Genomic DNA, 144,179 nt, shown 5'->3' on the forward strand with positions numbered 1-144,179 from the left:
CACATATTGCCCAAGTGCGAGTGGAGGCTTCAGGTTCCTAATTAAATCTTGGTTTCTATAAGCTACAAAAATAGTTAATTTTCCTTACAATTTTCTAGTATTTAATATGTCTGCAGATAAAGTTAGAAATGCTTGACAGTGGGTGAGTCATTTCCCAGGTAGCTCAGAACTAACCCTCACCTCAGGCTTGGACTGCTGGCTGAATCTCTGGTTGTTCCCGTTTTTCCTCTTTGATTGGGCCATTTGCTCTCCCTAGTTCTTAGAGGGGGTTTGCTCTGGTGACAGCATTTCTCTCTTCATCACAATTTCAGTGAAGACATGACATTCAGTTCCTAACAGCCTGGCTCCGATACCATTGTCATTTAATGTGAGGGTCTTTTATATAAGATGATAAAAGTGGGATCCTGGCAGTTCTATTCCAGTATGTCTATAGGTAGCTCTAAGAGAATTTGGTTTCCCTGGGGTCAGGTTTGCATATGCCAGACAGTTGTCTGTTCTTGCCAGCTGTGTTTGTTATAATAAAAGATATTTTGTCTACCTATAACCTTGCCTTAGTTACACTGTTCAGTCTGGACCAGCTCCTGAGCAGAGAAGAGCACTAGTCTAATTCTAGTCAAAATTAGAACTAGGCTTCGACTGGAAGCCTAATTCTTTGTCGAATTCATTTTGGAAACTAGGGATGCTTTCATCACTTTCAACATCTGAAGAAGAAAAGGATATTGAAGATAAATGGGAATAGGCGAAGAAAAAAAACCCAGACAAGTAATAATATCAGACAGAATGAAGTGCTATGCAAAAAACAGCTGTAAAGTAGGACAGCTTTTCCCAAGAAGCAGCTCAAAGACTGTGCTCCCTGCTCCTTCAACTCTGCTTTTAATTGTATTCTGTTCCTACAGCCTCAGTGAACACCTAAGTCTCTCTCCTTGAGCAGTGGCTGCAAGAGGAGAGAGAGAGCATGGGAACCTTTCCAGCCTGTCACAGCCATGGTGTGATTGCACCTGCAAATACCTTCATAAATATCTTCATGAATATCAAAAGAAGAAGGGTGGAACTGTGGCCATACTGAAGCTGCAGGACCTTCTGCATCCATTCAGGAACACAAGAGATACATCAGTCAAAGATTACTTTTCTAACTCTAAAATTTCATAAATACTTTATCTGCTTTTAACCAAGAAAATGGGCCAGAAGCTGGGAAATTAATATAATCGGAATTGTTGCTGCCATTGACAACATGTATGATGTATCAATAATTGTAAATAAGCAGAAAATGATGATCCTTATTTTTGAAACTTCTTTAGACTACTGATACATACTTGGATTGAAATAAAAGTTTGATTTGCTAAACCACAATCTATAATTTATAGTGTGTCCTAGATTAATGGTCTTCTGTGTGTATTTAGACAATTGATCTACTTGCAGACTCAGAAAAAACGATTGCCTGTGCATGTAGAGAGAACAGGGAATAATGGGGAGATTGTGCCTTCTCAGCAGAGCACTTGGGCAAAAACCAGAAAAAGCAGAAATCACTCAATGACAAAAACCTGTTCCAGGGAAGAGGAATGCAAATTATGACTGAAGCTTCAAGTGCAGTCTTTCAAACCAGAAATTCTGATGTTTACATTGTTGAGTTTGAGGAGTACCCATTAGATCCGAGCTCCCCGGCTCCCTCGTGTTGCCCTGGCAGGGGCAGTGACAGCGGTGGCTTTCCAAAAGGATGAGAGGACATCCCTAAGGTGCGCCACGGGAAGTTCAGGTTGGACATTAGGAGGAAATTCCTTACTGAAAAGATCGATTAGACATCGGAACGGGCAGCCCAGGGAGGCGGGGCAGTCATCGCTTCTGGGAGTGTTTAAGGAAGGACGACGTGGTACTTATTGCCGCGGTGGTGTTGGGCCGTGGGCTGGGCTCGATGGTCTCGGGGTCCTTTCCTGCCTGAACAATTCATTAATTCCGTGATCCTGTCACCCGTCCCTGCTGCTCAACCCAGCGCCGCCCTCTCCGCCCCGAGCCCCGCCCCCTCCCCTAAAGCCCCGCCCCGCTCCGCCCCAAGCCCCGCCCCGCCCCTTTCGCGCCCCTGCCCGCCCTGGCCCCGCCCCTCCCGGCCTGGCCCCGCCCCAGCCGGCCTGGCCCGCCTCTCCTCCCGTTAGCCCCGCCCCTGGGCGTGACTCCGCCCGCCCATCACTTAATCTAAGCCACGCCCCCAGCCTGACCCCGCCCTCCCCTGCCCGCCCCTGCCGGGGTCGCTGCGCGGTGACGCAGCAGGAGGAGCTGAGGCGGCGCTTCCCGCCCTTCCTCCTCCTCCTCCTCCTCCGCGCCCGCCGGACGGGGACAGAGCGGCGGAGCCGGGGCCCCTCAGCCGCTGCCGGGGCCCGGGGGAGCAGCCGGGCTGCCTCCGGCCATGGTGGCCCGCTCGTCGCCGGCGGGGCAGGAGCTGGCGCGGCGGCGGCGGCCGCCATTGCTCGCGGGGGCCGCGGTACTATGAAGGATGGAAGCGGACGAGGTGACGATCCGGGAGCAGAACTTCCACAGCCAAGTGCGGGAGTACACGGTAGGTGCCGCCGTGCCCCGCGGACCCTCGCTGACCTGCCAGTGCTCTGTGCCCCAGCCCTGTCCCCGGGCACCCGCGCGTTGTCCCGCTCTCTCCCGCTGTCCTTGCCTGCCCCTCGCCCCGGTGTCCGGAGGGACTCGGGGCCCGTCTCTGTGGGCAGAGAGGTGAGCGCACCTTCTCTGAGGTGCCACGAGAGCTGGAGGATCCCAGCGCTGGCCCCCTGCAGGGCTTTCCTCTGCTTGTGCCCTCGGCGAAAGATGGAGATGCTGTGTATGCACGCAGGGCATGGGTGTGCTCTACAGGAGCGCTCTCGGGACAGGTACCGGGACAGGAACCTCATGAGCAGTGCTGAGCTCCGAGTAGAGGTGACTGCGAGCGGACAGCATGGGTGTGCACGAGCATCTAAAGGGAGGGTGCCCGGGGGATGGAGCAGGCTCTTCTCGGTGGTGCCAGCCACCAGGGGATGAGGCAATGGGCAGAAACTGATGCGCAGGAAGCTCCGCCTGAACATGGGAAGAACTTCTTGACTGTGCAGGTGGCCGTGCACTGGCACAGATTCCAGAGAAGCTGTGGAGTCTCCCTTCCTAGAGGTATTGCAGAAGGTCTGGATGCAGTCCTGTGCCCGTGTGCTTTGGGATGACCCTGTTTGGTCAGGGAGGTTGGACGGGATGACCCACTGTGGTCCCTTCCAGCTGTGACCCATTCTGGGGTTCTGTGAACACCTCAGCTCTCAGGTTCCCCTCATAGTGTCACACTGGGATTCTCCTGCCTTGCTGGGCTGTTTGCAGTGCTGTGTGTAACTTTCGTGCTTTCCCAGGGAGCACACGGCAGTGCCTGTGCTGTCCCTCTCCCTTAACTATCCTAGGCAGGTGCAGCACTACATGCTTTGTGCAGACACAGCACTTGAGGTTTCCTCTCTGACAGCCTCATAATTGTTCCCAGTACTGTTAAAAGCTGATGGAGGTGTTTTGATGGGGCTCATGTCTCTCCTATTTCAATTCCAGGAAGGAAGTAAAGGCTGCACAAGGAAAACATGCAGTGCTGTGTCCTGTGAACGTGCTGTCCTGGCTCAGCAAGGGAATAATGTTTTCTTTGCCATCTCTGTTGTCTGGGGGGAAAAAAACTGATTTCTGGAATTAAAATAAGATTTCATAATTTAGCTATAAGTGTTTTTCAGCCTTGTTGGGAGACTCTAAAATACAGTGCTGTATATATATGTATGTAGGGCTGTGGCTAGGTCACTTGATAGTAGACTTGCTTGGAATGTGTTAATTACTCTTCTATAGTATATTAATCCATTTGAATTCATCTTTCTTGTGAAAGATTTCTATTTCTGTTTTTTTTTTTTTTTTTTTTTTTTTTTTTTTTTTTTTTTTTTTTTTTTTTTTTTTCTGAAGAGCGAAAAACAAGCCTGTATGCGAAGAACAGCTACTTTATGGGATTTTTTGGAATGTGTGGGTGTGGATGCAGTGTATGTCCTGGAAGCCATAACTAGTGGAGGGGCACAAAAAATAAAATACTTTGTAAGGAAGGCTCTAAGTATTTTCTTAATCACCTTTGTGGTTGAAAGCATAGATGTATGTACAAATATTTCTTTTCCCTCATATCTGTTTTTTCCATCTGTATTCCATTGTGTGCTAATTATCTCCTACTTATTTTCACCAGGGTCTTGTTCTGATAAATCAGATGCTACATATTGTGGTTTCGTTCAGTAGGAAACATGGATTTTTGAGTCTGAAGGAATGGCTGTGTGCAACCTCTCTGGATATTGTTTCAAATGGTGAAGTCTATTAAATTCTTAAAGAACTAGTTCATCTATACTGCAGTTACTCTTTCAAAGTTAGAGGGACTTTTTCAGCCCCTCCAAAGCAATTGTTAAATCTTCCTATGGTGTAGTCATGTGAGAAATCACACAGGACATCACTAACTCATATTTTAGAGGTGCAGTGTTGTTTTGTTTCGACAGTGAACTCAGAATATTCTTGCTCTTGAAACTTTACTTTGATCTTAACATTGATCACAGGCCACCTTTGTTGTTGTTTAATCAGTGGGAATAATAATGTTGCCTTTTAAATCATACATTGGTACAGTTGTGGTCTTGTCTTTAATATATGTTGGAACACCACAAGGTTTTATGAGTGCATGAAGTGCAGCTGGGTGTGCAGCCTCCTGTGGCTCCCACACGGCTGCAGGAGAATATTGCAAGTATGAGTGCATTTGTGGTTAGTCTGAGCATGCTGGAGCACACAGAGTATGTTGCTTACATGAGCAATTATGTTAACATCCTCTCCTTACCATTCCTACCCTTGCTGCTCATGAAGTCATATGGTGAATAGAATTTCTTAAAATATGCAAATAGGCAGTTGTTGTGTGGGTAGTGGGTGTAGTCATCAGCTCCTCAGCTGGAGCAGGGAACATATTCCACTCTGACACATACATTAAATCTTGACTCCAGCTGCAGGTGGGCTGGGGGCAGCAGAGCACTTAAAAGAAGCATTTGGCATTGTAAGAGGTAGTGGCTTTAAATTAGGATAGGTTTAGATTAGGTATTTGGAAGGAATTCTCTACTGTGAGGCATAGGTTGCCTGGAGAAGCTGTGGATGCCCCATTCCCTGGCAGTGTTGCAGGCCAGTTTGGATGGGGCTTTGAGGTACCTGGTCTGCTGGAAGGTGTCCCTGCCCATGGCTGGGGGGTGGAAACAGATGATATTTAAGGTCCCTTCCAACCCAAACCATTCCATTCCACTTTGTTGTGCAATATTACAGTGGAGGAATCCTCTCTATGCCTGTTAGAAGCAAGAGAAATGTATGTTGTGTTAGAAGTATCTTTGAAGAGCTAGTTGTGTGACGAAGTCTCTACTGGAAGTTAAAATGATACATTCGTGAGAGTAGAGAAATCAAAGTAAGCTGATGTAGTTGAAAAGAAAAACCTTTTCACTTTTCTCTTACAAATTTTCTTTTAATACATACTGAATTTCTATATTGTGCTTTCTGATGGAATCCTAAGGGCATGAGTTTAGCTAGTGTAATGCTTTATTTCTGTTTCATGTATTCTCTGAACTGGCAAGCTACAAAGTTTTCCATAAAGTTGTGTAACATAAAAAAAAAGTTCAAGGCTTGTTATCCTTTTCCTGGTGGTGCCTGTCTCTTTCTGCTGGTGCCAACTTCTGCTAATTCCAACTTCAAAAACAAGTATTTCTGACACATGTTTATAGATTGAGCAAGGGTAGTGAAAGATTATTTTTTAAAAATACATCCTTCATCTGCTTTGAGGTGACTCAGTGGCTTAATGCTTAATTTAACTCAGGCCTGCTTGCTCTTGACCTCATTTGGAGTGTCTGTATGGCACCTGTTTTTCAAGAGGGTGCCTGTTTGCAACAAAATCATCTGCCTTGGACTTTGTTGCCTCATGAGGATAATCTGTGCTGCTAGAAGGTGGTGAACTCCCTAGTCAGGCACAGCTCTAGTTTTGGCATGGCTCTTCAAACATGAATCTGCTCTGTAGAGGATCTGTTGTTTTGTACAGTTGTTGAAAACATCAGGACTCACACTTTGTCTGAGTCTGAACTTTAAAATTCAGATGCAATGAAGTAAATGTGGAGACTGAACTGGTGACTCAGTGTAAGAGATGTGGCACAGCCAGGAGTTTCCTTGGAGTCAGTGAGATCCTTGACTTCAACGAAGCCAGAGTCATCCTCAGTTCTGGATAAATGGAGCATCTTTCTGAAAAGTGGCTTTAGTTGGTTGCAAAGTACAGAAAAGGGTTTGTGTTCTGTACTTGGTCAGTATTTGTATGAAAGAGTTGTAAAGGCAGGACAACATTCTGTTAGTTTACCTTTCTTTCTCCTTTAGATCCATTTATAATTTGCTGAGATCTTGCACATCCATGGAAAATATTTGAACTCCTAGGGAACTGCTTTTCCCTTGGGTCCTGTTATTATGCTTGTTTATAAAGTGTTCCATGTTCTGCTGGTATTGTTGTGAATTGTTTATTTCAAATGTAAATGGAGCAAGTGCAGTGGTTGAGCTTCTTTTTGGTCCCCTGGGTTTACTTTTTAGTATATTAACTTCCTTTTTTTTTTCCAATGTCAGTCTTCTATTCTACAGTATTAGCTTGTATTCTTAAAAATAAAAGCTTTTTTTTTTGTTCTTTTTCCACTTAATGTAGGATTTTGAGTATGTAAAAATATACATGTACACCTGGTTATAATGGTTCCTTGGCAAAATAAATACTCTGTACTGCCATTTGTAGTGTGGGAAAAACTGTGGAAGAACACAGCAGAGCTACTAAGTTCTATTATTAGCACCATGGAACTATTAATTAGAAAGTTTAAGAATAAAGATAGAATAAACTTATTTCCATAATAAACTATTAAGTATGTAATTAAAAAAAATCAGTTCTGGTAGAATAATTTCAAATACAAAAGTGCTGTTATAACTTTAAGTGTTTTGTGTGAGTTCAGGCAGAAACTGGTGTAATATGGAGTTTTATGTTCAATTTGATATGCTTTCATTTGAAGGACTAAATGTTTTCAGGGGTGAAGGCTTCAGATTCTGAGAAACATAGTTTTTTTATTCTGTTAATTCAGTGTGGCTACTGCTGGCATTTGTCCTCTGTGAGGCTGTAAAATGAGGGAACTGGTTGGAGCACTTGACTTCTGTTGGTAGTGGGCTCTTTTTCCTTACCAGTTGTGCATCCTTAAAAAACTGAGATTTTCACAGACCCTTTTTTCTGCCAGCAGTGATGATATTCTGATAGTGGGCCAGAAGAAAGTGCTGATTAGAAGCATGAGTGATTTGTAAGGACAAACTTTTTACAAATACTGAAATGTTTTTGTTTGAATGCTTATACAAGTTTATCTTTTATTTAAAAAAAATTATGCCTTTCATTTTTTTTTCCTTTACACTGAAAACTTGAACTACTTTATATCTTAAATGGCTTCTTGAATTTGAGAAAATAACTTTGCTTAGATTTCTCAGTATTGCTTCCTTTTCTTTTTTTCCCCTTAAATATTTTGGGAAAGATTTGTGACTGAATAAAGGAGTATTTGTAGCACTGATGAGAGATATAAAGCTGAAAGATTGGTGTACATTTAACATAATTAAATATATAAAATTCTGTCACCTAAGTATACCTTTACTTGTAAACATGGGTGCTGTAGTGAACTTTGAGAAGTGATGAATCATATTCTGGCTGTTGGTCCTGGGGATCAGCACTGTGGATCCATCTGGAATCAATAGACATCTCAAAATACTTGGCATAGACAAGTGGAGAGAGATACTTATTCCCAAAACAGAAACAGCTTTTGGCGAGTTCCACTATTGCTGTTTATGTAAAATAAGGCTGAAGTGTAAAGACTTGCAATTAGTTGCAGTTCAAAATAATTCCTTTTGGGTTGCTGGTGTGTTTCTTTGGAGGAGCATCTGGCCAGAAGGGCAGCACACTTCTTGGAAAGAAAATTTTGTATTAAGGTGTAATTAGACTTGAGAAAATCTAATGAAAAGTGGAAGAACTGACAGCAAACAAAACCAACTTTTCATAATGTGACTGAAACCAAGTATATCCATGTTGGGTTTTGTCTGAGTGGCTGGGCACGGAGTAGAGGGACTGGGTAAGATGGCAGAATGTAACTGGGAGATGGGAGGGTGGTAATAACACCTCAGTCTTTGCTGTGAGGAGGTTGCTGAGTGTTCCTGAGTTTATTAGCACAAGACCCTCTGGAAATAGGTGTTTTCACAGAGGTTAAAGAGGGTTGAGAGATGGGTGAACAGGTGAGCACAGGGGATGGTGGTAAAGTCAGAGCAGAGAGAGAATCTGAAGCATGTTACCAATGACATTATGATAAGAAATTCACAGCTCAGTTCTGTAGACATAGATGGAATTTTGGATTAAGGAAGACTGAAGAAAAATTCCATTCAGTGTAAGTTTACTGGCTGTATTTGAAGATTGTGTTTTTTCTTTTCTTTCTTCTAAACTGAAGTGCTTTCTCCTTTCCTGTCTTTCAGCCTTTCCTATTTAATTTGGCATTTATCCTCATTTAGGAGAGCAATGATAACTTTTGTTGAGAGTCTTCTGCATCACTCTCTACTCCCATGCTCCCCCCCTTCCCTTGAAAACCACTGACTCTTTCATGTACCAATGTGCTATCAGATAACTTGGGGCATTGCCTTCTTAGGAACAATCATGCTCAAGAGTTTATGCAACTTCTAACACAGGAAGAGGAGAGACTTTGAAAGTTGTGGCTGGAGTTTGTTTTTATGCATCTGATGACAAACAGCCGTGGTTGTTGTATCACTCAGGAGGCTGAGCATAGAGCCAGGCAGAGGTGACCTGGAACAAGCTGCTGCACTAACCCCTGATTAGGCATTCATGTGACAGGTGAGATTGCTTCATGCTTCCAGCATCTTTGACCTGTGCTCTTTGGGACCCAATTGACTCTCAGAAAGATGGTTTCAATACTCATGTTGCCCTTTATCAGCTGGATGTTAAATATTCATGTATGATAGTGTTGCTCCCCACACAGAGGTTTCTAGTCTTTTGATTACTTGGATATGTTAAAAGTTGTTTCTATCTACCACCAACATGATTTCAAGAGAGAGCCCTGTGCTTTGTACTGTTTTAATATTTGAACACCTGGATAATTTTTGAAAATTTTGATTAACTGGAAAATACAGAACTATGTAACACATAATCATGTGTGTTCCTACAGCACGTAGTATGTGTATTGATAGCATTAAGTCTGCATATGGCTGGGTTAACGTTCAGAGGACAGAAGCAGTCTATATGTGTGGTATTTTTTTCCCCTTTACTGTCTTGTGTGGTTTTCAGGATAGGCTGCACAATTGCCATCAAAACATGATTTTGCTGTTGTAAAACTTCAGTTTTACTGTTGATTTTAAGTGCCTGATTAGACCTTGATTATCTATTTTTTTCCATTATCTAACTAATTTCTATTTTAAGTGTATTTATGGGAAAAATTGATGCTGATGAGTTTTAGTTGAATTTGACAATAGGAACATGTCTAAAATATTTGCTGAGTTTCAGACTGTGGTAACTTATATCCAGTAGAGCGTTTGCATAATTGGTGAGAATAATGAAGACATACAGATATTACAGTTTAAGTACGTTTGTGTTTTGGGACTGGGGGTGCCACTTAAAAATGCTCCAGGATATATGTGAGAAGACAAGGAAGAGTTTTTTGTGTTAGATTGAGAAAGCTTATTAGCTCTAAGGTCTTATACATCTTGCCCTGAAAATTAATATTAGTCAAAGCAGCTGCCTTGAATAAATTGTTTACTAAGTCTATATTAATGAGACTTCTGAGGTTATTTTTTCAGAAATGAATTTTTAATGGTATGACTCTGGAGTTTTAATATAACCAGTTATTACAGCCTGACTTTCCAGTGTTGAATATTGCCTCATTCAGGGACAGAATGTTAGAATGATCTAGGCTGGTGCTGTTGTGTTAATTCTAGAGGGTGTTTTTAAATCTTGCACCTATGCTGGAAAACATTTTTAATGAAGGGCTGTAGAAGCTGGTTTTTATCTTCAGCAGAATTTCTAGCACACAGAATATATTTCTGAGTATTTCTTACTTTCTGTTGTATCCTGGATGTTTTCTAGATGAGCAAGTCTAGGCAGCTGCCTCTGAACCATTTATAATTTCTTCATGACTTAGGAACCAAAAAAAGTGGGTCAGCCACTTGCAAATGTTTTAAGCCAGGGAGGAGTCCTGAGAAGAGAGTGTGTATGGGGGAGAATCATAATTATGGAGGGTAGTGTCAATAAGCAAAATTAATCTATAGTTATAGACAGTCGTAGGATATATTTGATATTTTCTCATAAGATTAAATTTAGTGTGTCATGCCAAGTGTATGAGGCTGGCTGGTTTAGAGTGAACTTAATCTAACCACAGCAGAGTTAATGTCTCATTTGAGAAAAATGAGATTTCCAGAGCAGATGATACAATGAATGCCAAGGTCAAACTGAGACCACAGATAAAATTTTCAGTTTTCTTTAGTGTGCTTTGTTGGCTGTAGATCACGTGCTATTGATGCATCCAAAACAGGTGGAATGCCTTGTTTGCTATTTAGATATCAATGGGATAATTGAGTTATCAGAAATAGTCGAGGCAGAGCTGCTTGTCTCCACCTCTATTTTCTTGTGTTTATTCCTGCCATCTTTTCTGTGAGTAAATAAAAGCATTTGCCAAGTGGGACAGTAGGAGGAAGCTTTTTAGTTGCCTTGTGGTATTTTAATGCACATTAAAATACCTCAGCAGCATTAGAGCAGTAAGAGATGGGTGTATAATGCTGTGTTTGTTGTTCTCTATTATAGACATTAAAACCCAGAAGGGCAACATTATTATTCTGTAGATAGCAATCACAGGCAAAATACTGACTGTTTCATTTTCAACACTTAAACATGTAAATAGACATATTCTGCATGGTAATATTGCACAGAGTGATCTCTGCTTTCTCTTTTCTCTGTGCTGTTTTTTCTGTTTATGGCAAAGGACACAGTCTGTAAAGAGCAGCCAGAAGTGGAAGTGTTCTTTGTTACGTCTGTAGCTTTGTTTTGTGTATCATTTGCATAGAAATGCTTGTGGATGTAGTAGCAGTAACTTTATTTTAATACTGACGCAGCCACTTCATTTTAAAGTTATTTCCTTTCTTCCCTTACTGTTTGGAGCTACATTTTAGAGCTTCTTGATCTTTCATTTCATACATGGCATAGTAAAACACAGTTTGTTGCTTGTCTTTTGCTTCTCCAGGTGTTCCCTGTTCTACATCTAGTATGCAATCAAATTGGAGAAACAATCACTTATTTACTTTGCTACTTTTCAAGTGGAAATTAATCTGTGTTTCATGCTTGGAAGCTTGTTAGGTTAAAGAACATTACTAAGTTGTGGGACTTCTTTCTGTGAAGGAGTTCTGTGGTGGTTCCTTGCTGCTAAAAGTTGTTGTTCTGTGAGATGTCTGGCTCTTTCACAGTGGGAAGACACTGTGAAATCCCTCACATAGTCCTACAGGGACCCGTGCTTATACTTAATAAATACATTTATAAATAACCTAGAGAAGGGTATAAATTATGATGTGACTAAGTTTGTAATGGTGCTTATTTAGTCAGGAAAGTAGAAATAAGGCTGAGTGTACTCCAGGCTCCTGCTCAGGGGAGGCTCAGCTATGGTGTCAGACTGCTTAGGGTTTAAAAACCTCCAGGAATGGAGATTGTGCAGCCTTGCTGGGCAGCTGGTTCCATTGCTTGGCTCTCCTCATGGAGGGGTTTTCTTCTTACCTCCAGTCTCATCTTCCCACTGACACCAGTTAAGAGCCGAGTTCTGTTTTTATGATGATCTCCTCATAGGTGCTGGCAAGCTGTCAGGTCCTGCTGAAGCCTTGTTGTCCTCAGCCTGTCTGCACCAGCCAGTGACAGCCTCATGACCATTGGTGATCATCCTTTCTGCAGTTACCAACATCTCTCCTGTACTGAGGGCTCAAAACTAGACACAATAACTACATGTGACAGAGAGAATTGCTTGGTAATACAGCCAGGGATGCTCTTTAAGTTGTGTGCTAGCAGGGCACACTGACTGAGAGGCAATGAACAATTACTGGACAAGGCATGTGTATGCTATTTTCTAGTGTAAAATACTGCTCCCTCACAGCAGTTGGGAATAATTCCATGCTATGTAAATGGGATCCTATTCATAAAAATACAGCTTTTGATGTGCACATACAAATTGCAGTTGTAAAAGATGGTTGAATCTTGTTTATAAGAGGGGAAAAAAAGAGAATCTTATACATTTTGAGCATAGTCTTTCTTAGCATGAAAGTGTAGCTCTTATACTTGCAACAGAAGATGATGCTTTCCCAATCTGAGGCGTGAATTTCAGTGCCAGAGTTTTAAAGCTCATCCACACAGACAAATTAGCGTCAGCTGATCTGTAGTAATTGTCAGTGGGATAACTAGAACATAATTTGACCTAGTTCAGACTGTTACTGCTCGTGTTTAATGCTGGGCCTTCAGTGCTGGCCCCTTAGAGGCACACAGTATGCAGGTAATCTCCATTCTCACAGGAGCTGGGAGCTGTGTGGTACTGATCCAAAAGTATGATGTGGATCATACTTGGATGATTTGGGATGAGAGATCCTAAGATATGACACTGGAAGAGTTGGTTACAACATACATAAGAATGTAGAGCAGTGTTTCCAGAAGCAGCTCTCCTGGCGTGTCTGGTGTGTAATCTAAGCAGGAGCAGAAGACACTTCCTTTCCCAAATAAAGATTAAGGGCTTCAGGGGAAGACAGATTTCTTTTTGCTTCTACCAGAGGTTGTATTTAGTCTGTGGGAAGAGATGTAAATGAGTTATATGCTTGAGGTTTGAAGATGTTTTATCGTGCCATCTGTTAAAAAGGAGCCCTGGGATGTGGCACAGAATCCATGTGTCTTGTTTTCAATTACTGAGTGGTGTGAAGGGGATGTGCACACAAAGACATTAAAAATTATTAAGAATTGCTTTGGTTGACTGTTTGGCTATTACCATAGACAAGTCTCAGGCTCCTTGTAATTTCCTTTATATTTTGATCCACATAGTCAAACACAGACTGAGTGCATTTCCCCTGTAAGGTCAGAATGTACACTAGTTATGTTTAAAGTAGCTTCCCAGTCTAATTATGGCAACAGATCCACAACTTTGTCCCTCAAATTTGGAATGAATTTAAGGAAATAAATTTAAGATTGAAAGGGGGATGTCAGAAATCCTTATTCATCACAGTTGGGTACATTTTCTAAACAGTGTCTTGACTGTCTCCCCAAGTAAAACCTAGAAAAGCTTCATTTGAGCTCCAGGGAAAAACTTGCTGAGAGCTTGGGGATCTGAGGAATACAGCTTGTCATAGATTTGCTGTATTTGCAGCATCCTTCTGTCAGCTGTTATGGTAGACATAGGTAGGTGATGGCATAAATCACTGCTTTTTGGTTGGAAACAACTTGCAACATAATTTGGATATAACATTGTATTCCAATGTTGACTTCAATACTGACACACAGAGTAGTTTCTGAAGGAAAGATGAAATTTATAGAATATAGGCCCTTTTAAATTTTTGTTTTTACTGAAGGTATTGTAGTTTTATGTATGGTGTTCTTTTATGAGTATTGCCCTATTTCAGTACGACTGCCTGTGCTTGATTAGAAATGGCATTGACAGATGATTGTATGTAGTGTGACATTAAGGTGTGGTTTAAAAAAATAAAAAAAAGAAAAGAATTGGTGACAAACTTGAAGCCTTAAACCAAGTTTCTACTGAAACTTGAGAGCTACTCTGCTGTAAGCAATTGGGGAGGGCAGTGCTGATGGATCAAGTGACAGGAGGTTAATGCTGAGTTACCAGTGTGATTCTCAGGTGGGTGTGGAGAAGCATTTTCAGTGTAGCAAGAAGGGTTTAGTGCTTTTACATATAGCTGTAAAATCTTACCTGGAGTGCTGCATGCAGCCCAGCCACTCATAATTGAGAAACATGAACTGAAACTACAGCAAATGCAAACAAGGCTGGATGTTTGTTTATTCTAATACAAAAATATCCTGAAACAAACAGCAGCATGAGGTATAGGAACCAGGATTGCAGTGTTGACAGTACAGTGGAGCCTATTCTTCAGCTATCATAAGCAACACGTTCCTTTTCCCCAGCTTAACTGAGTTCCACTCTAAAAATAGTTGGGATGCTGACTTGAGCTGTTTCCTTTAGAAAGCTATTCAGAATGCATGGTTAGAAACAGTTCAGGATCAGGGGTTTCACTGAGTGTAAATTGAGACTGCAGTAACATTTCTGAATTTGCTGTTTAACTTGTTTTGGTCAGTATGAAGGTCTTTTAATCTGAGTTCTTCTTTAAGATCATAAAGCTCTTACTAGAATTTATTTATTTTCTTGCCAATAATTTCAAAATGTTGTGAATTTTCAGTAATAAATATATTTATAAATAAAGTTCTCAAATTTGACAGAAGTAGAGGGAGAATTACACCAGAATGTAGTTATGCCTTATTGCTGGGTTGCAGAAATCCAGCATTTGACAGTTTGTGTTACTGGACAGCTTTCATCTGCTCTGCCCTCAAAATACCTCAGTTATCTCAGTGGTACCTTGTAAGCACGCACCCACATTTTCATTGTAACCTTGCTATCACAGATAGAATGAAGGTCATCTGTTCTATTTGAAGGTGTAAACAAGATTGCAGTAATTTTTATTCTTGTTTTAAATAAAATTAAACCAAAAATGAGCTTAACTATATTTTTCTTTTACGTGGGTTACATTGTGTTATTTGCATCAGACAGATTTTTAAAGAATTCAATTACCCTGTATATGTGATACCTGATTTTTAAAAGTGGGTATCTAAAATTAGATGTCTCTAGCTGTAGCCTTGGTCTAGTTTTCAGAGGAACTGGAAGCTTAGAGAAGGATTCTCTTTCAGCACTGACATTGCTTTTTCCAATACCGATAGGACTCTGAGCTGTGTCAGAGTACTCTGAAAAACCAAGGCTGTTCTCAGGTTTTGTTCTTCCTGTTTCAAAAATACACCAACTTGTTTTTGTTAAATTGTAATAACATTCTTTAGAATTACTTATTTAAAGGCCTGAATTCTTCAACAAAACATTTTCTTCTTTGAGGCATCCTTAAGAAAGTTGGAGTGGTGAGCTCTATTTAGGTTTAAGATTGGAATTCAGAGATCTAGTTATGAAATATCATTTTTAGTGCCTGTACTTTGGGTGTTGCTGCTGTGTGTTTCCTGAACAGAGAATGAGCTGGGTTGCCACTTTGAGACTTATAGCACTGTTGTACTTCTGGGAGGCACCTGGAAATCACCCAAATGCCACACTCAGACACTTGGTTATACTTGTTTTTCTTAAATCTAAAATCTCTGGCTACACCAGAAAAATAACCCTTTTAGTTTATATTTATCAGTATTTATTAGAAAGTCTATATTTCATGAATAATACATTATTCTCCACTGTGATTTGCTGATTTGGATGCAGTATTGTTATTTAGATGCAGATTTATCAGGGCTATCATCCCTACCTTCACTTTCACTTTTCCCTTTCTCTTAGGGTAGCCTTTCTGCTCTTAAGTGAGCCTTAAAGGCAACAAATCTTCAAATGATAGCTTGAAGAAATACATTAACTATTGTCAAGTGAAGTAAGTTTCCAAAACAGAATGGCATGCTGGCTTCTTGTGCCATTTGACTGACTCATGTTTTTAATAGGCATAGGCACCCAGGATTAAGGAAGCAGTGTTGGGCCACTGATGCCTCGTTCAGCAGCAAATAAAATGTGGATTTTTTTTTTTTTTCTTTTTCCCCTGCAAAGGCTTGGAGGGTTAAAACTTCCTTGCTGTTCAATTCCTTTCCTGTAAGATTTCCAGCATTTTTGTAAGTGTTTTGGTCTTATCTTGCTGTATTGTAATTGTAGTGCTAAATTTTATAAACAACTTGATCCAAGGCACTGTGGGCTGAAGGTGCATCTGACCTAAATAAACCACCAACCTTATGAGAAGGGAAGTTGTGCCCTTGGCTTCTGACTGTGAAGGAAGCATTGTGTTTGATGAGCTCATTCTTGGACATCCACTTTAGGCACGAGTCTTTCTTGTGTGTTGTCACCTGGAATTTGTTTGATTCAAGGCAGGATGCAAATAGTAAACATGTTTGTCTTTTTCCACATGTGTTGACAGCATAGTCCAAAATAGATCCTCAAGAGGCCATTATATAAAATGCAGTTACCCTTAGGGTATGTGTGAAGGGGATACAAAGCCTGATAACTTCTACAAATCAAGTGGATTCAAACTTCAAAAAACAGCCCACCCCACTCACCCCTCCCTCAAACAAAAAATCACACTGGGAATAAGGCTTCTCTCTTAATTTTAGGTAAAACTCGCTGACCATATAATTGATGTAATACCTATTACTCTAATCAAGCTGTTTTAATGGGTTTAACTTTCTCTTAATAAGATATAAAACATAACAGTCTTGAAATTTACATAAAATAATCTCCTGTTGATCTGAATTCAGTTTTAAATTGCTGAGACTAGATTTACTGCTTATTATAATCCAGGCATTTCTTCATGACCTAATAAATGCAATTTTTCTTTTCCAGATCTGTTTTCTCCTGTTTGCTATTCTCTACATAGTTTCCTACTTTATAATCACAAGATACAAAAGGAAAGCAGGTAAGCATAGAATTTTTAATATGTAAAAAAAAAGGTTATTTTTCAAATAAATAGATGGTTCTTTTCCTGTCCATCTTGACAAGGAAAGTAGAAGAAATAAAACTGTTTGTTAGGCTGCTAGTCTATGGCAGCCTGGATTAACCTGGTTGTGTAAATGTAAACTGTTTTGAGATGGAAGAAAGGGGTTAATGTTGTAGTAGATGCTTCTGCCTCCCTTGCCTTGAGATCCTGTTCTTCTCCTTTCACATCAGCTTTTCCAGAATATAAATCCTCAGCAGTGTTCTCGCAGAAAAATCAGGTTCTGAGCTTTTGCTAGTCTAGTCACTAGAAGGCAAATAGCATTATTCCTTCAAAAAGTCCTGATCAGGTACAGTTATTATTTCTATTGTCTTAACCTGTTTCTTATGACTTCACCACTGAAGTTTAGACAATACCTTAAAATAGTACTTTGGTTTTTTTCCATTTGGAAGCATTTTCTAGTTTGCATTCCAAAACTAGTCTCTAGGAAGCCCTATCATTTTCTTCCATATTTTTTCTGAAGACAAATAGCATAAAAATCAGTATATAAAATCAGAATACTTGACTCTTGGCAGCTTGTCTGGGACCTTGGTGCCTGATAATGTTAGACTGTAGAAACATTCTTGTTTATGGTGATCTTGGTGCTTTGAACTTTCCTGGAAACTTTACTGAGTGACATGTGTTATGATATAGCTGATTTCATGGATAGATTCATGTTTTAAAAAGAAAACTTTTAATGGAATTTAATTGCTTGAAAGAAATTTACATCTCTGTAAACATATGAAGTAAGACAGATACTGTCTTCTGATCCTGATATGTATTTTGGACATTACAAAGCTGCTACCGTTTGGAGGTGGAGAAGAACAGGAAAGGGAAACTGATTTGGTAAACTTTGTTGGATGCAAAGACATTTTCATAATCTTTTGTTGGCAGTTATCTCAGCTAGGAAGAGGAGCTGCTCTGCAGCTGTCCTGACTTTATGAAAGCTTTTTGAGCATGTACTTAGGCACACTTTGTAGCCTGCATGATCTTCCTGATGAGAAATGTTTGAAGAGTTAACACATCTGGAGCTCTTTCAGGACAAATTGTTCACTGCTTTTCCAAGAAGCTTTTTAGCCAAAATGATTCATAAGAGACCTTGACTTAGTCTTTCAAAACACCATGAGGTATCCGTCAAAAAAACAACAGCCCCAGGTCCTTCACAGAAGAGTTTCTAAATAGCATTATTTTTATTTGCTGTGTGTTTATTTCAACTGTGTGCATGACTCATAAGAACTTAAATAAAATTTATTTTAAAATTTAAGAGTAAATGAAGTCAGGTGTTCTATCTCCCATGGAAAATAGGAAAAACTTTAGAATGCTGAGTGTAAAATTATTTTAAATTCAGAAATTTTTATTTCAAAATGCCTACATTATTTTAAGTTTAGAAATGCTTACATTTGTGTACTGATGTGTATAGGGAAGGGTGTAAAGAATAAATGATGGATGTGTTAGTGATTATCTAAGTTAAATGTTGATATTTTTTCAAAAAGATTGTTTTAGTAAAGTATTAAGTGAAGGAGTAAGTGAATAAAAATGGTCTTAAATGTGAAGTGTCCGAAGGAAGTCATGGTATCTTAAATCCAAACAAAATAACAAGAATATAACCACCTCTCCTTCCTCCCCTCCCCCAAATCCCCAGGAGCTTGGAAGAGGGGTAAGTAAAGCAAAGCAACTGAGTAGTCATCACAATTGTTCTGGGTATGCTTTCTTGTTTTAAAAAGACATTTATACTGCAAATGATATCTAGCAGTAGTTTGTATGGACTCTTAGACTTTCCTGTAGCTTGCCTGCTCTCTGTTCCAGAGATGCCCAAAAAGGGATTTTCTTGTTGTAGCAGTCTGAAAGTGTGTTTGCCATAGAGCCCTCTGGGAGAGTTCTCCAAGAAGTTTTGATCATATTGAAGTAAAGTGAAATAAGTTTGTTGTTACATTGATTGAAAAGAATTTGACTAGCAAAACAGAGTGAGAGTATTCATTTTGGGAAGGAACCTTCTTAATATATTGATGCTCAAATTGTATCAGTACATCTGAATTTTAATTGTAAATTAAAATTATTCCTGTTTATATACATTTTAGCCTGAGGAAAGACAAGTGAGTATTGAATATAACCTGATGTAATTTAACTTTCAGATGAGCAAGAGGATGAAGATGCCATCGTTAACAGAATATCGTATGTATAACTCTTCTTGGCAGAACTTCTTTTCCTGAATGAATTGTTATGTGATAGGAATCCTCTGTGCTTCCAAATAAATAAGAATCTATTTGAAATATTTAAATGCATTTTAAATAGATTGCTAGAGGGTCAGTTAAAAAGATTTGGTCTAATGGCACTTTGAGTTATGGAAGTTTGCTCTAGGCCTTTTTTCATCCATAGTTCTGGCAGGTATGAAGTTGGCCAGGATATTGTATGAGGAACTGATGCAAGAGGTGAAATTGAGTGTAAGATCTGCATTTAGGTCTCTGAAATGTAGGTGTTTAGATGGGAGGTGTTGTAAGTTGCCACAGCAGTCAAATGGAGGCAGTGGATCCTGTGAAGGAAGTTCTCTCTCTCTGAAGAAGATATCTTTGATCATTGTAAAAAAGCTGCAGAAAGGTAACAGGTGTAAGACAAGCACTTGCCAGACCTGGTCTGCCAGCAGCTCTGTCCTTATCCTCTTCCTATGTAAAGTTAGATATGAATATGTCCTATTTGAATATACGTCAGGATGTAGAGAACCTCCATCGATGTTGCTGCCCTCTCAATTACACAATTGGCTGAACCAATTGGCTCCTTCTGTGTTAGAGTTCTTGGCTCTTCTGTGGTGGTGCTGTCATCCCCTTGGAAGGAGAGCTTGGAGAAAAGTGTTATTGTAAATAGAAAATGTTCTTTTTTCTTTCAGCCTAAGCTTCTTTAGATGTGCATGTTATTATCCTAAAAGTAAAAACCCTCAAACATATGTAAATAGATTTTTCTTGATAAGGCATAATTGTCAGGACTTGAAGTGTGGAGGGATGAGAAAACAAAGCTGAAGTGCTGTAACACTTTGCTGTAGTTTGTTCGGTTTCCCAGTTCTGCCTTAGAATGCTTAAACATCCTTAAATAAAAGGAAACATTTTGGAAGCCAAAAACAATAATATAAGAATATTTTTAAAGTTAAAATTAGTTACTGCTACTTTCTTTCGTAAGTATTGTATGAATGAAAAATGGATTTGTATTAAGGAAAAGTAAGATTTCTGTAAGCAGCTTAAAGATGCTCCTGTTGTAGGGATGTTCTATTTATTTATTTTGTCATGCAATTTTGAATTGAGAATTATTTCTAACTTTATTATTATCTGTAACAATATTTTATTGATCTTATTTTTTTTAAGGACACAGTTCTTTTTAATGCCACAAGATGGCATTTGGTGTAAGTTGTATTTGGGATCTGAAAAGAATAAGCTTAGATATTTGAAATATTTCTGACAATTTCTGTATAGTTACTTTACATCTATGAGATGATAGATAACTTGAATAACTCCTTTGTGATAAAACCCAACTTTTTCTTTTCAGTTAGGTTTTCAAATATTTATGTGTAATTAGTTAGAACATTGCTCTTCTTTTAAAAATTGTACTAAGAATATAGAGATTGAATCTTTTTTTCTTGTGTATTTGTCTATGTGGGAAATTAAAACTGATACAGGAGACTTGTGAAGAGATATATAATGAACTCCAGCAGTTTAACCTCTGTATTACAATGGAATTGAATGCATGCATGTGCCAAGAGAGTAATCATGGTAGTTGGTAAAAGCTAGTTATTTATACAGGGTTCTGTAAACTATATTAAATTTGCTTTTTGCAAGTCAGATGTTTTAGAAATCCCAGTTTCTCCTGCCCATTTACAATGTGAGAATGTGTTGCCTTTAGACACTGATTAACAAGTAGTTTAATTACTTTTTTTCCCTGCTGTCCAGAGCATGTTGGTGGTAACAGTGGTACATTTCTTTAAATTTCAGGCTGTTCTTGAGCACCTTCACTCTAGCAGTTTCAGCTGGTGCAGTCCTGCTTCTACCTTTCTCAATAATCAGCAATGAGATCCTGCTTTCTTTTCCACAAAACTACTATATTCAGTGGTTAAATGGCTCACTAATTCATGGTTAGTACTCAGCATAATGTAATTCAAATGGATGTCTTCATTATATTTGCACAGATACGTTCTTATTTTCAAACTGTTAACTCATTTTCATTTAATATGCTAATTGTTAATGTGCTGTTGACTTGTTGGTTTTGCTGCTGTGTGATATCTCAAAAGTCTCTTTTAACTGTTCTGTTCCTTTTTTTAAGAATTATGCAAACTTGATGGAATTAAACCAAATTCACTGCTTCAAATATTAATGTAAATAAGAGCTAGTAGAAGCTAACCTGAAACATGCTGTTCACACTTCTTTATGTTAATGCAAGATTCATATGCCTTTCTCTTTATGATGATACCTATAAATTTATTCTCAATATAAAAACATGTTTTAAGAAACTTGCTAGCTGAGGGCAGCTTGGACTTGATAGTTAAATTCAGCTGTTAGTGATTTATGTGCAATCATGGAAAATTGTGGAACATAAGTATCATGATAAAGATGTGCAATACAATAACTGGTGACAACAGAGCATTCTTTTCTAGGCTGGTCTGCAGAAAGTATGTTCACTCTGTGAAAATTTATTTCATCTGTTACAAATAGTTTACAGGTTAACTGTGATGTCCTCAGTCTTCTGAAGAGAGCAATTTGGCTTTGCAGGATTTTTCTCTGAAAAGTGCATGCTTTTTGCTAAATGTCTAGTAATATTCACATGTAGCAAATTCATCAGTTTCCAGATCCCTGACATATAAGGATTTTTAAAATTTTTTTGTTTGGATTTTTGTTTTGTATGTTTTTTTTTTTTTTTTTTTTTTTTTGTGAAGTGAGAGGTGATAAGTGATGTTTGTAGAGCATCAAGGAATAATTCTTCACAGCAGGGATGAAAAAGGTTGTCCAAAGACACTTTGAGATCTTGAAAGTTTTCCAAGACTCAGGTGGCCAAAGCCCTGAGCAGCCCAATGGCACTTGTAGTTTGGCTTTTTAAGGGCAGATCAGACTATGTGACTTTACAGGCTCTTTGTAGTTGAGTTACTTGATGATGTGTTTTGTGACACGTCATGGGAAATTGTTAGTTTGGTATGTCTCCTACAGGGGAAGAAAGAACCAAGCTAAATCAATTTTCCACATGGATTTAGCTGCTCAGACATTTATAGTCTTTACTCCCAAACATGAGAAAAAATTATTGGAAGATAACCCTTCCTTCTGTGTCTGAATTGTCTTTGGAAAAAGGGCAATAAAATCCATAGAATAACCAGTTCAGAATTTTTTACTGTCACTTGTTGCTTCAGAAAATTTGGATTAGTAAGAAATCTGCTGGAACAGTTGATGTTAAATAGGAAAGCCTTTGAATTGTGACCATCTTGTAATGCGATGAAGTTTGAAAATACCACTCTGTGGATACACAGTATAATTGATGTTTCGTAAGTCCCTCAGCAGTGGCTGACAAGGAGGGAAGTGTAGCATGCTGGTTGATGTTCCCAGGTGTGTTTGGCCGAGGGGAAGGTGCGATCGCACCCAGGTGAGCCCGGCTGGGTTCGGGTGTGTGTTTGGCCGAGGGGAAGGTGCGATCTCCCGCAGGTGAGCCCGGCTGGGTTCGGGTGTGTTTGGCCGAGGGGAAGGTGCGATCGCACCCAGGTGAGCCCGGCTGGGTTCGGGTGTGTTTGGCCGAGGGGAAGGTGCGATCTCCCGCAGGTGAGCCCGGCTGGGTTCGGGTGTGTGTTTGGCCGAGGGGAAGGTGCGATCTCCCGCAGGTGAGCCCGGCTGGGTTCGGCTCGGGGCCGCCCGCTGCCGTTCCCTGGCCGAGGGCTCCCCCGCGTGGCGCTCGCCGGGGTCGCCGCGCTCATGAACCGCGGTCCCTGCCCGCTGGGAGCGCTCCCAGCAGCCGAGCTCAGAACCGCTCACATCCCGCAGCGCTCCGCTGCGCAGCCTTCGCGTGTGTTTGTGCACTGCTTGGCAAAGGTTGTCAAATTGGAGCGCTTGTGCCGCTCTAAAACATTTCATTTTTTTTAGATTTTTGATTTACGGCCATCATCTGATGTACTTGAACCTGACACGGAAGGGTTTTATTCTGTAGGTTGTTGCATTACATCTGAGCAAATAAAACAGAAAATATATGACTCAAACTTTTGAAACTAAACCTGGATCCAGTATAAACACTCTTACCTAATTAATGCGTGCTGAACTAATCCAGAACTGTTTCTGACAGCAGTGTTCCCTTGTGCTGCTTTTGGGTACAACCACCAGGTGGGGGTAAAACGTAATGAAACTGGAAAATTGGAAATTGCTCAGGGTCTAATCTGTTTGCCAAGCACTAAGAAATTTTTAATTTTTATGTTTTATTAACTTGTTTTATGGGGGACAGTCTTAGGTCACTACAAATGCAAAAGAAAAAAATTCTAATTGACTGCTTAAAGCTTTGCTATATGTTGTCTGCAAGTGTCTTATGCAATTTTATGATTCAGTCAGTATAATAGAAAATTATTTTTATGGATCTATTTTAATTTGATTTCTGAACTATCAAATTAGCATAAGAAATAGAGAAGATCCTTACTTTGAGGAAAGTGCATGTGTCTGTCAGCAGCAGAACAGCACTGTCTTTGCCTCTCTTAACTTTATGTGCATATTGTAGCTCTGTAGTTTAGTGTTCTGTAAATGTGTAAATGTCTGTATTGTAACTTTTAAAAAATCACCCTGGATGTACACCAGTCTTCCCTTCCTTAAAATGCTCAATGTGCTCTGCAGCTCCTAAGCACTGTTTTATGTTGTAAGATACTTGTGTAATGGAGCTGCTGAAATCAGGACAAGCAGATATTCCACTTTGCATTGGGTAGCTGAATACACTCTGTCTTCAGTTAGAGAAAACTACTGAAGTAAGACTTCCTCCCCCATCAAGTTGTATTTCTGCTCTTCCTCTGGTGTCTTTTTGGGGGGGGAAGGAAAAAAAAGTGCAGACTGCAGGAGCTAATGTCCCCTTGTAAGGGCTGTTAATGACATTCCTGCTGATGTTGCTATGCCTGAATGTTTCTTGAATGGTAACAGGAGCTTCCTGGCAAAGCAAATTCAAAAGGAAAAATCCCCCTCTTTGTTAACTGGAGTTTAGCCACCTTTAGGCAGTCTGTTTTCTTTAGCAAATGAGTGTTATATTTCACACATCTTTTGGAATTTTCTTGTTTTGTTTTCTGTAGCCTATTTGGCTGAGTTTGGTTGCTGGTGTCCTGCTGCTGTCAATTGCTGAAGTTCTCTTGGCTGCCTGTCCTCTTTCTCCCCTCTAGCTTTTCTCCTACAAATTTGAATGCTGTCATTTAAGGAAAAAGGTAGAAGCATTTTTTGAGAGGGTATAGGCAAAAATCACTGATAACTTTTTTACATTTGGATCTAATTCAGAAATTTCTCTTGATAATGAATATCCTGGATATCCAGTAAATGTCTTTTCATTCTCTATTCTTCACAAAATGACCAGTTTCAAAGAGGAAAAGGAACAGGCACCTGTACATGGGAAGAAGGAAACTAACAAAGCTATTAAGTCACATTTTTTTATTGTGGGGAATAATATTACTCTTTAAGTGATATAACACAGTCCTGCAGAATTACAGAAATGTGTGTGCTTTGAGGAAAGTGGGGAAGAAACCTGTTTATCTCTACAGACTTTTTTTTAGGATGCAGAACATGTGACAGTAGTTAGCCAGGTTAGCTACTAAATGGCAGATAGGCTTCTGCTTTTATAAAGAGGAAACACTGCATCCTGCACAGCTTCTGATAGGATGATTGATGATGGATTCATGTTTAGGCACCAGAAACTGGCTGTTACAAATGTGTTCAGCTTAGAAAATCTTAATGGAGCAGATATTCTACTAGAGATATCACTTCAGGTTGTTTTCTAAAGTCTTTATTTTCCTTCAGTTGTCACATGTGTCATACAGATGCCCTTGTTGTAGTCAGTTGTTGATTTTTCACATAGATCACAGGATGCTTGAGGTTGGAAAGACCTTTGGAAATAACCTGCTCCAAGCAGGGTCAGTCAGAGAAGGCTGTTCAAGGCATTCCCCTTTTAGGTTTGAGTATGTTGAAGGATGGAGGTTACAAAACTTGTGGGCAGCCTGTTGCACTGCTTATGTATAGTGCCAGTGGAAAATGGTTGGGATTTTTAGTTTGTTTTTTTTCTTTTCCCTTTTATAAGTAGATATCCAGTTTTTCAATTCATGCTCATTGCCTCTCCTCAGTTCAGTGGATATCACTAGAGATCTATTTTTCTTTCTTTCTCCTTCATCAGATACTTTTATACATGGATAAAATCTCCCTAAATCCTCTCTTCTCTGCTCTCTGTCTGCTCTCTGTCCATTTGTCTGGCCTGTAGAGGTTCATCAGAGTTGCAGGACACTGCTGCTCCCCATTTTGTCTCCTTAGCAGATTTGCTGGGGATGTGCCTTCTCCCATCCTCCAGGTCACTGATGAAGGTGTTTAACCCACCATCAACCCCCTGGGGTGTCCATACCATTGGTGACACAACCCTGGGAGCCCAGAAGCTCAGCCAGTGTTCAGTCCACCTCAGAGCCCACTTACCTTGCCTATACCTCATTAATTAAGCTATGAAGGGGTTCATGGGAGATGATGTTGAAAGCCTTATAAAGTTGAGATAAAAATACCTGCTGCTGTCCTCTTGGCTCCTGAGCCAGTCATCCCATTGTGGAAGGCTGCTGTTACCGTGATATCTTCTCCTGATTTGGAGGTGATGTTGGCATTTGTGTACTGCTCATGTTAAAATCCATGGCTTGCTTGAAAAAATATGGGAGAAATGGAGTGTGCAGAATACGGATTTTGAGAGATTCACTGAGAGTAATAAAGTACTTTTGTCCTGAGAACTTCTACAGTGGTTTTTTAAAGAACCTTCTTTTAAAGAACCTTCAATGAGACTGTGGAAGTGGTACACCTGAGCTTGCAGTCTGTCTCCCAGGGTTTCAGATATTTGCTGTTGGAAGGTAAGTTGTACCCAGGTTTTGTTTGAAGATCTTTGTGCAGACAAATGGATATTTTTCAGTAATGACCTGTAAATAACTATATCCATAACCCCCTGGCACTTGTACATATATTACATTGTTATATGTAAGGGAGGAAAATGTAATATATTTAGATGTGAAACTTATTATTATGTAAACTTCTTCTTGTTTGTTGCAGGTTTGTGGAATCTTGCCTCTCTTTTTTCAAATCTATGTTTATTTGTGTTGATGCCCTTTGCGTTTTTCTTCCTGGAATCAGAAGGATTTGCTGGCCTAAAAAAGGTAGGAAAACACTATTAAATACAGAGTAATTGCACTGTACATTTTATTTTCAGCCCTTGTTCCTGCTGAAACTGAAATTACAGATTGGGGAGGATTTGGTTCTGGCATGCATATGCTTATGTTAAGGTTGTATACAGCTTGACACTCTGGCACAGGCCAGGTGTACAGGGGAAAAACAACTCCCTAAAAGCCATGTGTACTGAAATAAAGAGAATTACTTTTTTTAAAATTAAATGATTCAATCAAGATTTTATTTTTTGGAAGATGATTCTGTTGGGATGTTAAAAGGAGAGAAGGTTCAAGAAATGCATTAGAAATAAAATAACAAGGAAAAAAAGGACAAGTTTGGGAAGGGTGATTAAATAATAGATGACCCTGAGAAAACAAGCCTGATTTTGAATCTTAAAGATTACAAACATCCCAAAAAAGGTTCAAATATGGTCAATATTAACAATGTTAAAAAAAATGCGTCTTAAAATACTCAACTTAGTTGAATATATTCAGGTTGAGAGGGCTGAGTGTTTCAGTGAAGCAGGGAATTTGGCAAAGCAATTTTTGAACAATAAGATGATAATGATTGTACTAATACATGAACTAAAGAAATACAGTGAAAAATTACTGTAATGGGCGGCACATCAAAATTAATTTCAAATCATAAATATCGAATAGATTAAACTGGAATGATTGTCTGGGGACCAATTGTAGCACTTTTCCGTTCATCTTTATCATCTAAATGATTACTTTTGTTTTTAATGATACTACACTTGAGGGAATTCTGGTCCCTTTGGATGACAATTGTCAGAAAGCAAAGGGTCTTGGAAATTGATCTTGAAATCTGGAGAGTTAAAATGAATTAAAGAAGGATGCAAAAGACTGTGAGTCATTGAAGTAGGGCATGTAACTTAAAGCCACAAGGGCATAGTTGTATTTGGAAGGGCAAGATCATTCCTGGTTGCATTGACAGGAACTGGTATGAAGGCACTGAAGTTTCCATTTTGCTTCTTGGTGGAATTAGGGAAAACTCAACTGAAGTGCTACATTCAAGTGGGATTTTTGAGCTCACTTGAGAAAAAACAGGGGACAGCAAAACAAACAAAAAACAACTTAGAAACTACTGTGTGAGGCAAAATTTTAGTTTGTGGAGAATAATGAGAAGAAACAGAGACTTTATTGCACAGCAGAAGGTACTGGTGGATTACAGCAATGCAGCTATGTTAGAAAACACCTGCAAGGTCCAGCCCAGGTGGTGTGTAAATGTTGTCTGGTGCCACCTGTGCTGAGTTGATGCTGCTGCAGCATTGCTGTGCATTGACCAAACTGTAGAAGTAGCCAAGTCACTTCAGTTATGAGTTTAGGTGACCAAACTAATGCATTCAGCTTCCAAGGAGTTTGGTGATGGGCTAGGTGTTTAACTTGTCCATCTTGGCTGGAAAACACTTTCTGTTCTTCCTTATTCACTTCAGGTATCTGCAGAACTGAGAGCTTTCATTTGGAGGCTCTCCATTTTCCTTTTGGCACTTAAGTATCCAGCCACAGCTAATATATATCTTTTTCTTCTAAAAAATATGTTAACTATTTTCAGTGGGATTTGTGTTTCCTGCAGTCCAACAAAACCAAGCATTCTCTCCATTAGCATACTGGGTAAGGTACTTCTGTTGTTAGAGTTCTAATGGTGCCAGCAAATGCTTTGTGTATCCCAGCTAGATGAATCTTGCACTTTACATGAATCTTTTAATAGTTAATGTATGTTCTTATGGTAGTGGCTATCAGTAAATCCCATTCAAGATAAATCAGATCACCATTGCACATTTATGCTTGAAAGCATTTTTGAGATGAGATGGATCAGATAGGACCATAATCTTCTGCAGATGCCAGGGAAAAGATGATTGTTGGTGCTTTAGAGTTTGCTTCTTCATGGGGACAGATGAGATCAGATTTTAGTATCAAAGCCCACCTATTGGAGGGGAGGAAATTTCATTTTGGAATTTTTGGTTTTTTACGTTGAATTCTGTTTGTGGAACATCCCAGAAGCCAAGTGTGATTCCTGGTACAAATATTCCAGGCATTTATGCAATGTCTGTTCTACCTCACTAAATGGATGGAATTGTTTTGCCAGTTTGAAGTGAGCCTTAAGGCAGCTGGTCAAGATTCAGGAATTGTTGGATGTTGTAATATGAACATACCTTGTCTTAGATTGCTTTTCTTGAAAAGCAAAGTGGCAGATGGCATTTTTGGACTAAGGTGATAGTTAAAATTAAATGTGCTGTTCTTTTCAGATGCTGATGTGGATAAAGGATTCTACTTGTAATAATTGCTACGTATGTTTTAAAGAATTACATCAAGTAATTGGGTGATTAGAATCTGGGAAAATTCGTGATTAATCAAACTCAATCAAGCATGTAAGGTTTTCAGTTCTAGCGTCTGCAAAGGAAGGGTATTTCCCATCAGTTTTTATTTTCTGTAGATTTTTGTCATGTTTCTCACCTCTTCTCCAAGAAGATTTTGAGACAATTATTTCGTGGAATTTTGTTATTTTAACAAATTATTTTGTGTAAATTAAAAAAAAAGTCTTATTTTGTCATTCATTATGTCAAACTAATGGACCAGAGAGATAAAACACTGTTCAAATGCTATTAATGTTCACTGGAAAAATCCGATTTTAGTGATCTCAATTTAAAAGAACATTCCATGCATTTGGCAAAACTTGTAGCATTTAAGAGAAGAATGATCTACTGTAAATGTGAAGACATTCAGTAAAGAGGTTTGGCATGGATCTTTAATCATTCACTTGGGAGTTGGGAAAGCAGTTGGTTCTAGATAACCAGCTCAGATCAAAATTTGGATAAAAAGACTGTTCCAGTGGAAGCTTTTATGCAGGTCATTTTGTCATTGCATTACCTTCATCATAATGATAAATAGGTCACTTGGGTATAGGTGTGTACAGTGAAGATGTCTATTTGAAGGTCTTCATATGTGAATTACTTGTTGGACTTTAGTACAAGTTCTGAAAATGCATAATTAGAAGAGGTTCATTCCTGAACTTGAAGTTATTTTTTAATTTTTTAATGGATGTCTTTGTTCAGATTAAATAGCAACAGTAATTTTAGTCATTATCATGTGTGGGTCTGACTCTTGAAGATATAAGCCATCTGTTTGTTTATCACAGACTGTGCTATAAAAGTTGATTTTATGTATTGACTGTAATGTGATTTTTGTTTTTTGCAAGCTCTGATATTTCAGATCATAAATTACTGTTGTGAGCTTTGTATAACTTTTCATGCATGTTCATGAAATGGTAGCATTGCCCCCTTAACTGTTCTGAATCAGAATGGGTTTGATTAATCATCTTCCAGTTTCCTATGGCCCTTTTCCCTGGCTGCTGGTATACTTTGTAAGTGGCACATGACTCCTTTTGGAGATTCACTTGGCTTCCCCAGGGCAGCAGTTTAAAACAACCAAAGGCTTGCATATTGTGCAGAGGAGAGAAATAGGGAAGTGAATCACTGGCCATGGATGGATGCAGTGCTGCACTGGAATTCAGGCTGATTCTCTGCTAGTTTTTCATGAAATCCACTCTGTGAATTCAGAAAGGACATTTTGGGCCTGAGAGGACTGACTATGCCCTTCTAAAGAGCTTAAATGCTGTTCTTTGCTGTTGTTCATTTCCACTGGATGGCACTTGAACAATTCTGATGTCAGGACAAGAGTAATAATAATCCAGCCAATACTGGAGGTGTGTAATATACATATGTGTATATATGTATGTCTTTGTGTATCTGCCATGTGTGTAAGTATGCACACACATTTTTGTTTGCACATGTGAATTGCATTTTTCAAGACTTGGAACTGTAATACATTGCAACTCAGCCAGTGCTGTTAGCTGAGCTGTTGGTGTACCTGATCTCACTTTAATCTCTTGCATCAGTATTAAAAACTGTTTTACATCTTTCTCTGTTCTTCTTGTCTTCCTTTGTAGAGACTGTGCATAAAGTTGTGTTTCTTCTTTAGATAATATTTTAATTCTTTGTCAGTGATATGCTCAGATTGTAGTTATGAAACAAAGTCGACAATGTTTCTTAATGTCAGAATTAACCTCATTCTTTATCATTCTCTCCCAGAAAGAAAAATTATGCTATTTGCAATTGAGTAGGTCACAGTGCTGATGTTACCATGTGTGGTAGCAGACTGCACAGAAAAGTACATGTATGCTCTGTGTGAAGGAGGCAAGCATTTTTGAGGAGATAATTGGTATACCTTTTCTTGACCTTTAAAATATGACCTTTCTCTTAATGTAACTTCAATGGAAATTTGTATTTATTTGAAGTTGACAAAGAGAAGGACGTTTTGGAGTAATTTCCTTGTAAGAAAATACAAATAGTGCAATTTACTACTGTGAGAAACTGAAAAAAATAGGTATTGCATAATCACAAGTGTAGAGTTTTAAAAAGGCTTTATGAAGTATACTACCTTAATACTGATCTTTGAACTTGTAGTCATAGCATAAAGTTTAACATGAGCGACAGCAACATCCTGACCAATTATCCAAATTATCCAGACATCCCAAAATGTTCAGAGCACAACACACAGAGTCTGTGGATTAAGAGGTTAACTCCTGGAACATCAAAAGAAGTGCATGATAATAAAAACAAATAGTACAAAAATTTGAGGTAACTTCCTTGCTTAATTAATTAGGTAGACCAGGTGGAAGCGAAGAGGCCAGAGCTGGTGCTCAGAATGTCTATAAAGCTGAGCAACATGACAGCACAATGGAGGAGGAACAAAGATTTTTTTAATATACTTCTATCCTGTGTCACAGTTTGAAATTGTCCTGGTTTATGTCCCTTTTGGCAAACTTACATAAAAGTGACCCTGTACTGTATTTTATGACCAGATGACTTTTTTCCCAGTGGCTAATTTGTATCAGACCCCCATCTTAAAGAGACACAGAAATGAGTAGGAAGTCCAAGCCAGTTTGTCTCAATGAGCTTTCATTGCACGCTTTCATTATTTTTGCTCGTTTTTGCCACTGATCATCCATAAATTGTTGGAAATGAGTGATTAAGGAAGTGCTGCTTAGTGTTAGTGGCACATGCACATTCTTGGTATGTTTTTTGTGGGTGAGAGGAAATCGCGTACTGCACAAACAAAAAGGAAAACTCCTGCTGGGAACCTTTCAAGGAAATTTAACTTGCGTAATGTTTTGATCTTGGTGTTTATTACAGAAAATAAGAGTAATATTTCACCAGCTATTGTTATGTGTCAGCTAGGCTCTCCATCTGCTTACCTTTCCTTGATGGCTTTTCCTAAATTCTCAGTTTATTTTAATAAAAGCACCACTTTAAAATGTAGCAGTTTATTCATATGCTGAAGGCAGGTGAGCTGGGCCAGTGGTCAGAACGTTTATTGTGTTGTGCTTGCTACTGTATAAAGATTTGGCTGTTGTGGCTGCAAAGCCCTGCCTGTGTTAGCAGCTACAGCTTAACCATGCAAGTAAAACATGGGGTGTAGGTTCCTCACAAAATAGTGAAATGCAGGGGTTTCTGCTTTTAGAGGCAGATTTCTTCCCTTCATCTCTTTTAAGAATGTGTTTTGTAAGTAAAATTACTTATTTGGGGAGAGGGTGAAAGTTGAAGCTTTGCAAAAATACTATTAACAATTTTGAAACTGCTTTTTTTGTTGTACTCTGTTGTTAGCTTGCTAACATAGTATGTGTGTCCTCCATCTTCTCAGTATTTTATTTGATCCACTTTTATTAATAGCAATGACTTCTCTTAGTCATTGCACTATGAAATAGGACTGAACTGAGCTTGAGTTTCTGATACATTGTGTTGAAGTGCATTATATTTGCAAATTCCAAGTTACTAAACATAGTAATAAATACACTGAAAAGTGAACCTGCTGCTTTTATATTTCTTGGTGGGTATGGAAAGTCTAATTTCCTTACAGAAAATCTGTACTCCCAGCTCTGCTGTTTGTACAAGTAGAACTCTGGTAAAACTATTGGTGTAGACTACTGTAAAAGACATTATTACAGTGTTTGATGACAATGCAGGAAGTATGTTCAAAGTTAGCTTTGAAGTATTTACTTTTAGAAACTTTTTCACTTATCTTAAGCAGATTTCTATGGAAAGAAATTGTTCCTGTATTGCAGAATACTGGTAAATAAGTGGCTTGGAAGTATTTTGAAATATGAAATGATCTCTAATTAAGATCAGTTTTTAAAATTTGCCTTGATTTTTCTGTAAAATGGATTTGGAAAGTTCAAGAATCTTAAACATTGTTTGCAAACAGTATTTGACTGTACTTTATGCTTTTTTCTATCCCTGACTGCAATACCCACAGGCCATGGTGTGTATGGCTCACCAAATAGTCTTGAGGTGCCCTGTTAACAGTGGATGTTTATTTGTCATTTAAGCTCATATTTATTTGTCTATAAAATCATTCAGCATGAACTAAGACTTTAGTAGTAAAATCATTCAGCATTAACTGAGATCAGACTTTAGACTGAACTCTATGAAATGTTTACTAGTATGCAACTGAATTATTGTACATTATATTACAACCCATTTAGTCATTTCATTAGTAATAGCAGAGACAAAAGTTGTTTAATCAGTCACATCAAAGGCAACCGTTCAGGTTTGTATTTTTGACATAGACTAACATGTTAGGTTCTGATATGAAGTCCGGTTTTTAAACTGGAGTCTCTTAAAATGACACCACCTAAAATTTATTAGTTTGTTGTTTAGAAGCAGATCCTGATGATTCTAGAATTTTGATTTGGCAAGTTGCTTGATCATGGTTTTTCCATCTCCTAATTAAAGTATAGTTAGCTGCCAGTTGTACAAACCCATAACATTTTCTGTAGAATGTAAGGTGGAGAGTTAAGGACTATAATTGTAAATCATACATTAAGGATGGTGCCTATCCTGAACCTTTGTTTGATTTCTGGTTCCACCAAGGTCTCAGAAACAGCTTGTAAATGGCTAAATGTAGAATGTATTTTTAATTTGTATCTAATACTATCTATGAGAAAAAGCTTAGAAAACAGCTGGAAGGGTAAGAGGAGTAGGTTTAATATAACTTACTAGCATGTAGCATTGACAAATGTTACACTAAACTCTGAAAACTTGTTAAAATTACAGCTTTACCAAGTCCTTCACTTGTACTTCTGCAGAGGAAAAAAATAATCCTACGTTACAGGTATATATATTAGCAAATTAGAGTTTGGTGAGTGTTCAGCCTGCTTTTGTGAATCTGTAACTCTACACTACATTAGTGTGAAATGAAAATACCTGTGTAAAAGTAATGTCTGTTTGTAGTGCTGCCTGCTTAACTGCAAAACACAATTATTTTTTGGCCTAAATGTCTGTATTTAGACATTTAGGATCAAAGACTCTGCAAGACAGGTAAATAACATCCAAAAATTTGTCAGCTTAAGACCATACCATGTTTCACTGAGAGTAAGATAAAAATAAATTCAAAAATCAGTGGCCAGGAGAGAGAAACTTGCCAGATGAGGAATAATGGCTTAATGTGAATTTGGTTTTGTAGGTATATAAAATATTTTATCAGGTTTTTATAGGATTTTTTGCATAAGTCAGTTGGGGACATTACATGCAAAAATCTGTTTTTTTTTGTATTAGCATAAGGAGATTTGTGGTTTGTTGAATATAAGTAACAGTTCTATATCTAGGGACAGCTGAGGGGGAAATAAGGGATTTGGTTGTTGCACACATTGGATCAAGATGTGATGAGATGTGATCTGTGCTACGTTTCATTGAAGTAGTTAAATGTCAGTTGGTTGCTTCCATAAATTAGATGGTACTTCGTTTAAAGAGGCCTCAGTGTAAGGCACAAAAAAGTAGATACTTACCAGGAGATAAGCTGATGGTGAAGTTTATTTGATACAGCTTTTCTGTACTGGTTGCCTCACTGCCACTTCGTTATCTGAGCAGGGGTTCAGCCTTTCTGCAGCTGTGTATGAGTTGTGGTTATAATTTCTTTTTGTGACCAATTCTGTAATGTAGATAGAAAATCAAAATGTGTCAGGTAGGTTTGTGTTCTTGCAGTGTTTTAATGTATTTGAGCTATGTCAATTTGTAGAGTGATGAGATGAACTGAGTGTTGTTAGTAATATTGGGGTGAAAATACTGCACAAAGAAAATGATGCTGTTTGGAAATGTGGTTTTCTGACTTCTCTAGCGTGCTGTGAGAAACTGCATTATGTGACACATTATGAGTAGGTAGAGGCATCTGTAATACTACTCAGTTTTGGAAGCTAGCACTGGAGCATTAGTTATTTCACCTCACCCCAGCCAGGAATGGGCTGCATTGCTGAACTTTTGTGCTTTCCCCACGCCTACGTTGCCCTGAGCTTGCACATTTGCGTTGTATGTAGCATGTTTATGCTTTGTAGAATTTCCACAGTTTCTGCTAAGAGCCTTAGCACGTAGCTGGAAGCCTGCAAATGGAATAAGAGGAGAATATTTTCCTCTGCTGCTCTCTTAGTGGATAAATTGATTTTTAGGTTTTTTTTTTTTTTTACAGTTTTAATTTGGCTTTAGGATAGAGTTCTGTGTGAGCAAAAATGTTAAAACAGATTTAAACATGTTAAATACTTATACTACTTGTAAAGTGTACAGATGGTACAGCTACCAATGCTAAGCTTGAATCTCTTAGTTTATCACTAATGTCAACTGAAGCACTGGCTTCTTTTTTCTTCTTGAAACACTTATTTTTAGGCAGGAATAAGCAGCTTTTAAATTTTCTTTGGATAGAGCATTTTTAATGCCCTCTATAGACCCTTCTGTTTGTGGTAGATGATAGCTGAGTATCTAAAAACTCTGAGATTTTTTTTTTTTTTTACTTGTCAGTTTATAATAGAATTCGTGTAACAATCTAACTTAAAACTGAAATGTTTCATGGGGAAAATTGCCATCCTTTGGGAAGCAAGTATTCACACATGCAAGATCCCTGAAATGGCTGATTCAGACCCCTTTCTTAGTCAATGGAAACAGGCAGATACCTCTAAGCATTTGGCATATCTGAGTTAGAGGCTTCAAGAGGCAATCTGAGCATCTTCCCATCTCAATATGTTTGGATTTATTTCAATAAATGGTCAGAAACATTAAATTGATTTGCTGTTAGTTTTATTTGGAGGATGTGATTTGCTTTATAAAAATGTCTAGTTTATGCATGAGGAGTAAATCTTATTAAGATTTGAATATTTAAATATTTCCACATTTGTCAATGTCTTTGAGTCTCCATTCACATCAAGTAGTGACCATTCAGAACAAGCAAAGCTGTCTCTATTTTAGGTCTGTGTACTTTTGTTGCTTTATAATAAAACTGAAAAATACAGATTTACTATAACTGTAATTTTAATTAACAGACATGAGAATTTCCGTAGAATTTTATGTTGATAATGGAAAGGTTTAATATAATTGTCTTAATCGAAGAAAGGCAACTAAGACTTTTCTAATGGGTTTTCATTTATTAAATGAAACTTTACTAGGCAGATACCACTTACCATGCCTTCTCTGAAAGCAGTGACTTTTTGATACTGATAACCTTGTGATATTTAAATCTGTAGTCTTTTACTTATTTAGTATTACTAGAATTGCTTCACATTATGGATTGCTTTGTATTAGGAATCACTTATTCTGAACGGACAAGGAAGGAACTTACACATCTGTAGTGAAAATTTGTGAGACAGATAACTATTTACAAAGAAGGGGAAGAGGGAGAACCAAAGACATTCTCTCATCCCTGTCCATTTTTTATTTTTTATTTTTTATTTTTTATTTTTTATTTTTTATTTTTTATTTTTTATTTTTTATTTTTTATTTTTTATTTTTTATTTTTTATTTTAAATGGTAGCTTTTTCAAGAGTTTCCCAGCTTATTAATAGGAACTTCCAGCATTCTGGTTCTTTGACCAGTTCCTAGAAACGTGCTTTCTTCTTGGGCTTATTCACTCTATCAGGGCATTAGTAATAGACATGATTTCAGGGGATTTACTTTTGTTGTACTTATTTTAGAACTTTAAAAGTGACTTGTGTGCTTGTACATGTAATTTGCTTTTGGTAACTGTCTTTAGGGTTTCATTCTGCCAGAAACATAATCACAAATTCCAAGTCTTTCTTTTTACTTAGTGTTACTTATCTTAATGCTCTGCCAAGGTGCAAAGAAGTTGGAAAACATCTATTTATCTTCCTATCAGGCCAGTCTAGCAGGAAAGATTCTTTCTGATCCAAAAGTAAATGATTAGAGGAAGACTCATAGTGTCAGAAATCCCACAGCTGCCATGTTGTTGTTGCAGGTGGCATTGGAAAGAATGGGAAACCTAATAGGTGGAGGGAGTGGATCATCTGAGAGCTGGGCTAGTGAATGGAACAATCGAGCAAACTTGTGGGGGAAAGGGGCAACACTGGGACAGTTACCATTTTACTGTGATTATCCTTTCAGTTCTCATTTCCCTTCTCCCCAGAAGGTTTGGGTTGGATGTCCACAGATCTGCATCCATCCCTTTTAGGGCAAGCTGCAGCAAGGTAGTCATGTGCATCTGACTGCTATAGACTGTAATTATTTTATTCCAGATAGTGAGTGCTTGCATTTTAGCTGCTATTCTGTCTAGCTTTTCCTCATTTTAAGAAATTGGTATAAATTCTGATATAAAATTTGTAAGGAATAATACTTCTAATGTATTATTTCTATGTTAAATTTACAAGAATGATGCCTAATGTGGAAGAGCCATAGGTATGCTTGAGTATTTGCTTGAGTAATTCCAGTCCATGTATTTGAAGCAGTGCCTTAACTGCTAGGCAATAAATGATTCCCACCTTGTCACTGGAGTCCATCTTGAATTGGATAATTAAATGGATCCTAAGGAAAAAAGTGAGCAAGAACTGTTTTTTTTTATCCTGATCACAAGGACTCAAGTCTGCAAGGAATCCATCTTGGTTCTTAGGCTATTTCACTGAGTTATTTGTGTGCAGTGGTGTCAGTGGGAACATTTGATGGGTATGGACCCCAAACTGTGCTGTAACATGGTGGTTTGGATGCTCCTCTGGGATGCTGAAGGAAACATAAGTTTTCTTTGGCAGAGGAGTTACTCCAGTGTATCCTGAATAGATGGCCTCCTCTCCAGGCTGTTAAGTAAAGACATCTTTTTCTTGAGCTCTACTTGAGGTATTTTGATCCTTCACTTCCAACTTGGCAGGCATAACTCTAATACTTCTTGTTACATGTCTTTAGCCAGTACCCAAAGAAATAATTTTTGATTTATTTTGAATAAAACTTTTTTTTTTCAGATTTCCAGAATTTTCTGAATTTTATTACTAATTTTGTGTGCCTGTTAAGTTTGATACAGTTCAGTATTTTGGCTACCTACTCTTGCTTCATTAACAGCGTGGTAACAACTGTGAAAGGATAGATACTAACAGAAAAATCAGCTGAAAGCTGCTGGGAATGTTTTATGACTAAATTTTTCGTGTTAGTATTGAGTGGAAAATCAGTATAAACTTCAAAATATACTTGTGATGAAAAAAGTGCTCATGTTAATCTTAAAATCACTACAGTCTATGAAGATTCTATGGGGGATGAGGTGGTGTGGGAGAAGACACAGTCAGTGTTGTAGTTTGAAGTATTTGATTCTTTTATGGGCAAGGAAATGTTTTTTTTTCCTACTTAGTTTGAATATTTGATGCCTGAATATATTACTTCTTGATTAAAATTTTCTTAGCTTGCTTCATGAGGGTTCTGAGTCACTAGCAGCTACATTTTAAAATTAACTGAATTTTCCTAAAACTACAGCATCTGTTATTGACTTACTAATTTGTGTAGTTTCATGAGGTAATGACTCCTTGACTAAATATCAGTGTGTTTAATGTTGCCTGATGCAAAATTATTCTCCTTTACTTATTAAAAACCTGTTTGTGGACTGCCTTGAACAGCAAGGACTGCTCCAAGTCTGGTGTCAAACCATAGAAATGGGTGAAATGTTTGACACTCATCTCTTCACTAATGCTGACAAATTGAGAGAGAGGGGGTGTCACATGCTGAAAATGTAATTGGGGTTAATATATAACATCCCCAACCTCATACCCAGTGTACTTCTCCCTTTTTTAGTGCCTCCTCTTCTCCTGCAGATGTTATCATGTGTGTTTGTTGCCATCAGCCCCTCACTGAACAAATCTTGAGGTTACTAGGGCTCCTTTCTGTCACGTGAGAACAATGGGCGCCATGTGTACTTTAAATGTGCCATGATTGCAGAAATGTTTCCCAGGCTTTCCCCATGGGTCAGGGCATGGTGTAAAAAGTGATGTTTACCTACCTTGCAAGAGGTCAAGATGTCCAAGCAGAACTGTGTTCACATATTCAGCACCATAGAAACTTAGTTAGCACTTTCTGGTTTTGTGTGTAGCATGTAATTTTTATTTCATTGATGATAGAGTAGGGTGTTTTATTAGTTTTTTCCTGCATAGTTTGCAACCAGATTAAAATACAGAATTAATAAAAGCCATTCCATGTCCCGCATTGGCAATGTAACTCCAAAAATGTCCATTTTATAGGAGCTGATAATATGTTAATCAAAATCTCTATAGCCAGGTAATGTTCTAACAAAGAAATGCTTAAGGATGGGGCTGTAGTTCTTTCACTTTACCAGGAATTTTGCCTCTTGCAAAAAGAGATGCTGACATACTGAAAGGTTTTCTAATAATACATTGGCATTAAAACAAAAGAGCTCTTGGTGAATCTCTACATGTATGTTAAAATCCATATAGCATTAGACAGCATTAAAAACTATTCTTAAATTTCTGAAAAATAATATCTGTGTTTCTCATCACAAGTGGCAGAGTAGAAAGTATTCAACAAATGGCTCGATTGCTTTCATTTGTTTAATAATTCTTTCCCAAGAATAGCAACATGTGATTTTCTGGCCCAGGGTTGTGCCACTGCTCAGAAGATAACATTATCTTTTTCTTTCCTGAAATATGATGTATATCTTATCTTAGCATTGCTAGAATGGTTTCTTGTTACTGGTGCCAGATTAATGGCAAAGCATTTTGTGTTGCTACATTTGTATAAGTCAAAGTAGTGACAGAATTTTAAATGGGGAAACAAAACCCCAACACTTGTGTCCATTATCAAGAAATTTTCCTTTTCCTCATTGGAAACCTGTAAGGACCTATCACCTCATGCTATCTTCTAAAGTAAAACCAGTCTCTAGGTGTTATGTGTGAACACATATAGCAGGAAAATCTTAATGTGTTATAAGTGGCATAATAGTCATCCCTTAATAGAAATGTGCAGGGGAGAGGTAGTTTCCTTGGTAATTATGCCAAATTCCTTGTATGACATCTGTTATCCCTTCAGGACTGTTGTTGCCATTTGTACTTCATTGGGTTTTTCAGATTAAGAATTACCTTTTTGGCCATGTGTTGTTTTTTAGTATCTTTTGGTTATTTGTCATCTGGAATGATTTAGCTGTGTTAATCATAATAGAAAAGAAACATAGTAAGATTTTGATGATGCCTTCCAGAGTAGCAATTAAAAATTTGTCAGAACACTTCTAAAATAATTAAAACCTTTCCTGCTAAAATTAGGCTTTTCTGGAAACATGAACCCTTAGGCCTGGTGCTCCAGGCAGCATAAGGAGCTCAGGATTAAGCTTTAAAAACTTCTGAATGTCTTGACAGTTTAATTTTAAAGAATTAGAAGTCTGAGAGTCAGATATCTCTAAGGCTATACAAACCACAAGATCCTTAGAATGTGTTTGTAGGACAGCTTTTATTTGTAGGCAAACCTTGAAAGCTTCAAATGCTTTTTTTTTCCCACTCTCCCCATTAGTGCAGAGAAAAGATGATGGATATTGCTGGGCTTCTGGCAAGTTGCAGTCTGCTGGGATTGATGTGTTAAATATCTTTCCTTTAATAAAATACTTCACTTGGTTAAGTGCTCATGTTAAAGAACTAGGTGGGTTTTGACAATATGCTATGAGTGAAAGTGTAGGTGAGCTGTAGACTCAAACTGTGAAACTTTCTAAAAAAAAAAAAAGTGGGGGGTTTGAGTGTATAATCTGTCAGGTCTTTCCCCCAATTTTATTGATAAACAATTAAATTACAGTTTTTATTGGATTATTGTAATTTGCTTCCGAAGTTTTTGTTTATCATAATTTTTTTTTTTCATTTTCCACAAGAGACTCCTTTAATGTGTCAGTCTGTAGGATGTCAGACTTCTGCTTAGGGGCAGTAGGCAACCACACAGGACATTGACTTTCAGGCGTGGCTTTTGCTGTATGGATCATCTGAAACTCATCTGGAAGAATTTGTAAGGTGATGGGTGTGTTTTGTTTTCCTGTTCAGCAGTTACCAGAGATGTTGCTATGGGCTTGTAGTACAATGACAGTTGATGTTTTTTCCTAGATACCTTAATGGAAAAAGACTTTAAAGTGGAGAGCTACTAAAACCAGAATCACTGTTGAGAAAGAAGTACTACCTTCCTTCAAACTTCATGCTTTCTAAACTCTGATCCTGAGTCCATTCTGGAAACATGTAACACGTCTCTCTCCTTTACTGACATGCAGAGAAATTTATGTATGAATTGAAGACCAAAGATCAGACTCTTTTCAACACTTCTACCTTTCTTTTTAGTTTGCATTAGTTTTATCATTTTGCTCTTTGTGTTCCAGTTCATCTTTCTCCTTCTTAGTGTACACAGCCTTCTCTCTTCTCTGCATGTCCCCAGGGAGTAGGCAGGGAGTAGGAATAACCCCAGTGTGTCCTAAAGAGGGTGCTTTCTGAGCCCCTTCTCTTTGTTTTTTTTTTTTTTTTTTCCTGTCTGATATCTTCAGGGAGTGTTTGAAGAGCCAACCATCCTTTATATTGCTTCATCTGTTTCCATTGATGAAAATGTGTCCTGGTTACAAATTCAAGTTTTCTAATCTTTGAGTGGCAAGTAGTCTTTCTAATCGTAGGCTTTGTGTTAGACAAGGTATTTTTAAAAGGAATATATTTTTCTAGGTCTTCCTACTTCCCTTATTTCTTTCCCACCCCTTTTTCTTCTTGCACAGAAATGTAACCTGAAGTTACAGCTATATTCTTAGGGTATAGCAGTGAGTGTATGAAAGCCCACCACCTTAGTATACGTTTCAATTGTTCACTTAATTTTATAACCTTAAGCTTAATTATATTTTGTGTATTTTCTGACTTAATTTTTTTTTTTTTTTTAACTCCTTCCACTTAATCAGGATCCCAGCATTATTTGGCCAATGAAAAGTAATCTCAAATGAAAATGTGACTGCCTTAAAGTAGAAGTACTCCAGGGGGCTTCTTGTCTTACTAAAAATGAAGCTAGAAGTTGTTCAGAGAGGTTTTGCAGTCTCCAAGCTTGGAGGTACTCAGAAGATTCCTGGGCAACCAGCTCTAGGTGTCTCTGCTTGAGCAGAGGGTGGACTAGGTGACCTCTGGAAGTCCTTGCCAATCTCAATCATTCTGTAATTCTCCAGAGGTTTTTTCCGTGTGCACGGGGAGGTGGGGAAAGTTCTGTACCTTTCATTCCTTTCAAATAGCAGCTATTTGGCAGGTACTCTAATGTATGTAAGTATGAACTAATGTGCCTGGGACATTAATGTTTTCATAGGGCACAGTCTTATGGGTGCCTAATTGAGATTAAGTATTTACCTATGTGCTTTAAGTGTCTTAATTTCTTTTTTATCTTGGACCGTTACCAAGTATTCGTTAGTGTCTATGACAGAATATTTCTAACTATCACTTCAGCAAAGTTCTTAGAAGTATTATTATTTCAGTATATTTAAATGAGTGTGAATCCTAGTCTGTGTGTGCTGTGCAATATAGAAATTTTTCTGCCCTGGGCAGAATGGAGTGACTTGTCAGTGGTAATCTGACTGTTCTGCAGAGGACTGGTGGAGGAGAGGAACTGGTGTGTTACAAGAAATCAGTGCTTGTGGTTAGGATGCCTGGGGTCCTCGTTCATGGTTGGATGCAGTGATTATGTAGAGAGCATAATTTTCAGGGTTAATGTCATATAAAGATTTCCATTAAGTAATCCCATAGTTAAGCAGTGAGGGAAGATAAAAATAGGAAAAATAATAAAACAAATTTTCTGCTTTTAACTATCAAGTAGTCTTTGCAATGAAATATCCCCAAACTGGGGTGAACCTGTGTGAGAAACAAGTTGGATTCGCTTTGTGGAGACGTATGCTGGCAACCAAAGAACAAGTGGAATATTTATTTGAGTATCGTTCTGACAGATCCGGGGCAGGGTGGGAGCCGTGCCGAGGCGGAGCCGCAGTTCCGCGGCCGGGCGCTGGAGGGCTCCGCAGACTGACGGCTGCGCTGGATTTGAGGGAATTGCTGCATTGTACCTGCGCAGGGTTTAATGCTCGCCGGGCCATTTGGCTATTTGCCATAATTGGCTTTCCATTCCCTTGATTGGAATCATAGATAAAAATTTGCTAATCCACTTTCTTTGCTGAAAGTATTAGAAAAGTAATCCATCTTTTAAAAATGCTCGAACAAAATCGTGTGGTATAAAGAGTACTTTATGGAATAATGAGATTAATGAGAACTGTAAGGCATATGCAATTTAGAACGTTTTTCTATGGGTTTAAGGGGAAAAATGCAATCTGGGCACTATAAAGCCATAAGTACTTCCCTTTTTATGCACTACCTTTTAAATGTGCATTATATGTTATGCTTTTGTCTACACGTATAAAATGTGAGTATGTACTTAGGAAGAAGGATCTGTTATTTATTTGTAATTTCAAAAACGTTTGAAAATACCCTATTCAAACTTCTGTGTTTTTTTTTCTTCCCTCTCCCCTCTTCTGCCTATAGGGCATCAGAGCACGGATTTTGGAAACCCTTGTAATGCTCATTCTTCTTGCACTGCTTATCCTTGGAATCGTATGGGTGGCTTCAGCACTCATAGACAATGATGCTGCCAGTATGGAGTCTTTATATGGTATGCAAAAGAACCTTCCCTCAGTTTTGTTGTAAATACAGAAATGCAGGTTTCCCATTAAATGTATTTCTGGTATATTGCACAGGTTGTGAAGGTGTCTTAATTCAGTCAGAACCATTTTGATGTTAAACTCTGACATAAGTAGCCTCTTGGTAATAAGCTAAAGCTGTGCTAAATGTTTTCTTTACAGACCTCTGGGAATTCTACCTCCCTTATTTATATTCCTGTATATCACTGATGGGATGCTTGTTACTTCTGTGTAAGTATTTTCCTTATTTTTTTCAAAAGATGAATGATATTATGGTGGGAGATTTTTTTGTGTGTATTGTGTTCAATTTTATTTAATGGTTAAAGGAAACTTTTTGATTGTGAAAGTTGCGTGGAGTTTTCTTTTTCTGATTAAATTTAAATTTAGATGTGAATTTTGTGTTTGGGTTCTGAAGTTTAAATAAATGATACCTTGTATTTTCAACTTTTGAGAAGCTTTATGCCTCACCCAAAACAAGTTCCACTTCTGTCTTCTTAAAGCAGGTAGTTGAAAAATAGGGACTCCATTCTGCAAAGAAAAGCACAATTTTTAAATGAAATGTCTGCAGGAGGTTGGTAGTATGGTGAGAAAATTATTTTGGAACATTTTGTCCTATATTCAGTAAACTACCATTCTTCCTTTTGTACTTGAAAATGTTGCTGTACAGGCAGGAGTTGGAAGACAGTGTAGGCAGCTTTCATAATCACACAGCTGGTCTCTGGCCAGTCTGCAGGTCAGTTACACAACTGCATTTGAAACAAATGCAGTAAAAGTGCTTAAGTAAAGCCTTATTGCAGTGGTGATTTGGAGCATCACTTCATTTTTATTTTTTCTTTTTCTGCAGGATTCTTCTGCAGTAAAGACAGACTAGCTTAAGTTAGATTTTTGTATACTCTTGTATTTTTCCTGTAATATGCAGTAGCTACAGTGAAACACCTGTTAATAAAAATAAATGCAATCCTCACAATAAAATCTTGTCTCCTTTTTTTGGCAACAATATTTTATTATAATAGAAACTGTAGATGTACATGCTCATCCGTATTATTATAAATTTCTTCATCTGACACATTTCAGTATTTGAAGGCTGTTTTTGCTAAACTATTGTTTTCCACTAATAATTTTCTCTTATCATGGTTAGCCTTTCTCCCTAGAAGCATACATGCATCATTCCTGAAAATCATCACAGGCCAGGATCAGAAAGGGCCTGCTGTTATTTCATAGAAAGTAACCTAAAGTCTGGTAGCTGAGTCTACTATCAATGGAAGTTGAAGGACAACTTTGAGAGCAAAGCAGCTTCAGGATCTCTTGGTCTTGCAGCTACACCTGTGCTAAAAGATGAAACGTGCCTGAGATATTCTCCAGTGCTGTGGCCAGACAGTGTCACTCCATCCAGGATATTGCAGTTGTCAGGTGTCTGTGCAGCTTTGGCTCATGGCAATGGTTCCTGGGCTGCCTGAACTCCAGAACTGCACAGAGAACCATTTGGAAGAGTGTTAACTGGCTCAGGGCAAATCATGCCAGGAATAGTTCTAGCAATTTGCTGATGTAGGCAATCCAGTCTTAAAGCCCAGGAATGCATCCTGGCACTTTACTAGTGAAGGCATAGCCTCTGGTGCCACATGCTTTGAATAAATAATTAGTTGAGCAAGTTTAAGGTCTCTGATTATATGGCATTCCTTGTTGACAAAATAAAAAAGAGTCACAGTTAAACTCTTGGAAGGGAGGGATGCTTGTCTTGTTCAAAATTCGTATGATTGAAATGCTTAAAAGTTCATATTGGAGCTTTAAGCTCTTTCCAAAGTTCTTTCCAAAACCAAAAAACCAAAAAATGGTCCTATGAGGAATAGCATACTAAGCATTCAAATGAAAATCTGCTCTTTGACTTACGAGTGGCTGTTTTGGATGCTCTTCCTTCCCCTGCAGTGTGCACGCCAGTGGGGCTCTCGCGGATGTTTACAGTAATGGGTCAGTTGCTGGTGAAGCCAACAGTAAGTGCTGCACAATTCTGTCCTGTGCCACCTGTGAGAAGGTAGAATGGTATTTGGGTACTTCCTTCTAGAATGCTTACACTTCTACAGAACTCTTCATCAGAGTTTCTATGACCACTCTTTATGTACTCATTTCATGTTTTTCTTGTAGCACAAAAGCCTGTTTTTTCCAAAGTTTTTCTTATAATAATACAGGCTTCCTCTGATTTTTCAACTTATGTCAATGCTACTAGTATTATTTATTGCCAGTATTTCCTGCTGTGTTCTACCAGTGCCTGAAAAGTGTGGGCATCTTCTGAGTTTAGGAGCAAAGAATATAAGAGCAAACAAAGTCTGGATAACAAGGTTATCTGGGAGTACCCACAGACAGGTGAAATGTGGGTAGTTGTCATCTTTAAGAACTCATTACACACAGATACTCTTTGATTCATGTTCTGAATGCTGTGAGGGAAGGGAGAAGTTTGTACCACGTACAAATGCTCTAGTGTCTTAGGTGTCACATGTTCTAGTTTGTATTTACTAAAATTTGGGTGCATTTAGATCTTGCATTCCTTTTCGTTAGTCAATTCAACCCTGGAAGTACAAAAAAAATACCTACTATTTTTATCTTTAGTCTCAAAGGGCCTGATAGCTGGGGTAGGCAGACTTAATTTTTTTAAAATTTGAAGTTATTTTTGTTTAAGTTGAATGTGAAGATTGTATCAATGTGAATGCAGGTCAGACATACTGTTCTGTTTCTTTAGATTGAAATTGAAGGTGAAAGCCATGACTTGAAATAAAGCCTTAACAGTAACTTTGCTTCAAGTAAGGATACAGCTGTATAACAGAATAGAATGATCTTCTGTGAAGTTCTTACTTGTGTCAGTAAAGTTGTAGACTGTATATTTCAAGTACAGGTTGTAGGAACCTGATTATGTAAGTGCTGTCAGAAAAACAACTGTCTCTGATACTCAGTTCATGTTCCTGTTTCCAAATACAGATCCTGGAAGACTTAGATGAGCAGATGTATATCATCACTTTAGAGGAAGAAGCAATTCAGAGGAAGCTTAATGGTATGTATGCTGTGGCTGTAATGGTACTGTTTCAGATACAGTATTTTAGAGTAGAGTGGTTCTGGTCAGGAGTATTGGTCTCACTGTTGTGCAGCCTCTTCTCTCAAAAGAAGAAAATTTCAACATCTTAGCCTGTAACAAATGTTACAGGTGTACATTTCCTCACCAAGTTTTTCAAGATTGGCTCTTAGGGATGTGTGGTTTGCTTTGGTTTTGTTTTTAAATTGTTTGTCAGCTCTCTAATGTGGGAATGTACTGAGCCTGAGAGAGCAATTGAGTAGCTGTCCAGACCCACCACCATTACTGCAAAATAGCTTGGGTTAGTAAATGACTCTATTTCAGCCTTGTTTGAAGGACAATGAACTTATTAGCAAGAGGTTTGACTTTCCTCCAATGTGAGTTTTGTTTTTAATTTGAAGGATTTTTTGTGTTTCAGTTGATTGCTATTTAAAATCTTAGGTAGTAATCCATTAAAAATCAGAGTGCTCCTTTATATTCTAGGAGTTATCTCATGAGTTTAATAATTTAAAATATTCTATTAATAAGTAATGAAAATTAATAATTATAAAAATATTTTTAGACTTACTGTGTTTAGTCTTACAATTTCGCATTTCTTGATGAGGTGTTTCTGTTATGAAGTATTTAAAAAACAGTATTAAGCTTTGGCTTAGAAAGGAGTGCTGCAACTTGACAGACACAAATTATGGAAAATGTATTGGTTCTATAAATCTGGAAATCATGTTGTACAAATCTTCTGACTTGCTTTTAACTGCATGGATAAGCATGCATCCATCCATAATTTATACAATTACTGCAGAAAACCAAGAAATTTTCATGTAAGACAGCACAACAATGTATTTGTCATGATGAGTTATTTTAGCCTTAATTTTTTTAATTTCCTGATTTTTCTCTCTTGCTTTTTAGTCTCCTGTCATATATCTCAATCTTTCCTTCTCTGAGGTCTCATTAAGTCTCCTTTCTAATTTACTTGGTCAGGGGAAGTACCTTTGAGATTAGAGATCGTGATGGTCATCTTTATTCCAGTGCTTAAAATTTGTGGAGGAGTAGTGACTTCTTTGTGCTGAAATCAGCCATCACTTCAGTTTAAAAGTAACATTCACCTTTTCAGGTGTTTGTAGTGATACATGTATGTGTGTGCATTCACACACAGGCACACAAGAGAGTGCATGCAGTGAGTGTCTTTGAAGCTGTGATGGGGCAATGATAATCTGTGGTTTTGATGTTAGCTGGGAACTGTAAAATATTTGTTACTGAATATTTTATGTTGTCATGGTGATTCTGCTTGTGTACAACACAGAGCAATGACTCAATAGTTATTCAGGAATCTATTGGAAGTAGTGCACAGAGGGGTCTGCTAGTCAGATGGGGGATGTGATTATCTAGGAAGATACTTGGCTGCTCTTTTTCTTACAGAAGGTCTCTAACAGTTGCATATATTGCAGTTTAATACCACTTGTGGAGTGGACCTAGGCTGTTTGTAGGTGTCTACTAGCTGGATATGGATTTAGATGTGTGCTGGGAGCTCCCCTAACTCCAGCCAAGAGGCTGGATTCTCTTTCAGTGCAGGCTTGGTATTCAGTGAAAAGTGGAACTGCAGCCCACCCATGTTCTGTGAAGCACTCACTAGCCTGCTCTTGAGCTGTGAAAGACATGAGGCTTAAATGTCCTGAGACAGGAGGGGAACTGAATTCCCTCTGTTTCCGATGCTGAGGGAATGGCATGGGCACCCCCATCTAAAGGAATGCTTGAAAACCCCTTGGTTGGTATGCAGAGGAAATTAGTGGACTTAAGCTGAAAAGTAAATGGAAATCTAAACTTGCCTATAGCATGTGGTTAGGGCAAAATGTTCTATGTGCAAGAATTTACTCTGCAGGATTTTTGTGAGTAGTTACTTTAGTGAATTTAAGCATGGTTCTCATTATGGCAAGCATGGAAACCTTCATCTTCTCTTCCAGAAGTCTTTCTAATGCATATGAATTATGCCAGAAACATTGACATTGTTATTGCCAGAACTATCAAGGGTCATGTTTACTGTGTTTGTTGCATTTTAAAAAGTGTGTATAAATGGGTGTGGTACTAATTACATCAGTAAATGTCGTGCTGTGATGTTAGAGGCCATAACCTGTGTTTTAGCACACAGATTGTGTGTCTTGCTGTATCACAGCAGATATACTCAGCTACACACTTCCTCTGCTGTGACTGTTGCAGCTCTTCCACAGTGTTGGTGGTGGAAATCCATGGTGCTTAAGTAGCCCTGCTGGGCAGGTTTGCAGTAAAATGCTCTGAAATATACACTTTTTTTGTATGTATTATATGTATAACTAAAGAGTTGAGTTTTTTTATTAAAATGTGAGGACTGGAGCAGAGGCTTAAGTGATACTTGATGATTGTAAAGCTTTTCATATTTGAAAATAAATCTATCTGTGAAACTGTAGATCTTCTTTGTGGGAACTAATTTTCTTCCTCCTCAGGTGTCTGCAGTGTCTAACTGAAAATCAGAGGAGGAGGGAGGGGAAAGTTTGTGTTATCTACCCTAGTATTTTTATCTATTGAAGAGATACTGGGCTTTGGGAAAATGTTTGTTTCCAGTGTATTATATTTCAGTACCCTCATCACTCCTACAGTTGAAGAATAAAGCTGGGACTTTTTTATATTAAAAGAAAAAAGTTGCCTTCAGCTATTAGTTTTCCTGAATCCAAAGAGACGGGTGGGGTAGGATCAAAAATACTTACTTGATCAAAGTTATTGGCTCTGAAGGTATCCTTACCTATGTAAGAAAGATGAAAGGTGTTGTTTTTATTGCACACTAGTAACAGTGTAATTTTGAACTAATTGGTGGTGAACTGCCAATCACCTTGGGGGAATGCAAATAGATACTCTTACAATTTCCTTTGAGGTACTGAAATCTTATGTCGGGGCTGGAAGAAAAACAGAATAATACCGTTAAATTGACCTTAAATGAGCTGCTTTGTGGCTTTCTTGGAGAATCCCTTCTAACTTTTCATTGCTAGTCCAAACAAGTCTCGTCTACCAATTTGATTTATTGGCTAGACAGCGCTGACATTGAACTTTGTGCGTGTTTGAAATAAAGCTAATGTTAGAGAGCTTTTAAGAATTTAGCTGCATCCTTTTCAAATCCTCTTTTGACTGATCTGAAACTTTGCCTCTCTCGTAAAATATCCTTTTATATAGCAACCTGTTGTTTGCAGCTATTTTTAAGGAGGAACTACAGCAGCAGTTAGATATGATTCAGAATTTCTACTGACCTGTGTCTTAGGGACTTACTGTGATGATGCTGATTTGTTGGATAGACTCCTATGAAATTCGTGTTTTGAGCTGGAGCCGTTTTTATATTGAGGGAAGAAAAAAACATAGATACATACTGAACTGAGCTTTTCCTCAGAGACTCTTAAATTAGTTACAGTGAAGAAGAAAACATCAGATGCTGACTTGAGTTTTCCTTCTTGTTCCTCTGCTTCCATGAAAGTTCTTTTCCCACTGAGCTCTCTAGCTATCCTTTTTCCCACCTAACAGTAGTTAGTCATTCCATAAAACAGATGTTTTAGACTTTTGTGGGGGAGAATGCATCATTGCAAAAGCTTATTTTTATAGTGATAATTGACTTTAAATAAATAATAAATAAAATACTTTTTATGAAAACCTGTGTATTATTTTAAAATTTAAAATAAACAAAACAAAACACTGAGAAATGAAACTGACATTTGTATTTCAGGCACTTCAAGTGATAGGATGTAATGGAACAGTGTCTGCAGGTCTTACTGGATAGTCTTGAGATTAGAGATATTTATATATTTGAAGCCCTGTAAATATTACCCCATATTCATTATGTCACTGATAAATGTTTAGACATAGCTCAGAAGCTACATGTTATATGTAAAATGTGTGTGAAGAAAACATTCAGTAAATTTGTTTAAACATTTGCAATTTAAAACAGTTGGATGTTTCATTGATTTGACTGCATTGAACAAATCAGTGTTTAATAGTCTGCAATAGAAAGAGGCACCTTTTTATTGTGTTGAGGTTGCTGGATGGATGAGGATGCTACAGAAAATAAGGAAATAATGAGACTGGACTACAAAGATTTTGTAGGCAAGTGATTCAGATATAAGAAAAAAGCCTGGACTAGAATATTAATCTCTTATGAATTTATTAGAAACTGTTCAAAAAAAGACATGGAGCATGGTGCTCTTAGAGGTAAGCCCATGGCCAAAGGTGGGGCCAAGGGTAGGAAATGGCCAGCAGGTGAAGGGTGTGAATGTAAATCAGCCAAACAACAACAGAGGGAACTTTGGGTTTATGACCTTGAATGTCACTGCTGTGGTGTGTTATTGCAGAGTGAAATTGCCCTGCAATAGACAAGGAAAATATGAGCCCTTAACTTATAAGGTGAGGTTGCCCCACTTTCTTCCCTTTTATTTCTGAACAGAGTTGAGTGGAGAGTATTTCTAACTTAGCCCAGACAGAATATTTCCAGGTTGTGGTTGCAGAGAGTGAATGCTAAAGCAGAAATGATGGGCTGGGAACCAAAACAGCAGATCTCTAGTCAGCATTGCAGAACTGTGGCAGTGTCTGAACACTGTGCAGGGTTTGTGAAGGAATTGGCATCAAGGAGAGAAACCCCAGTGTGCTTGCACTGGGAAAGAGGAGTGGTTGGAAGAGAATGGAAGGTTGAAGAGATAAAGAATGGAGAGGGAAAATGGGCTGGGTGTCCTCAAGGCTGTGTAGGGTTAGGAAAAATGTTGATGAACAGCTTTTAGGCAGAAAATTAGTCGGAAGAAAGAAATTAAAATTATGGTTGTCAGAGCTAAGCTGATGTACAGGAGAAAGTATGAGGAGCTGCACAACAGTGACGTGTGTATATTGTAAACTGGAAAGTGGAAGAGGTTGGTCTCAGGAGTGGTTGTGGGAATATCTGATTGTGGCACAGAGGGATGGAGCAGACAAACTGGTATGAGCAGAAGATCCATCAGCAAGCAGGTCATCAGTATGGAAACTGACCTTGCTGGGGAGAGGGAGGGGCAGAAGCTGAATCTGGAGCTCTGGCCACTTTGAAGGCTAAGGTCCACTTTTGGTAAATAATAATGCTCCTGAAGGGCATCTGGGAGTTCTTTACATCTTTACAAGTCATATAGGGATTTAAGAATGAGGCATTTGAGACATTCTGTCTGTCACACTATGACTGGTCATTGGACTTGTGTGAAGGTTCAGCATCAGCAGAACAGCTGGGATTACAGGAGTTTTTGCTGAGACCTCTGTGCTGAACTTTTCTGGGTAGACTCTGCTGCTTTTGAGAAGTATTTGGAGAATTTCAAAGAAACATCTGCAGTTTAAAGTCAAAAGTGCTAATGTGATGCTTCCTAAATCTGAATTGTCCCTGTGTGCCTTGCAGTCACATCTGAAAGAAAATAATGTCTTTTGTTTTAAAAGGTGTATCTTCCACAGTGGAATACCAGACAGTAGAGTTGGAACGTGAGCTTGAAAAAGTGAAAAGCAGGAAAACAAATCTAGGTAATGAACTTTCTAGTGTTTCCTGTAGATTGTAGTTTACTAAATGACCTTAAGGTGCTGTATGTAGTTTGGAGCAGTCATTTGATTGATTCCAGTTTGTTCTTAACCGAATTTGTGCATTTGCAAATACATTACATGTAATCATTGCACCCCTCCAACAAAAAAATTTAAGTAAGGAGTCTGATTTGGATCTTATTTTTAACATTGTTTTAGAGAAACTGTAACACTTCTTTGCATGGAGCTTTTTGTGTATAATATGCTTATGAATATTTGGGCTCATCTAGGACATTCCTTTTTGTGTTCAAATTATTTCTGTAAAATTCAAGCAGTGTTTTGTTTAGTTTTCTTGCACATGCTAGTGATGTCCAGTGAAGTTAGTTCTGTCTTTCCTACCCTTGAAGAGGACAATACTATTTAAATATCTGAAGTTCTGTTCTGTCCCTTTAGGACATGCTAAAATATACATGTAAGCAGTGCATTTGTAAATTCAGCAGATTTTAAACTTTGTGGAACTGCTGGGTGCTAGGGGAAGAAAAAAGTTTCAGGGAAATGTGCCTCTAAGAAAAATCTGCTTGTCTCTGTCTCCCCAGCCTTTCTGTAAAGAGGTTTCATATTTTTGCCATTGTTTTGTGCAGCTGTACAGGGTAGATGTTCTTATGAGCTGGTTGATGTTTGTTCCAGATCAGAGTACTGTTGTTATTTATATTTATATAAATAAAAATAGCTGAATGATTGTTACTTGCTTTATTCTAAGGTGATCTATGGTATTAGGCTTATCTTTTTTTTCTCTTCTGAACAGAACGGAGGAAAAAAGCTTCTGCTTGGGAAAGGAATTTGGTTTATCCAGCTGTCATGATATTGCTCCTGACTGAGACAGTAAGAATTTTCTTTTTTTTTTTCTTCCCCAGCAAAAAGTATGAAGAGTTCTTTGTTTATTTGAGGGAATAGTTTTAAATTTTTTGAGATGAGTGTTTAAGCAACAATCTTGATATTTTTTTCTTGACCATTTAAAAAAAGCAAACTTGGCATTGTGGTGTCTGGTGAGGATGCATGTGTAGATTTTAAAAATGTGGAATACTTTGCAATAACAAGACTGTTTCTATATTTTTATAGTCTTTTTCAGTTCTTTTAGTCGCTCTCAACATTCTTTACCTGTTGGTTGATGAGACTGCAATGCCAAAGGGATCAGGGGTAAAGTAATCTTCTCTTAAAATTTTTATAATTTTAGTAAAGCTTTGGAGACCTTGTAGAGGTGCAAGTGAGGGCATTTGCTTTAATAACATAGAAACTAATGAACCTTGACCTTGACTTTGCATCTAGGTTTCATTCCTGTGCCCATACAAAAATTTAATACATATCATGTTGTAGTGAATTCTTACTAAAATAGTGCAGAAGCTTTATGTAGATACAGTGATGCAGTAAAGCAGATCAGTAATGGATTTTGAAGTTTTCTCTCTGCAATACATTTCACTGCAGCTTGAAAGCTGCTGGTGCCATTGGATGGGGTGGGGGGGACTTGGAGGGTGGATATCTGAACGCCCCTGAAACACTGAATTGAGAAAAGGCTGTGTTTTGTGTAAGATGTTACATGTTTTGTTCTTGGTAGGTGTTAACTTTATGAGCCATTGCATGTATCTTAATTGTGCAAATTGTATTTTTCCTTGTAGGGACCTGGAATAGGAAATGCCTCCTTATCCACCTTTGGCTTTGTGGGAGCTGCACTTGAAATCATTTTGATTTTGTATCCTTTCTGAAAGAATCCTGTCTGTTAACAAGTATTCTGTCTAGTTTTCTGGGACACTGGTAGTACATTAAGACACTAGCCTGGAAAGAAGAAAGAGATAGGTCAGTCCTTCTCAAACACTTCAAGTGTTTTTGTTTCTTTTTTGTTTAGTTCTTAAGACTTTTCAGAGACTGCTGAGAACTTGAGTGAAACTTGCATTCCTTGCAGGTTCCTTTTTTCCTTGATTCTCACAGCTATCTTATGGTATCTTCTGTTGTCGGCTTCTACAGTCTTCGTTTTTTTGAGAATTTCACTCCCAGGAAGGATGACACAACTATGACAAAGGTAAAGTACAGTCTGGGATGGGGATGGCCCCCTCCTTGTCTTTCTTGCCACCCAAGACAAACTGACTCTCTTAGTAATTGCCCTGAATGGCTCATTTGCAGTGATCAGTATTTGTTTGTAAGCTGCGTAAACACAAACTGGAAGATTGTCAAAATGCTGAATGAGTGGGAAAAAGGATGTGCTCTGTTTAGTTTGGATGGCATCCATTCACTTGTAAAAAGCCAGGAATGGTAGAGCTTGTTAACTGGCTATAGAAAAGCAAGTGAAAGAACTTCCTTCAAAGGGAACTTATTGCTAATGAGTAACTTTGGTTGTGTTAACTGTACTTCAGGGAGCTTGCTTGAGATCTGAACAACGTGGTTGCTAGAAGTAATACAAAGTAATTCAAATTTGAATAATGAAACTAAGACTGAGGATGGCTATTCAGCAACATTTTGCAATCTGAAGCTAATTTGACTTTCTACAATTTAGCACTGGCTTTAGAATAATCAAAGCTGTTACCTAATTTGGAGGAACATGCCTAGGTTTTTGGCAAAATATTCCCACAGCTGACATGGGGAAGTGATCAGTAACCAAGGAACAGATGTTGAATTTAATTATTTTTTCAGTATATTTCATTGTTTCTAATTTTTTTTTAAATAATGGATTAAGATACATCTATTGCAAATTGTTGGAAGTGAGAAAGTGGGTATGCACACAGAATGATTAAAGTAATAAGTAGTAGAGATTTGGAATGTTCTTGATATTTCCTATTGATTGTTTGCAGTACTCCAGGAATAGTGTGGAAATAAATACTGAATGTACAAATGTCTACCTACTTTCAAATTTTATTTTTTTTTTCTTTTTCCTTTTGGCTTCTGATAGAACTAGACCTGAAGAAAATGATCCCTTGTGAAAGAAAGTTTCAATTACTCTTTTTTTAAGGCCTTACAAGAACAAGAGTAAAATCTAACAGCTGTGAATTTTTTTGTATTATTTAAAGTAGACAACAGGCATTGAATTGAAAGGAAGCTCTTTGTTGTAATTTTTTAAATAGTGCTAATCCTGCAAGCAGTTACATCCAAGGCTTAAGCTGATGTATCAGTCATCCATTCTAAGTCCATGGAATTGTTCTTTTATAAAACATTCACAGGAAGTAAGTAAACAGTTGATGCTTTGTAACATGGTTGTTTTGAATAATTTTGGATCTGAGCATACATAACACTGATTAAAGGCACATGAATACATATTTGATTTTCTTCTTGGATCATCTTTGTCTTGTTTAACACCATGTGGAGAGGAGTGACAGCAGTCAGCAGGACTAACAATATGTTACTGTAAATTGCTTTAGGTTCAATTTGAAGAATGTGCCTTTTAAGAATTCTTTTTCATCTTGACCACTGTTATTCATTGTGTTCCCTTCAGCAATCCCATTTATCATTTAAATACTGTTTGTCATTTTCAAACAGATAATTGGAAACTGTGTCTCAATCTTGGTGCTGAGCTCTGCTTTGCCGGTGATGTCAAGGACACTGGGTAAGTGAAATGAATGTAACATCATAATAAAGGATGTTTAATTGAATTAAAAAACACAAGAAAAAAGAAGAGCCTGTAGCTGTATTTCCCATAGTATGTATTTTATTTGCCATCACTTTCAGTGGAAAGAGCAGGTATCTGTGGCCTTCATTTCTACATGAACATGAACTCTTGAACATACGTCTATGTGCATGAACTTTCTAAAACAAAAAAGATGCTAAGTATTTTTAGAGAATATATTATTTGAAGAAGGTTGGATTTGAAGCTCCTTAAGACAGGAGATTGTGAGTTGAAAAGATAGGAAAACTGAGTGCCCAGAGCAGTATGAAATAGTTTCACGTTCACTGAGAAATTAGTGCTTAGTTCCTATCAAATAATGCACTTGGGATTTGGTGTCTGAAATTTGAGGTAACACTGAGTGCAAATGGCTTTTTAAAAACAATTAATGATGCTTCATTTAATAAGTTTTTTAATCAGCAGTAATACCAGGTTACTTTCATTTTCCCTACAATAATATGCTTGTATTTTTTTAACTTCATTTTTCAAATCTAACAATTTGGAGTCTACTGTAACAGAACTGAAGAACTCCTGATTTTGGTGCTAAGGATTGGCAGTAGCATTTGAAATTGTTAAACTGTTTTAACCAGTTGGAAAGACATGTTGAATCTTCACTTTAATTAGGTAATCTTCAGCTTGAATTCTTGAAGTTAAACTGCAAGGCTATTACATGTTTTAAGTAGTGCAGAGTCCTTGTAGCTAATGTGAATTTCATTGGGAACATTAAATAGAACAAAACAAAAATCTTCACCTCGGGCTGTACAAGTCTTAAGTACAAGCTTAGAAGTTTGAGCTCAGACCCACAGACCAACAGTATGTAATCAGTAGTTCTGTAGCTGGTTTTCCTTGCAGGGAGAATACTCTTGAATCAAGAATAGTTAGTTGTTTTCCAGTAAGTTATACTATATATTCTCATGCTATGTATATCTACAGATGAGGCATTTTAATAAATTATAAATAATTTCTATAGCAAATGGGCATTCTAGAACTTAATTAAAAAAAAATCTATAGTAAAACTCCACAAAATTCAAAAGAATAATTCAAGTATTTAAAGTATATTAAAGTTTTAAAATATAACCAGTATGATAAAGGTCTAAGAAGTGAAATGATTCTAGCATGTGGAGCCAGATGTTACATAGAAAAATCACTGTTTTAGAATAGAATTGTAACATAAGTTTGTGTCCACTAAGTTACTGCATTCAAGACTTGTTTAAAAGAAAATAAAATTAATTGTTAATGATCCATGAGATTACCAGTTGATAATAACCAGATTCTGTGGCAGTAAGTGTACATGCTGGGTCCATTGTTGTCTCATAGGAAACAGATTAATGGTAAAACTCACTTAAAAACCAGACTAACAAGTGAAATTCCTGGATAGTTTGCCATAGAGATAAATAAAAGAAGAAAAAAGATGGAACAATTAACACACAGCTAACAAATGCACAGTCACAGCTGTCCAAACAGGATTAATAGAGTGCATTAGAGTACAGTGAGTCATGTGGTGCTTTGCAGAAATATCAATGTGTGTTGCACTACATGCCACCGCCCTGTGGCACTGAATAGATGAAAAGAAATAAATATGTTAAGCAGATTCATAGTCTTTTCACTTTATTAAAAAAGCGAGATTCTAGACTATTCAGAAAAGACTAGACTTTATCCTTATGGGAAAGGTGAAAAAGCAAGAGTTATCTAATACATACATTGACCTTTTTCAACTTCTAAAAATGGAAATAGTTTCTTACATGTTTCATAGCATTCTAATTAGATATGTAGGTGGTGGATATGTCTAATCTGTCATTCTTCCAGAACTCCAGGAGAGTTTTAAACTAAGTTGCTTTGCTTAAATAAGTTAACTCATTTTCCCAGAACTTTTCAGCCTTTTCATAGCCCTTCAGAAATGTTTCCCACCAGCACCAAATTTTTAATCACAGAGAAACAAATGTGGAACAAGGCACTTAATAATCAAGAATACAAAACCAAAGAATCCCAGAGAAAATTGAACTTTCTAGTATATGGAAGTTTTCCTAGAATTCTACACTTAAGTATTATGTGCAAGTAAATATGGATTTTAAATTTATTTGTGTGTGCTGTCTAAAACCTGCTATGTGTTTTTAACTTGAAGAATTCTTTAATAGTTTATTTGGTAAAATTTAATCAGCTTTTTGTGTATATATTTGTGCCACTAGACATGCAAGTTTTTGTTCAATTACTGAAGAGTTACTAAAAATCTTTTTTTTTTCCTCTGTGGACTGAGTAGATACTGCTTCTGTAAGAAAGTCATCAGAACCTTTTCAACCTTTTTCTCCCATGAGTTTACAGACTGTTGCTGTGTCACTTTTCTGATGAACAGTGACTTTTTCTGTTTGTAAGAAGAAATTGAATGCAATTTATAGACAGTAATTTTCCCACCTAGTTTAACAGAAGTGTCAGGGTTCATTTCTGTTTGTCCTTGTAAAACTGCTTCATGGCTCACTGTTCTTCTGGACCTCTATATGTCAAGGAATGTTATTCCTTTTCCAGGCAATTCCAGTGCTCTGCCTGTTTTGTTCTTTTTTCTTTAAAGTTTTGGAAGCCTTTACATTCAAACCTGTCTTAATTTTCATGTGGCTCCACAGTCTGACTAAAACACTTCTGCTTTGGAAATGTTGAGGACACTGTTTGCCTTCAAGTGGGAAAGCAGCTCTGTGTTTATTGTCCTCCATCTCTTTACCATTCAGACAGCTGGTTTCTTCTTTCTGTGCTAAGACCTTCTGTGCTTTTCTAGTATTTTTCCCTGCCTCTTTTGCTATTTTGATCAGTGATTGTTTGATTTCATCCTTTGAAACTACTTCTTTTAATTTTTTTTCCCTTAGATACCAAATTTAATTCCTGTGTTTTAATTTAAATGACTGATACTGAGTACAAGAAATATGTGTATGTTTTAACATTGTGATAATTGTCTTGCAAGTCTTGGGTATCCACGTACAGTGAGACTCCTAAGTGTCAGGCTTACCCTTGGAAGAAGTGTTACTGACCCTCAATTATCTCTCTTCATTTATTGTCACTTTTGAAGTCAGTTTTTAAGTGCCCCAAAACACTTTCAAAATAAGATGATAGAAAAATCAGGATCTTTCACAAGTTTCAGAGCCAGGGCTACTTTGTGATTGCCTCATTTGCTGCTGTCATTTTAGTTCTGGGACAGTCAACTTCTTGCTTTTGCACTGTTGTGAGGGCACACTTCCCTCTGACATCATCTGAGCCAAAGGTTTTTTGGAATCCTAGACAATAGTCACGTGTTTGTCATCTCAGTGTTCTGCCATGTGTTCAGTGCAGTACTCCACGACACCTAACAAAGGAACAACCTGTGGCTCTTCCTCTTCTGCCTTCTGCATGGGCCCTACACCTTGTAGATGTTTCCATGGTTCAGAAAAATGTTGTTCCCTTAATTAGTGATGGACAGACCTTTGATCAGCACGAAGCCCAAGTGTCAGGGTTGGAGGTGCCTGTGAAGACCTGTCAGCACCATCTTTCAGCCTCTTTTCCTTCTGTGCAAATGCTCCGTGGCTGTAGTGGTGGGTGTATTAAGGAGAAAAACTGCAGTTGGAAAGATGTCTTTAAACTTTGGTTTGAAAAGCAGTGCTCTGGAAGAACACTTAAAAGGCTTAGTGTTTACCATAAGATAATGTGGCTCTCATAGGAAGGCTGTTTGCTACCTGTATTTTTTTTAAAAAAGCTCAAGATACATTTCACTCTTTTATGGAATCATTAAGGGTTTTATAGAAACTGAGGTTTCAAGCAGTTTTTATACTACAGCTGATTTTTCCTTCTTGTGTTTACTGAAATTATAAAAAGAGTTCTTACCTAGAATAGACAATTCATTTCAACTCCTATTATTCAAGCATTTTACTATGAAATTTAAAAATTTTGATAAAGATGTCTTACAGTTTCATAGTAACTAACATTGTCTTGTGTTTAACCATGTGTCTTCTGGTGTGCTGTCTATAAGAATTTTGCATCCAAATGTAAATGTAATAGGAATTTTTTCATTTTCTGAAAAAAAATGTTATGAATGTTTTGATCTAAATTTTGCATGCAATTTAACAGGAATCACCAGATTCGATCTCCTTGGAGACTTTGGAAGGTTCAACTGGCTGGGGAACTTCTATATTGTGTTATCTTACAACTTGCTCTTTGCTATCATGACAACGTTGTGTCTGGTCAGAAAGTTCACTTCTGCTGTGCGAGAAGAGCTCCTGAAGGCATTAGGTAACACAGCCCTGAAAATTCACTGTGTTCTTGACCTTTCTCCACCACTGGCACCTTGGTGTGCTACTGGTATTCTGTCACAGCTCACAAAATACGCTTTTTTTTGGTGGAAATTTCTCTAAGTTGAGGTGTGAAGATGAATGATGTGTTGTTTTTTGAAGAGTCCAGAGCTAAAGTACAATGTTGATTTTAGTGATATGACTGTGGTACTTTTTGATCTCCAGGTGGATTTTCAATCTTTGCAGAGCACAGAAACATTCTCATTGCTATGAGCAATTATTCCAAATTAAAACTTCAACTTGTGTATGCGTTGGCTTTTTTCTTTTGTTTAAAGCAACTTATTAGTTCCCTAAAAATAGTTAGCAGAGATCTTAACTGCTTTGTTGGCATACATTTTTTGAACATCTATTCAGAATATCTTTGTACAGAATGTACAGAACCTTAGTAACTGAGTAAAACCTGATATAATCAAAAATTTGATTGAATTTTGTGTTGATATTTCTTGATCTTGATTCTTTCATTGACCTCTTGATCCTTTATTGATATTTCTTTCAGTCTCGAAAGGATTGAAACACATTGATACTAAGAGGTTAAAATGTTTTTTTATTGTTGTTGCTTCATAATTACTCATTAGCAGAGCTCCTCTCTCTTTAGGTCCCTAGAGAAGTATTTGCTTAAATTGAGAGTATTAATGGTGAAATTTTAGTGTTTCTTTTTAACTGAGGATTCACTTTGCATCATGTGGAAGTTACTCATGTTAGTTTTCACTGCTTTCAGAGTTGTGGTACTAAAACAAAATCCAAGCACTTCCGAGAGTGCTGGTGAAAGATTAGTTTAAAATTATTGTAAAATAATTAAAGTGTTTAATAAAAAAATTACAGATGTTGAAGGCAGATTAGCAAACATAAAAATGCAGGCATAGTAGGGTAATTGTCACTGGATTTGACACAAGTAGGGAGTCACAAACCCTGAAATGTGCAAGTTCCTGACACAGACTGGGTTTGTTTTCACTGCTGTACACCACAAATGATGTCTGTTAAAAACTGTCTCATGGAATTCAAACAACGAGAACCAAAATTGGCCTATGACCAAAAAATTCATGTATTAGGACTACAGATAAGAATATTAAGGAGATTTTTGTTTTTTGGTAGTGCAGTCAATTTTGGAATTCCAATTCTAACAATGCAAGAAATTTAACTTTGTACATCCTGGCACTTCAGCAAACATTCAACATTCGGTGTAGTCTGCATGAAATGAATAAGAAACTCTTTCCAGGTTTAATCCTTAATTTTAGAGACTTGATAGGAGACTTCAGAGACAAAATGTAGCAAGCAAGGAAGGACTGACATCATGCCTCTTTTGAATAAAATATAGCTAAATTTGCCATCTTTCCTCATCTCCCTTGCCCCAGAAAAGAGTAATTTAACTTTCCCAGAAGCAATTCTAACAGGAGGTAGAACATCAGTTCTGGTCTTCAGCAAATATGAAGTCCACAATCACAAAGTAGAATTTGGATTGTCTGTGGTTTTTTTTTAATACCTGTGTGGGAGTCTTAGTTTTTCCTTATTCTGTAATGTTTTGCAGGATTAGATAAACTTCATCTATCAAACAATCCAAGAGACTCGGAGACAAAGCCTTCTGCAAACGGCCATCAGAAAACACTGTGATAACAATCACCTGCAATCAGCAGAGCTGAAAACATCAACCTCATGGCATTCCTGTCATCTCATCAGCATTTTTATATTGCTTTAGTTGTTAGTTTGGGTCGAGTCTTGTCTCATTTTGATGCTGTGTGCTTCTGAGGAAGTTAGGTGTGTCATATTCTTCTCTTTCCAGTGAACTTTTGGTCTGCTTGTTTATTTCCCAGTAAGTTAATGCAGGAGGTGCCTTGAAGACTGGAAGCTGAAGAGAAAAATGCATTCCTTTTTATTTGTTGAACGTCTCACATCTTTATTTTTAAACTTGCTACCATTTGAATGCACAGTACCTCCTGTGTTATATAAACACAGCTATAAAGAATAACTTTGGGACTTGATTTAAAAAAAAAAAAAAAGAAAACATACACTTGAAGGCCAATATGACCCTTGCTGGAAATGTAAATGTAAAGTACCTGGAGTAGGTGTCTGTGACAGGAGATGAACAGCTCTACTGAGAGTGAGTTAAAAAGGACAGGAGAGGTCACGGTTCCCTTGGTGCTGGCTGCAGTAGGCTGTGTCACAGAGCTTTCTTTTGGAAGGCCAGTGTTTTCAGCTCTGTCCTTAGCTCTAAATGCCAGCTTGCTTTACTGGTGGTCAAACCATGTCTTACAGAAGTCCAAGATGAAGATTAACTTCAGTGTTAAATCTGAGCCTAGTATGCTTTGTAGAAAGCTGTGTAGACCCCCTGTCACAGCTCTCACAGTTCTGGGAGCTGTTGTGCTGTGGAGGTCCCTTCCCCTACCCAGTTCCCCCTGAGAAATTCTTGATGAACTACTGTGTGTAAGCAGTACCTGGAATCAATGCAAGGAGCACAGGCCTAGGAGGCTGCAGATGCAGTTTTCTACAATCTTTAGTTTGAAGTCAATTTCTCTGAATTTATACTTCAGTTACCAGGGTTTCTGTTCAGTGGCATAAACCAGTTATGTGTCACTAGCCTGTTTGTTAATGTACACATGAACATGTATATAGGCCTATATGTGTAGATATCATAAATTAAATTCTAAGGTTATAGAGATGACAGTAGGTGGTTTGGTAAGTAAGACTTGTGTGCTCAGTCTTGGTAGTTTGAATTTCTGCAGTGTTAAAGTTTAACTGCTCAGAGGCCTTAGATTCAAGATGGCATCAGTGGGTGATAATGTCCTTTCTTGTAGCATTTCCTTGCAGCCTTAGGAATCCTTTAAGCAGTTTATTGTAAAAAAATTACCAAGTAAGTATTCAAAATCTGGTTGCACTTTTGTCCTGCTCAACTACAAGTAACCTTCAAACAGGCTGGCATGAGGATGCCTTCAGTGAGTGCCCATCATGTAGGGAGCCAGAAAATTTTCCTGTTCATTTCCTGTTTCTGTAAAACAAGTCTGCCTGTCTGTAGTTTGAGGTCTTACATTAGTTGGTGACAACTTGGTTTCTGGTGTGGTTCCAAAATAAGGTAAACCTTGTGTCAGAAACTCTTTGGCTGTTCTCCTGAGATGAATGCTCTGGGCTGTAGACCTTATTGCTGTGTGTGTGAATGTCTGCTTCTTTTATTTCCCCTAAAGTGCTTCAAAAATCAAGCTCCAGTACACATGAGGATTTATTTTTTTGCAGCTGCCTTTTCTGACTTGAACTGGGGCATAATGTAAATATTTCTGTAGTAAATATGATGCTAGAGAATTACCTTTTTTTGTGTGTGTGTGATTAGTATAAATTCAAGGTTTATTGAACTGTCTATTGATGTGTTGTATCAAGTTATGGAAGAAAAAGTAAAATTACTTGATTTCACTAAGATTTACAAGCATCTTTCCTCTTGTTTAATGCTGACACTTTAGCGAGAAATCTTTACCTGAGTCAGAGTTCTGCAACCAATAACAGAGAGCTATAATTAAAAGTTGTTTTAAAATTAGTTTATATTTAAAATATTGGGAGATATATTATTATGGGCATCAAGTCAAGTATTCTCAGAGCTTGTAGCCTTATGAATTGGCATCATAGTTAAAAAGCAGTGTGATATGTCCACTTTTTCATGCAAGTCATTATATGACCAAAATTGTCCTCATGTCTTAATAGGGTTAGTGAATTGTGGTGTGTGAGGCCAGTTAGCTTTATAGAAATATTTGTTACAATGCCAAGACAGTTAATACACTCTGAAGAAATTAATATTAGGAATAAGCCTAGGAGTATGAACCAGCATAGGTCTTGCTCTTCGTGCCTTTGGAGAGATGTTTGTTGTGGCATCAGTGACTCAAGAAGACAGAAAAAGGTGGATTATAATGTGTGTCTGGCTTCTGCAAGTAAATTGTGCAATTACTTCAACTGAGCAGGGGCAGTTCCTGCCAAGAAGCACCCAAGCTTCAGGCAAGACTTTAAAACTCTTTTTCAAAACAAGTGTTATAGCCTTGACTGTCCCCACCCCTTCTACTGGATTCTGCAGGCAGATGTGTGGGTTAAGGCTATGTTAGGAAAGACTTTACACTGGACTCTGTGAGATGGTTGAGGTGCTGTATGGTTTCCAAGATGGGTGAGAAATTCAGAACTACCCTGTGCAACTACTGACAGTGTTTTGTTTTAAAATCAACTGCTGATATTGTGGCACTGTCTACACTAAAATACGCCTTTGGCCTTGAAAATGGCGTGCTTATGCAAAGCTTTGTCACTGCATGCAAGATACAGGTCACTGTATACTTTCCACAGAAGCATATGGTCACTTAATTACAAGCAACTGGTAATTCATTAATGGATATTGACAATACATTCCTAGTATTTTGACTCATGTAGAGTCAGGTGGTCTATACCTTCAAGGTATATACAGCTGATCTTAGTAACATTAACATCTGCCTCACTTCTTACGAGGCAAAAAGCACATCAATTCTTCCATCTTCAACTAGATTCCACACAAGACCAAAAAATAGGTGTAAACTGAGTGTTTTAAGTGAGCTGTTTTTTGGCTTTTTTTCTGTGTTGGTAGCACAATATTAAATGCAATTGCAGAGCTGTAGTGTTTGTGGGGTTTCTAAGCATAAAGCACATGTGCTTATCACTTTAAGCTAAAAAACAATAGTATTGGTTATTGTACAAGTAATAGTTTTGCATTCATAGGGAGCTTTGTTTACTGTCTGTAATGTGCTGTTTATCTTTGGCCCTGTTCCTCTGATATCTTGACCCTATTGGCTGTTCTAGTGTCATAGAAATTAAAAGATTTGACAAGTTGTTTTCCTTGTCTGGTTCCCAAGTACCACCTGGAGCACCAGTGGAGGGAGGGCTGGGCTGCCCATGCAAGCAGGAGCTCCTGCAGCAGGTGCTTGGCAGGATGGACATTGGAGCAAATCCTGTGGACACATCCTCCCCTGTGTCACCAGGAGTGAAGGGTGCCAGAGGCTGCAGCCCCTGTCCATCCCACCATGTCTCTGCCACTCATCTGTGAGTCTGTGAAACAGCTGATGCTACTTGAGGTGCTCACATGTGCCCAGTGCTGTGTAGTGAAGACACAATGGCCCTTCTCTTAAAGAACTTACAGTCTAAATTAGAAAGGAATAAGGTAGAAACAGAAAGCAGTTGGCCTCTTCCTGCATGTGACTTTCCTTGAGTTCTTGAAGCATGCTCTAGGTTATTTCCCATCTCTTCTTCCTCTTCCAGAAGTGAGGTGGTGGTGTATGTATAGCAGCTGAGCCTTACCCTTAGTGAACTGGCGTCTAAAATTTTGAAATAACAAATAGAGGAAAACAGCTAAATCCTGTTTAACATATTCTCTGATCTTGAAAATAGCTTTTTTAAAATCAAGATGAAATAATCTAAACAGAGACAGTATATTAAGGCCACATAAATAATCTCTTCAAAAAGAAATGTGCTTAGTTTTGTTTAAAAAGTATTGATGTGAACTGTGAAGCTTTAATTACTTTAATGAAATAAGATTCCCTACCTCCTAGTATTAGGATTTTTGTTGTTATTTTACTGCTGAGTTGAGACAATATTGCCTACACTGACTTCCCTCTCCAACTCATTAACACTGAATTTGCTATGGGTAAGCTGGCAGGTTATTTCAGACTAATTGTCAGGATTTGAACTTTATAAAAATGCTACTTTCAAATTTATCCCATTCAGCAAGAGCAAACTAAGGCCACAGCCACCAGCCACAAGATAATACAACTTCTACACCCTTTTCCACCTTTCCCCTTGAGACAGACAAAACATGAAATAGCAGAAGAATCCACATAGATTTGATTCATGCACTGTAAGAAAATATACCAGAAGGCCATTTTAATGGAAGGCTTTTGATATTTCACAACTGAAGCACCTAAAACTCTCCTTTCAAAGAGAAGGAAGAAATGTGTATCATTAGTATACAAATGTTAATTATTTGTTCTCTAAATATGCCAGTAGTTCACTGACACTGAAAAAAAATTCATCACTTCTTAAAATCTGTTTTGTGATTCACAGTGCAACAGTGTCTTGGACTTCTATAGAAGCCTGTGAACTTTTGAAGGTATCTCTGTCTTGGCATCAGTAACCTTAGGATGCTTGCTAGTTTTGTGTTAATTACCTTATCAGTAACTTTTTAGTTTCATTTATTGCTCATAATTTTTTTATATGCATAGCATTAAATATTTTAACAAATATAGAAGGTGACTCCAAACTATCAAAGTGAGAGTGTGAGAAATATCCTGTAATTGCTGATATTCTTGACACACTGAATTCCAAACTTTTTAGAAACTGTCTGTATGAAGGTCTTACATCAACATAGAAATTAGGAAATCCTAAGAATTAGGATTTTAGGTTCCTAAATGTTGATATGTACCTACTTGAGCACTTTGGAATGCTGCTTCTAGATGTTTGTTGATCACTAACCCCAAGCATTGCTGTTGCTTTTCTCCCTACCCCCATTACATGAAGTTTTATAGTCGGCATCACTGGATGGAGCTCCTTTCCTGAACAGGGCTTTATTTTGCATTCCTCATCTATTCCCTGCTTCCATAGATAACAGCTATTGAAGTACTGGAGCACTTGCTTTGACTTTAATGTATTTCTTTTTCCACTTAGCCTGTACAGAGATATTCCCTAGTTAGAACTGTTCTTCCACTACAGAAATGTCCTTTTTTATTAATTTTTTACCACTAAACTCCATTTAAGCAATCCTGTCACTAGAGGGTCTTCTAACAAGTTACCAGGAGCTCAAGTCAGTTTGAATCATGAGTGGGAGGGTTTAGCCATTGCATATATTTGTGCTTTTAGCTTCCAGTGGCATGAGGGTACAGCCCCACTTCTCAGTGAGGGGAATGGGCTGGTTTGGCCACTGGGAGCCCTGCGGTGGCTGTCAGTGCAGAGTGGCTCCTGGTGAGGACCTGGCAGCAGCTCATCTGCTGTGGGATGTACAGAGATAGCTCAGCTTTCACTCCTCCCTCGGTGGGAGGTGGGCACACTTTGTGTCAGCTCTGTTCTCATCAGGGTCAGGCTTTGCAAGGTGCTGAGGTGAGGCTCTTCACCTGTTCTCTGGATTTTTGTGTTTCACGTGTGTGAGCATATTTTGGACCTTCTCTCCCCATGTGAATTGATCATTCAAAGAAGTTGCATGGTGGTGATACCTGTGCAGTGGATTCAGTAGGTGTGCTTAAATGCTTAAGAAGAAAATTAGCTGCTGCATGATTTCTCTTTTCCCCCTAACCATGAATTTTTTCCAGTCTGGACCAAAATTCTTAAGAGTCACAAAATCTCTGAGAGTCCTTTCTCCTCCTTGGCTTTACATAAAAAATTTCAGTCACTTTTTACTTTCTTAGAGGTAGATTTCAAAGTATTTTTGCCTTATTTGGTGTGATTTCTGTTGCTTTAAAGAGAAGTGGATAGAAAAAGAAGATACACTTGGGTTGTGGAATTTGAAATCTTGGGGGGTATGTGTGTATGAAACACATGTACACAAAAAAAGGGTGCATTTCTTCTCCTGTGGGGTTTGAGACCCAACCCCACATTACCTAAATAGAAATCGCGTGTTGTGCTTGTCTCCACTAAATTTTGTCTTTAAAATTCACAGTGAGGAGACTGAGGATGTTCTCAGGCTTCATGTGTGCTTGAGTGACATGACCATAAAAACACAGTTCTGCTGGCTGGGCTGTGATGGTGGCAGCAGGTACCTTCCCTGTGCACATTCAGGCTTTTCACTGCAGTGTTACTGGTTAATATCACTGTTAACAAAAAAAAAAGAATAAATTATAAATTACGCACAATATCTAAACTGCTGAATGGAACTGGTGGTCCCCTCTTAGTCTGATTTGTGCTTTAGGTTTTGTAAACTCCACAGTCTTGAGCAGCTGACTTTTCTTTCACATAGATGTATCTGACCAAGGTATAACACAGCTGAAAAACTGTGCTTTGAGTGTTAATCTTAACAGTTTTCAGTGTAGATACCTTTTCCCCACCAAACCTTTCCTGGTTCATTTTAGATCATCCAGAATTATGATTTATAATGTTCTCTGTTGTGGGTATTTTGTTGTGTTACAAAAAAAAAAAAAAAAAGAAAAAATAGAAAAAGAGAAAATATCTGCTGCCTTAGCTAGGCTGATTTTTTGGTTTTGTTTTGTGGAAAGCAGTGGTAATATGTGTTTTTCCTTTGTTTGAAATGTTACACTGAATGTTTTGTAGGAAATTTTTTTTTTACTGTGTTTTCAATAAAGGTAAAGTGTGGTTTATAGCTGAGTATCGTGCCTTTTTTCTGTTATAAGCAATAAAAAAATAAGAATCTGTGTCATTCTAAATTATCCTGTCAGTAATTGGTATGAATAGTTGTGTTCTTCTCTCTTTTTCTTCCACCTCCCAATGTAACCTGCTTTTGAGATTCTCAAATTGTTCTGTTTCTAAAATAGCTGAGGTGGGGAATGTGATGGAGATTCCTCTACATTCAGAGGCATCACAGCCCTGTGTTTTAAGGCAGGTGTGTAATTAATTTGAACCCTCTGCTTTAGGCCAGTGGGGATTGTTTATAGCCAAGTGTGCTCATTATGTAATTTGTAAGTAATTTTCAATCATTTAATAGTTTGACTGAAGGGCAGTTTTTACATCTTAAACCCCTGACCACCATCCTTCCTGCACTGTCTATAACTTAAACAGCTTCAGACTTTAAATTCCATTTCACAGGAGAGTTAGGCTGTTTTTAAAGTTCAAGAATCACATGGCTGGAAGGGACCTGGAGATGTTTGATCCATCCAGCTGCACAGGATCAAACATAGCTGCATTATTCTTGGTATTTAACCAGCCTGGCAGGGGCTATCTGTGATGGGATTGCTTTGCTGTCTCTAGGGCAGTGTATTCCAGTGTTTAATTGTCCAAGATTTCATAAATGTCAAATGTGAAGGGCCCTTGCTATGCTTTAAGCTTTAATTTTGTTCTCAAACATCCATAGTAAAACAAGCCTTTTTGCTTGCACTAGCTTTTTCCACACCTGAAAGGTTACATTTTGCTTTATTTTTATATGAGAAGTGACCCCCAGTTCCCTCAACGGTTTTCTGGAAGTCTCTTCTCATCCTTTTTGCTGTCTGTGGGGTTGCTTATGTATTTTTGGAAATGCAGAGTTCAAGTGGACACAGAAACCTCCAAGCTTGAGCTCTGCCACTACATCATGTCTTCAGTATTTCTTTCTTTGTATTTTTTAGGGGTTGGTTGGTTTGGTTTGGTTTTTTTGACAGACAGTGGGAGAAGAGGCATCTCAGGTGTCCTCAGTATAGATTTTTTTGCCTTTTTGCTGCCTTGAGTGTGTTTCTACATATTGCAAATAAGCCTGGGCAATCTCATCTTCATATCTGAAGATGTTCCCACAGGGGCTCAACAAAACAAATACCCAAAAGGATTGATTTTCTAGAATTTAATAATTGTGAGTGCAATCCCAGCTCACTGTGACCACTGTCCCCTAAGGTACCCCTGTATCTGAAAGCTCTGCAGAGACTCAACACAAGCATTAGACTCTGTGTCTCTGCCCATAGATGTGTGCAGCATTTTTAAGGGACATCTTGATATCTGTATCATGACCAGGCAATGTGAGCCTTTCTCTCCATGCATTTTCTGTGACAGAAAACTTGATAGGAAAATGAGCCATTTTTTCAGGGAGTAGTGTGGGTTGGGAAGTGGAAGGCAAAGCAGCAGCTGCCTCGTGGTACCTGAACACTTTCCTGTTGTTTCATTTCACTTTTTTTTTTCTTTTAGTAGCTTTTCTCTACCAGCATATCTGCTGCCTTCCTACTGCAAAAAGTCACACTTCATAGCATATATCAGAGTATTTAAAATGAACTTTTCTAGACACAAAGAAATCAAGAGCCCAAATCTCACAAAAATCCCTCAGACATGATACGGAAAACTCACTAGGAATTTATATAAAAACTTTGGATTTCCTAAATTTTCTGCTAACATTATCTCATTCTATTTATCCTATGGTCTTTTTTACTGCTTCCTGAGAGCTGCTATGATTTACTGTGTTCTCAATTGATCCCTAACACAACAGGATATTGAAAGGATGTATCCATTTGTCAGAAGAAACTGGATTTGTTTCCTTGTTAGTAAATGCTGATTTGGCAATGTAACATAAAAGAAAGAAGTTCCCTGAGAGCCTTTGTCTTTGGATGTATTTAAATCCCAAAGGGATGGGAAAAGCAGCAGCCCCTCCTGTACTCTGTGAGAGAATTCTGTGTAGCAAAGAGCAGGTGGGGAACCTGGTGCTTCCCCCCATGACTGCTCAGTGTCAAGAAAGAAACAACCCAGTCTCTCCCATGCAGACGTTCACACTGACCTTCAATGGTATGTGTAAAACAAAAAAACAAATAAACAACAGTCCCACCACAGGCCTCCTCCAATATTTACACTTTGTGGTCTCCAAACAATCCTGACTGGTGACACTGAGTGCTCTCTGAATGACTCGTGAAACGCTGTGTATATCTTTCATATTTTTATGTGATTTTGTGTTTAATCAATAACAACCCTGGTAAGTAGAACATGACTGTTATCTGGGCTCTAGAACTTAATCTCTGCATTGCAATTTTAAATGCTCTTACTGATTTCATATTAAAATGTGGCTTCAGGAAGGACAAGGTAAGACTACACCCAACTCTTACATAATTTGGGGTTTCTGTTCACCTCAAAGGTTGATCCATTTGAAAATACTTCTGTCCCTGAGTTATGCTTGGTCTTAATTTATAGTGATCTCAAACTGGACCAGACCTGACCTAGTTTTGTAACCAAGTGATCTGGAACTGTAAAAACAGAAAAAAAAAGAGGAAGACTCTTTTCCTGCATGAGACAGGGATCGGTGAAGTTCCTCTGCTGCTAAGACACTATCTTCTTTGAGCTACTTCTGGTTTTTCTGTAGTATGACCTGACCCAACTCAAATCCATCAATCAGTAAATAAAGTCTAAGGTTGGGAAGAAAAAGAAGTGTAAATGAAATTTAAACCAGAATTTTTGCTAACTGTTAAATCAGCATGAACTGTCAATGTGAACGGAAAGGAAACCAGCATTTTGTATAATTTGTTATTATCATATCCTAGGATGTAAAAATGAAATTCTGCTCTGTTTTAATGCATAATACTGAATAATTTGTTAAATCCTAGAATAACTGAAACAGAGCAATTGAATTTATTGCTGAAAACACCATAGCCTGTACATTTTATGCCTGAGGCTTCCTCAAGCTTGGACAGAGTGGCATAAAGTGACTGTGCAGTGCCCCATCGGTATGCAAAGCTGCATCAGTCATCTGTAGAGCAGCACAAGGCTATGATAAACTGAAACCATGAAACAAAGCGCCGAGCTGAACTTTGTCCATGGGGAAGCCTTTTTAAGTGATCCAATGTCAGCAAATTGCTTACTAATGTGTTGACTTATGGCAACCCTCAAAAGTAAAATGAAAAGGCTGGAATTTACAGCATATCAATGAATCTGTTGATAAGCTTTTACTGGTTTAATATCCTCCTAGTTTTGCTGCTTGGAGCCACTTCAGGTTAGCAACAGAATGTTTACCATCTCTGTGTGATAAAGGAAGTCAAAGGACTAAACAAATTCCAGGACCATTATACTGTTTGGTGAGATTTAAATTAAAATCGTTGGGGAGAAATCATGTGGAGGGGGGAGGAAGAAACTAAAGTCAACTGCATCATTTCACAATGACTTACCTCGCTTCCCAAACAATGGCAGGATTTTTAGCAGAGCTGGAGATAATGTAATGCATTAGAAAAGATTTAATTGCACCAATAAAAGGCTATACCACAATTAAATGACATACAGAGTGACATTTATAGCTAGGATCAAAGAAATTCACTACCTAACATGCTGAAGCAACCTCCTGCTCTCTGTGTATAGGAGTGCTAAAAAGTAGCCTACTTTGTTTTCAGTGACCTTTCTTATCTCCTTTGATCTAGATTATTAAAAATTTTAATGCCAGGTGTAATAAGGGCTACTGTAGCCCCCTTAAACAAGGCATATGTGTCCTTCCTAGTACTAATATTTCAGACCTTGTTTTTTATTTTGTGATATTTATTTAAGCATATGAAACTTGACATTTTACCTTTGTGATCCTTCCAGAGGCGGCAGGGTTATTGAAAAAATAGTTGGGTTTTTTTTGCTATTGTGATGCCATTTGTTTATGCTAATGTTTAGGGAGTGACATTTTAAAAGCACAGTTCAATTTTGAGAAGCAAATTTTATTTTAGAAAGGCTTTTTAGTGTCTGGAAATGGATAGCTCTTTGTGAAAACTTTCTTTAATATTTTCATTAACCAACACTTAGAAGTGTAAGAGCGAACAGCAGGAAAACTCATCTACAGTTCCCACTTGAAAACTACTAAGAAAAATAAGTGCAGGTCCTTTAATCATGGCTTGCACTAAATTAGCAAACCTGGCTAATCGTTATGAGAAGACTTTATACATTTATTCTTAATAGAAGGTGGAAAAGCAGTGCCCATTTTGTTGCCTGTAAAATCCTGAAATGTTACATGTGAGAATGAGCTCCTCCTGCTTAGGCTTCTCTGTGGACACTGCTGGATGAAGATCTCCCCATGGATTTTGTAATTGTGGAGTGAAATGTGGGCCGCTAGCCCAAAGCTAGCCCAGGGGAGGTAGCTTGCAGGGGTGCTGCTGTAGCCATCTGAAGTTCAGTGAGATAAACTTTGACTAATGGCATTCAGCTGCAGCTTTCAGCATTTCCAGGAGCCTTCTTCAACCTCTTGTTGCACAGACCTTGTTTTATGGCTTACCATGGTGTCTTGGGCCCATGGGAAACTGGCAGCCTTCTTGGGAAGGAAGCCTACATCTGCTTCCCCAGACACCCAAACAGCAGGAAAATCAAAGTGTTGCTGTTGTCTGTTCCAGTCATGCTTAAGGACAGTCACAATACGCTGTCAGGTAAATTAATTCCAAATTTAAGGGCTTGAGCACTTCTCAGTGTAACATCAATGTTCTTCAGTCACCTTCATACTCTTTTTCTCTGCCACAGGAAAGGATTTTGCATTGATTCTAAGGAGGATGGAATGAACAGACTGACAAAACAATGTGTGAGTGGCTCCCGTGCTGCCTGTTTATGAATAACAAGGAATAAGTGAAAAGGGAGGGAGCTGGTATTCAGGAGTTCTGGTTAAAGGAAGCTGAATCGCCCCAAGGAAACAGACCAAGGAAGCAAATTTAACATAACTTTTTGTCAAATAATTGCTTTCTTAATTTTCTATCCTTAGGAGGCACTGCTTCCCTCTTTATACTCTTTTCAAACAATATATCCCCTCCAGGAAGCTTGAAATCTGTAAGACACAATTCTGCTCAAGAAGAGGAAACTCAAATTTATATAATTTAATTATTGCTATGAAACAACGATTTAATGCATTTTTTTAAACTTTAACTTTTGTAGTGCATTCATTCTGTCTAGTTTCTTACTAAAGGTGCAACATTCATTCTGTCTAGTTTCTTGCTAAAAGTGTAATGCATTTGGAACATTATTAAGAAATAAATATTATCCAGTAACACACCTGTAGCAGAAGTAAGGCTTACCTAATTCATTCAATTTAACTAAGCATGCCCCATCATGTATTACTCTGGTCTGATACTGTTCTTTTCTACACATAGGACAACTTTTTACCTGTACATTTTTCAAAGGTTTTCAGGCAGGACTGAAAAAATAATTATACTTGCAGTGTATTTAATCTCGCTGGTACAGATGAAACAGGCTAGATTACAGAATGTAAAAACAGTTAATTAATCAATCCATGAACACTCTACAACATGCATATTTTTAAAATTAAAGTGTTAGAATTTTGTAATTCTCCTCATATTCACATGAAATTCCATGGATTAAATTTTCCAGGTTAGTATACTCCTGTATAGCTTAGTAAAAAAGTATGTTTTCCCATATGCTTTTAAAAAAGGTTATAAAAAAGAATAAAGTGCTTCATCATAAAATAGCTTTAAATAATATTTCTTACCATAAAAAGCTGGAATCAAAATTACTTTTCAAGATGATTACATTTAATTCATTAAGATACTCAGTAGTTTAATTAAAAGACTCATGTATTATGTGCTTGGATAGTTGTATAAAAATGTACTCCCTTAATGGACTACATGGGAACATGAATGCAGCACCTGTTTTTTCAAAGGAAAAAAAACAACCCCAGAACCAAACCTGACTTTAAAGCATTCTAACAGCTGAAAAGGAAAAAAATGCTGACATGAAAAATTCTGAAAGGTCATCAGTTTCCTTCTGTGATTACTGTGATCTTTTGAGTGAAAATAAAATTAGTTTGTGAAATTGTGAATCTTGTGTTAACAACACATGGGGTGGCGGAAAGCAAGAAATGGCAACTGCTACTGACTGGAGGAAAAAATTATAAAACAAACATTTAAAATGAAATCTGATTAATTTTTTTCCCTTTCCCAACAGAGACATTACATTTCAAGAGGTGATACACATCAAATGCAGTGTTTCTCACATACAATAAAAGAGAAAGTTGACAGGCTACAAGAAAACTTCACCTTTATCTGACCTAAATTCCCACCAAATATTGATGATCTCCATCCTGACAAAAGATGTTGAGTTGGACAAAAAAGCAGTCGGCTCTTAGAGGAAGGGGAGACTGGGGAAGGAGAGAAAACCAGAAGAAGCAGTGAGCACTCTTGAGGTGGCAAACACAAGAGGATTAATGGCCAGCAGCCAGCTGGAGGGAAAGCTTCCAGATCCAGTGGCTTTTTCCCTGGAGGGAGGAAAGCTAATAAAACAGCGAGGACAAAAATAATTCCAGAGGCATTTGCCTTTTTGTGCCAAATCTGAACTAACCTTTTTAATGAGTGCTGTCTTTTGCTCTCTCTTGTGAAGTTTCAGACTTTCAGGGTAGCCAGAAATTGGCAGATCTTTCCAGACCTCTCCCACCTGTCTGTGGACAGTTCACCTCCAGCTAATGCTGATGTAAAAAGAAGCAAAAGCCCTGTATCTAAGGTTATCCAAATACTTTGATTCACAATGCAGACTTGGCTGTGAAAAGTTTTCTAAAAATTTTTAAAAGGGGAACAGACAGGAAAACTACCCTAAAATGCACTGTGGAAAGAACCTTGTAAGCAAGTGGGATAATTTGAATTACCATCATCACTCTCTGAAGCAGTTCTCTATTCCATCAGGTACTTGTCTCTTTTGCTTTATATTTTCAAGATGATGGATTAGAGAATGTAATAAAGCAGGATGTACTTATGCCCACACTGCACATGTGCACTGAGCAAGCCATCAAGGTGAAATGCAGGCATTTCATCAGATAACCTGAGGAAGTGACTGTCTGGCATTGAGTGTACACCTACTTTTTCTCCAAATAGAAATAACTGTTGTACTAAACTCACATGAACAAAACTTTTGAGAAGACAAAAAGGATCTTGAATTGTACAAACAGCAAATGTTTACTTGATGAATGAAGGCCAGAATCATATCTAACAGGAATATTTGAAGCAGAAAATAGCCTATACCTGCTTTGCAAGAACAGATAAAAAGACTTCCCTACTGTCATAATTCCTGAAGTGCACAAATACTACCAATCTTCCTTTACCCTGTCATGTTCAAAATAATATCAGGGTTGGCCACTGAGTTGATCCACTTGTTAAAAACTACATGGTGTCTAAAAGTAGAATCTTTCCTTTAGTTCTTCCTCCAGCTGATGACTTTCAGCAGTACCTTGGGAAAATAAATAAGTAAATATAATTGTGAGTGCACACAATTATTCAGTTGATAGATTTTTATTTGCTGAGTAATTTGAATTTATTTTGAGATTTTTCAGAACCTTTAAACTGGGATTAACTAAATAGTGTAACAACAACATAATTTCAAATAACCAGTATAAATAAAATCTCAGAATTGTGAAGTTTTCCTCAGCATTGCACTTATGCATTCTTAAAAATAAAAATTAACAAGCAGTATAATAAAGAAATACGGCTGCTGCTGCAAAATTCTGAAGTTTAATGAGGCTGTGACATAAGAATGAGAAATAAAGAGCATGAAGAGACAGAGATGGTCACAAGAGGCCAGTGATACTGTCACTGTCACAGCTGAGCCTGTCCATCTCCAGCAGTGAATATGAGGTGCCTGGATGCATTGACATGTGAAATCTCTGCTTTCTTAAAGCAGGAATCAGTGAAAATACTCACAGTATTCCTGCCTGCCCCCACAAGTGTCAGATAAAGTCCAGTGTCAGTACCTCAGCAGTAAAAACCATGTGTAGCAGAATGTAGATATTATCATCTTTGGAGACCAGGAGAAGCTGCTTGTGTTGGTTGACCACAGTCCATGGAGAAATGTCCAAGGTTTGTGTAACAAGCCACAGCTGGAGTTTGTGGAACTTGAGTCCATGAGGAGGCCTTGATGGTATTTGACAGAACAAGAAAGGAAGAGAGATGTACAATAATTAAAACAATCATAATACAGCTGATGACACCTGGATGAGAGTTCCAGTCCTAGATGGGAAGGAAAGGGTAAACTCTTGCATTCCTACCAGAATCTGCATAAATCTGACATTACTATGCAGCACATATTTGTTCTGTGTAAGCTTTCAAAACCACCATCAGGCAGCTTGTGCATCCAAACCCATTTCTCATGAAGAAAAAAGGAATCTTAGCAAATCATGGGGTTTTGGTGACCCCCTTGTTCAAGTATCTCATTATTCTAGGGCAGGATTTGTTAATTTTTGAGGCAAAAATTCTCCTTCTGAGCCCATCCATCTACAGATGTATATCATTAATCATCTAAAATTTGTGCAAACTGCCTTTGATCTTTTAAAAGAACTTTTGAGAGGTACTAAAGAATCTATCAGGAATACTGTCTTCCCTTTAGTTGAACTATCTGCCTAACCTACTTCCTTGTGAGGTCATGACATCCTTCAGACATAAATCAATTTGAATCTGTGTTTTAGAGCAACAGCTTTGAGGTTTCAACTGGGTCAGTTTATGCTTTTGGAACAATTTGGGGAGTGATTTCCCTGCATGTGGTTTGGTTCACCTAGACTCCACTTTGCTAGTTTTTTATCCCATTTTGGTAGCCCAATATATGGAGTGATGGCCTCTGTGGTGAGAAAATCTGGGTACAGGGGGACTGAGCATGAAAGCAAAGCAGTGACAGCATGAAATATATTATCACAACCTAAAAAATGCCTGCTCTTGATTTCTTCCCAAGCACTGTGGTCAGAGGCTGTTTTAAGGAAGAAAATGGGATGGCTTTGTGGAAAACCTTCTGTATATCCCCAGGGTAAGAGAAAATGCTTATTTAAAGCCTTCACAAATGGATTATTTAAACTGCCAAACAAGAAGAGATTGGCAGCAAAGCTGAAGTTCTAAATAATACAAACCAGATGGGACATTTGTGAGACAGGTTGTACAGGTGTTTAGAAGGAAAACTTTTATACAGGAGAGTTTCTGAAAGAAAACTGGCAGCAGGACACAAGGAGGGATGTGTGGTCAAAGCAAAAGGCTCTGTGGAGATATTCTTAAAGCAGTACTTTGAAAAAATACAAGCAATGAAAACCTACATTTATCACAGCTCGAGATATCAGAGAATTTTCATCCTTATGCATCAAGGTTAAAAGCCCAACCCATTTACTGACACACCCATTTACAACCAAGTTATTTATCCTAAAATGAACCTTATTGAAGTGTTTACATGCATTAACCTTTAAACTATCACTGCTGGATTTTAGGAATCAAACCCCTATTGAAAGAAATTAATGACACAGACCTGTGGAACTTTGTTTGATCACCCATAAACTCTAGAATTAAATTACATTTTCAAAGTTGTTTTACAGTTTTAATGTTTAAACCACACAATCCTTAATAAGAAAGTTTGACAGATGTATTTTGAAATAATATGAGAATATTGGTGAAAATACTACCAAGTAAAACCCAGGAACAATTCAAATTTCAAAAAATATTTCAGCACAGCCTTTTGAATCAATTGCACAAACATTTGTGTGGGAAAATTCAATCAGTGCTGTGATTTAAAGAGAAAATACTCAGTCTTTCTAATAATGGCAGAAAACATGCTCACACCTGGGCTGCATTTTTTTTCACCTCAGCCTTTAGCTTCTGTAATCACTCATTATTGATGTTCATTTTAACCCCAATACCTCTTTTCTGCTTTTCCCCCTTCTGTCCTCTCTTCAAAATGAACCAAAGAGAAAAATCCCTCCCATCCTTACTGAACTATAACCATGTAAATATAGTGCTAATTACCTCATCCTGTTATGTTTGTCCTGGTTGCACTAACTGAATTTTCCCTCTGAATTTTCAGCTGCTTCCAAAGGCAGATGAACGTGGATGGAGCATCCCTGGTTCAATGGGTTCCCTCTGGAGCTGGGACTACTGGGACAGTTCCTTTGGCAAAGCAAACCTGATCTTCAGGGAGGCCAAAGGGCCATGAAAAAGAATAAATGTAACAATTAATAACCATGATGAAAGTTTATTATGCTCAAAACTGCAGATTTTGGAGCCAGAAGGTTCTTTAAGTAGTGCCTAATCAGGGCAGCAAAAAGGATGGACACAAGAAGATATTAATGGCAAAAATACTGTTGAAATCTTTAGAAAAGGGAAATACAGGGTTGAAACTGAGAGGCAAGAAGCACATTTGGTCTCCTGGTTTGTTAAGATGCTCTCTGGCTTTGTTTTTCTAAGCAATATCGTCTGTCACTGCTCCACAACTGTATTATTATAACACTATTTAAAAGTGAATTTTCTCACTAGGCATCATTCCAAGCCCTCACATCTGTGACTTTTATCTTGCTGCATGTTTGCTTCTATATTTGAAAAAGGTATTTAGCTACAGGTGTTAATTCTTCCCTGATTTAGCCCCAGGACCATTGTAAAAACAAACCTTTTTAACTTTGAGCAAAGCTGGGCATATATTAACAAAGAATACATTTCATGCAGCATTATTAAATGTCTTTTTACAGAATAAGGAATAAACCAGGCCATTTCAAATAGACTGAAAAAAAAATCGTCATGCTAGAACCTTCCCCCAACTAAATACAGTAAAAAAATCACTGATGTTTTCTTGAGAATAAAGTGTAAAGAAAGTTATGGCATTCAATAGACACTGAAAGTACTTCTTGCTTCTAATGAAGAATATGTCTTCATTAAGATGCACTAGTTTCACCTTTTTACCTTCACTGTCACAAGAATAATGTTTTAAATGCATTTCAGATATGAAAAGACACATTTCAGCCACTGATGGCAATCCCATTTTTCACCTAATGGCTTGAACTGCTGAATTTTGATAAATTTTAAAACAAGATACCATGCTGTCTAGCATTAAATCATCTTAGCTTCCACATTTTAGCTAATTTTAAATAAAAACAAAAATCACAAATCAAATCAATAATTAGTTTTACCTAATGCCAGTTGTGAAGCACTGGGGTCAAGAAGATACTAATTTTCTTTTCTGCATTTCCTTGCTTTTGTGCTCTTTATTCTCAGTCCAGTATCTACTATTATTCTGACTGATTCTTTTATTAATGGTATTTGTAAAAGTTCTTGGTATTCCTTGTCGTTGATATAGAAGAATCTGTTAATAAAGATCCTGCAGCTGATGGCTGTGTATTATATGTTCCTGTAGAGCAACTGCAGAAACTGCTCTCATCTCTTGTTTGGAGGAACAGCCCTAAAAAGCAAAAAACCAATCTTGAATAATTATTGTTATAAATTATTTAAAACAATACATATTATAGTAAATTAAAAGATATTCTGCACTTAGCCAATATTTTTGCATTGTTAAATGCTTTTATAAACATACAACTCCAGTAGTTGAAGCCTAACATGCAATTACTGTAATATGAAATTCAAGATTGATGTTTCTGACACATCCTAGTTTTAACTTATAAAAAGTCAAATGAAATCTTTGATTTATCATTTATATTAAATAAAATAACAGTAATTTTAAAGTTTTAATTACTGAGCTCATAATTATTATATTCAATAAACTCATTATGAACTACAAAAGTTTGGCATGCCCAAACACATTTTAATTTAATATAATTAAAAACAATCCCAAAGGCTAATTTTGCCTTCCAGAACACTGAATATAAACAGGAATGTATTATTTTTATACAGGGAATGGGCTTATCTACCTGTTCCTCCATTTCTCCCCACACTTATGCTTTATTTTAGGAAATGAGAAATAGTACTGTGTAAAATCATTATATTCCACTGGTAATCTTTAGCTGATTTGACAAGAACAGTGTTTCTTTACAGGAGGACATGTACAAGGACTTCAATAATATTTCTCAGGAGAAGCAGCCTCATCAATAGCAGATAAGAAACCTGCAATTCCTGTTGTTTTCTCCTCAGGATCCCATGGAAAAGAGCTTAACATCTGCTCCAGGTGCAGAAATCAACTTTGGATCCATAAATCACAAAGTCTGCTCCTCTCCTGTAAACCTCATTTCACCCTCAGTGGGCTGCCTGCAATGTACAGGGAACGGATTCAAAACAAATGGCAGCAATCACAAAATTCAGGCTCAACTGGGGAAAAGATGCAGCAATCAACCCCACAGAACTTCTTCTGCAAGATTAGCTTGTTGTAGGCAGGGAAGCCTGTGATAAACAGAGCAGGGATGATGCTGAAGCTGCTCTGCTGTCATCCCAACATCCCCCTGGAGCAGCAGGGGAACGTGACTTGGTGCCAGATTGGGAGCTGCAGGGGATGAATGAGACCCCTTAGCTGTGACAAACAGGGGCCACTGCTTACAGGGCTGCTCTGACTCACCCTCACAGCAAGGTTTAGGTCAGAAGGGGACCTAAAGATCACCTTGTTCTACCCCCCTGCCATGGCTGGGGACACTTTCCACTCTCCCAGGTTGCTCAGAGCCCCACCAATGTTGTATTTCACTGATTTGGTTTATATTTTGCACTGAAATGATTTCTCCTGTGGTTCCCCCATGGTCTGGTATATGGTTTAACCCTTCCCCCCTTTTCCCTGGCTGGATTTGACTGGCTGTGATCTGGGGTTCCTCTGTCCCTGACCCGAGGTTTAAAATTCCCTGCGTTTCCCATGCTCGCCTTTTTTTCCCTGGACACCTTCAGGATTAAATCTCGGATCATCCCAGGAAGCAGAGCCTCTTTTGGTTTTTTCCCTCTTTCCTTCAGGATTCCAAGCCTCCTCCTGGTGCTGAGCTGGCCCAGAAGCCAGAGAGGAGGCTCAGGGATCTCTGCATTTGGCGCCCAACGTGGGGCTCCAACCCACAACCCTGAGATTAAGAGTCTCATGCTCCAACACTTCAGGGATGGGGCACCCACAGCTTCTCTGGCACCCTGTGCCAGGGCCTCACCACCCTCTCAGTAAAGAATTTCTTCCCAATATCTAAACTAATTCTACCCTTATTCAATTTAAAGCCATTCCTCCTTGTCCATCACTCTGTTCCCTCTCCAGCTGTCCCTTGAAGCTGCTCGAAGGGCTCCCTGGAGCTTTCCCTTCCCTTCTCCAGGCTGAGCAGCTCCAACTCCCAGCCTGTCTGGAGGTGTTCCAGCCTCCTGATCATCTCTGTGGCATGCTCTGGACTCACTCCTCCAGGTCCCTGTCCCTCCTACAGCTGGGGGCCCAGATCTGGACGTTTCAGTGTGTGTTTGCTGCTTTTCCAGCAGTCAGCCCTGCTCTTCTGCACTCACAGCTCAGGATGGGGTGACCAGGGGGCTGGGGCTGTGCTGCAAAGAAGCTGCAGATTGGCACTTGGGGACATGGTTCCCTGGTGGACCTGGCAGTGGTTAATGAGTAATGTTGGACTCATTGGTCTTAGAGGTCTTTTCCAGCCATGATGATTCTTTTTAGCCTATTATCCCTTTTCCCAGCACAGCCCCATACAGGCTCTGAGGGAAAGGTGGCAGTGGGAGGCTTTGCTCTCTTCTCCTCAGAGGGTGGAATGGATCCTCTCCTGACTTGATACCAGTCACTGCCCATAGGGAAACCCCTGGGAATGATTCCTTTCTGATTGTCCCTACCCACTATTCCTAGGCAGTGTTTTCTCTTTTAGCCTGTGTGGTGCTGTTTGGGTTAGTGAGCATCTTTTGTGTCCCTCCATGTGCATTTGAAGACTTTTTTGTGGTGTTTTTTAATTTTTAATGTGTATTTTTAACCTGGCAGGTGGTAAGATGGGAGGCAGGCCCTGTGATTATCATAGATTTATGGAATTTTTTAGGTTTGAAGCTACTTAAAAAGTCAACCATTAACCCAGCACTGCAAATCCACTGGTAAACTGTCTCTAACTGCCACATCTGCACATTTTTAAAAACACTTCCAGGGATGGTAATTCCACCATTTTCCTGGACAGCCTGTTCCAGTGCTTGACAACCTTTTCAGTAAAAACATTTCTCCTAATTTCCAATCTAAACCTCCCTTGACCCACCTTTAGGCCATTTTCTCTCATCCACACTGGCTGCATCCTCCTTTCAGGTGCTTGTCCCCCCTGAGCCTCCTCTTCTCCAGGCTCTCCATCCCCAGCTCCCTCAGCTGCTCCTCACAGGATTCCTCCAGAGCCTTCAGCATCTTCCTCACTGACATTTTGGGTGACCTGTGTCTTTGGCAACTCTACAATAGAGTCACCACTAAAAGAAAACAAAAAATTTATAAAGACAGCAGATGAATGATATCCATATGGATCAAACACAGATCTTTGCCCCCAGTGTCCCATTTTTGTTCAAGGCAAGAAAGAAAATGGCTTGGGGATGTGGCAAAAATGTGTTTAGAATCAGCTCCTTCAGGGACTTCCCATGTTTTAAAGTGTGCTTTCCTGAGCCAGAAGCACTGCCCTTGCCTTTGAGCAGCACTGATATTTTTTTCAGATCCAGAATTTTGCAAAAGTCCTTCTAGTAGGAGTGTAGGCTTCCTCTGGCCATTTTACTGAAATTCTCACTTGGTGACCCTTTTTTTTTCACAAGGAGGACAGGCACAGATGGTGCCTCAAATCCAGGTGTGCAATTTCTTTGATTTTTTTGGGTTAAATACTTGTCAGAGTCCTTCTCAGCTGCTGCTGACTTGAGAGATTTGTTTTCCTGTAGAAGTGACATTTTCTGAGCAAAAGCAGTGAGGCTGTCCTGAGAGTAATCCTTTGAGCAGCATATAAATGGAGTGATTAATCCACTAGATGCACTTCTCTGTAATTACAAGTAATTACTTTAAAGTCAAATCTGCAAATGAGAATACCTCTCTGTTCGGTAGGGGAAGATGTAAAAAGCAGCTGAAGTGGCTATCTTTAAAATGACATTAAATCACTGATTGTTTCCAAAGGCAGGAATAAAAAGATAAAATAGTGATTTTTAAAGTGAACTTGCAAATTATCCTGACAAATATGGTGAAGAGATATTTTACAGTATAAACTTTTAAAGATTTTCAGTGATAAATTTTAATTAGGAAATAAAGTTGAAAACTCAATTTTCTGCTGTCTAAAATTTAAACGAAGTGGTAAATTCTGAAATATTTCCAAAACCCGACCCACTGATGTGTAGAAAAATCACTAACATGTATCAATATGGGTATGAAGATACTGAAAATTACCTCTCTCGTGCCTATTTCAGTTTCAGTTTTATGTTGAACATGATTCATCATTCTTGTGTCTTTTCAGTATTGCATTCCATTTTATTTTTTTTTAATCTATGAGTGACTTTCCTAAAGTTGCTAATAAGCTTCTTTTCAAATAATGCTTCCCATCTCTTCTATTTCTGTCATACCTCATTAAGGTGATCCTATACACATGTATGCTTAATTAAGGCTTTTAGTTAAAATAAGCCTTTAATCCAGAGGTGCTGGCCCTTAATTGAAACTCAGAGAAGATTAGTGTCGTCTCTTATTTTCACTTTTACTGTATTTCCTACTGCTTCTAAACAAAAATGCCTGTGTGAGCCTTAGCTGACACAAGGCCAAGAAGAAATTAAAATTCATACTGCAGTTTTCTGGAGAGTAACATGCCTTAATAATTGCCATTTCTTATTAAGTGCCACCTTTTACCAAGAGCCTCCACTTCAAATGCAAAAGGTTGCTTTAAACACTCCAAGGACATTAACATAATGAACACACTGCCTGTTTAGAAGGTGACTAATAAGTGACTAATGATACCTGGTTTTATCCAGGTGTATAATTTTTAAATGTTAATTGTGTGTTTGAATAGTGCTGAAATCTCGGATCTGTGTAGAATGATTGACTTTTACGGAATCCTTTTTAAGAAGACTTAGGAAAAATGAGGATTTTTTAGCTACAGGTTTGCATCATTCAGCTGAGGTATTGTATGTTGCAGTGAATTTTAAAACCTTTTTGGAGGAGTAAGACACAGATTGAACAGCTTCTGGTCTTCTAGAATGAAATGCATCTGCCAAAGAACCAATCTATTTTCTTCTTGCAGAACTGCAACTGGGCATGTTACTGCTAATTAACAGAGGCAGGTGGCCTGCTGTCATCAATGGCAGGAGAGTAACTTTTCAGGAAGAGCTATTAAATTGTGTGGGCTGAATAAATCTGATGCAGAAACAGCAATGCTGGGGAAAAGGTTTGTAGCAAATTTTTTAGTACAGCAACTGCAATGAGCTTCACTGATATCGTGTCTTTACATAATTAAACTTCCTGCCTGTGATGTGTGTTTACACTTAGTTGTGCTAAAGAAGTGTGATAAAATATGAATATAAGTGAAAGGAAAGCAGTTCTATAGTGCAGGTTGGTTCAAACTGAATGGTAATTTCTAAAAGGATGTGTTATAAAAGTGTCACACAACAAGTAAAGCTTGTGTGGAGAGCAGTGAGCATGGGGAGGGCTCCACCTGCCCTTAGTTTATCCCTTAGAGGGTGTTAGGCAGGATTGTCCCAGGGATGCTGGGCTGGGTCACTGCCTCCCTGCCAGGCTCCAGGTGTAGACATTGAGTAGGATGGGTAAACCTTTGCATATGTAAACACACAGATTATTTTCTCCCATTGGAAATCAGGATATTTATGTTACTGGCAGCCTACAAGCCAAAATTTCTCCTGAGAACCAAGTGCACTGCTGTCATAAACAATGAGAGCTGAGTCTGAATGCATTAAAGAGGAATTCCAGCTTGAAATACTTCTGCTGGCTGAGGAGGGCAGGTTTTGGCAAATCTGACGTGAGCCCTGCCTTTGACTCAGCAAGGAGCACTGTGTCACAGACCTTTGTAGTTGCCCTGTTAAAAGTTGTTTTAAGACAACTGAGTCAGACATCCTTAATTACAGAAATACAGTGTCTGCCCTTTCTTCTCAGGAGTTTGAAAATGTTTTACCTCATTTGCTCTTTGTTCACATACATCAAATATATATTTGTTTTGTACACAGGCATACAATGTGTTTGTCATTGTTGTGTTATTTGCTTACTCTTTGCATTTTCTGTGAATTTCTGTTAATTTTCAGGCATGTGCTTCCAATTCAGTAGGAAAGCTGAGCAATTTTAGTTTGTGAGGGTAGTAGAGATGTTATTAGGTCTCATTTAAAGCCCTTACAAGTCAGTGAAAAGGTTGTCCCTTGTTAGTAGCTGAATTAAAAATCTCTTCTGTTAGGTAAATATTACTTCCTGCTCAGGTAGAAGAAGCTTAATTTAAGGATAAATTTGTATACATATGTTGTTGGATCAAATTTGATTTCAACCAAAATGTGATTTCACGTATTTGATTTTTGATTTGATTTGATTTTTATTGAGCATATGTCTTAGTGAAAATTTTGTTACTCCAATAGTGCAAATTTAGAAGGGATTTATAGATCTAAGGTACTTTGTATTTGTTAAAAAGTTACAATATTTTATAAGAATGCATTGGCAATTGCTTAGGTGATGCCAAAGCCTCTTGTTTGCAATATTTCTGATGCCTGTGCATTAACCATGTGTGGTATGAGGCTGTGTAATGTGGTAGATGTAGGAATGTTTAGTTTTGGCTCTGTTTATGAAGTGCTGAGAGTGTTCTAATCTGTAATTTCCGGCCAGATTAATATTTGCTTAATGGAGACATTTTTCACTTTGTGGGAAATCCATTTAATTGTGTAAAGGGTGAATTTTCTGCAAATGTGTCCCACAGAGTGCAAGCCCTGAATTCATACCATTGTCAGCATTTAATGCACTGATATTGTTTCTTCCTTTCTGTTTGTCTTTGGAGAGGTCCTCATTCCTTGGGGATGAAGTAAAGCTCTGGTTCCATCACTGCAGCCTTCAGAATTAGCACTGAAAACACAGGATTCTTTCCCTGGGTTGATGAAAGTAATTTCTTGTTTGCTGTGTCAAACAAAGCATGCTATTTGTCACATTGTGGTTTGTGTATCTTTTAAGAAGCTTTCAACTTTGATCTGAGCCAAGGTACACTCAGTAGCACAGATGACAGAAGTAACAAACCAGTGATGTGCATTGTCATTCATACAAACTCTTTAAGTCAACAAATACTGAGACTTAGATGTAGAAAACCATACTGCTTTTGAGGGGGCTTGTGCATTCTTGTGAGAAAATGAAGACCTTTGCTTTTCTTGTTTCAGACAAAGGTGTGGAACAATTTATTAGTTAAGGATTCAGTTCAGTGTCTGCAATCAAAAGGTGCCTCATCTAGTCCAGATTCTGGCCCTTGCTGATATTTTCTAGGTAAACAGTTGCATTTAAAAGACATTGCAGAGATGGGCTCAGTAGCACATAAAAGCTGCTTTCTTCAAACTGTCATCACACAGGTTTTCAGAGCATGCTTTTAATACTGCCAGAGCTGGTGTTTGTGTCTTTTCCTCCCTCTTCCCCCTCTCTCCCTTTATGTTAAATGCTATTTGAAACAGGAGTGTTTTTTTAAATACAACTTTCACCTGCTTTTTACCCGGTATGTCTGAAGGGGAATTAACCTTTTGTGTAGCAAGACTGAGGGTTAGAAAACTGTTTCACAAACTTAACATTTTAAGAAAATTAAAAAAAAAAAAAAAAAAGAAAATAATAGCAAAAGAGCAGTAGTTATGAATGGTTGTATGGTTCTGGAAGCTGCCACATGTCAAAACTTTCAGGTTTGAGGCAGTGCTTGATCATCCACTTTGGCATTCTAAGATTGTGGAAAGAATTTTATGCAGTTATTTAGAACTTAAACCATTTGTTTAAATCATATATTTCAGAAAGCTATCCAGTTTTAATCTAAAAATTTCATAACTTGGAGGAGGTTGTTTGTTCAAGTGATTAATCATCGTGACTGTTACTCTTTATTATATCTCATTTGAATTTGTCTGGCATCAGCTTCTCACCATTTGCTCTTTTTATGCCTCTCTCATCTAGGCTGAAGAGCTCTTTATTAACTGGTATTATTTTCTCCTTGAAAAGATACATTAACGATGTCATCAAGTCATCCCTCAATTTCTGTTGTTAATCTGAATAGATTGGGTTTGTCAGACCACTCTCGAGACATTTGCCTAGGCCTAGGATATTTTCCTGTCTTTTTTGTACCCTGTGCATTACACAAATTTTCAACTTAAAAAAATTAAGATACTAGAAAAATATAGTATTCTCTTCCTTTTTTCATCAACTTATGCAAAGCAAAAATATTTCTTATTCTTCCTTAACGTTACACATTTCTGCATAGAACAAAAGCATATGCAGCAAAAAACAATCTTTACAAGAAAGGATATTTTCCTATAATTTTGCTTTTCTCCTCTTGTATTTGCAGATGAAAATGTCCCATTTCTTAAAGGCTGCTCAGACCTCTCATCTTTGCAAAATACACCCAAGAACAGAAGACACAATAAACAAGAGCAAGAGGGAGAGGACACCTCTGAAGAAGAACATTTCAGTAAAATAATAGAACTTGCAAATACTGACATAAGGAGCTTAAAGGAAACTCTGAGTAGGGCTTAATGTCTGGCATCAGGATAATGTGGGTATAATTTATCACTTTTGAAATATGGTGCTAAGTTAAAAAATCAATGAGGTGCAATAATTCATTTCTCTATAATGTGTAGGAAAGAGATTGGGATGTGGAAGCTGGAGGCTGTTTTATAAACCCCATAGGTTTTTTTTTAGACAAGAAAAGTGGAGTTCATAGGACCTGGATTAAATACAGGGGCTAAATGCTGCCTTGAATAGGTTATGAGTGACAGTAAAGAGCACAAAGCAAAGATTGTTTTCTTCTCCAATGGGATTTGAAGGTGAATGTGAGTAAAGATAAATGACAACATTGGTGTGTATTGTTAAGAAATAGGGGTTTATTATTATTTCAAAGCCATTAGTTTGTAATACAAGTGTAGTTAACCTCAAATATTTTAGAGGAAATTTGAAGAATGTTTACAGTGATAACGTGCTGGAAATTCATGAGGAGTCACCAAAGCACAGAAGGAGCAAACTGAGAAGACAAAGAGCTTGTGCATAAACAAAGTGTTTTGGTGGTTTAGAACTTCAGCAGAGCAGATCATAAGGAACCACTTGCCTTAGTATTTGCTATTTACAAAGAGCAAGTGTTGCCAAAAGCACTGATGTACATACAGGGTTTGCAACAACCCATGGAATTAAATGACAGTGAAAGTCAGAGCATGTGGCATTCGTCCAAGGAATCTGAAGGAGCTAAAGAACTGCTAACTGAATTCCTATTAAAAGTTAGGTAATTAATCAGGAAAATGTGATACAATAGAGGAAAACTGGAGGTAGCCAGCTTCATACAAAACCGTGTTGGGATAAGTGGTTCTGAGAATGCTTCCAGGAATTACTTCTTTGGTGTCAGGAAACTTAATTGATAAAGTCATTAAAGATAAAAGACCCAAACCTACAAAGAGCCTGGATGGAGTGTAATTCTATGGAAAAATAACCCTGATTGTTGCAACAGTATATCTTGCTGCTCCAGCCTTATAGTATGTTTCAAAGATTAACAATTTAATGGAGAAGTTTACAAGTACATATATAGTTTTATTAAAAAGACATGAATTCCACAAAAAGTACTAGACAAAGTCTTTCTAGAGAAACTATTAGCACAGCTCAGCATAAAAATAAAAACTTAATAGTTAAGGTGAGACAAATAAAGCCAATGAGGGGGAAATCTTTGTTGGTGATAGAAAACAAAAGATTTCCTTAGAAAAATACATCAGTGGGATATCCAAGGATCATTGTAGATGTGTTTAAGCTGCCACAGAGACAGAGCACGTGCCACTTATTTTTCTGACACAGCAAATCTTACTGCCTGAGCTGCCCTGTGTGTGTCCCTTCCTGCCCCTTCCCAAACCATGGAGGTGTCACAGCCCTTTCTGTGCTGCACCCTATCGTGAATCTGATTTTGGAGGAGAGGCTGGAAGTGGTGACTAATGACATCCCAATTTGCTGATGAAACAAAATAAAGCATTTTCTCACCATGTTTCTAGGATAAAAACCCAACCTCAAACACAGGAAGGGTCAAGGGGGAAAATGGAAATGATTAGAGGCATGTGGGGAGCTTCTTTAGGAGTAAATTAGCAAGAATGGTCCAGATTTGCAGCTGATGAAAATTGGCACAGGTCCACGAGAATCAGGGCACGTTGCCAGTTTGCACCAGTGAGAACCTACCCCAATATGTTTTTAATATGAAAACCAGGGCAATTATTGCAGAGACCTTGAGCAAAAGACTGACATAATTATGAAAGCAAGGCTGTGCAAAGGCTAGAAGGTGTGTATATAGAGATGTGGGTGTTTTTCAGTGCTGGTTAGGATCACTTTTTACAGTCAATGTGAAGTTGCTTTCTAATTTTTGCTATGGGATGAAGATTTCTTCTGTCATATTCCAGTCTGCTCCAGTCTAGTGCTTTCTCCTACCTTTTCCCAGTTCCAGTTCTGGCATCAGAGAGTGTTTTTAAACTATTCTACTGAGGCACCACAGAGCAGAAGGGGAGCACTGTGAGTGCAGCAGGCAGTTCAAAAGTCCATACAGCTGTCAGGGAGTTTCTGCTCCTCTGCCATCTCCTCAAATTAACTTCAAAGTGGGGAACTTGCCTTCTGCATCTGACTGTCTGCATCAGAGAGATGTAGTGGGAGCTGGAAAATCTTTCTGGAAAACCAAGTTAATACTTTTGTGGGTGGCCCACACTGAGCTCCAATGGAAGTGGATGAACTGCCCAGGTTGTACCACCAAGCTGTGGATCCACAGATCTCAGGCTGGGTAAAAGCCACAGGTTTTCTGTTCTAGGTGCCTCTGTTTTCCTGCACTGGTGCAGAAAACGTTCTGTGTAGGCTGCTAGGACAAGAATAGAGGCTGGTCAACCTCTGGGGGTAAAATATAGTTGAAGTGGTTCTATTTTCAGAGCTCTGGGAAGATGGAACATATTAGCCAAAGACAGAAGCTTTAAATCTGCCAACTCCAACAAGACTCCCTTGGGCACATGTAGAAGGACATGCCCCAATTTTATCTTTCTCTGCAATTACCACTTCAGCAATATCTGAGAAAGGCATAAGTGTCTCGAATGTAGACAAAACAGTTTTTCCACTCACATAGAAGGTTTTACAGAAATTTTCCAGAAAAGTTTCTTCCCGAGACAGAAACCTGGCATGGGAAACAACTCAAGTTTGGCAAGGTTGTGAGCAACTGAAAATATGTAGTAAACTGCTGTTAAACCACTTAATTATCAGCACAGTTACCAGGTAAATAATTTGTGTAGTGAAGATGTGCTTGATGCAGCTAATTGCACTTCCTGATACTACCTGAAATAAAAGGTGAATTAATGAGGGGGAAACACAAAGTTAATGAGAGTTAATGAGGCAAAAACCCTTGCAAATAGTTACATCCACATGGGGGAGGGAGAGAGGGAATCCCTGTTGCTTCTGTAGGGCAAGCCCCTGCATGGAGCAGTAACACCTTCTCTAATTCAGGGATAGCTGCTGCTGAAGAGCACCATCACTAATATCCAATACTTGTCACTACAGTTGCCATACAACTTCAGATAAACCCAAGTTTTTCTCCTAACACTGTATTGCACAATAATAGATCTTTAAAGGGACAATTTCTTCTTCTAAGCCAGAAGTCACTGAATAATTTAGATACTGGTCACTGGGCTATTTGTGCATATTGATTCCCTAGTATTTCTCATTTAAAGTTAATTTTTCTCCCTATTTTTTTTAAATTTTAAATGCCTCTGAAATGCCTGTTTAAATGTGTATTTATTTTCTAGTCTATTTTTTTATTAACAGAGAGTAAAATTTCCTAATAACCCTCATATTTCTAATTAGAATTTGTCTCAGAGGTGAAAGAACCAGCATAATATTTGTTGAATAGGAGAGACAAATGCTGCTGCTAATATGATGTAGCTATTGTGCCTGTGTGAGGCTTATGTGCCTGAGAGAAAATAAATATTTATTCCAAGCATATCTGTTAATTTGACAAATATTATTAAATCTCTTTACATATATCATCTCTCCTAAGTAGAGATTTGCTTATTTTTTTTCTAAAATTATACTTTGGATTTGGAAGAATGAGTAAAATCAGACATGCTGTCATAAATATGTTAACTTTTATGGTAGTCCATGCAATTAAAAAAGTAAATTGCCACTCAGGTTTAACGTTGTCAATACTGATGGAAAGGTTGCTGAGTAGTTCTTGTTGAATGAGATTTTCTCTAATGTTTAAGCCACCAATAAAACCTCCAGTTAAGCCCTTCATAGGAAACTTAAGAATTGACTGATGGGAGTCACATGATTAAATCAGTGCTTGTTATTCATAATTTATTCAATGGTTGATGGAAAAAAATTGTCCAATTATTTGACAAATACTGCTTGGCAAGATGATTTACAGAGAATAATGCAAGTATTTGTTGAAGAATTTAAAGTGACAAAAACTGCTAAAATTACGGCCTTTATCCTCAATGCAGTGATTAGAGCTGATTGAATGATATTCAGACAGTTTGACTAATTTTGAATAGTCCTTACACAGGCAATATTCCCATTGACTTCAGCTGGAATTTTGCCAGAGTAAGGACTGCAGGATTGGACCTTTGAGTGTAATGTCTTGAAAGGGTCCCTTTATAAAGCAGCAGCTTAAATTCTGAACTGCAATGAAAACCCATTTTCACTTTCCTCTCTTGCTTTGCCTGTTCTGTGGAATTGCTCTGTATGAATGTTAATCCCATTCCCTCTTTATCAGCAGAGGGTGCTATGGGAGTTTTGTGCTCTCCAGTAGCCTTTTGTTTATGCACAGTTCAATCTAATTTAAGTTGAACTGACCATTTCAATGGGAGTCAAGTGTGTATTTAAATGGTGTGTGGGAGAGCCATAGTTTAATGGCAAACCATTTCCCTAATTGAGCCAAGTTAAAGAAGGGAGACATTTTAAAGTGGATATTTTCAGATTCCTGGCCTCTACCCCCATACCCTCCTAAATGGGTCACTGAACATGGTCTTACACCTTGCTTGATAAATGATAGCATTTGCATGTGTTTTTGAAAGGCAGGTTCAGTATTCCAAATTACTAGAAATATATAATAAACTAATATATTTGAATATAATCTTCTGTGACTTTTTAAAGTTTCTGATTTTCCTTAATGTTAGTAGGACTTCAATACAAAAAAACAGTGTTTACAAATTCCCAAATTACAAATTTGGAAATACCCAAAAGTGGGAAAATGGTTTTTGTAAGTCAGTATATCATATGCTTTGTTACAAGAGTGTTAAGGTTGCAAAGTCAAGTGTAGAGAAAACAAAAAGTACATAGGCAATCTTAATTCTGGTTATTTTTTCAATCATTCACCATCATCCTGACAGGGATATTAAATTACATGATTGCATAGCAACTTTTTCCTATGAGATGTCTATGCCTTTAAAATATACAAAAGAGATCTCTGAATAGGAGCTTTATGAGATGTTTCTTTTTATCTGAATTGAGTTTTGCTGCCCACCATTCTGTCCAGCATTGAATACATGATTATCAACTTCCTCAAGTATCTTTCTACCATAAGAGGGCAGTTGATTAATCCTTTGACTAATCACTATTTAAATGTATTTTTGTTATTTTGTTCATAGGGACAGAAAAAATGGTGAAATCAAGGTAAAAGGGATCAATTTTATGAATTTAAGATGCCTTAAACCTCTTACATTTCAGAATACTTTTCACTTCTTGTAAGGAAAGCAGGTCTGTGCCCAATTTCTGCAATTCTGAATTCTCAGTTCTTTCATAAACCAGAACTGTGATTTCAGGCAATCTGGATTTTCAGAAAGTTAGGGCCAGACAGTCAGAATTCAGCAGTGCAAAGTTCAGGGTCATCTTTTCAGCTTCATATTTTATGGCCAAAGCTGACCTGACTGCAATACTTGAGGATTATATTCTTTCATTTTATGACCACATTCTTAACTTTCCTCATACACAGCCAGTTTTTAACTCCTGTTGAAAGTGCTGTAAGTGAGAGAGGGACTTAAAGATGGCATTTTCATTTTCTGCGTATTTCCAACTGTGATGGGTTCCCAACCTGTTGGTATCTTGGTACATAGAATGAAATGGCTTAGTGTAAGTGAACATCTAAAGATCCAAAACTTCTGAGGTGCTGGAGCAAAGTTATGCAGGGATTCCAGTGTGCTAGGTTTTTCCAGCCTTATTTTTCCTAATGCCATCCTGTGAAAGGAACTGAGACCTCAAATTTGTTGGCAAGGTGATTGTAAAGCTGCACATGCTGGTTGCTTGAGACATTGGCAAAGACAGAATCCTTGGATGCACTGGACAACCATTTGTTTTCTTCATTATGTGGCCCAATTTCCACTCCAAGCTCTATAATTGAACTTCTTTATCCAATCATGCTTAAACTTTTCTGCCTGATTCTCATTCTGCTGGGATAATTTGCAGTATTCCTTTCTAACCATGACTGAGCAGAGGGGGGATAGCAGAGAGAGGCAATAAAAGGCACAAGAAAGGTACAGCTTGGATTGCAGCCCTGCAAGGGGATGGACCTGTGGTTCAGGAGGATGAGGTACACACTCTGCCCCTACAGGTTTCAGCGGGTCCAGCTGTGCTTCTTATTTTCTCTACAGTCAAATTTTCCGCTCAGTCTGTGTGGGCAGATGTGCAGAAACTCATAACTTGGCTGAATTTGTGGACATTCTCACAAGAACAACAGAATATCAATGCTATGGCAACTGCTGTGCCATGTTTCCAAATCCTGATCTGAGTCATGGAGGGAGCAGTAGCATCTCCACCAAGCAGCTGTGAAAGGTATCTTTTACTTAAAATCTAAAAGGTGGGGGGAGGAGGGAATAAGGAAAGAAATGCATTTATCCTCCCAGCCCTGAGAAAGAGCAGAGTACTTTTAGGTCAACATTTCCCAAAAATTTGAGCCATAGCAATTTTCATCCTCTCAGCCCAAATCATTACAGTTTGGGGAAGATGTGAACTCGTGTAAAGATGGTATTTTAGTGGAAAGTCTGAGACAGCCTTGCCTAAGAGAATTGTCTGCTGTAGATAGTATCTTTACCATAAACCATAATCTTCTGCTGGTGAGAAAGTTTTGTTCCTTACTTTTGTAGTGCCTCCTAAGCACCTTAGAAGTACTTATTTTAATTAACTCCAGTCCTTGCATAGATAAATTCTGTTTCCTCTGCATAATCAAAAGCATTTTTATGTTTGTTTTGTTGTTTTAAATAATGCTTTGAAATCCAAAGATGATGCCTTTATTCTTTGAGATATTGCTAGAACAGGTGTAAAATGATGAGTTCCCTGAAAATGGTTGTAATAATATAAACAAAGGTTGAATTTCTAAATTGAAGGCTGCCCATTTTTCTTTTGTTCTTGTTTGACACTGTAACTAACCAGTGTGCTTCACTTTCAAATGTGTTTATCTGGAAATTTTCTTATTGCTCATTTTCACAGTTGTGCTCTTAGCACTTACAGCAGTAGAATTTTCTTGTAGGTCAAATTAATGTCACTCTTGCTTACTAATTTCTAGAAGGTGGTCTTACTCTCTAATGCTAAGCAATAAAGATGTTATTGTTAAGGATATTTTTACTGTAGTATTTCCCTTAAGTAAAAAATGGAAAATTTTTTATATTTAGGTGACTATTTAAGAAAAGTGTATAATACTCTTCTTAAACCTAGTGCAAGAGGAAAATATTTGACTTGCTGCTTATTTGCTTCTATTCAGTAATTGAAAGAGTATTTTAAGTAGTGACCTCTACCAGAACAAAACAGATTCAGGAAAACTTTTTCTTTCTTTGATATCCTCCCTTTCCAATCAACAGCTCTTCCCAGTTCCTGGGATGTTTAACTTTTAGATTAGGCTATCAAAAGGCCTTAAATCTCAGGCAAATGAAATGCAAGTATGTTTAGTATAGATGTTTTTCAAATCAACACTGTTTTTTTCCATTCTGTGTCTCAATTATTTCTGACTGCATCCCACTGATTTTTTGTTTCTTCTTCAGCCCACCAGTAAAGAAGATCCCCCCTATTTTCAAGGATTCCAAGAGGGATGGAAAAAGGAAGCATTACAAAAGCAAAGACTTACATGGGAGAAGGAACCAGAAGAATGAAAGAAGAAAAGTGAAAGCAGAGAACTCTATTGATTTCCCACAGAGATATGATTTATAACTAGAAGTAAGAGCTCCATGTGGAAGGAGTCTTCTTTCCTTCATTACATAGGAAATGCAATGTAATATCCTTTTTCCAGGGCAGGGTACAATACTTAAAATATACCTGTGAAGTATTTATTTAGCAGGCATCAATGCATTTGGATTCAGGCTTTAGCACCAAAGTGACCTAGAATATTTTTTCATGATGATCCAAAACCTGCAGGAGGGCAGATTTTCCCAGTCTGAGTCACTTAGATAACACAAGAAAATCAGAAGCCTTGGGTGTTCAGAGGGCAGAGCACCTGCACTGTGAATTGGAACAGTGCAAAAGTGAATGTTCCACTTCTGATAAATCTTCATGGAGAAACACTTTACAAATAAAACAAAACAAATTGCAAAGATATTTTTGAGAAAACAAATTGGAAAAACTCGTGTTTATTCATATGTTTTAGTGTGTTCATTAGTTACCTTGTCATGTTCTGTCAGGAGGAACCAGGAGTATGTGCGATTGTTCCTTATTTGTAAGAAAACCCTGCAAGAACCAGGACTTAAAATTCCAAATCTCACAGATCTTCTGTTTCTTTGATGCTAAAGGCAGACTGATTGGGAACTACTAAAATATTCCTCATTCAATAAACAGTGTAGGAGATTCCAGTTTCTTCTGCTTCTGGAAGCTTAATCTTAGCCTAAAGACCACCTGAGGTCATTATGTATTGCATTATCTCTCAGTGCCTTTATCCAGGGAATTCCAGGAAGTCATTTATCTCATGATACAATAGCCCTTGGTCAACAGCTTGTACCCTTTTGTGCAAAAAGTTGATAATGGCCACACTAAGGATATTGTCCTGGGAGTATGGGCTGTAAATCCCTTCCAGGAAGACTGAAAAATACTTGGGTATTTGGCATGAAGAGTATCTGAGCAAACTTCATTCAGGACAGGTAGTGGATGGCTTTGTGCATGGCAGTGACTGTGTGTAGATACTGTGGCCATGCACATTATTTTGAACAGCAAACTCCATTGGTTTGCCAGCATTACCTCTACTCCTTTTGGTGACTGACCATGTTTCTCTAGTGTGCAGAAGTGTGGTGGAGAAGGTTTTCCATGGCACATTAGCAATTCCATTATTATTCTTGAATGGTAATCAAGGACAGCATTTCATAATGCTGATGTTATCAGGTGGCTGCTAAACTCCTCACCTGCCACCTTCAGCCTTATCCTACTGCTGGCAGAATAAATGCACACCTTTCCTTTGGAACCATTTTTGAGCAGTCAAGGAATTTTCTTATTTTCCATTTTTCTTTGCCCACAGTCATTCTTTTAAGAGCCTATTGATGTCATGGTTGCATCATCCATGTAAGTTAAAGAACACAGCTGAGATCTGAAGTTCAAAAGTATGGGGTATTTTGATGCTCACTTTTCCTTGTTCTGCTATATCTGAAACCCCAATCCAGTTCAGTTTCTGTTACTTTTTACTGATGCTTGTAGACCTGTTGGGAATTACTCTCCTGGAGGTCTCAGTCTCAGCTGAAGGAGTTGGGGAGGAAAATGCTATGTGTTGCACTGCACAATCCCTTCCCTCCTCCTCCAAGGCTTTATGTTAAAAAAAACTCTGGAGAGGCATAATATGGATCTGGACATGGAGACCCTTGATTCACACAGTCTCATCTCCACTTATTTGGTGCTTTCTGTTGCTTGAGATTCCTTGAAAGCCCAAAGTTCAACTTCAGATGGAGTTTGGGCTGTAGGAGTCTGGACCATGAGACCTTAGGAGCTGAAGAGTGACCACCAGAGTGTTTCCTAGAGATGTTGGTGGGAATGGTCGAGAACAGAGGAGCTGTTTTTTTGTTACTAACTTGAGGCATGTAAAATACTTGAATAGCAAGACAGTAACAGCACTTGACAGCATCTTGTGACTTGCTTTAGATTGGAATGGGCACCTTGGAAGAAAAGCTCTGTACTCCTTCAGACTTGGGGCTGTTACAGGTTTATCCTACTAACACAGTCTGCTCTTTATCAGGTCTTTGCCACTATGTTCTGTTTATCTGCTGTAATGAAATTCTTAAATGAATTGAATGAACTGGAAGCCACCTCTGAATAACATACCAATTTTTATTGAGTATCCAAATCTAAGACTCCATGGGAAAATGCTTTTTCATGTTGTCATTAGGAAGTGTTAAAAATCTGTGAAGTAGAAGAACTGTGTACAATGTTTCATGGCAGTTACATACTTTAATGAAATACATAAAAATATTTTGATGTCTTTGTAACCTGCCCAGCACTTTTACATGGATTTTTTTTGTGTAATGAATATTTTCCATATCCAACCTTTAAGCAATGACATGATGTTACATAACATTACATTTTATTGGCAGCCCTAAAATTTTCTCTTCTGGGGAGAAACTTCCTAGACCATATTCCCACAAGAAGTAAGTTTTAATATGTATCTCCCTGATCCATTTTTTTCTTCTGTTCAAAGAAACGTCAGCTTTCTTTACAATTGGCCAGGAAGCATTTGCAAGAGGTTAAGTGATACTACAAATATTCCTTAATTGAGTTTAGATGCATTCCATGCATTTTTACACCAGCATCAAAGAAAACATCTTTCCAAAGATAAGCAGCTTCTTCTCATATTTCAAAAAATCATCACGTATTTTCATCAAGCTTTCAGGAATGAAAGCTGCTGGACTTCAGTGTTGTCATAATAAAAAGGAGAGGTGCACACAGAGGTTCTGTGATCCAGAGGTGACAAGTGCTGAACAAACAGCACGTGAAGACATCTCCCGAGCTGACAGCATCCGTCTGCATCAGTTACTGCTCTTGCACAGGCTCAGAGATGTTTGATCAACCTTCAGATGATTATCCTGGCAGGAGCAGGTGAAAGCAGTCACCACACTTTGATTCAGAGCAAAGTACAAGGCAGTCTGAAGGAACCTTTCATTAGCAGTTGATACTCTGTTGACACTGAGATTCGTATGAGGAAGTTGGGATGAAAACAGTTTTCTATTTCCCTCCTTTATGGGTGAGGGTAGAATGTGTAGGGGATTTCTGCTCTCTGATTTATATATTAACACATCTGGTATTCAGATTTATCACTGCTAAATATGACTCTGGTTTGTCTGCACCTGATATTTCCAATTAAGTGACAGGGTAATTATATCACTTGGGTTTTGTGTTTTAAAAGCTGCTTTGAAACACCTATTCCTGTGGCAGAACCAATGCAATTCTCTGTGAGAAATTTGTAATCACTCCAATTTGAAGCAGCTCAAACTAAAACCTGACTTGAACTTGTCCAAAAAGGACTTGATTATATTTGTAGCACATACTTGGTACTTTGGGATTGGTTGTCTGATCATGGTTTTGCTCTTTGAATAGACTGCATTGAATTGCTGATACACATCCCAGGGTGTTCACATCAAGAATGACTCCTTGAAATATTCTATACTCCTGCAACTGAAAATGAATTCAGGTAAATATGCATGAAAGAATAATAAAATTTAGAAATCTATAAGTGTGAATAGATTTTGGAATATGAATCCTAAATTTTTAAAATTTTTGTGTATTTAACCAGTTCTATTATTAAATAATTTAATTTTACTGAAGAGTAAGATTTAAATTCTTGTCAGCACTGAAGCAGATGAAGTCATGCTAGTAAATCCAGTGGGATTATAGATTTTTAATTTTCTTTCATTCAAAGCCACATTAAGCAAATAGAGAGGCATAAAGACTCCATAATACAAATGAGAATCAGGCCAGTGCTGCATTTTCATATTCCTAATAACTGTGCCTCTTTTCAGCATTCTTCTTGTACCTCACATCCTACCATTTGTCTTTTAATCTATGTCTATCTCTTCATCACCTCTGATACTTTATAACATTATTTGACCCTAAACTTTGAATGCCACAACTTGGCTTAATCAGACATTAATTAAACATTAACTACTAATGTTATCTGCTGAAGTTGTTATCTTGTATACATTCCATAAAAGAAATACCTTTTGGATTATAGGTTTTTGCATTTCACTTCAGCATTTTATTAAATTCTCATATTTTTTCACTAATATAACCTATTAAAACTCTCTCCTCTGCTACAAGGATCTCTGATTTTAAAAAGTAAATAAATGCTTATGCAGGCTTTAGTCATTACAATTTTTGCATTTCTTCCTCCCAGTTTCCTCAATGAGACAAACTCTCCAGTTAGTCTTAATCTTCTCTGAGCCATGAATTGTCAAGGATGAGGTAAGATTGAATCATGCAGGTGCATCATGAGAGGTGAAGGTTGGTTGGAGAAATTGAGCTGTGAGTAGGAAGGGTACAAATGGCAACCAAAACAATTGAATGGATTTCTTTCCTGTGCCAGATTTACAGAGTTGCATCAAAATCAGATTAGCTCCTCACATGAATAAAAGATAATGAGATAATGAAATAAGATTCTGCATGGCTAGATTCTACAGGTCCTCCTCTGCATTTTTATAATAAAACCAGGAAATCACGTGAATAATTTACCTTTTTGCAATATCTTCTCAGTTCTTACTGCAATTGAACAAAACTCACCACAAATCAATGTTTAATTACACATAAAATAGAAAAAGGATTCCATACCCTATTCTGGATGCTTTGGCATCACATTCATCAATAGGCATGTGAAAGTGGAATTCTCTCTGGCATCAATAGATACAGAGACCACAATTAACTAAAATGTGCTCCTGCACATAACAGCTTCCACCAACCATTCCTTTAGAGACAGAACCAGGAGCTGAAAGGCCTCAGAACCCTGTGACTGTTTTGTAATTTTAAAGAAAGTTGTCTTTTATTTGCTGTAATAACAAGCTGCATTTTTGACTTTCCATTGTTTCTCAGTGAAGAAACTTTGTTCCTACATTGCCTGGTTGTACTGTGATGCTCAGGCCAGCTCCTGTAAATTAAGCACACAGCATTTGCCTCATTGGGGATACCTGGTTCTTGATGCAAAGGGCAGGAATAAATGAATAATTGTTGCATTTGAGCTATAGGAGAGCAGTGAAAAGGATAATGCAACATAGTTCTTCACATAATGGAGAAGCAAAACAGAGCTTTATTTAAAGAAACACTACACTTATATATAGGGTAGTTCATGGAATATGAAATAGTGAAGACTCATTGGTCCAAGAAGGCAACACCTCTTTGAAAACATGCTTTCTGCAAAATACCACATAGCACACTTCTCCAGCAGGTGTTTAATCATTGTTATAATTTCTTGTCCTTGAGCAGCCTGAGAAACCCAAGGCTTCAAGGCTGCTTTTTCCCTGGTTCCCAGCAATATCCAGCAACAAATAATCTTTACCCTAACTCTTGCTACTGGTAATTTCTGACTACACCAGCAATGATTTTGAAAGCAATGAAAAGCTTAAAAATAAAAATAATTTGTGACACACATTTTGTGAAGATATTTTGAATGTGAAATGGATTTAGACACAAGAAGGTATGCACTGAAAGTGGAAATTTTCAAATTCCAACCCAGACAATCCCACCAAATGCCTAATCCTTTTTACATGTCACAGGGTTGGGCAGTCTTAATTTTTTTACACAGACACATTAGAGAGAAATTGAGAGTCTTTGATCCATAAATTGTCCATATTCACTCTCAATGCTAAGTAAAGAAATAATATAAAATCCAAAGGCAATGAAAAATGCATCCATAAAACTTCCAGGTGCTATAACAGCTGAAGAAGACAGGGTGTTCTCAGAGAAGCAGAATTTTTCCTTCCCAAAAGAAGTTTTCTGGTTGTCTTGCAGGTTGTATCATTTCAGATGAAACTGAAGCAACACACAGCAAAATGCATCACAGATTTGGGGACCCTGGCTGTAAGGGGGGTTTTCCTTATGGTGACATCCCCTGATATGCAGAAATTTGCCCAATTTCAACAGATTCTTGGTAATGGTGAGACATTACAGTGAGAATGTGGGCACAGAAGAGTCTAACACTAAAATTTCGTAGCAAAAAGCTGTTTTCTTTCACCTGCACTTGCTTCTGGCATATTCTTTTGCCTGCACAGCTGAAGTGATCATTCTTAATTAAAACCCAATAAAACATGTCCTATTTCTCAGTGTGATATCTGGCACTTCACTGGCTTTGGGAGAGGCCATGTTTGGAAAATGCCTGCTTGCTCCCATGCCTTTGGGATAGTTACATACTGTAGAATTTAACCATTTTTTTTCTTTATTTTATTGTCTACTTTCCTTAACTGAGTTTGCATCCAAGGAACTTTTTTTGGCCTCGCTCTCAAAAAGGAGGACACCCAAGGCTTTTCTTGCTGTTTGCATGAAGGTGTGAAGAGAGATAAGGCAGAAAATTTAAATGCCACCACTTGCATAGTCTAAAACTGTAAATCCCCACAAAGTAAGGTTAATTAAAGTCCCTGTCTTCACCAACAGACCATTCATACTCTGTCTTACTCCCAAAATGCCATGTACGTGGGGGATCAGTGAGTGTCTGCATTATCAGATATCTGGCATCAGGTAACCAAGCAAGATGTCCAAACTTTTGTGACTCACTGGAGCTGTTTATATTTTTCCAGCTGGAACAGGCATTCATCAGCTCTGGGAAAGCAGGCAGGGAAATACACCACACCTCCAAATCCCGTTTACTTTCTCCTTTCCCACAGGAGAGAACCACTTTGTTGAGAGACAAGGTGGTTAGAAGTTAATTGCAATTTAATTATCCCCTGTGTATACTTTTGCAGCTAAAGAGAAACACAACCTCTTAGTTAGTATCTCCGTGCTTTCAAAAATAGCCCAGTGAGGCTTTCCAAAGAGCTCAGTAAAGATGGGATGCACATTTTACACCTACAGCCAAGTGGATCCCTCAGTCCTGCTCTCACAAATGCCTTGAGGCAGCAGGTTTTGGTTTGTTTTTAAAAGATGTTGTGTCTCTGAACAAAATGGTAAGATTTCTGAGACCAAGCTGGAGGTGTCCATCAATCAATGAGCATAGTATTAATGAAAATATTACCAATATTTTTTCATTATTTCTAGGATTTTGACAGATAGGATACAGTGCTATAAACACATGAAATAAAAAGGCAGGCTTCCTCCAAAACCATGTAAAATCTTAAATAATGATTTAAGGGGAAATTTTCAGATAAACCTCTGAAAATCTAACCTATTCTGTGGCCATGGTCTTTTTAAAATGTAGCATAGCTGTTAGGCTGATAGAGGTTACCTTCTAGCAACTCTTTATTTTGCCATTAATGTGAAAGTAAAATTATTATAATGTGGTTTTTATTATTGTTACCAAAGATTGTTTTTACAGGACAGGGTGTAATTGGGTTTTATAGAAACCTCCACAGTGAAATTCAAATATTTGTCTGATTTCAAAAGCATGCATGTTGGTATAAAATTGCAGTTTACTCAGCATACCTATACAGAGGTAGAGTGAAAATATGTGTAACAAAAGAAATGTTAAAACCAACATTTTCTGGACAAGATCGATGTGTAGTAGATACAGCAGAAGGCTGAGCTTCAGGAATCAAGTGCTGCTTTTTGTGTTGTTGTTTTCTTTTTGAAATGTTTTAAATTCTTGTGTGAAAAGACCTGTGTAAATGCTTGGTATTGGCTTGTTCCCATTTCTTCCACGAGCTCCTTGTTTAACCAGGACTAATAATCACTTAGCTTTTGTATGGCTGCATTTACTCATGAGTGTAGTCACTGTGAGAATTTTGACAGAGGTGTCTTTAAATTACATTCCTTTTTGAATCTGAAGATAAAAGGCTTTATTTTAATAACTGTCAAATAGCTGAAGCAGCACTGGCACATTAAATAAAACAGTACACAATTTTTGCACTACCTTCTTTTAAAAATGTTAAGCTCTGAATGGATTTTACAAGTATATATTTTCTCCTTCATATTAAAGAAGAGGAAAGATGGATGCTGGTAGAATTTTTGAAATACAAGGGGAGCTGATGGTACATCTACAGTGCTCAGCTAGGCTTGGAACCCTGTGAACAAATAATTTTAGATGTAAACCACAAAATTTAATCTTTGGCACCTTACAGATAGTTTGACACTACCTGAACAAAGTTCTCAGGCAAAGTGACAAGAACATTACTTTGTATTTGCAACACCTTTTTGCTGGAATTGCTCTTAGTGCATTTTGCAGATGGAGAAATTGAAATGCAGAGGAAAGGCAAGGCTTCAATGCAATGAGACAAAAAAGTGCATTTTATGATGAATGATTTTTCTTAAATATATACCCAGGTGTTATGCTGGCTTGGGGCTGAATTGTTTATTTGAGGTGGTGCACCAGACAGTTCCAGAATTGAGACTATTGGAATCTGTAGATTCTCATTACTTTTTTTTTTCCTTTTTTTCACTGGATTGTGATTAACATCAACAGCAAAGACAAGAAGATGCAATCAGAAAAGAATAAACCTGACCAGCAGGTGGTTAACACTTTTACAGAATAAGACATTTTCCATCTTTATTAGCATTAAACAACCAAGTGACAGCAGTGGTGATGGAAGAGAATATGCTAGAAAAAAGAGGCATTCCATATGCAGTTTAAGCCTATGTGTGCATTGAAAAAAAGACCACTGAACTCTCCTGAGTAGATTTTAGAAACAGTGTGACATTGAGAGGTGTTGTGGTGGTTATGCTCTTTGACATTAATCCTCATGAATGCTAACTAAAGTTTTGTGCATGCAGCTCTGTGAAATAAATATGTGCATTTGCCATAGAATTCGTGTAGATCAACTTTTTTCACAGAAAAAGCATATAGTGTTCATCAGACACTTAAAAAATTACATATTCTCCTGCTTTCATAAAGATTTAAATTGTTCAGTGTGTTTGTACAGCTAAGATATTTTATTGATATCACATTCCACAATGTCCAGCTTTGGGCTTTGGAAGGGACCAAATGGTTTCTGAAGGTTTGTTTTGGTTCTTTTCTTATTTTTTTTGGACAAGATTAAAGAATGTAAAAGACTATTTGTATTAAACAGATTAAGCTGTTAGTAAACATGTCCCCTTTAAATTAAGTGGTGGTGAAGACAAAGAAAGTGCTTTGTTGTTGTCAGATGGATTTGTCTTAAGTCAAATGGGCAAACAAGTTAAACATCAGTCCTCTTTAAATCCCTAATGGCTGTGCAGATTAAATCTCAAAAGGTCTGTAAAATGAGTAAAAAAATTAAATTGCTTTACTTCTTCCTGTCATTTACTTTGGCTAAAGCATTTTTTTCTTCTTCCTTTTCTTTTTTCTTCTCTTTTTTTCTTCTCATCCAGCTTTTGAGAACTTTGTTTTCAAACTGCATTAGCATACAGACACATATTAAACAAGAATTTCACTTCTCTGCAGTCTTGTCACTTGTGATGAATACATCCCTGCTCGGTAAGTGCTGGTGACACATCATTGTGGCAGCTTCTGCCTCTCAACAGAAGTATAATTAATCTTGCTATCAACACTCCTGAACAGGGGTAGCTGGCTCAAAGTTTTTATTCCATAGAGCTGCTTTGTGTGGGGTGGGATTCCTTCATTTGAAATAGCTGCCTGTGAATCGTGGCTTTTCTGTGATTAGCTTTTCTTTGATGCTGGGAGTGTTGATCTGTGTGGGAACAACAAAATGAGCAGGTTTTGTGCTGCTCTGGCCTGGCACTTTTATGCCTTAATAAAGTGGGAGGGTGCAGCATGTGATTCAGGAAATACACCAAGTCCTAGGGTGGCCTCACATGAGTGAGAAAGAGAATTCAAGGTATCCTTCTACAGATTCTCCTTCCATCCTGCTGACTTCAGTGGGAATTTGGGTGGCTGGGTTTCTGCCAGGAAGACATCCAAAGTACGTTGCTTATACACCCCAGATATGAGTGTGAAAATATTTTCTGTGCACGTCCAACAGCTGTCAAGCATCAGAAGTATGGGAGAGGGAACAGAATGCTAGCTGGCTATGCATTTAAAACTGACTGTGCACCAATATTCCCCCCAAGAATTTCATCAACCCAGCAGCTCTGTAATGATGAAAATCAACCGAGTATTTGCTTCAATTGGATTTTCATTCAGTTTATTAATGATAAAGAAACTCAACTTCATGCATATTAAAAGAGTGTTGATTGAAGGTCACAGAGGTGTTAGCTGTGGTGTCCTGGCTAAATTCCAGTTGGCTAATTACAATCTGCCTTCCTAAAACTCCCTTGTAGTTTCATTATTTAGATCATTATCTTTTTATATTTAGTTCCAAACTCCTGGTAGAATGGGTCTATTTTTGTTAAAGGGCTCTCACTCTTGAGCACATTGGGTCCTGGGAAGGCAAGTGGTGAAGCCAAATTCTGCCTCCTCGAGTGCAGCACTGTGATGTGGATTGGGGTTTCAATGGGAATATTTCTAGCTCCAGTACAAAGGAACTGAGGCACGTTTTACAATATTATGTCCCATTCTGTGGCTGTCAGTTGTTGTTCTAGAATCAGAGGGCACCCATATGGAAAGGTGCATCTTTTAGCTATTGATTCTAGTTACCCAAACACATTTGATGTAATTTCTCACTACAATTTTTGAATTGTGTGCTACTCATTCATGCTTACCTGATACCTTTTACCTTTGTGGAGGGCAGCCTTTATTTTTTTGCAAAGGTTTGTTGAACCAAGCAGATCAGATGGACAATCTTTTTTTTTTCTGTATCATGTTAGTTGTTTTTTCCCAAGACATGTGAGCTATCTGTGGCTCTTCTAAAGGGGTGATGCTGGGAAACAGGAATATATTTTCTGTTTTGTGATGCAGAACACAACTGCCCTGCACTCCAAACAAGCCCTGTTTGGTCAGGCCTCCCAAAGCTCTCTGTAGAAAAGAGAAAGGCTCTGTACTCTGTTACCCTCTTGGTTCTGTACTCAAGGAAACAATTGCAGCTGGTAGAGCTGATCCATAGATTTAGGGGGTCCTTTGGGTTCAGCAGTACTGTTTTCACATTTAACAGGGGTCACACATCAATGGTGCTGTCTCATAGTAGCAGGCTGGGATCAAATTTGCCTGTGGTCTGCACTGGCTTTATCACTCCACTCCTGGTCTTTGGTTGCTGAAGGTCCACTCTGAACACTGAGAAGAAGCAGTGAAGCAGCTATTTAGAAATGGGTTCAAATGCAGTTGAAATAATTTGCTCTGGAGATTAGGCCCATGCTCTTAATTGAAAAAGGGAAGGAAAATGATTTATCAATTATTCAGTATGTTTTCTTTGTACGAAACACTGAGGGTTTTTGTAAGTATGTGTGTCTCAATACAGTGTTTTTATTGAACTATTAAATGTAATTAGAAACCAAAGGTAAATGGTGTCTCAGTGAGTCAAGAAAGCCACAGAGGAGCTGAGTGGTGTCTGTAGCTTTCTGAGCATTGTCAGTTCCCCAGGAAGCCTACCTAAGGGTGATTAGCTCTTTAGCCAGGCTTACTTCAGCTTGTTTCTAACTAATGATGATTTACCATTTAGCTAAATGCTAAGCAGCATTTGTTTGACAGAGTGCAAAGTGCAGGCTCAGGGAAAAGCAGGTAAAGATTCACTACAAAGGGCCTGTCAAAATACTTCTAACATGGACTGTCACAGCGTTAAACAATTTATTAATAAGCCTATTAATACCCAAGGATTTTTTTGTGTCTGTGTCTTGAGGTTCTGTTAAAAACATCAGTGTTTAAGATGCTATCCACACAGGCTTAATGCCAGAGAAAGCAATCCCATTAAATTGGACCTCATAAATATTTCATGAGGTCCAATTTAAAATTAATCTTGGCATGAAGCCAAACCAGGCAGTATATTTGCTACTGTATTAAAAAGAAGCAGCAGATGAGGTACTTTTTCACAATAGTAATCTGACTGGATTTTTTGCAGCATCCTATCAATATTTTTAATAATACAGCTGTTAGTTTTGGCAGGAAGAAATGCATTTCTTTCATCACCCATTCACACACAAATCATACTGCAACTAGTGTATTTTAAATGTTGTCATTGTAGGAAATTATTTTATTTTCCTGGTAATGAAATCTCTGTTTTCTGAAAAAAATGTCACCTTGTTACTTGAAAGAAAATAAATAGTTAGATCTGTAAATCAACAGGGAGAGTGTCGGTTTCTTTGGGAAAGGGCTGTGAAGCAATCAGTTTCAAAAGGGATTTAGGCAGGTAGGAGGTTTTCACTGTGATTTGAATCTGAAGTACCTTGGTCATCTGGGAAATGAAGTTAAGGTTTTTAAAGTCAGTTTGATTGTGAAATTTACTTTTTAGTAGGCAAATTGGAAGAAATGTAATTTGACAGCAGTTGAGACTCAGTAAAAATATATCCCCAGGTGTGCAAGAAATCTTCTAGGGAAGCCTTTATATATTTTTTTGAGACAATGTGTCCAGATTTTAATGCCTCTTTGAGTCCTTCAGGACACGGAATCTGAACACATAAGACACAGACAGAGAGAAGAGAACTCATTTACTTTGCTCATTTAAGAGATCAGATGGTTCTGGGGGACTGACTGATGGGAAAGGAATTCAGGCTGCAAAAAAATTACTGCAGAAAGTCTCCTGCTCTTGGCAATAAGCATCAGATGAGGTCTCTAAATATTTACCAATTTTTGACAAGAATATTAGAGACTTTCTTTTCTGTCTTTCATATATTGCTTGTTTTCCTAGTCTTTCTCCAAATTCCAGTCTCGAGAATTTCCTTTATATATTTGCAAAACACTTATAAATGTGTGTGTGAGGAAAGGGAATAAATAATAAATACAATGACAATATAAAAGCTTGAGTAACAGTTCGTGTTTTATGGCTTTAAAGCTGGTGTGAGAATGAAGAAGAAAGCCTTTTATGCTGGAATAATTTCTGAGAGACACTGCTAAGAAACAAGATTACAGGGTGTTTAGAGATGTGCGTTTCAATAAGGAGCAATCACCATTCATATGCATTCATTTCATTTAAATGCATTATATACACTAGCAGATTGGGAGGCAATCCTGAAACATTGAACATAATTTATTTGGATTTGAAGAAAGCCTTTGCTTTTGTGCCTTACAATGGATTTGATTTACTAAGTCAGGACACATAGTGGAAGCAAATTCAAATGGACTTGCATTTGGGGAGAGGGGAATGGAGGTTGTATGGCTGGAAATGGACAAGGGTAGTGTGCAGGGAATGCCATGGGGCTCAGCACACCTGACCTGCCTCCTGAAATTCTTGTTTGGGTGTAACAGAGTGAAGGGGGAAAGGGATGCTTCTTCAGGTGATGACTTGTGCCCCCTGCCTTAAAGATAAATTGAATCCTCTTGTGAAGTCCTGCTCTGTCTCATTTATCACAGATGGAGCCTACAGACCCATCTTGGACTAGATGTGAACCTAGAGCAGGTGAATACCAGATTGTTTTTTTCCTCTAGGTGTGACTTGTCTGCTTGATTGCAATGAGTGAGAGACTAAAGTGTCCATTTGAATTATCTGGGCTCTTCTCTAGCAGATTTTGGACTGGGTCCTGAAGAAGGGAAGGAAATTAAATGCTTCTTGTGAAGGAAAGGTGACTTTGATCAAACACTGCTTGGAGTGGCAATTCTGGATGGGTTATGCAGGACAGGAGTGAGCAGCTCTGGAATCCAGCAGGGATTCACTGAGAAAGGATCACTCCAAGCTGACAGAGAGAACTAATCCCAGCTCAGGAGAGAGGTGGATGTGTCACAGCTGCAGTTATGTGTAATAGTCTCTCAGATCTGCATTTCAGTGTGTCAGACGTGAATAAAAGGGCACCTAAGAAACAAGAAGGGGTTGATCCTTCCAAAGCCAGGTTTTTCAGGATGGGGAAGTGAAAGATGAAGGCTTTCAAGGAAGAGGGATTTCACTACCTTAAGGAAATCTGGCCATGATATTTCCATTGTGTAGCAAAATTTGGCCAAAAATTTAGTCCTTGTAGATTTCAATTTACTTTCCCATTTATAGAGGATCAGTGAATGAGGTTGGAAGGCACCTCTGGAATTTGTCTAGTCCAGCCCCTCCTGCTCACAGCAAGGTCAGCCACAGCAATTTACTCAGGGCCATGTCAAGGTGGGTTTTCAATACATCCAAGGATGGAGACTCCACACCCTCTCTGGGCAACCTATTGCAGTGTTCAGTCACCCCTACAAGGAAAAGCTTTTTCTTATGTATACATGTAAGTCCTTCTTGTATTCCTTGTTTTCTTGGATACCACTGAGAAGAGTCTGAAACTGCCTTGTGTACATCATGTCAGCAGTAGTCCATGCAAGGCCATGGTAACCCAAATTTGAGTCTCATCATTGCTTTAGGCATTCTTTCCTCCCCAATCAACATGCAGTTCACAGTATCTTTCTCTAGATATCAGATTTAAGTCCCCAAATACAAGAATTAGGTAGTCTGTCTGAAGATAATAATCTTTTTCATATGCTTTTCCTTGCTTCTGTCTTTCTCCCAGCAGAAAGAAATTCTGTTTCCTTTTTGGCCCAGGGTGTAAATTCTGAACTAATAATGAACTTCCTCAGTTATGCCAAAGAATGGAGAGCTTTCAGTGATTAAGAGTGAAGGTGAAAGCTCATGTCTTATAAAAGAAAAGATATACTGGATTGTGATATAGTTGGGTGTATAAGAAAGAAGAGAAAAAAATGAAATAAAACATCATGATATGAAAGCAGTTAATAAAAAGACAAATTATTGTAATCTGGAAGCTCACCCACACAAAATGACAAAGAGGGTAGAAAGTCTGGAGTCTGGTAGCTAACAGCAGGATGGCTGTGATTCACCCAAATGACTGCAGAAAAAGCAAATAGAAAGTCTCAGACTCAGTGTTTCCAGTAGTGATAAAGACTGTTAATGTCATCCTAAAGAGCACTTTTGAAGCCTAGAGTTATTTAGCCTAGCAAACACTGTGGTGTAAGTGGGTATGTCTCTGTACACCCAGCAAGGGAGGAAAAACACTGGTGCTGGTGAAGCTGGAGGATGTTGGCATTAAAGCAAATGAGCTTTACCATCCCTGAGTCAGGCTGGCAACATGAACAACATTTGTATCAGAAAGAGTAAAGTTCTGGAGCCACCTCCCATTAGAAACTGTGAGGAAATAAGAGTGGAGTGTGCTCAGTCTGTAAAAGAGTGTAATGCAGTAGGTTATGCCAGGTCACACCTTGTCCCAAGAGCTTTCTTCTAGTCATTTACTGCTGAAATCACGAGGGGACATTCACTTGTCCAGCCATAGGTATCTAGTGCCTTTTGGGATCCCTTAGGATGTCCTGGCTGTCCTTCAGGTGCCACTCCTGTGTCACACCTGGAGGGGGCAGGGGATGCTGCAGTGTCTCTGCAGTATCTCAAATGGAATTAGAGCTGAGTAAAGCCCTGACAGTCAATAGAGGAGAAGTCAGAAAAGCTAAGCTCAGCTGTGCTGATCTCTGGTTTGTAGGGCTGGTGAAACATGAGCACATGATGCTGATGTATTGTGCTCCTCCATCGTTAGCTTTGATACTGTTTAAGGGATTTTTTATGATCTCGTTAGAAGTGAAGGAATTAAAACTATGTGAAGCATAGTTTGTGAGTTATGAAAGAAATATCTATTGCTGCTGACAACTAAACCATGCTGTAGAGAACATCTGAGGAGCAGCCAACAGATGATTCCACACAACACAAATATTTTAATCACTGTCTGGAGTCTATATTGCCCCCTTGTCTTCTAGAACTCTTTCTTCAGTAAGCAGTGCTCTCCCTCATTTTAAATTGATGAGTAAACAGTGACATCTCCAATCTAAGTGTCAGCTACCTGAAGTGTCCTTATACATCATTTGCAACAGTAATTATTTAGGATATAAGCCTATTTTAGATCCTTGGTATCAGTGCATTTGCCTAAAAGTAAATAAAATATAGGATGACTCCAAAGCCTACTGAATGAACAAAATTAGTTGAATATTATATTTATTTGCTGAGACTGAGTAAAAGCTATGCATATGAAAATAGAATGAATAGATTTCTGTTGACTGCAACATAGCCAGAGCAAATTCTCCAAGAAGAGGTAGAGGTGCTTTTAGAAGTGGGACTGGCTGATATTTAGTGAAACTCTGGAACTGATAGTAGATAAGTTTGGCATTCTATGAAAGGAGATCAGCATTCCATTCAAGTTGTCATACTCACTGTTCAAAAGTAGACTTTTATCTTTTGCCATCAGGAGGAAAGCATGTGATTTTTGCAACCAGGTGTTTCTGACCATACGCCAATGTTATTAATATCAACACATTAATAATATTATTAGATTATCTACTGTGCACATAGAACGACATAACATTTGCAATTTCTTATGGTAATGAGTGTTTGGAATAAGCTGGAAGTTGAAGTAGATTTGTATCTACAATTGTGAGCAGTATCCTGACAACATGCCACTGTTTCTCCATTATATGGGCTAAGATTTATACCAGAATACCAGCAGGCAAGGTTGCTAGCATTATCTTTGGCTGTATATTTTATAGAGGATTTTTGCTGAATAGAAGGAAGTTGCTTGATTCTAGATAAGATTTTCTGTGGAAATGATGGGGCCACAACTCAGATAATTCAATTTGTAAGCTACACGTGGAAAAGGAGAAAGAATTTGACTGGATGGCATGATGATGTCTACCTATGATATTTCAAGAATGTGTTTGAGATATAGATGATGTACCCTATAATATCAGAACTTTTGTTTTTGGAAGAGATTTTGTGTCAGTTCTGGCAATGCTTTACTGTTGCTTTCATTCATTCTGTGGAGTTTCAGAGATGAGGCCATTTTAGGATTACAGGGTTTACAGTTTTGCTAATCTCAGTCTACACCAGTGATCTAGATACTTAATCCACTCATGAACTAAAGATATTTTATATCTATCTATCTATCTATCTATCTATCTATCTATCTATCTATCTATCTATCTATATCTATCTATATCTATATCTATCTATCTATCTATCTATCTATCTATCTATCTATCTATCTATTAAAGATATTCATGGCACATCCAGATTCAGCTCCTTTTATTTTGACTGATTTTATGGTGTGGAATTTTCTGTGCCTTTGAGATCTTTGTCATTCCCCTCCTCTTTCCCCCCTTTAAAATAAACCAATAAACCAAATTGGCTTTAGACTTATTTCCTCTGCAGATGTGTTTTAGGATTGAGTGGTGCTACCCTATTATTCCTTAACTTGCAGTCTCCTTTGTTTCCTTTTGTAGTTAGAGCATTCTAATGTGTTTTGATGTATTTTCATTTTCATATGCTCTTTTTCTTTTCTTAGAATAAATACTGAGATGTGTTTTAAGAGACAAAAATTGTAATTCAAGTACTTACTTTCTAGAATACATTCTTAATTTAATTGAAAAAATAGAAGTCCTCTTGTGCAAAATCCACAGTTTAGTCTGGGCTGAGTAATTGTGAAATGTTAAAGCATAACAGTAGGAAAAGCCAGTTTGGACCCATATTTTGCAGAGAGATTGAACATACAATGTGATTACAATTAGGGTTAGTAGAAAACAAAACATTGCTTGCATAGACAGGCTTAGGTTACAGCAGAGGAGCTGTTCCTTACCCTAATTTTATGGAGTTTATGTACTAGAGATAAATAAGCATTCTTAAGTGGGGTGAAAGATCTTTTGAACTCTCTCTGGAATCTCAGAATTGAAATTGCATTGTTCTTCTGGTGTAGATGGGTATAGACAGGTAATGCAAGGCCAGGTGAATTGTATCAAGGAGGCATTTTTATTAATTTGGCATACTTACAAAATGCTTTTAATCTGGATGACAATCAAAGCCCTGAGATCTGAACCAATGTCAAACCCTTAGGACAACCTTTGGTCTTACCACATAGCATGATGCTTGCAGAAACTAAAGAAATCTAGCAAATATCATGTGTTCAATGAGTTTGGTGTACCAGGAGCATTTTTTAGGTCCCCAAGAGTAAATTTCTGGGGAGAATTAGGTGTCCATTTTTACAAATATGGAGTTGGTACAATGCTTGGCTCTGATAAAGATTATCTATGGAAGCAAATTTTACATACATCTGGTTTTAAATGTTGCAGGGATTATGAGGGACTCCATTCACATGCTTAGAGGTAGGATTGATTAGTCCTTAAATATGGTTTTATTATGAAGATCAAGATTTCTTGAAACAGGACTTTGTGATTTACCTTCTTTAAAGCCACATCTGCCAGAGATACTTTCCCAAACATCAGTTGCATGATGTAAGTTGTGATGTCCATGAATTTATGCACTCATGCCAACCCAAGTGGATTACATATCTAGTAAAGGTGAAGTTTTTATTCCACAGATGAAGGAGGAGAGCGAGAGAATTTGATAAATAATTGAGTTTGTTCCAAACAAATTGGGTGGCGCAAAGTAAGGAATATACATGAAAGGTGGGGAAGGGGATGGATTTGCCAGAGCTAAGGAGTGTAGGAGGAGATGAAAGTAGAGATATGGCTTTGAAAGAAAGCTTTGAAAGAAAGAAGAAACACGGATGTGGGAGATTGGAGGAGATACACTGGGAGAGAGGGGCTGCAGAGAGCTGAGCTTCCAGTGCAGCTAAGCTGGAAGGGAGAATGTGCTGTGGAAAATAGGAAATTGGGTCTTAGCAGTGAGGATGACAACAGAGGGCACAAATGGAGATGTAGAAAGTGGAGACACTTCAGGGTCTGGTATGAGGGCTCTGCAAGGGAAAAAGATGGGGATTTCCTCAATAAAAAGGCTGGTATCATCAAACAAGATATTATTCACATTGGGTCATATATTCTGTGAGCTAAATGTACTTCATGAGAGAGAGTTCACCTACCAGGTGCACTATGAAGTGATCTTGAGGATTAATGGTATAACAAAAATATAGACATTTTAGGATTAGAATTTAGAAACTACAGGATCTGTAGAATGTGGGGATACAAATTTTCACAGTATGGCAGGGGAGGTCATCACCTAAGAGACCCAGAGAGGTAATTAGAGTGGAGGAAATTGTCTGAGAGAAAAATCAAATTAAGAGCTTCAGAATGCAACCTCAGAAATGTCACTGTTTTTTATCAGTTCTGCCTCTCCTAAAGATTTATAAAAGACATTTATTGCACCACGCAGTTGCTACTGGTGGAATGCAGATACAGGAACAGAAAGATTGGTGTTTAGAACAACCAAATTGCTTCTTGAGAAAAATGGGTGATAGTCTGCAATTTTTGTTTTGTTTTAAAAAATGGATTGAATCAATTAGAATATCCCATTAAAACAGAAATAAGTTGAATTATAATCTCATTTTATCAACACTGTGGGATCTTGGAAAAAAAACCCTGATTTTACTTCAATTCTGTTTTGAACCAGCATGCATTTTGAGAAACACTCATAGCAAGGCAGACAGAGTTGCATTTTTGTTTTGTTTTGCAAAGTGTGTGTATGTTTGTGGTAGATACGTTCAATTAGTCTTTTAAAGGAACACATTTCAGGAAGAATCTAGTGTAAAGCCCATAATTTCTATTCTTTGTGTTTTATAAATATGAAATCACTGACTGCCATTTCCTGTGAAAATAATGTATTGATTTCTTCAAAGTAGCTAGAGAGTAAAGATGCTTAAAGAAGGGTTGGTGTTTGGTATCTTTTGGGATTATTGGGGTGTCCTGCACACAGCCAGGAGTTGGGCTCAATGATTCTGAGGGGTCTCTTCCTTCTCAGTATATTCTATGATTCTTTGATTCTAACTCAGAGAATATGTTTTTTTGGCCTCTTGCACAGGTTTCATTTACATTTTTCTTTCCCAGGATTAAAAAAAATGTTGGGAGAAAGCTGATGACTATTTGAGGATTTGACTGTATTGCCTGCCTCCTATAATTACATTGACTTAAATCAACTGATTTACTCCCCTCTGAAACTAAGTAAGCCTTATGCAGTCTTATCACACATATTTATCAGCAGTTCTGTTTTGAAAAGTTATTGGCTGTAGTAATTATAGTCTTCATAATTTATGATATTATAATATAATTTCTTTTTTGCCTGGAGCACTAGAATTTATTTGTGTTTCTATTTACACAACATATTTATTACTTATGGAAGAGGCTCCAGTGGTAATGCTGAAGAGTAACACATGGAATGCACACACAGTTTTTTTGTGTTTTTAAGGTATGTGCCATCTTTTTGAGATCCTCTTGTGAAGCTGGCAGCTCTGAGTGGCACCCAGAAATGATTCATTCCTTTCTTATTTTCCAGTGTATCCCTGTTTCAGTGAACTCCTATAAGAATAGTGTGTTTCCAGCATGTTTTCCCTGTGTGTATGAAGCATTTGGACTTCTGTGGACACCAATAGGGATCATGGCTCAACGTCAGTGGATGCATCCAGAAATACACACCCAAACAAATGCAGCCATGTAGGAGTGTGCCTGGTGCTTGTGAACAGATTCACTTTCTGTTTGCTGCCTTATAAACATTCCAAGGCTGAGCATTTAGAGCTGTAAATCCTGAAAATCGAACCAATGATTGTTGATTCATTGCTTAATGCCTCCAGAATGCTGATTTGATTGTGTAGATGTGATCAGTGGCCCTTCTTGCTTCACCTTTCTGTGTTATGAGACCTTCACTGTCATATCTGGAATCCATAAGCTGTTGGTGCTCCATGGAATTTATCCTCTGTTAACCAGCTAGACCAACATTAAGTACCAAAGAGGAAAACGAAATTTCTGGTCTTGCTCTGAGGAACTTAATTGCAATAAAGGTGAAAGGTTGTACCTGAATTTAGTAAAATGGCTCCCAGAGAAGTAGCTGGTGTCTGCAGGCTTGTAATATAAGACTATGTATGATGTGAAACTCATATAATTCTACTCCCTGTTTTAAGGATCTTTTCCTTGTATGTAGGAGTACTTTGAATGTGTGGTCCCAGGGAAACAGCAGCAACACTAAAATGGATAATGGTTCTCAGGTTGAGCCTCTGCTTATAGTAAGAGAAGTGGGTGGATCCCAATGCAGACAAAAGGATGTCAATACAGAAGAGTGTGGTTTCCATGGACATCTCATCATAATGAAAATCTTATGCTTACTTTGTATCTTAAATTCCAATGGAATATCAAGAGTACTCAAACTGTGATCAATAATGTTGCCTTAAAATATGACATATTGAAATACAACAGAGTGTCTTGCTTTTAAAAATAGATGGGATCAATACATTTTGTTTAGATGTCCACAGTCATGGCATTGATTAATCTCTAATTCTGAAAGGTAAGTAAAAGTGCCTGAGGTGTTTAATATAATATAATACAGCAAGACATTCACTATAAACACAGTGAGCCCTATGCCCTGGAGATGCCAGGAAGGAAGGTGGTTTCCATAGGCAAAGATTCTTGCCCTGGATGCAGTGTTTGCTCTGCAGGTCCTGCATCCAGCATGGCATGTCTGGCACTGGGTATCTTCAGTGCCACTGGCTGTGTGGTACTGGAGTGTGATTTTGGCAAGGTGCTGTGTCATGGGCTCCCACAGCCATGTGTGATGTGCAGATAAACAGCAATAGTTGCAGCTCAGAGTGGAAGTGTTTGCATTGTGTTTGAGCACTAAAACTTTACATGGTTCCTTGCTTAAAAACTGTGGTGGCTGCATAGGACAGTTCTGCTAAGAAAGAATATTTCAAAAAACAACAGGCTTGACTTGAGAAATCTGCTTTAGAGGCAGTTTAACCAGCTCTGTGCCCATCAATAGAACAGTTGAACAGTTTTTAGCAGGAATTTTTCTTTTTCATTTTTTCTTGCCAGTCAGCTGTTAGAAGACCCAAGACCAGCTCTGTCAGTGTCTACTGATATATTCATGAACCTCTATGTCACACGAGTGATGCACTGTAAAATATTTCACTCATCCTACTTATATAATAGAAGAAGATGGTCCCACTTCACAAGCAAACTTCCCTTGGCTGTAAATGTTTCTGGAACACTTTTTGTCCTGAAGTGAGTGTTATATCTTCAATTGTAGGTGGTACAAAATGATTTGTACCACTCTGAAGCAAAGCTGGTTAAAACCAACCAGCCAATGTTTGTAACAAAAGTGGTGTCCCAGCAAAGTACATCTCTAATACAACCTTAATAATCCTTCCATTGCCTTCTAAACATTATACTTGTTTTGAAAAAATGTAATTTTGGGTGAGTCAGAGAAGTTTGTGAATACAGGTTAGAGTTTTCCTAAAGAAACTATCATGAAAAAGAATCATGCCTCATTGTAATTACACATCCATGCCTTATACAATTTATAGTACCCATGCCAAGATTTGAGAGCTTATTTGCTAATTGCAGATAAATATGCCAGTTAATTAATTAGGAACTATAGACCCTCAATTGTATGTATCTATCATACTAATATAATTTATAGTGATATGTTTTTCTGGATAATTTATTGTTCATGGAGGGAGGTAACCCGTGCTGTTTATTTAAGGCATCTAATTTAGGCATGATTTAGCACACCAGAAGTTAAGAAATTCAGTTTCAATGTTAGGGAAGAGGAACAGGTAGCTTTGAGGGCAATCCAAATCAAGCACCTCTGGACACATGAATGTGCTTCTGGTGAGCAGCAACAATGAAATGAAAGAGCTTATCTTATGAGACATAGTGAGCACTAATCACTAAGCAGTCTCACAAGTTTCCAGGGCCTTGGATACAATTCTCTTTATCCTAGGTTTTTTATGTGTCCAGGGAGCACCTCACTTATTCTTTCTGCTTCCAGCTAATACAAGTGAAGTGGCTGCTCTCTGTCCTACAAGGTGACAGTCATCTGTATTTTGAAAATCTGATTCTTGCTTGCTGAAACTTGATTGTCATTTTGCACTTCTTGGGATAGTGGTCAGCTTGTTTATGTTCTCTCCTGTATCATTATCTACATGCCACAGGAAAACAGGAATCATCTGTGCTTTAGGAATAACTGGAACATAGCAATGGTTTGGTATGTGTATGTATATATCTGTATGTACATAGTTGATCATCTGGGTATAAGCTTAAATATATGGTCCAGGACACTGCAAAGGCAAAGTGGTGTACATAGTGTCACTGCTTTTAATACAAGGCTTTTAAGAATTAGCAATTTATGAGGAAAGCAGGCAGGATCTTAACTTCTTTTCCTATGACATGTCTATGACTTAATAAAGATTTTAAAATTATTTTTTTTGCTAAGCTTTGGAGAAGATTCTCACTTACAAAGTATTGCCCCAAACAAACCCAAAAGGAGACACACAACAGACACCTATAAAGGAAAAGTACACATCCTGTTCTATACTCTGTGCAAAGCTCACTAGGAATGCTTGTGGTGTGCTTGTCAGAATATATTGCTGCCCAATGACATGTAAATAAATAACAAATCATGTCAATACATTTGAGAGATCTTAATAATGTTAAATAATTGATTACTAAATACATAATTTGATGGTTTTAATTAATAATATGCTGTAGTGCAGAGTTCTGTCACAGTGACCCCAAGGTCAAGACCTGTAGTTTATGGACTATTAATTAGCCATTAAGTAATTCACTCATCTGACCTGCAAATCTATCAGATTGATGGATAGCAGAGACCTTTATGTTCCTAATAGGTATTCTATTTAACTTTCAAAATTTTCAAGCAAAGTTTGAAGCCTGAGTAAAATGAAGTGAGAAGAGAGCTTAACAATTTTTAAGGCTATTTCATCACCTTTCACTTGAAAGCAGATATTAACTTGAAGAATGCCATTGCTGTCTTCACTGTTCTCCCAGGACTATTGACTGAAAGGTACAACCAGTACCTTAATTTTGCTCCTTTAAAAAGAGGAAATCAAAATGATTTTTACAGATCTTTTGAATGTGTAATATCAAGCATAAATTTTAATTGCACTTCATTTACTAAGTGGTGCATTACCTCATCCTTTGGTTTTAACAATGGATTTTCTATAAATCTTCATATGGTTAAACATGATAAACTGCTCAACATATCATGGAACATGGCAGTGCTTATTAGCACTTGAGAAGTTATCGATTGCTTATCTTGATTAATCTTTTATGGGTCTCTGTAGTATTAATTCTACAGAAAAGGCTTTGGAAGTTCTGTAGCATTAGTCTCCTCATTCATACATTCGCTTTCAATTACATGGATTTCTTTGACTGCTCTTGCTAGATTAATTATAACCTCTTTGTCACCAGATCTTGCTTTCAGTTTATCAAGAATTAGAATTTTAATGAAAAATACATATTTAAACGATTCTGAGGAAGAGTGGCATTAATGAGATGAGATGTTTCCTGCAATTTGGTAAAAGGAAGGAATTCTTATGTTTCTGACATATAAGGAAGAGAAGTGAATATCAGTTTTAGAGGCAGTTTATGATGCATGGGTTTTGCCAGATATTCAGCTGTTTCATTTCAGATTCAGCCTGGGAAGTTTCCTCTCACTCATTTTTACCTTAATGACAAAGCTTTTCTATAACAAGCAGTATCAGCTTTATTGTAAAGCAGAGACAGACTGCCTTTTGCTCACCAGTTTTATATTCAGGCAGGCACATTTCCTACATCCCAGAGAAGTACCTGCTCTGCTCAGCTTAGGCTATCAAATGGAAATCTTGGTATGTTTGCATCTTCTTTCCATTGAAGAGTGAAAATATATTCTGGCATTCAAAATTTCACAATGTTTTTGGTCTTGGATAATCTTAAAATCAAAGAGAATAACATTATACAAAATTCACTGGTAGTTAAAAGGATTTGGTAAACAGAGATCAATCTAACAAAAACATCCTAATAAACTGCTTCAACCACAAGATCTGAGAATTTAACATTTCAGTTCTGATTTGATAGGATGTCATAATTTCATGGTCAACTGCTGATGAATACTTGGTCCCTGTGTCTTTTCCATCACCCCCCCAGCGTATTCTTGGTCTCACTTTATGCCCTCCTTATGCTCCAGCTTTTCATTCACTCAAAATATACATAAAATGAACATTGGGATTCATGGAGGGGTGGAATACAAGGCCTTGTAACTGCTCAGTGTCCAGCCTGGACTGTGTAGCAGCATTTTGGACTCTGCATTTTCTACCTTTTGTGTGAAGACACAAAAGAAATTTACGTTCATCACATGAATTAAAACCTTAAAGCATTGCTCAGTTATGGAGGAGTCCTAATCTGATGCTGTAAAATGGCAACAGGAGGGTGTGGAAGTTTCCAGTGATTTACAGTGGTGTTGATCCTACTCCAATTCAGAAGAATGGAAAAGCTGTCACTGTCTGGAATGGACAGGGGTCAAACTGGTGTCACTGCAGCATCACTTGTAATGATCTCACTTTCTTACGGTCTAAACCATCGGCAAGAGCAACAGAGCTCTGAAGTAAACAAACAAAACCCCCACAGCAATAAAAGGCTGGCTTTATTCTGAGTTAACATCATATTGAAGGACTAATGAGTCATCTGCCTTATTAATAATGGGCAGATTTTCAATACCAGCATGGTTTATTGTAATCAATCCCTGTTGCATGTGTAGGAGCTGGAGTACAGCCAAAGGGAGAGGAGGAGTAGAAAGTTCCCTTGGTTTCATAGGTTAAAAGAAAAAAAAATAAGAAAGTAGATGAGCTCAATTCCTGTTTCTATTTAAGCTGAAATAAAAACATCTTTTGACCTTGAAAAGGCCAATATTCCACCCTGCATGAGGACTTTTCCCTTTTCTGTAACATGTTTTTATATGCAGTGCTAGTCCCTGCGAGCTCTGCTGTCCTCACAGATGTGCTGTGGGAGAGGTTTAACTAATCCTGGTCAAGGTCTTCACATGGCAAGTGCCATAAGAATGCAAATCATAGAAAATATTGATGACTGACTGAGTATGCATGGACATCTGTGAAGGAATTTGGACATAAATGGTATTTAGACATCCATTCCCAGGAACATTTTGTATTATGTTAGTTCTGAAAGCTGTTGAGTGTTAACTATTGAACATTAAATTTGCAAGTTTGCTCCACAGGCAAACTAGGTCACTCTCTCCAGAGACACTGATCAAAGAAATGGGCCTATGGTGTCTTCCTGTCCCTTGCAGTTTTGTCAATCACACCATGAGGACAAAGATTTGTCCTTTGTAGTGTCAGAAAATGCAGGTATTTTATTGTATGGGAATGTGCAGGATACACAGAGAGAAAACAACCTGTTATGAAATTATCAATTAAATTGGCATAAAATAGGATTTATACTTGGGCTGTAAACTAAATGGATACATTAACCACAAGATCCCTATAGGGAAAGGAGGTGGGCCATGACTCTAGTGTAGCCTGAGGGTCGTGGCAGCAGCTGCAGAGCAAATTGTTCCTTGTGTCGTGCAAAATGTTCATCTTGTCTTGTTTCCACATGGGCGTCTACAGAGGGAGAAAGATTTTATTCTCTAATAGTATTGAGGAATTTATACCACGAATTTTCAAAGGATAAACACATGATGTTTCATATCAGGATATACTGTCAATGAGAAAAGAAGCAGTCTGAAAGAATCCTCAAGTTGGTTTAACTTCATTTTGAAACAGTAGATCAGAGAAATGCCTTCTAAAATCAGGATGGTTATGTTATGTCTCTAAACTAGTCTCAGAATCAAGGTTATATGAAAAGAGTTCTATTTTCCAAGTTGGCTTTCTAAGCTTAGTAAGCAAATTTGATAAATAGGTAACTAAAATGAATTGCTGCAAATACATGGCATGTCCATGTGAAAAATGTGGAATTTGTCCAGGGAAGAGTTTAAGTTTGGTGAGTTGGTTTATAGTTTTGCTCTTTATCTCTATGATATTTTGAGGTGAGAGCCTTCAGCTTCTACTTTGAGTTATACAAAAATGTGCATGTGCAACACCAGTGTGTTTCTTGTGCTGGACATCACTGTGCTTTCTTCCAGCCCTTTACCATCTGCATGCTCAGAACACCTGCAGTTCATTCCAGCCATCCTCCTCCTTATGGTGCAGAGTCCCTTTAAAATCAGTTAGGGAAGTCATGTGAAATACTTTGCAATATTTGCTGTTTGAGTTACATGGCTTTACTATGCTGCACTGTGTTTTTTTCTTTAATGAAAGGTGCTTTTAATTGAAAAACAATTACTTTCTTGGGAAGCTTTTTTTTTTCTCAAAAACACACTACACAACATCAGAAATGAACATGTTAAAAATTAATTTTCACTTACAATCTCTTCACTTAAAGGGTAACCCATAATTCTCATAATACTCACTTGAACTTAATGTTTTCCTGTCTTCTAATGGGCAGTAATTGAGAGGGATCCATCATCTAAATTATACTCCAGTGCAGAGAATCACTTAGAAAAATGGTGCTATAAACTGGAATCTCTTTGGTAAAAATCAATCCATGGAAGCTGGTTAGTTTTAAGGAAAGATATTACCTGTGTGTTAGACTTATATGTAGCTTTACTATGTTTATATTAAATTTGCATATGGAGTGTAAGCCCACAGTTTTTCTAATATGAATTACAATGATGGCCCTCATACTAAATTTTTTCTTTTTTTTTCCACATGCTTCCATGGAAGTCTGTGTCTTCTTCACTGGCATAACTGGATATAGCTTGCAAGATTTAAAGGATGTCCTCACAGCATTGCTTGCACTCTTTTTTCCTGTTCTCTGGATTTCAAGAATCTTTCTTATTCACATTGAGTCTGCAATGTATTCTGGGTGACTGCATTTACTAAAATGAAAATCCTAGGAAGTAAAACCTGAGGTAAGGGCACTATTGCTCTTCCCTGCTGCCCAAGGGGATCCTCTCCAGCTTGAATTCACCTGTTTTATCAGGGTTTGGTCTCTTTCTAGTGAGAGATCACCACAATGACTGTGGAAAAAGCCTGCAGAACACCTGGAGGAAGCCCCTAACCCATGTGTTGTCAGAAATTTGAGACTGTGTTTTTGGAAAGGGATCATTTTGTACCAGCCCTGTCCTTATCTTCCTCCTAATTCCTACTCAGGTCCTGATACTAAGGATATATGGATGTCACCCTGCCAACCTGCCTGTTCCTGACTTCTAGTTTAACGAGAGACAGAGGGAGATGCCTGCCCAGGGCACTGCTGACCCAAATTCAGCCTCCAAACTCTCCTTTTCCAGATATTTGGTGTGTTCCTTCCAGCTACCATAAATGTCCAAGAGTTTTGTTTCCCAAGTGGGTGAGAGCAGCCTTAGGAAATCTGTGGGAAGATCTAGGGATAAATGCAGAATCCCAGTCCAATAATTTAACTGGAAAATATCTATGCAGTGTCTGCCCAGTCTCTTGCAAACTCCAAGGGCCAGTAGGGCCAGGTGAAAATTTAGCAATATATACTGGATACCATATTTGAAAATTATTAAGAAATTCATCATAAATGACAGAAATGAGTCTCCTCTGACCAGCTCTGACCTTGAAATATCCTTCTCCCCTGACACATCAGTTTTTGTTTTCAATAGCTGTGAAGCATCTTTCTCTGAGAAACTGTGGCTATTCTTTTTGCTAGTTTGTAAGCAAGACACAAAGCAATTTTAAAACCTGTCATCTTTTAATGACTTCTTCAGGTTAAAAAATACCCTTTGTTTTTCCAGTAACCACTAATATTTCAAAGCACTTTCATAAAAATCTTCTGCACTTCAGGGAAAGTTTTATATGTCTTTATTGGAAAATAAAACCCAACAGCAAATCTCCCCAAATTCAGGAGCCTTGATATATCAGGGATTTCCTTTTTCCTTTGAAGATACTAGTACTACAACCTCTATTTTTGCTTTTTTCTCCTCCTAGATTTAGACAGAAGCAGCCTGATGGTGTCTGGTGCTATTCTTCTCCTTGCCACTTATGCAGCCTGCTCACAGACTATGATATCACAGCTCATTAATCAGGCAGCAGCTTGGCTGAGAGTGAGATCAGAGCGTGGGCCAATGCCAGTGCTCCTTCCCTCTGATTCATCAGGTGATTTTTTTTTTTTTATTCTTAGTTTGGTCACAGAAGTGTATAAATAGGAACAGTATTCAATATTTTATCCTCGGGCTAAATTTAAAGGTTTCACTGAGATCAGGTGCATAAGATGGGCTGAGTATCTAAAGCAAGGTTTGTCAAGCAGATAAATGAGGTGACAGTGCTAAAATACTGTTTAGCTAGAGAGGTTTTTTTAAGACATGATAAGGGAGTCTGTGTCAACTTTTATAAAGAAATGTGTAAAGAAATAAGGAGTCTTCACTTGCTTTAGACTCTCATGCAGGGGCCAACCTATTTTCTCTTTTTTTTTGTTAGTGAACTACAGCAGGCAGGTCAATAACCAATGTCCAGATCTGCTAGCAGGGTTACCTGACTGCAGAGAGAAAAGCAAAATGTTTCCAAAGTCAGGCAAGAATTACCCCGGATGGATTATTTAGGAGCCTCTGTGTTTTTTCTTTAACACTACTCACATTATTATTTGCTATATTTGGGAGCATAATCCTAAGGATGACTGTTGGTGCTTAAAGAAAATAAGTTGTCACTAGATGCTGGCAGAAAAGCTCTGTAAAAGAAATTATGCTGGTTTAACTTGCCATTTTTGTGTGTCCTTGCAAGTGGGGAAAGGAAGCCAGGCAGGTGACTGAATTCATGTCCTTTTTCCAAAAGGTAATTAATCTCATTTCAGGTGGAGCATCTTGGCTAAATGAGCATTCAGCCTCTTCTGGGGGTGGTCTGTTCCAGCATGACAGAAGTGCTAGGACACTCCATCAGATTTCCAGGCATTCTCTTGAATTTTACCTTCCTCTGAGCAAGTTCAGAACTGTAGGAAAGGCCAGTCAGCGGTTAAGGACTGAACTGGAGCTGCCTCCTTGGCAGAGCAAAGGCTCTCCAGGCAGCAAGGAGCAAACAGGAGGAGCAAAGGAGTGAGATCTTGACACCTGCAGGTGACAATCTGCAAGCAGCAATGTTTGAGATAGCACAGAGAGAGCACTGCAGGCTTTTTCACTTTTCCAATGACAGCACAATTTACAGTGGGAACACTCTGTCACTGCCAGCAAGAGCTAAGATGATGCCCTACAAAATACAGAAAAAATGCTCACAGATTTAAATTAAAAATGTTTACTCTCCAGGAATATCTGGCTGGTCCAGGCTACTATTTTCATAGAATAAATGACTATTGATTAATAGTGACTCCTGCATGAGGTTTTTGTTTTCTTTGGTGGCAATAGCATGGCAGTAGCTGAGTTGCAGAGGAGTTGTGTAAGAGGGAGCCCAAATGTTATCCAGTGGCACAGAGGGTTCATGAATTGTGCATTTGAGGATAAACTGTTATAAAATCATCTAGCAACCTAGTTCTCAAAATAAACCCATTTTATTCCTGCATCTTGATTAGTGTGAGCTTTTCTGTTTGCTTTTCTACTTTTATGAGGGTTTTGCTTTTTTCTTTGCATCCTGTTTCTTTGTTGCAGCTGCTGTAAAAACCTTCCTTGCTTATCTTTCCAGCTTTTTTATTCTTCAAAAAGCTCATTCTTTCCTGCTTCAAAAATATTCAGGCTTTTCATTCAACCTTTTCACACCTCTGTCAGTACCAGTCTGCACATTCCTGCCGATGATTTCTTCAGTTTCTTTTGAAGCCAGCCAAGGCCATTTCCCTATGTGCCCATATTTTTATTTTCTCTTCTCTGATACAAAGAATTCTGGTCCATACCTCTCTGTTCTTTGTGACTTAATTTCTTTTTTAATATGTTTTTCTGATGTGTACCTTTCACAAGCTTTAAGTAGAAGGTTATAGATGCATAGCAGTGCTTATATTAGCACAAAAAATAATTAGGAAAACTGGCAAGTCTTGTCAGTTCAAGCCTTTGATTGGGCATTTTATTAGTTCCTTTCACTCCATACTTGGTTTGCATGCTGTCTCAGATGCTAAGCACTTTAGGCAATCTAATTAAAAATATTTGTGTGGCACCTTACCCCAAATGCCACACAAGGTCAGCCTGGCCAGTTAGCAGTACCAGTAGCTGTCTCATGCCTCCAGAATTTGGAACTCTTCCTTTCCCTGCTGACTGAAATTTAGCTGGTCTGTGTTTACAATGATTTAAATCAAAGTTATATTTGGCCCAAATTTTAGTAAAACATTCTTCCAAAAGTATTGCAGTTTAGTCAATACTCTGATTGTTTCCTGCTGTGTCTTTATTTGCATGTTAATGGCAGATTATTGTTGTCTTTTCCAGTGTACTTCCCCAGAGACTCTATGCATGTTTTTATTGATTAGTTCCTCTTCATTTAACATTTAAATGGATATTTTCAAATTGGTGCAAAATTATAATAGTGTGTTTGCTCAAGGCAGTTAACTGTGGTATTAGCAGAATCATCCAAGTCTGCTGATTATGCATGCTCTGTACAAAAGAGTTTCAGGACTGCAGTGCAGATCTGCAATTAGGTCTGAGTTACACAAGCAAAAGAATCCCAGGCCAAAAGCACCCATCATCTCATTTATCTTCCCTAAATGTTAATACAGGTGGAGTATGAAAGCAGAAAGTACATGTTACTGTAAGAAGAACATAAATCTGAGTTTGCAACCTTCAAAAAAGTTCCTATTACTATTTCAGTTTATCTTACTCTTGTATCTTATCCATTATTAAGTTATATCTTCCTGTTGTTGCAGAAATTCAAGGTTTTATTAGGTGATCATGCATGCTCTTACTCCATGCAGTAGTGAAAATTTTTGCTGTGTGAACATGAAATGACTGGTTTGTAGCTTTAAGAGTATGGGCTGCAATCTCACCAAATTGCATAGAATTCATCTGGCCACATTGATATCTAAGTAGAAGAAGCCTAAAAGTAATAGAATTAAAAAGAATACTTTATTTATGTAACATTAAAGAAGCATTTATGGAATATACTGGCCTAAAAATTTGATTTCTTCATTGTTTCTACAATACTGTTTTCCTGTTGGTTTTGAGGTCTGAGGATATGATCATCTTTGTTTTTTACCTCCTGAGTTAATCTTATTTCTAGCCAGTGCTCTTAAGTAGTTTCAGGTTGGCACTGGGTGCCTTCTAGCAGATCCCAGCTGACAGTTAAAACCTGTTGAAAACACGTGGGACACCACAGCCATTTTCACAAAAGACAAACCCAGCTTTTATGAGTGAATTCATTTTCATTAACTAAAAACATAGAATCATTTAAGTTGGAAAAACCATTTTCACAACAGACAAACCCAGCTTTTCTGAGTGAATTCATTTTCATTAACTAAAAACAAAGAATCATTTAGGTTGGAAAAGATCATTGACTCCAAAAGTGTCAGACATTACATTCTCCTGCAGTCTTCTTTTCTACATTTGTCTTCCTTTCCCTCTGTTTAGGTGAAATAAATGTATCAGTTCTGCTGAACACTTGCTCAGTCTTGTCCAAAAAGTTCTTTTGAGCTAAGGGACGAGTCCTGCTTGGAAAGCATCTTGGTGCTTGGGAGAGGTTCTACCTCTATCAGTAACCTTCTATTGGTGTGTTTTCCCTCACAGTAAGTTTTGCCTTAAGTTTAAGCAGGTTGTAGATCTGAAACTCAAAGGTTATGAGCAATCCTAAAATCCTGACAGAGCAGGTTATTTGTTCACCTGATGTGAAGGAGTTAAATGCCAAAGCTCTGAGTGATCTCTGTGATGAGCTGTGAATGAACAGCCTCCACAGGGTGTTTCTTGGGAGAAAATGGATTTCCACCCCATTCTGTGGAACTGGTGGAACTTACACTGGAATAGTTTTGTGCAAAGAAAACCAAATCATATTTCAAATAGAATTGGAATGTATTTGCTAAAACTGGCATATTCCTTGAATGTCTAATCAAATGCTGACATTCTGATGCATTGTGATAATTTCAAGGGTTGCATCTCTATTTATTAGGACACTTAAATGACTGAATCCCAGTCTTTGGTGGCTGTAAGGAAAAGTATCCAGAGTTCTTCCTGAGCTGGGTTGCTCAGGAATCTGCAACAGGAGGAGGGTGATGAGTCCCAGAACCTTGCAAGAACCGTGCAAACACAGAACTGCTGGAGGTCTCTGTGGTTCAAGAGGACACTGGATAATGTTCCTTTATACTTTATAAAAGAGCTGCTGAAGATAGTCTAACACAGTTAAACACAGCCTAGACAACTGGGCACTGAAATCAAGCTCTAGCTGGTTTCTGTGGCACAAAATCACGTGCTGCTTACAGGATCTGAAATTACGTAAGGATCGGTTAAAAGTTGAGTTTTTGCCTTTTAACTGTGCATTTCCTGGCTGTTGTCAGCTTAAAGCAAGCCCTAATGTTATTTTAATGTAGTTTGGTGTGTGGAATGCATTAAGATAGGTTATATATTGATTGCTCAAACCTCAAAGCTGTGGAGGTAAATCTCTACTGAGAAGTGTCAGAACTTCAGTTAATACATGAATTGATGGGCATAAGATGTCACTATTGTGCTTACTGCAGAGATAACATTTGTGTTGAAATTTTAATGCCCATAATGCTTAGCCTTTCTAGATTATGGTGAGCTAATCAAAGAAATTTCTCTGGTATATAAATCACTGCATACTACTGGAAATTGTAGACAAGATAAATCAAGATTTTCAATCAACTCAGTCTTCAATCATTTTTTTCCAGCAGCACAGAAAATAAAGTCCATGTTGTACTCACAGTTTGGTAGCAAGGAGATGTTTAACATCAAGGCTGGAGATTAACAGTGACAAGTTATATTGTGGAGAACGTGAAATGGTGTTTAGGCTGAAATATTAATTTCTAGATTGATGTAGAACTTCATAATTGAGGCCATAAATCAGTGCTAAAACCAACTGGATTATGCATCATCTCAGTTAATGCTCTGGGTCAACACATTCAAAAACTAGCCCACAGATTTGAAGTCTGGAAATTACTGTGGGAAGGTAAATCTCTTTTTGCACAATGAAATATATTCTCACATCTTGGTATCATACACCACAACAGCAGAAAATTTTTTCAGCTCTCCATTCACAGATTGACATTCACAATAAAGGAGGTGGTTTATTTGTAATGAACACCTTATTGTACCCCTCAGTCTCTTTTGCTGTTTGTGAGTTACCTGCACACAGGTTTTGACCTTCAACATTTGTTCATGTTATGGCAAGATTTATTTAAATACATTCCAGCCTGTGGACTGCACTTACCTTAAAGTTTATCATTGCTGCTGTTTATTCTGCATGATTGGCCACCAAAGGCATGTGGTTTGGGTTTTTTCTTCCAGTTTCTCTGCTGAAAACCACAGAAAGCTTTTAAGCTGCAGATACTTCTGCCTGAGAGCTGTGGTCCACAGTGGATAATGAAATACAGAATAATCTTTATTAATTAAATTGAATTATAATATATAAATAGTCTAATGTTAAAGCTGAAGTCTTCTCTGGTATCCATAATGGAGATGTGTCCAAAGTAAGCATTTTCCATAAAGGAAAAGTGTATTTTTTTTTTTTAAATGAAAGTTTTTACAAAGGAATTTATCACACATTTGCCAGCAGAGGATTGCATTGGCAAACTGTCCCACATTTAGGGTCTTGCCAATGGGAAGTATGTGGTGGTCAGAACTACATTTCCCAAAATGCAATTAATTAAAAAAAAAAACCCTATAACCCAAAAACAAACCAAAAAACCTTCTCCTGTCATGAGCTGTGAAGGTGCATGCTGGCACTTGTAGTATTGGCTGCCAAAGCAGCTCTGCATCAACCTAAGGGTGCCTTTACAGACTGATCAATTGTGAGTGCTTTGGGTTATCCTGTGAAAGACTTGGCCAACCAATCTCTATCTGAAGTCAATGGGACAAAAAACTGAATTCACAGACACTGAGTGATTAACTTCCCTTCATGTTAGAGGTGGTTTTCCAAAACTGATTAAGGGAAATGGTTGTTTATCCTGGGTGGACATAAGAAAATGCATCATGGTTTTGGAGTGATACATTTTGGGCAGATTAGAAAATACTCTGCTAATTAGGGGAATTCCAGACGTGTACAGGAAGCATATTTCAGTAACCCATGCTGGGTTTCATGTAAAGCTATTTGCTTGGCTGCCAAAGTGTTTTATGGTGTGGTGCCAACTGTAATATATTCAGAACACAAGCTAAAAAAAAACCCTCTGAACTTTGATGCTAGATGAGTTCATAGGATGGAACACAAAGAACCTTGAGAACCTCAACATGAATAATTAAGGTAAATAGACAGACTTTTGTATTGTGATTAAAACATAAGGAACTTTTTGGGCATCACAGAGAAATCTAGAAATTCAAAACTTCTTAAAACAAAAGCATGTGCTGTAGTAGCTCTATTATCTGGCTATTACACTACATTTTATTATGAGCTGACTGCCATTCCAACCTCAGAGAATTACTGTCATCCTTTGAAAATACATTGAAACAAAAGTCACTGGCATGTTATTGTTCTTAAGAGAATCCTTGATAGTGCATTAGAGGTGGAGCAAATGATACAACAATTTATATTTTTGAGTTTATTATATGCACTTAGGCGTCTATAGCAGAGTTTTGCAAGAATCATAAACTGTAACTTCATAGTCAAAGTGATATGTGGAGCATCCAGAGTATCCAAAGCTCTTGGGAGGAGTGAGATTTTGACAAAAGGTTGTAAGGGGAAAAAATAAATAAAGAGCAATCAGCCTGTGATGCCCAGCAACAGAACTTCAGGTGATGGGTGAGGACTGGCCAGAGCCCCAGTTCAGGCATCACTATGAAAAGTCCTGGCTTTAAATTACTTTAAAACAATTTAGGGCAAAATCCCAGGCCTGGCTCTGATTGTTATCACTGCCTGAGAGAAACTCCCTGTTTGGGTGCACCTGGGTGATTGTAGACTTTCTGAGTCACCTGCCAGGAGCTGCTCCCACCCCACTCCAAAGGGTTCTGGGGGAACATCAGCCCACAGAATCCAAGACTGAGGTGCAAAGAGGCAACAGGACTGAGGAAAACCAGTGACTTCCTTGTACTTTTGTTTTGGTGGGTGGGGCAGAGATGACTGCCAGGTCTGAGTATGTCAGGGCTTCATCTCCTGACCTTTCCCAGGGCTGGATGAAATCTCCTCAGGATGGGAGCAATTCCCTGCACAAGGCAGCCAGCTCAGCACTCCAGACATGTGCCAGAAATGAGAGAGCAACAGCATCTGCAGCCCCTCTGTCCCCCGAGCCCAGCATAATGAGTGTGGCCAGGGAAGGAGGCTGTGGTGTCAGCCAGCTGCCGAATTAATTAATTGGAGGCTGGAAATTCATGGATTGACTCAAGGGCTGCTTTGGGGTGGGCATTGGGGGCTGGGTTTGACACTGACCAGAGCCAAGGAGCCATAGGCTGGGCTGATAGCAGCTGGTATGACCTTATGAGATACCACTGAGGGCCAGGCTCCCAAAATAGTTTTAATAGGTTGCAAATTTTTGTCATTGTTAATTGCTTTGTTTATAATCCAAATCTGCAGGGTCGTTCTGTTTTAATGAATCCATTGTTGAACGGCAGCTAAAACATTAGTCTGGTGTCAGATTTCATTGCCTCTGCCTGGGTTATGGTGTAAAAATGTAAATAGCTATTTCCTTTCTCCAGCCAAGGAGCAGCAGGATCTGTGGAGCAAAGGATTGTAGAACAACAGCAACCTTAGGTCTGAAAGACAGGAGCAGTGTCTCCCTCTTGCCTCCATCACAAACTTCTTGTTTAGTCTTAGTGAGATCCTTTGAGCCCTGCATAGCTGACCTCCAGGATTACAAACCATGAAGGGGCAAGAAGGAGAATCCCCCTTGTGTCAGCCCCTCCAAGAAAAGGTGCTATGGGAAATGGAAGAGATTGTTTTTATTTTATTGTGTCATTCAGCACCTAGCATTGGAAAAATCCTACTGCTGCTGTTTTGCTCTCTGCGGAGGTTGAACCTCTGGCACAAGAATGAAACAAATTCCTAGATAGATGCATTATCTCATGGAGATGGGACTCACTGCAGCTAGAATGTGTTCTTGTTGTTTTAGCCTGGAGAGCTGTGCTGGTTCTCCCACACAGCTGAGGACTGGAGTGGCTCTTGTGCTGCATGAGCAGGGTCACCTGCATTGCAGGGGCTTCAAAGGCGGTGAGCAGAAGAGCATGGATAGGGAGATGTGATCTGCTTGCTCTGCTTCTGACCACCAGGAATGGTGTGTTTGCTCTCCCTTTTAAATGTGTGGTTTTTGGTCTAGTGCATGTTGGAGGTGGTGTGGTGGATGGGAGCAGTGACTCTGCTGGCCCAGAGTGCAAGGACATGCAGGACCCTCCCTCCACTGCCTCTGCTCCTCCCTGGGGGACAGAGGGGTGGGAGGAGAGACCCAGGCCTTCAGCTCTCCCCACAGAAACAGGTGATTTAAATCAGAAATTTGCTAGAAATGCTTCAAAACTAGAAAGTCCCCAGTTCCTGCTGCCACCTTTTTCTTCTTGTGGAGATCCCTCTCCTTGGATGGAGGCTGGGGAAGATGCCCATTGCCAGCTCCTCAGGAGCTGCTGGGGTCAGCTGTCGAGCTCCAGGGATTTCAGCTGAAGAGGAGGTGCCAGGGTGGAACAGTGGCACTCCCTTGTCTGGGTCAGAGCCACAGGAGTCCTGGGGGCAGCTTGGACTGAGCTGGTGCCTGTGTCTGAGATTTGTAACCTGTGCAGAATTCCCAAGTACAAAAAAACCTGCTTATCCAGCAATAGGGTGAAGAGAGGAAGGGAGGTGATGTGATAACCCAGACAAAGATGTAAGATAGATAATGCAAAGCCTTCATAAATTAGGGCATGAGAACAAGCTTAGTACTTCTGCTGAGACAAAAACCCACTTTTTAGAGAATAGGAGCAGCGCTGATAGGAATAATGCAAATTGTGCCAAAGTTAACAAACATGGAAAATTGCTCCATCTTTTTATTTGTTCCTGAGTCTTGACAGTGTTTCAGTTTCTATGGAAGTGTTCTCTTAGGGATTAAACCCTTCTCATCTCAGGACGGTCATCTAAGGCAGGCTTGGGAGGAGGAGAGGAGAGGTGGCTGAAGAGGTCCCTGGGGCCAAATAGTTCCATGAGCCACAGGAAGGCTGTGGGTTGGCCCCAGCTGGAGAGGACCTGGCAGTGATGTCTGTGATCTGCCCGATGACAGAGCCTGTCCTTGGCTGGGTGGAGGTGGCTGAGGGGTGCAGGCAGCTCTTGCCTGAACATCTGGGCAGCTGCCAGGAACATGTGCACACTGCTGGGCCACTTGAGTCTGAAGCTGTAGCACTTAACCTCCTAGAACACCGTGTTTGTGTACCTGCAATAGCCATTTATAATTCATTTATAATCCTGGCGTGCTCCTCAGCCTGCAGATGAAAAGGGAATTTCAGCCCAGGATGGGGTTTGCCACGATGTTGTAATAATTGTTCTTTGCCGTGCATCATTTCTGTAAGGCTCTGTCAATCAAGGAGTTCAGTGTCTTCATTATTCTGTAGGTGCATGTCACGCTGGAGGGGAACACCAGCAGGCTCAGTGTTGGGACTTGCCCTCAAACAGCTACAGAGGGAGCTTCCCTGAGAATCCACAGGAGCTTATCTGTACTACAGGCCTCTTCTGGAACGTCAAAGGAACATCTTGAGCTCAGAAGCCCTTAATGAACACACCAGACTGAATTCAGAATATGCATGTGCGGCTCCCATTGAAGTGAATGGGCGCCCTGCCTGCACCTGAGATAAGGATCTGGCTTGTAGCAAGGCTTAGAGGGGTATGCACTGGGTTTTAATGGACTGTCACCTACAACAGAAGTGATTTTTGAGCTATTTTCAGTTATTTCTAGGGTTGCAACAGATTATCTTTCCTTGTTTTGCTGTTACATCTTCTGCAGACTGGTTTAATAAGGCATAGAAATGGAAAGAAAGCAATCCGACCAGAGAGTTTATTGTGGTTTCTTTAAGGCAATGTCAGGATATTTTACAAGCTTGCAAAATTACATTTATTACACTCCAATCATCTGGCAGACCATAAACACTCTGGAATATTTTAGTTAGAGGAATGGCAATTTTTAAAAAAACCTGGGTAGGGAATATGAGTTTGTTTGAAGAATGAGTGAATTTACCTAACATCTTTTCATTTTCCTTTAATTTGGCCTGTTTGGCCTTTAAAAGCTGTGCCTCTGACATCTGTTTTTTCTTTGCTGACACCATTCAGGCAAGTAATCAGGGAGAACTCTGCCACTGCTTTTGCTGCACTAAAGTGTGTGTGTGTATGGAAATTTCAAACCTTTTCCTGGGAGGAAAATGGTGAGATGTAGGAAAGAAATGATGAAACAGGATTAACAAGGTAACAAATAAAATAAATTCTAAAGGTAATACATCAAAATAATGGATGTTAAGACAAGGGAAAAATACCACAAAACTATAAATGTTATAAAAAAGGAATGTATATAAAGAACCAATAGTAAACTTAGAGGTGTGATTCCATTTCCTTTCACACAACCTAAACAGAGGATTATTTGGGATACCATACCTGTGTTGAAAGTGTGATGTAGGTGAAAACTGAGTGTGGAGCCCAGGCACTGGTGATGCTGCATCCTTCCTTTAATGCTTTTCCTTCATGGGATGCCAATCTCTCTCATATACAGCAGTGGATTGGCAATTCTGACCCAGGATTAATGTCCCAGGCTTCTGGGCAGCACTGAAATGTGCAATTCATAGGCAAAAGTTCTGAAAAATATGAACACTCACATATGCTGACATGATGGAGAAAGCTTTAGATAATGTAAATCTTCCTATGCTCACATTTGGAGCAGACTCTGACATGAGTAAATAACAAATGAGCTGTTCCCTAAAAGGGAATTCATGGTTGGAATTCTTAAATTCAGAATTAGACAAAAAAGTCAAGACTTTTATATGAATGGGATCAGGTTTAATGCTACTGTCAGTCTGTGAATGTGCCAAGTGTAGATTTGGTATTTCTTAATTTATGGTAAAAAATAGAAATACAGAAATTGTGTCTGTATGGAGAGGATCAGTTCTATATGATGCATCTACATGATAGACCAAAAGGAAAAAGAGAGGGAAAGAAAGAAATCTCAACTCAAAAAAGGCACATGCATGTATTATTTTGGAACTTTATAATTTTTAAATACATCATGCCTATTACTTTGACTTGTTAGAAATACTGTTTCAGTAAAGTCATAAATCTTGCTCTACTGCAACAAGACAGTATATAAAACCTCTGGGGTGGATCAGAAAACGGGTATTTCTGTTCTCATTGTCTGAGTATGCTTGGAGAATACAGCTCCACAATATTCCAGAAAAGACTGTGCCAATCACATATAATTGGGCTAATAAGGAGCCAGTGATGGGAAAGAAGCCATTCCATCAACAGCAGAATTTATAAGGTCTTATTTATATTATTTTTTTATCTTGTACAATGAACAATCTCATCTCTCAGCTTGCTCAAGAAAAAACTGGAGCTTTTTCCTCACTGGGGCATTTAAAATACCTCCCTTTTTGGATTTTCCACCAGTACAATTGTGCTGAATCCTTTCTCACAGTGAGAGCTGAAGATTCAGTCAAGTGCCTGTCCTCAGGGTGATTGCTCACTTTCATGAAGCCATTTATGAACCTGCCTTGCTGAAGCTCTGCTGCTCTCTCAGATAAAATAGAAATTTTCCTGCAGCTTTAGTGGTCATGAGGAACTGGATAATTCCATAAACTGGATATGTTTCCTTCATACACTGGAGTACAGTAAAAGAAGAAGAAAAACCCAAACCACAGGAACAAATGTTTGAGCTGAAAAAAAAATGTGAGTGGAGCATCTTTAAGAAATGGCAAGAAGGAAGGAAAAATGCATCACATGCTGGGCTTACAGCTGAAAAATCTTCAAGGGAAACAAGCATATCCTCCAAAGTGCTGAGAAATAACAGCAATGAATGCCCTAAAGTAGCAGGTGAATGTCACACATGCTGGAATCTCTACATCTCAGTTTTCAGGAGATGAGCTGTGCAAACAAATACAAATCGTGTATTATTTTGGTAACTCTGCTGTTTTCAAGCACAGTTGGACAGAGAGCACCCCATGCCTGTTTTGAGATCAGATGGAGAGAGACTGGTGAGCTGTGATTGCAGAAGCTATGGGTGGTGGATCTGTATTTTTACTCCAAGGAAGAGAAATTTGTTTCAAAATGTTTCTAGAATAAATATTGACATAAACACACTGAAGTTTTCAGAACTATGATTGCACATCTCTATAGAGCAGCTTTACTCTCAAAAATATAGTAGGGATAATTTGGAAATGTGATTTTCATTAATAAAATTCAGTGAAATAGAGTTATACAATAACCTAGCACAACCCTGAAGTGTGTTCAGGCTATGTAAAAGATTAGAAAATGTGAGCTAAGAAAGAGTTTAGCAAGATATTTGCATATTCCAGTTAAAAACATGGAAAGGAAGAAAGAAAAAACACTGTGAAAAAATCCCTTGTCATCCAATCTCACTGTGCTGTTCCTGGCTCTGATGGATTTTTGAGAGTGATCTGGGGTTTCAGTTACAGAAAGTTTGATCCCACTGATTCTTCTGTTAATATTTCAAATACGGTCAGCACAAGTTCTTGCAAGGAACTTGCAAGAACTAAGCCAAATACTGTTACCTGCTTGATGGCTTAATATTCCCAAGCCTGGGACTTCTGCCAGGAGAACATATGAGAGAAGTGGGGATGAGGATATTTGTTATTCATCTGTGCAGAAAGTTTTTCCATCAGAACTTTACAAACTGAAAGCAAAATTGAAAGAAAAGGAGAAATTAGGGAGATAAAAAGGGTAGATGAAATAGTCAAGGGGATTTTAGGAATGATTATGTTGAGTATAACAATTTTGGTTTTCTAGTTCTTCAAGGTCTGTGGTGCCTGAAAAGACTGGGAACATTTTTTTTGTTTGTCTTTGTAAAAAAGCACTCCCTTAAAGGTGGCAGGCAGCCTGTGCTCTGCTGGTGTCAGCTGGGTGAATTCCAACCATGGAACACACTATCCAGGAGCCACCTGAGTTTCTGCCCACCACTTTCTGCTGAAGTTTACCACTTCCAGGTTTCATAAACTTTCCTTCCAGCTTATCCCTGCCTCTGGTCTGATCAGGGGAAACTCACAGAGGGAGACTCTGGAAATTTCAGCAAATATATGAAATAACCTTGTGGGAAGGCAAGGGTGATGCTGAATATGTAAAGGAATTACAAAAGGTGGTTTTGGCTCCAAAAATTTATATCAACCCTAGTTTCCTCAGTTTGGAGGTTAAAAGCAGCAGGGAAAATTATGTGTTCACCCAGGCTTTTTAAATAAATCTGGAGCAGGAAGCAAGGCTGTTTTCCTATCTACAGTGGTTTTTTTCCTGCTGTCTCATTCTGGTTAATTGGGTAACTCTTGTTTCTTTGAAAGCACTTTGATTCACCATATGAACACTGGAAGTATAATAAAATCAGGCTGTTTAAGAGTGTGTCTGGAAATGGTGATAAACAGTCCATTTTCTGCAGTTTGTTACATCTATGGAACATGGTGAGTTCTCAGCCTCTGTTAGAGGCCAGCTGATTGCACTGGGCTTATGGAGGTGTTGATTATTCATTATTTTTCTTGTGACATTTGCAAAATTAATAAAACTAAAGGGATTGTGATAAATAGAAAATTGCATTTACATGACAGAAAAGATTAGTCTTTCTCCCAGCATCAGATTCAGGCAGCCTGAAGTGGGAAAGGGAAGAGGTTGAATCTGTGATCTGAAGAGTTTTGAATGCTCAGGACATCAAATAAAGCAACACTTGCTAATAATATTTTTAGGAAAATTGAGTAATGGAACCCAGAGCCTGGAAATTCACTTGTACTGAATTATAACACTGTGTAAGTGGTGGGAGGGGGGATGGAGGGATGCAGGTAAAGGGCAGTGAGATTGTTTTGGATCACATCTGTGTTTACACTGTGATGTATCCTAGAATCCACCCCTAGTACTGAATAACTCCATGGCAATGAAAGAAGAAATAATAGGTGTTATTGGTGCTAAAAGAGTAAAAATATATGGAAAAGGCATTTTGAGGGGACATTGTTCTTCTAGTTTTTCCAGTCCTAAATTTAACCCTTTGTGCAGCAGGGCTTGGTAGAGCACAGGGGTTGCTCTTTGCCCTAATATTATCAGTAAGGTCTGACGTGACTTTCTTTGAAAAAGCAACTCAAAACCAAAAAGAGAAACAGCAAGGCATTATACAAGAAGTATCAGGAGCCAGGGCAAGGGCTGGACCATGCACTTTTCACCAGGCTGCAAGGGCCAGTGTTGGAGAAATCTCCTGGGGCAGGATAGGTGCAGAGCCCCTGGCATGTGTGTAGAAATAACATGAGCCTGTGAGGCTCCACTTTGGTAACACATAGCCAAACCTCAGGGTAAGGTTTTTGGGTGCTGCATGTCTGACACTGCTCAGGACCCTTTAAAAACCCCAGGCTTTGTGTCTAAATTAACAAACAGTTCATTCTCATTTTGCTGTTTAGAGGAGAAGTGCAGAGTGGATGTGATTACTTGATACTAATTATTTAGCAGGTATAGATGTCTATTCAAGCCCCTAATCTCCTTTCTGAGCAGGCAGGCATGCTCATGTTCAAATAGTTGCATAACTTGCCCATCTCCAGTTGACAAACCCTAACTTTGTTTTCAGAGCTGATGCAACCCCACCCCCGGACAAGCTGTGTGCATAGCTGGCCTGGAGTTGCTGTTAACCTCATCCTCCTTTTTTCCTCTTCCTTCACTTTTTGCCTGCTTTCCATGTATGTTTAAAATACCAGCTGCTGAGGAAAGGGCTGCTCCAGAATTTGCCCTAGCTCTGGGCTTTGGGTGGCTGGACTGGTGTTCAGGGCTTTTGGGAAAGCAAATGAAAAAAAATCTGGACTGGGTTTTGTACTGACTTGAGATGTAAGAGAATTTCACTGCCAGATCACTCTCTGCCTCTTTGTACATCTTATATGTAATACACCCATGTCTGTCTATGTACATCTGTGTGTATATGGCTCTGAATAGCAGTATATGATACCAGAAGGACATAGCAGAGATCCTGGGTGTTGTGACATGAGCACAGCTTGATGTTGATATGAATTGAGAAAGATTTCTCATTGCCAGGTCTTTTCCTTGACTCTTCACATCTTCACCTTTGATGAAAACTGACCAAAGTCAGTGGGATCACAGAGGATTCAAATAAAAATAAAACCTGGGTTGAGCCTGATACTGGGAAATTTTGCTGAATTAGGCATAAATTAGATGTTATCTTCCAGCCAGTTACAGTGATACCAAAAACAGATACTTCAAACTGTTTACAGTGTGTGAGAGTATCTACTCCTTTTTCATATAATTTAAAAACCAACCCAGGGACAGGGTTGTGGTTTCAAGTTGTAGATGGAACAGACACTGCATTTATCTGTGTACCAAGGAAATAAAGCAATCTTCTTTCAGCTCCCTGCATTATTATCACAAACAATAGCCTGCTGGCACAAAACAAGTTTTAATTGATTGTTATTGATTTTACAGGAAGCAAAGCAGAAGAAATACAACTTGATTTTTGTAAGCCAGGGTGACCTGAAAAATACAAAGGAGAGAAAGAGATTATAAAGCCCTCTCATATTTTGCCCATTCCTGTGAGTTTGCAGCTGAGCACTCCATAAAAGCCCTCTCCATTACTTGTCTATTTATGTTTTTTGACCATATTGATTTTCTCTTTATATATCCCTTTCTGAAAGTTTTATTCAGGTTGTTTGTTTTGTGCTGCCACTCTGCAGATCAGTCTTGTTCCTTATGGCCAGTAATTTCCTCTTGTCTCTTTCCACCCTCCTCAAACCCACAGGAGGAAGAAAAAGCTGCACATAGAATTTTAGGCCAGTTGTTACCATTACTCTCTCCTTTTTGCTGATCATCATTTTTTGGAGGATTTTCATTTCAGGCTGAACTGTGGGTATGGCTCTTTTTTCTGTACCTGCTGCTCTACCAGAGCCTGGCTGGGAGCAGAGGTTGGGCTGTGAATAATCACAGAGTGCCTGAAGAATCATAGCAGCCCCCTTCAGTAACCCAGGTGGGCTGGCTGTGTTCAGGGGGGGACCTTGGCTATAGCTAGACTTTCTCCTGGATGGCAGGAGATGCTGAATTTTATGGGATGCTGCTCAGATTCTCACTTTCCCCAAACTTTTCCTGAGCTCCCCCTGCCTGGAGGAGGCAAAGTGGGCTAATGAGTTGAATTTTTGCAAATTAGTTGAAAAGAAGAACTTTCTCACTGTTCAGTCTTACATGCTAATTTTATGGATTTTGGGGTTAGGTGTGTGTTAAGAAGATTTTGATGGGAATAGCAGTTTTTGGGACTTTTAGAAGAGAAGCCAGTGATTCCTGGAATTTTAGGTAGACTCGACATATATACATGGAATTAATTAAATCACATGAATAAAGTCATTCTGCAAAACTTTAAAAAGATTAACAACACCAAAAATGTTATCATGGATTTTACAATGCTCATTATGAACCTAATTAATAGTACTATTACTAGCATTAATGGTATTATCAGTTTACCCTTATCTGTCCTCAGGGGCTGTGCAAAGTGCCTTCCAAATACAGAACATGAAGAATATTACAGCCACAAAGATCTGCATGCTGGTGTGTCAGTCTTCTTCTTTCCTTTCTCCCTTGTTACATATAATTCTTATTTTATTGTGACTTGGAGTAGTTATGCAACAGTAGTAAAAACACTAGAGTCTTGTTTAAATTTACATTCTGGTGTTTACTCCTTTATTTTACATTTGCAAGATTTTTGTCTTGGCAGCAATAGCTAAAAGCTTCCTGTCTTCCAAAAATAATGATTGAGAGTATTACTTTAGGAGCTGGGTTTTGAAGGAAAAAATTGCATTTTTACACACTCTGTTTTAAACTAAATGTTTAGCTATTCACAAATTATTTAAGGTAAAAAAGAATGATAAATTATTATCCACATCCCAAAACAAAATGTTCTGTTGTACTGCTTTATTCAGACAGACCTGGTATTGATATCCATAGCAGCTTGGCAACAGCAGCCTTCCCAAAATGACATACAAGGGGAAAAAGAAAAGAAAAGGGTTTTTTTTTTGCTTTTGCAGCACCTACCCAACTTTCCCACCAAGTGATCTGTTGTTAATGTGCAGGAAATCCCAATGAATGCACATCATTTGGTGAAAGAATGACAGCAGACACCACAGCTATCCTCAGCAAGCATCCACCTGCTCCCATGCTGTCTTTTTAAAGCAAGTTCAGCTTACCTCTTCTCCTCTTAGTTTTCCTTTGCTTAATTGCAGGTGATGATTCCAAAGAAGCCTTCACCTGTTTGAGTGTGCTTTCATCTTCCTAGACAAAGCAGGCTTGGGCTTGGTGCTTGATCTGTGGCATAGTTAGGGCCTTTGGTATTAAAGGCGTTGGGATCACCCTGAGGCTTTTAAGGTTTTAGGGTTAAATTGATGAGTGTGTATAAAATGTAAGCTTTGTTGTTTGGCAGCGTTTTTCAGCATTTGTTATTCTTTTTTTTTTATTAAGAAACCATGGAACTACACTGCATTCCTCAACTGCCTCTTGCCTGTTAAAAAGAACGCTGTCAAACTGAGACTTCATAAAACTCATGATTCATTGTGCTGCCTTCAATCCTCACCAGGTCTCCAACTTATTTGAGATGTCCAGGAATGGACAGAGGATCTGTTTCCTTCCCTGTTTAATTTGTGCTGTTCCTTCTGGATAATAAGTACACTGTGGAGCTGGGAGATACATCTGACCACAGAGCCTGCACTTTGATTCCTGTTCTGTCTTTTTGCTTATGGATCTCAGCATTTGGGGATTCAGAGCTGTCCAATAAAAATTCCATAGCACAAACAGTGCCAAACAGTGCACAAATACCCTTGTTTGTTTGTTTGTTTGTTTGTTTGTTTGTTTTATTTTAGTATAGGGAGTTAATTGACCAAAGACTGAGTGGAAGGTAATGTCCTGACCTTGACTATTGCTGAGGAGCTTTACTGAGTGCTGCCCACTGCTGATAAAGATGAAAGCTGTTTCTTCTTGAAAAATGTTGTGCCTGGGTTTCTGGCTGGCATCCCAGCACCTTGGCTGCTTCTGCTATGAAATGATTCACCCCAGCCCAACAAGCCTGGTGGCAGGACTGGCCTTGTGAAGGAAATTGCTGTCCCCTGGGTAGAGGGAATGAGCAGTGGCTTTAGTGGAAAAAATTTCAGCACAATTTGCAAAGTTATAAGTGAGATGAAAAACTTGGTAAAATGGTGTTTTCTCACTTTCTTTTTTTTTCCCTCTTTCCTCACCCATTTATATAGGGGAATTTACTTATTTTCTTAGATGAGATTTGAGATAAGGTTTCCTCTGGGAATTCCCAAAGGTTTTGAGTGCCTTGTACAGTGTACTCTGGGTGATGTGCCCATTCCAAACTTTCTGCCACATCTTCACATGCAGTTCTCTGATATGAAGGCTCAGGAAAGCTTTTGTGAAACATGGTTGGACAGACAAGTTTAATGCGTTCATGTTGCTCATCCACAGCAAATGTGAAATAAACTCAGATAATAAGCTACCATATGTGTTTGGTTTCACAAAGGCTTAAAAGAATATGTGTTATTTAACACTACTAATACATTGATGGTTAAAAACATACATTGATACACAAATATTTGTATATACATACACAGTTTTTGTGTTTTAGCGGATTGATGAAAACTTGTGAAACTTCAGTAACCCTGTAGCAACTTTCTCTTAATTCCAGCAGAAAGGGCAGGACTTTGAGGTTTATCAATGTATACACATGACAGGAAAAACAGTATTTTTAACAGGGAGTAAACTGGAAATCAGGGAAGATGTAGGTGCAGGAAAGACAATGTATTAGCTCTGCTGGTGACAACACTAGAGGCATTGTCTGGCTTTGTCACTTGTCCCTTGTATCAACTTGGAGCCATCAGTTTGGGGCAGGTGTAACATTGCAGGAGGAAGGCAAAAGTCCCTCTTCTCTGAGCTGCCACAGAGACTCTGTGGTAGTGATGCTTCTAGGCATGGCCCCTATGGTAGAGCTCCTGTGTGCCAACTTCAGAACTGCTTCTTATCAACTACCTAAACTTAAGTCCCAGAGTAAGGGCAGATATCACATTGCTTTTTAATATTAGACATCATGTGTATTTTTATTATGTTATTGTCTTCTGAAACAATCTCCTCCTTCCAAGGCTATAGATTTGCAGACTCTGATTAATTTCTTAACTTCTTTGCAAAGTGAAGCCCTCTGGGTTTTCTAATTGATCCCTTAAATAATTTTTGTAGGCCTGCTCTGAACCTTCTCAAGCTGATTGTGTGTGAGCTATAGAAGTGGTTTCAGCATTTCAGCAGCAGTCTTTCTCAGTGATCCTTACGTACCAAATGAAAGAGAAAAGTCAAGAGATTGTCTGCCTAAATTTTATGTCAGTTAATATTTTCTAGGTGTCCTAGGTTACAATGTAAAGATCTGCCCAAAAGTGTGTATTCTATCACCATCTGCTGAAACCAGGTGGGGCAGTGATTCTGATCTCTGTGGGAGATATCCTCTGCTAATGGGCCATCTGTAAAAAACCAGATGGGGCAATGTTCTTTATCTTTCCCATGATCCATCCTTCCTCCAGGAGATATCTCCTGTTAATGGGCCATTCAGTCCCAGTGCGTGACTGATAAAATTACATCATCCCACTGGGAGATGCTCCACCCAGGGGGAGGAGCCAATCATTTCCTTCCTAAATAAAAACTGAGATTTGGAACATCAAAGCAGCCCTTACCCACTGGTTTCCAGAGGACAAGGGCCACCAGACCTTTCTACCTAGACTGCTACCACCACCCTGACTAGTGGGGTGTCAGGTTGTGTTCTGACTCTGTCAGTGGTTTTTCTTTTGTACTGTTGCATGTATTTTGTTTTTCTCTTTTTTTCCTATTAAGTTGTATTTCTGACTTGGAGTCTCTCACTGGTTTTGCTTTTAAAACCATTACACAAAACCTTTTTTGTCTGCACATAAACAATTAGGTGGACCTGTCAGTAAATGAATTTGTCTGACCAACTGGCACCCA

The 144,179-nt window shown here is 38.3% G+C and overlaps 1 protein-coding gene and 1 long non-coding RNA gene across 4 annotated transcripts; both read left to right on the forward strand.

The window, feature by feature from the left end:
• Positions 1–2,252: 2,252 nt before the first annotated feature.
• Positions 2,253–68,019, forward strand: LMBR1 (limb development membrane protein 1). 2 transcript variants are annotated; one of them, XM_056484260.1, is made up of 17 exons: positions 2,253–2,548; positions 16,689–16,761; positions 18,951–18,990; positions 20,793–20,932; positions 26,079–26,182; positions 43,041–43,167; positions 43,358–43,426; positions 45,119–45,183; positions 46,163–46,235; positions 51,705–51,785; positions 52,585–52,661; positions 52,899–52,976; positions 53,453–53,526; positions 53,763–53,853; positions 55,302–55,368; positions 59,509–59,670; positions 61,255–68,019. In XM_056484260.1, the coding sequence occupies exons 1-17, from the start codon at positions 2,486–2,488 to the stop codon at positions 61,335–61,337; spliced, it is 1,467 nt and encodes a 488-aa protein (XP_056340235.1). In that variant the 5' UTR covers positions 2,253–2,485; the 3' UTR covers positions 61,338–68,019. The 2 variants fall into 2 exon arrangements, with proteins under 2 accessions (XP_056340235.1, XP_056340236.1); XM_056484261.1 differs by lacking the exons at positions 2,253–2,548; positions 16,689–16,761; positions 20,793–20,932.
• Positions 68,020–70,327: 2,308 nt separating this feature from the next.
• LOC130249581 (uncharacterized) lies at positions 70,328–79,317 on the forward strand. Of its 2 annotated transcripts, none has more exons than XR_008839821.1 (3): positions 70,328–70,403; positions 72,798–72,855; positions 78,102–79,317. It is a non-coding gene; the product is annotated as an uncharacterized LOC130249581 (long non-coding RNA). The 2 variants fall into 2 exon arrangements; XR_008839820.1 differs by lacking the exon at positions 78,102–79,317 and adding an exon at positions 74,229–75,414.
• The last annotated feature ends 64,862 nt before the right edge of the window (positions 79,318–144,179 follow it).

This window comes from Oenanthe melanoleuca, chromosome 2 (assembly GCF_029582105.1).
Source record: "Oenanthe melanoleuca isolate GR-GAL-2019-014 chromosome 2, OMel1.0, whole genome shotgun sequence".
Taxonomy (NCBI): domain Eukaryota; kingdom Metazoa; phylum Chordata; class Aves; order Passeriformes; family Muscicapidae; genus Oenanthe; species Oenanthe melanoleuca.

Excerpts from the sequence above, each read along its gene's own strand:
- LMBR1 (XM_056484260.1), top strand. The coding sequence starts at position 2,486 with ATGGAAGCGGACGAGGTGACGATCCGGGAGCAGAACTTCCACAGCCAA. Across the intron at positions 46,236-51,704 it reads AATTCAGAGGAAGCTTAATG|GTGTATCTTCCACAGTGGAA; the intron begins GTATGTATGCTG and ends TTGTTTTAAAAG. Across the intron at positions 59,671-61,254 it reads AGAGCTCCTGAAGGCATTAG|GATTAGATAAACTTCATCTA; the intron begins GTAACACAGCCC and ends AATGTTTTGCAG.